The sequence below is a fragment of the Sturnus vulgaris genome, chromosome W (assembly GCF_052056855.1).
Source record: "Sturnus vulgaris isolate bStuVul1 chromosome W, bStuVul1.hap1, whole genome shotgun sequence".
In the NCBI taxonomy this organism is placed as follows: Eukaryota; Metazoa; Chordata; class Aves; order Passeriformes; family Sturnidae; genus Sturnus; species Sturnus vulgaris.
In genome coordinates this window covers 26,394,206-26,538,384 of record NC_142282.1, presented here as the reverse complement: position 1 = coordinate 26,538,384, position 144,179 = coordinate 26,394,206, and the positions used below count along the sequence as shown (strand labels likewise).

General features: G+C 43.6%; 2 protein-coding genes and 1 long non-coding RNA gene across 7 annotated transcripts; 2 read left to right on the top strand and 1 right to left on the bottom strand.

The window, feature by feature from the left end:
- Positions 1-5,284: 5,284 nt before the first annotated feature.
- LOC148220046 (syncytin-2-like) lies at positions 5,285-6,351 on the top strand (the record flags this gene model as incomplete). Its single annotated transcript, XM_088155772.1, is given in 2 exon segments — positions 5,285-5,660; positions 5,663-6,351. Coding segments are annotated over 2 exon segments (1,065 nt in total), but the record flags the coding sequence as incomplete, so codon positions are not given.
- Positions 6,352-34,661: 28,310 nt separating this feature from the next.
- LOC148220045 (uncharacterized) lies at positions 34,662-38,881 on the bottom strand. 2 transcript variants are annotated; one of them, XR_015799144.1, is made up of 2 exons: positions 38,756-38,881; positions 34,662-37,670 (listed from the first exon to the last, which is right to left on the bottom strand). It is a non-coding gene; the product is annotated as an uncharacterized LOC148220045 (long non-coding RNA). The 2 variants fall into 2 exon arrangements; XR_015799143.1 differs by lacking the exon at positions 38,756-38,881 and adding an exon at positions 38,529-38,696.
- LOC148220044 (secretory carrier-associated membrane protein 1-like) lies at positions 38,770-141,331 on the top strand. 4 transcript variants are annotated; one of them, XM_088155706.1, is made up of 9 exons: positions 38,770-38,973; positions 43,630-43,707; positions 80,058-80,156; positions 80,427-80,538; positions 93,682-93,810; positions 119,232-119,391; positions 124,845-124,946; positions 127,387-127,504; positions 137,994-141,331. In XM_088155706.1, exons 1-9 carry the CDS (start codon positions 38,917-38,919, stop codon positions 138,150-138,152), a joined length of 1,014 nt encoding a protein of 337 aa, XP_088011832.1. In that variant the 5' UTR covers positions 38,770-38,916; the 3' UTR covers positions 138,153-141,331. The 4 variants fall into 4 exon arrangements, with proteins under 4 accessions (XP_088011832.1, XP_088011835.1, XP_088011834.1 ...); XM_088155709.1 differs by lacking the exon at positions 137,994-141,331 and adding an exon at positions 137,863-137,985; XM_088155708.1 differs by lacking the exon at positions 93,682-93,810.
- Positions 141,332-144,179: the final 2,848 nt, after the last annotated feature.

Below are 144,179 nucleotides of genomic sequence, written 5' to 3'. Positions count from 1 at the left end.
CACACAGGGAAAAGAAAAAAACACAAGGCTACAATGCTGGAGCTGTGCCAAAATCTCAAAAACCCGGCCATGCTGGAAAAGGAGAAGGGGGGGGGAAGCGGCTGGGATCTTAAATCAGCTTGAGTCTTTTTGGCTACTGTGGATGGCCACCCCCTCCCCTCTGCCGGGCCATGCCAGCTCCCCAGACAGGGGGGCCTGGCCCTGCCCCCCTGCGAGGCCCGCAGGCCTGCCGTGGAGCCAGGCCAGGCTAGTGTTACCTGGATTGCTGCTGGAAAAGAAAGAGAGCCAAGTTCTGGGTTACCTCCTTCGAAATGTGTGTTCATGGAGTGAACTAACTTTCTCTAATTAGTTTTTCAGGCTGTTAATAACCAAGTCAGCCTTCAATTGGTCACTATCAACTCCCAGAGGGAGTTCTCATAGAGAGAACTTTTCTCTGAGTTTTTCTTCCCTAAGTAAAACCAACACACAAGGCTACACTGCACCACTGCAGATGGGGGTTAATCCTCGTGGTCTGTGAGCCTTATAAATCTGGAAAACTGGTGTCACACCTATCCCTGAATTTGGCCTTTTAAAGTATGTGCATGTATCAATTGATATATTCTCATCAGCTATATTGTCTTCAGTACACACAGGAGAAAGGAGTCAGGATACCACCACACACTGGCAATCAGCTTTTGCTGCTTTCGTTATTCCCCATACCATTAAAGCAGACAATGGCCCTGCATATATCTCACAAAATAATTAAAAAAAAAATACAAAAGACAATTCTTACAGTTCTCAGGTGTGTCACACTGCACTGGTATTCCCCACTCACCAACAGGACAGGCCATTGTGGAACATGCCCATGGCACTTTAAAACATATTCTTGATAAACAGAAAGGGGGAATGTGTGGTGAGACCCCCACAGAGTAGAGTGGCTAAAGCTATCTATACCCTAAATCACTTGACAGTATTAGAAAATTCCCAGAATTCGGTCATTTAAAATCACTTTTTATCATTACAATCATCCAGTAATGCCCAGTTGCCCAAACCCAAGGTAATGGTGCAAGACCTTATCACAAATAGACGTGAAGGTCCTTGGGATCTTATTACTTGGGGATGTGGATACACTTGTGTCTCCACAGATACCAGAACACTATGGGTACCTGCTATGTGTGTATGCTCTGCCCTACTTCCTGCTCGAAACCAGAAGCAACACCTTCCTGATTGCCCCTCAGCAGACATCATGGAGCAGTGTGTGGAGCAGTGATTGAAACAACTTGTGCACCTGCTGCATGGAAATCTGGGACTCTTGAGGTAACAATGTAGTTAAGGATTTTATTTAAAGATATGAAGATTTAAGGACTTTATCTATTTAAGGACATGAATCACAAATCCAAACTAAGACAAATTGTTTCTTCTGTTAGTTGTTTTTTCTGATGGTTCTAAAGTTGAATAGTTTCTTGTTTGTAGTGTTAAGTTGCAAAATTGTAACTTCTAGGCAATTAGCCTGCAGCATGCTAACCTGAAAGATTGTATTACTGGTGATCTTGCCTGACAGCTCCTGGATGTGAATGTTACAACTCCAATGATACGTGGGATATATCTCTGGCTGGAGGGAGCTAGGCTTGTCGAGTTGGGTGGAAAACCTTATTCATCATTTGTATCATCATGCTGTCTTTGTCATCCTGTCTGCAAAGGGCCCTTACAGAGGATGACAAAGAACACTGCATTTTTTTAAACAGAAGACGGAGAACTGTGACAGCTACAGCTGGTCTGTAAGCTGCACAGATAAAATTTGCCATAACAGATACCAACTTGACTAGCCTAATTTGAGAAAGAGTAGAAGTAAACAAGTCCTTGGATAAGACAATGATAGGTTGGATTCAAACTCAAAGAGGGGACCCCGGGCAATCCCATTGAAAACTGAATGGGGACATATAATTGGCCAGTGAGCTAGGCAGTGTTAAGACCTCAACCAATCAAATGTTCAAGCGTGGGAATTGTGAAGCCCCTATAAAAGGGGGCATCCAGCAATAAACATTGGCTGTTGTTGCATGAACTCGGTGTGTTCAGTCATATGTCTGTCTCCAAAACTGTGACAGTGGGAGACCTGGCAGAGAGCAGGGATCCCTGCTTCCAGGCCAGAGCAGCCTGTCCTTGGAGGACTGCACCCCATGGAAGAGTGACCCCTGCCGCAGCAGTTTTGGGAGGACTGTTTGCCCGTGGGAGGGACTCACATTGCAGTGGTTTTGGGAGGAATGCTGCTTGTGAGAGTGGACCCATGCTGAAGAAGTTCACAGATAACTGTCTCCCATGGGAGGGACCCCACAGTGCAGCAGGGGAAGGACTCCTCTCCCTGAGCAGCAGAGGAAAACTTCAGGTGATGAACTGACCAAAAGCCCCATGTCCTGTCTCCCTGCACTGTTGGTGAGAAAGAGGGAGGGGCTGGGGGAAGAAAAGGTGGTTTTAAGGGCTTATATTATTTCTCATTATCATCCTCTGATTTTGTTAGGAATAAATTCACTTTATAACTTTAAATTGAGCCTGTTTTTCCCTTGGAGTGTTTTTCTCCCAGTCCTTATCTCAACTCATGAACCCTTTGTTAATTTTTTTTCCTCTCCTCTGCTCAGCTGTGGCAGGGGAGGGTGAGTGAGCAGCTTTTGTGGATGCCTGGCATCTGGCCAGTGTCAAACCACACCACCTACTTTTCCAAACAGTTAAACAGTGTTAACCAAGGGTGACCTGAAAAAAAAAGCTGTGGTGGCTACTGTCATCCTGATACAGGAGACCTGTAAATTCACCCTTGGGCAGAACACTGTCATGTATGTGCCCCACGCAACAATAACTGTACTTGAAGAAAAGGGGGAAACACTGGCTATCCCCTAGCAGAATGCTCAAATATCAATCTGTCTTATTGGAACAGGATGATGTTACCCTAAAAGCATCTGTTGTTAACCCTACAGTGTTTTTGTCGGCTACATTAATTGACAATGTGCCTGAGCGTGACTGTTTACTTAAAGAAGAGGCCTATTCCAGCAGACCAGACCTGAAGGACATGCCTCTAGAGAATCCAGATTGGGAACTGTATACTGATGGAAGCAGCCTCATGAGAAGTGGTAAGTGAATGACAGGTTACACAGTGACCACCACTGATAAGGTGATCAAAGCAAAGGCCTTGCCATCAGGTGTATCATCACAGAAAGCTGAACTCATTGCACTGATGAGCACTCTAGAACAGCAAGGGAAAGAAGGTGAACATGTGGACTGACTCCAAATATGCCTTTAGTGTTGTCCATGCCCACGGAGCAATCTGGAAGGAGAAGGGGCTACTAACTGCTCAAGGTAATGAAATTAAGCATACTGAACAGATCCTTCCACTCCTGCAGAGTATTTGGAAGCCTACAGAGGTAGCTACTATGCATTGCAGAGGTCATCAGAAAGGGGAAACAGCTCCCAAACTGGGAAATTGCTTTGCTGATGAAACAGCAGAGAGGGTTGTGGAAAAGGCATTCTTGTAGTGGTACCACAGAAAGAAATGATTTGTCAGAGTTTACCCCAAAATACAATCAGACCACAAGCTAATTAGGTTTCTTAAGACTGAGGTTAAAGAAAGTGGGTGGGCTGTCACCCCAGGGGGACAGGTTGTACTTCCACCCCTGCTCCTTAGAGAAATAGCACAGTGAGAATGTGAAAGCACCCACTGGGGAACAGAAAATCTTTAAAAATATCTGAGGAAGGTAGTGAGAGGGAGAGGAATTACTGATATTGTACAACCTATAACAAGCAAGTGTGAAATCTGTGGTAGAAACAACCCTGATACAAGCAAAATAGTTGTGTTTAGGGATAACCAAAGCAGAAGACCTCCCTGGAGATTATTAGCAAATAGATTTTTCTGAGATGCCACATAAAGAGGGATACAGCTATATATTGGTGTTGCAGCAGACCTCTTGTTAGGGGTAGAAATGAGCCAAGACACAGACTCTCATTCAACAACACTAAAAGGGTCCTGGTTTATTCTCTACTGATTAGCCATCCTGACTCTGAGTACAGCAACCTCCTACTGTAGGGTCCAACTGCAGACTCTGACTGCTGGCTATTTCCTGCTGGACTACAACTGCAAGTATTAGTTTGCAGACTCTGAACACAGGCTTTTACCTAGCTCGACTATAACTGTAGACTCCAACAGCAAGCTCTATCTCTATCAGACCCAGACTGACCTCATAACAGATCTACTGCAGCAACTCTCTTCATTGTTTCATTCTTCTTTGTGTCTTTCTAGATTGTTCCTTCTTCCTCAGGGCTCCTATGCCTCCAAGCTGCTCCCTAACCAGCCAACTCACCTCATTTATCACACTTATATTTATTAGTCACAGCTGTGACCCATTACAGGCAAGGCTATTCCCCTTCTTTGCTAATTAGTACAACTGTGACTTATTAGGGACAAGGTCACCTGTAATCTCTTCTTCTACATCTACATATTGGTATTGGTTGACACCTTCAGTGGATGGCCTGAGGCCTACCCCTGTTGCACCAACACAGAAAAGGAGGTGGTGGAAGTTTTGCTCAATCATATAATTCCAAGGTTTGGGGTTATCATCAGATAGGGGACCGCATTTTGTTGCAACACTGGTCGAGGAAGTTAGCAGGCTTCTGGGAATTACTTGGGACCTACACACACCATACAAGCTCCAAGCAAGTGGCAAAGTTGAACGTATGAATGGAACCCTTAAAACCCAGATTAGTAAGATCTGTCAAGAAACATCCATGACATAGGTTCAGGCCTTGCCTATAGCCTTACTGAGAATCCACATACAACCAAGGCAGAGAGACAACATAGGTCCCTATGAAATATTATACGGTTCCATATGTCCTGGGAGAAATTCATATGAAGGGTAGAAATGATTTACAGAAGTACTTAATGGCTTTAGGTTCCACTTTGCAGAAGCTCCAGACATTCATCATGTTATCCAGGCCAATAGGACTGGATTCACCTGTTCATCCATTCCAGCCTGGAGACTAGGTCTATGTTAAATGGTGGGACAGTGATCCCTTGCAAGCTAAGTGGAGGGGACCATTCCAAGTTTTGCTGATCACCCTTACCGCGGTCAAGGTTGCTGGCAAGGGACTGTGGATCTACTACTCCAGAGTAAAGAAGGTTTCTGTTCCTGAAACCATCGGGCAAACAGACTGATACAAATCAGGATGATGTGGTTTAAACTGTTCTTTTCATGTCTTCTATCCGCACAATTTGTAACCATGACTCAGGGTTGGCCCCACAATTTGCATGTGACTTTACAATTGCTGGATTTGTACTCAATTGCCCCCTATAGATGGGAGTAGTACCTGGCCACTAATTGGCGTTTTAATGAAAGTGAACTGTACCAAAAGGTGGGAACAAATCAATAAGATCCTTCTGCCTCCTCTACCCCTGAGCAGCCTAATAGATCGTGGGAATGATACAGTTCCCTGTGCAATTGTAAATGCCACAGGAAAGGCCATTCTTCCTTTATATTGCCATAAGACTGAATTCATGAAAATAATAAGCCCAAGATCTACAAGAAAGATGGAACTGACATCATGGAGACTAGTTCTACCACATGGGACAGGGTGTTATTGGATATGTGAAAATAAGGCATGGAAAATCCTGCCCATAGACAAAGATCAGGCCCTTGCCCTTGGGGTGTAATTCCGAACATAACAATATTTCATCATATTGAAAATCCAAAGGGGAGGATGAAAAGATCTATTAATCCCCTCGTTGAACATTCTACGCTTTTCCATAGTATAATCAGAGCTCTCATTCCCTCTTTTGGAATAGTTGAGCTGGAGAGGGCAGTTGTAAACATCTCAGCCGTTATCAAACATATTGAACATCAGACTACAGATGCAATTTCAGCCTTACAGGAGGAAGTCCATGGTCTGTCTCATATGGTCTTGCAGAACAGGATTGCTCTCAATTTCCTACTTGCCGCAGAAGGAGGCTTATGTGCTATCATTAACACCACTTGTTCTTATGTGGACCAGAGTGGAAGAATTAGGAAGGATTTGGCTGAAATTTGGAAGCAGACTCAAATTTTACATGAAGCAGCTTTCAGAAATAACACCTTGAACTTTGACTATATCTTCTATACCCTCACGTCATGGTTACCAAATTGGGCCTGGATAAAAGAAGTATTCATAGTAGCTGTAATTATAGTTGGCATCTGTATGATAGCTGGTGTGATAGCCGGTTGTGTAAACCTCACCAGTTATAATTCTAATTGGCGATTCTTGTCAAATATGTTAATTTGCAAAACCTATAAAAATTGTATATGCCTTATGTTGGGTGTGTATCTTCGGTGTTTTCCACCTGGAGAACTGTGCACCTAAGGGTCCTTATAAAGGTAAACCCCTTTTTATCACCTAACTGTCTGGCTTGCAATTTCAGGACCAGCAATAGGGCATCAGTTTCACTGAATATTGAAAACTCTATTATTTCATGGTCACTGTACCCCAGATGGCCTCCAACCACACCTCCCACCAGCCCTTCTCTGTAAACAGCAGGTCTAGCAGAGCCCCACCCCGGTAGGCTTGCTCACCAGCTGCAACAAGAAGCTGTCCTCCATACACTCCAAGAACCTCCTAGACTGCCTTTTCTCTGCCATGTTGAGTTCCCAGCAGATATCTGCCAGGTTAAAATCTCCTAAAAGAACAAGGTCTGGTGATCTCGATACATCCTCCAACTGCTTATAGAATAATTCATCCACCTCTTCATCCTGATTGGGTGGTCTATTACAGATTCCCACCAGGATGTTGGCCTTATTAGCCTTCCTCCTGATTCTTACCCATAGGCACTCAACTTTATTGTTATTAATCTCAAGTTCTAGTGTTGAGAGCCTCCCTAATATACAGAGCCACCCCTCCACTTCTACCTTGCCTGTCTCTTCTGAAGAGCTTCTAGCCTTTCAATGCAGCACTCTAGTCATGCAAGTCATCCCACCACCTTTCCATTATGGCAACTACATCATATCTTTCCTGCTGTACAATGGCTTCCAGTTCCTCTTGTTTGTTGCCCATGCTGTCTGCATTAGTGTACATGCACTTCAGCTGGGCTGCTGATTTCCTCCCTGACTCTAGCTTACCACCCTTGGGCTCATTATTCCAGAGCCTGGTTTCATCCTCTTTCCCCTTCAAACCTAGTTTAAAGCACTCCCAATCAGTCCTGCCTGCCAACTCATGGGCTAGAATCCTTTTGCCCTTGTTAGATAGATGGAGCCCATCTGATTCTAGCAGGCCAGGTGCCATAAAAGTTGCCTCGTGATCAAAACCCGCAAAATTCCACTGATGGCACTAGCCTTTAAGGCACTCATTGTTAACATGGGTTTTCCTGTTCCTTTCATCATTCATCCCTGCTACTGAAGGGACTGAGCACAACACCACCTGTGCTCCTGCCCCATCAACCAATTGACCTAGAGTCTTGAAGTCCTTCTTAATTACCCTGGTGCCCTTCTTGTCAACCTCATCTCTGCCAGCCTGGACAACCAGCAGTGGGTAATAATCAAAGGGCTGAATTAGTTCAGAGAGTCACCTGGTTATATCCTGTACCTGGGCCCCAGGGAGGCAGCAGACTTCCCTGTGGTATAGGTCTGGTCAACATACAGGGACCTTTGTTCCCCTCAGAAGGGAGTCACCTACTACAACTACAAAGAAAACAGAAGCATTGCTTGTTAGGACATAAGCCATAAGTACAGAAAACATTGTTACTCATGCTCATCAAATCTACTTTTTTGACTGGCTAATAAATGTATGCAATCATTAAGAGCCTGGCTATCTGATTTGTCAGAAAAAACAAAGGTTCTCCCCCATGGGAAGATGGTTTGTAAGGATAATGCAGAAGGCAATTTTCCTCAATGAATTACAGCTGTACTGATTAACGAGGGGTGAAAACAGCCTTGCCCCTCCAATGAGGATAGGGGTTATAAAAGATTGGGTTAGGTGGCTCAGTTGGTTGGAGCTTGAGAACCAGTTTGCTGTAGTTTGAGATAGAATCTACTGGCTATATTATAAGGCAATAAGGGATATGTAGTTGGGCAAGGGACAGAGAAGGCAAGATGCTGTGTGAGGGACAGGGTTAGGTGTCTAGGTAAGGGATGGCTTGGGGTTGGCTGGTCATGCAGAAGGAAGAAGGAAACCTGCAGAGAGAAGGAGGGAAGGAGTCAGTGCTGTGTGGAGCTGCCTGAGAGAAGTCCACTGATGGAAGGCATGAGAAGTTTTTAATAAGAGACTGGTGATGGTGCCAGTTGTGTCTGTCTCAACATAATTGCTACACTTCCCATTACTAGTTCAAATTTATTTCAACAATACATCATAATGCAAGTAGTATGAAACTAAGTAAGGTATCTACAACCTGCAATAGAGCCTCTCTAGAGTGGTACATAAAGAACATATGGTATACAGCTAAAAAAAAATACCCCTATTAAACAGCTGCTTTGTTCTTAGTTTGAAAAAAGTGAAATGTGATGTTAGGTAACTGATAAGAGAAAATAATGGGCTAGAGCAGATGATTAAAAACTGTCAAATGAAGTTATGAGATGTTGCATAGTGATTTGTGTCATTATGAAAATACACCATGGGATCAATATATACAAGAATACTGAATCCAAAGTAAAGCATGGAAATGAGACACAGGAAAATCGAATTATTTCATTGTATTTGTTTAAATCACTTTGCTGTAAATTGTTGGCCTTTTTATTTTTATGTATTTTTTATTTTGTCACTATAATTATGAGTTGTATCCACTTTTTATGTACAAGGAAGCGCAAGCTTGTGTGGACATGAAGACTTGTTACTGCTGTTACCTGCTTGCTAAGAGTTTAACCTGACAACGTGTTTGAGCCTTGTCCAGACCTGGTGGGGGCTTGTAGCTACTGCTGCTTCAATGGTAGCCAACGTGTTTGGGCTTGCTCGGGCTTGTACCCCAGCACAGTAAGCACGACACGACCCCACCAGAAACTGCCTTTAAAAGGGGCAGTGACCAGGGGTAGGAAGGAAGTGTTGGCGGAGCGCAGACTCCCTGTGTCCCCAGCGCTGCTTGCCCGTTCCTTATCAACGAATTAATAAATTGTCTTATTGATTGACCTACCAGATTGTGGTGAGTGAATTTATAACAAAGTGTCGAAAAACTTCAATATATCCTAATTGGTTTTGACCCTTATCTTTTTTTATATATATTCTCATGGCCTGAGCATTGAATGTGTTTGAAAATCAGTATCACAGGCTAAATTCAATGCACTTTTCTAAACTGTTATTTTAGGAAAAAAAAAAAAAGAAATAGGGAAAATTAACTGAAGTGTTAAATCAGTCACTTTATGGCATGTTTAATCATCCTCTATACGAGTCCTCTCACACACTAGGAATAAACACCTATAGAATTGCTCTAGTCCCAAATGAGAGGACAATATTCACATTCCAAATGTGACTCAAGTCACGACCACACCCACTGGAGTACAGAACTAGGCTTCTAGGTGGAGAAGGAAGGGTAGAATGGGACAGAGCCTCACCTCTTCTTTCATCTGCGTGCAACTGTCACAGAAGCAGGAGCTGCTGCTCTATCATCCCCCCTACAGGCAGTGTAAGATAAAAAAAAAAAAAAAAAATTAAGTTACCTTCACTTACAGTATGACAGGCTGGACATGAGCCGGCAATTTGGCCAGCAGGTCGAGGGAGGTGATTCTGCCCCTCTATGCCACTCTTGTGAGACCATACCTGGAGTACTGCATTCAGCTCTGGGGTCCCCAGCACAGGAAGGACATAGACCTGTTGGAGTGAAACCAGAGGAGGGCCGTGAAGATAATTAGAGGGATAGAGCACCTCTCCTATGAGGAAAGGCTGAGAGAATTAGGATTGTTCAGCCTGGAAAAGAGAAGGCTTTAGGGTGACTTTATAGCAGCCTTTCAGTGCCTGAAGGGAGCCTACAAGGAAGATGGAGAGACTTTTTCAGGAGCATGGAGTGACAGGACAAGGGGAAATGGCTTCAAACTAAAAGGGGGTAGGTTTATAATACATATTAGTGTAATATATGTTATAAAATAATTCGTGTTGGTTTGTAATTGAAGTGAAATAAAACAGGATTGTGTAAATAAAAAAAAAAATCAGAAAATCTTTAGAACATAGGCAGCAGTGGGGGAAAAAGGGTTTGCTTCACAAGAATTGCAAAACTGCAGCTGTTGATAAGAGCAGAGGAACCTAAATTAGCAAGTTAATAGAAATGGCTCCAGCGGAGATAGCTCTTCCAGAGACAGTCCTGGGAACACCCAAGCGATAAACACTTGATAAATGTCGCTAATCAAGATAACCAGAGTCGTCAGGGAAAAACTACATCTCAATATTGGATTCCCTTAAGCAAATATCTGCGTTCATCGAAATTCATCGCTTCCCAGAAATGGTTTTGTCCAGCCCAACGCAGAGAAAGACAGCTACGTGAATATGCGAAACAACGAAAAGAAAGGAGGACCCTTGCCCCAGGCGGAAAAAACTGTATAAAACCAGGACCTGTCGAGACGACATTTGTGAACAGAGAGGGATCTGAAGCGATAGAGTTCGGATCAGTGTGTGTTCACCCGGCGCCAATCCCGGGCTCGGCGCTGTCCTTTTTGATTGTGGCTATCGATGACCGTATTTCGGTCACGAAATAAAAATAGTTTCTTTTGATGATACTTAATTCGGCTTAATCGTTTTATTATTTATAACATTAGGAAGAAATTCTTTACTGTGAGGGTGGTGAGGCACTGGAACAGGTTGCCCAGGGGTGTTGCGGATGCCCCATCCCTCAGAGTGTTCAAGGCTAATGGTTATTTTTGGTCTGGGGTCTTCTTGTTTATTAGGTCATGCAGAATCTCTAGGTGACTGGCTACTACCTCCCCATCTCTGGCTTCCCAGCACTGCAGGTCCCTGTGCCCCTTGTTAGGCAAAAATCAGTGCCAGTTCACAGCTCATAGCCTGTGGCTCCAGCAATTTACTCCCACCCAAGGCACAATTTGCAGCTCACACGCACAGCTACTGGCATTAGATATATTCAACAATCTCACAGAAGCCACCCATGTGAGGCTTTTTCTCGGCCCTAAAATGGGGTTCTTCACCCTTCCTCCGGTCTAGCTCAGGTGTTAGGATGAAGCCTCCAGGGCCCTTACCTCATGGACGTAAATAAGATAACAAAAGAGGCTCTTTCCCCTGATGAAGTTACAGGGTTTATTTTTCGTGGGTAGCTAAGAAAAGAGGGAGGGAGAGGGAAAAAGAAAGAGAGAGCTCAGGGGGCACAGATCTTTTCTAGGGTCTGGAAAGGGGGGGCGGGGAGAAATTGGATCCCAGCCAGCCCTGTATGGCCAGGAGGGGAGAGGGACCAAGCTACAGGGCATAGCAGGGGTCACGGAATGTACCATTTACAATGCATCTAGGAAATGCAACACCCATGTAGCTCTCTCCTCCATTACCAAAACCTTGCCACACAAACCCAATACACAGATAGAAGTTTTCTCAAAGTATCTAGACACTAATAAATTATACTCTAGGCTGACATAAAGAATACAGAGATTGAAAAAGAAAATTTATCCTAAGTAGATCTAGTTTTCCCACACCTCAGAATAGTTTGTCTATAAAAATTTACATAGAACACCATCCACTTACAAATGCAAAGAGAACATTTACAGTATTCCTGTTCAGGAAAACCAGAAACGATAACACAGGTGATGAAAGGGACGCACAGCAAGAAGCAGTCACCAAGCTGCTCAATCAGACCACACTAATATTTTCTAGCTTAAAGATAACACACAAGTTCATAATTTGCATGTCCTGCACAGTGACAGCCAATGGGACCTTATAATCATATACTTGATTTCTTGCTTGCAGCACTACTTGAGAACTGTACCCATTTTGAGTTTTGGTTGGTTTGGGGATTTTTTTTGAGAACTTAAAGTATCTTTATCTAGCATATATGTAATTATAAAGCTGTCTCCATTTTACTTTTCTAGCATTAAAGTCCAGTCCTTAAAAGCTAACCAGGTATTAGAAAGTGTACCCATTTTACTGTTAGTCTTTTATTAACTAAATTTAATTCAGTCATAATCTGTGCCCAGAAAGTGGTGGTGAATGTGATATAAAGCCCTTCAAGATTTGAGCATCCTAAAGAATTAGAGTAAATTTGGGGGTGACCCTATGACTCAAGATAAATTGAAAAGATATTGCCATCAGTGGTGGCCTCAATATGAATTAGATGATGGTGGAAAATGGATCTTTGAAGTATAATATATTACAGATGATGCTATTGTGTAGGAGGCAAAACAAATGGGATGAGGTCCCTTATGTAGATTTGTTTTCTGCTTTAAGAAATAATCAGGATGCAAGAAAAAATGTGGTTTAGTAGATTCAAAGTATCAAAATGGAATATACCCTTTGGTTAATGAAATAATAAAAGATAAGAGTAAAGATTCTTGTACAAGACAAAGATAAAAAATATGAAAACTCCCAAGAGCAAGTCCAGTTATTGGCAGCTCCTCCAAAGTGAGGATTAAAGCTGGAGGTGGACAGGGAATCTAGTTATAAAAAAGTTGTTTTTGATGTGACTCCTGTTTCTAGTAGGACCAGAGGAAAAGATAATTGGTATTTGTGTTGGTTTGGCAGAGTCTGGTTTTTGGTAGCGGGGATGCCACAGGGGTCGCTTCTGTGAGAAGCTGCTAGAAGCTCCCACCATGTTTGACAGAGCCAATCTCTGATGGCTCTGAAGATGGACATGCTGATGGCCCAACTAGAGAGGCTGATAAAGCCTCTGTGATGACATATTTAAGAAGAAAATAAAAGCAGCACACATGCAGTTTTTCCAGGGGTAGTGAAGTGCCACCACCAGGGGCCATCCCAGGCGCAGCACATGGCAATCTTAGTGCTGCCCATGGCGAACCTTGTCTGCCTGGCTGGCCCTAGCCAACCGTACTGCAGGTGAAAAGGGCAGGGTCGGCCGTGGTGGCTTCCCCTTCCCAGCACCCGGCATGAAGAGAAGCATTAAATAGTGCCAGGACCACAGCAGCTGCCACTGCCCACGCGATGGTGGCAGTGGGGCCACCTGGCTAGCAGTAGAAGCATGACTAGTGATTCCCCGATGCAGAACCTAGACGAGATCAACTTCTCAGCACTGCAGGATCTTGCAAGAATCTTTGAATTAGTGGAACTTGTTGACAATGGTACCTACAAGCAGCAGTTTTTCTTCCAGACAGAGAAGAGGAGGAAGTGAGGGCTGTGAGGGAAAACAACATGGCAACATTAAGATCAGTGGAAAAGAAAGAGTGGGAGGAGATGCTCCAAGTGTCAGAGGCAAGATTCCTCTGCAAGCCATGGTGAGGACTATGGTAAAACAAACTGTCCCTTTGTAATGCATGAAGTCCACAGGGGATGCAGAGATCCACTCACAGTCCATGGGAAAAGTGCTCATGCCGGAGTGGGTAGATGCTAGAAAAGGCTGTGGTGTAGTGGGAGATGAGAATAGAGGAAGAGAGGGCCCCTGCTTCCAGAGACAGAGAGAGCCCTTGCTTCCAAACTAGAGCAGCCTATCCTTAAAAGCTACACCCTGTGGATGAGTGACCCATGCTACAACAGTTTTGGGAAGACTGTTTGCCCGTGGGAGGGACCTCACAGCAAGGCAGAAAAAAGACTCCTCTCCCTGAGTGAACAGAAAAAGATCTCAAGTGACAAACTGACCAAAACTCCCATGCCCCATCTCCCTGTACTGTTGATAGGAAGGGGGAAGGGGCTGGTGCTGCCTTAAACAGGCGAAGAAGGGGAAAGATAGCAAGAAAAGCCCTCAGAGTGCATAGCCCAATTGCCCCGGGGGTGGAAACACAGTCCCACCACCTGTCATGGATTGATCCAGGCTACACTGGAGAGGGGTGGAGCTCCAGAACATCTGCAGTACATTGATGACATCATTGTGTGGGGGGACACGGAAATGTAGGTATTTCAGAAAGGAGAAAAGATCATTGAGATTCTGCTGGGAGCCAGCTTCGCCATTAAAAAAAGCAAAGTCAAAGGGCCTGCCCAAGAGATCCAGTTCCTGGGAGTAAAGTGGCAAGATGGACGGCGCCAGATTCCCAGTGAGGTCATCAATAAGATCACTGCAATGTCTCCACCAACCAGCAAGAAGGAAACACAAGCCTTCCTAGGTGCACATTCCTGAGTACAGCCAGATTGTGAGCCCTCTTTACCTGGTCACCAGCAAGAAGAATGATTTCCCCTGGGGCCCTGAGCAGCAGCAAGCCTTTGCCCAGATCAAGCAGGAGATCGCTCATGCGGTAGCCCTTGGCCCAGTCAGGACGGGTCCAGATGTGAAGAACGTGCTCTACTCTGCAGCCGGGAACCATGGTCTGTCCTGGAGCCTGTGGCAGAAGGTGCCTGGTGAGACGCGAGGCCGACCACTGAGATTCTGGAGTCGAAGCTACAGAGGGTCCGAGGCCAACTATACTCCAACGGAGAGGGAGATCTTGGCCGCCTATGAAGGGGTTCAAGCTGCCTCATAGGTGGTTGGCACGGAAACACAACTCCTCCTGGCACCCCGACTACCGGTGCTGAGGTGGATGTTCAAAGGAAAGGTTCCCTCAACCCACCATGCCACTGACGCCACATGGAGTAAATGGATTGCCCTCATCACACAACGCGCCCGTATTGGAAACCCAAATCGCCCTGGCATTTTGGAGATAATTACCAACTGGCCGGAAGGGGAAGACTTCGGTCTTGCCGACGAAGAGGAACAGGAACAAGTGACCTGGGCTGAAGAAGCCCTACCGTATAACCAACTGCCAGCAGATGAAACATGCTATGCTCTTTTCACTGATGGTTCCTGCCGCATCGTGGGGATGACCCGGAAGTGGAAAGCAGCCGTATGGAGCCCCACACGACAGGTTGCACAAGCTACCGAAGGAGAAGGTGGATCGAGTCAACTTGTTGAACTCAAAGCTCTTCAGCTGGCCCTGGACATTGCTGAAAGAGAGAAGTGGCCAAAACTCTACCTTTACACTGATTCATGGATGGTAGCCAATGCTCTGTGGGGTTGGCTGGAAAGGTGGAAAAAGGCTAACTGGCAAATTAGGAGAAATCCAGCCTGGGCTGTCGATGAATGGAAAGACATTGCCACCCGGGTAGAGAAGCTGCCTGTGAAAGTCCGTCACGTAGATGCCCATGTCCCCAAAAGTCAGGCTAATGAGGAACACCGACACAATGAGCAGGTAGATGAGGCTGCACAGATAGAGGTGTCGAAGATAGATTTAGATTGGCAGCACAAGGGAGAGTTCTTCCTGGCTCGATGGGCCCATGATGCCTCAGGTCATCAGGGCAGAGATGCCACCTATAAGTGGGCACGAGACCGAGGTGTGGATCTAACCATGGACAGTATTTCTCAAGTTATCCATGACTGTGAGACGTGTGCTGCCATCAAGCAGGCCAAGCGGGTGAAGCCCCTCTGGTATGGGGGGCGATGGTCCAAATATAAGTATGGAGAGGCCTGGCAGATTGATTACATCACACTGCCTCAAACCCGCCAAGGCAAGCGCTATGTACTGACCATGGAGGAAGCCACCACTGGATGGTTAGAGACCTACCCTGTGCCTCATGCCACTGCTGGAAACACCATCCTGGGCCTTGAAAAACAAGTTCTTTGGAGGCATGGTACCCCTGAGAGAACTGAGTCAGACAATGGGACTCATTTCAAGAACAGCCTTATAAACACCTGGGCTAGAGAACATGGCATTGAGTGGGTGTACCATATCCCCTACCATGCACCAGCTGCAGGGAAAGTTGAACGGTGCAATGGCCTGCTTAAAACCACCTTGAAGGCACTGGGTGGGGGAACTTTCAAGAACTGGGAGATTAATCTACCAAAGGCCACATGGTTAGTGAACACCCGAGGTTCCACTAACCGAGCAGGCCCTGCCCAATCTGCGCCCTTGGGAATATCAGATGGAGATAAGATTCCTGTTCTACACATGAGAGGTAGGGTAGGAAAAATTGCTTAGGTGAATCCTGCCTCCAGCAAAGACAATCCCATCCGTGGAGTTGTATTCACTCAAGGACCGGGCTGCACCTGGTGGGTGATGCAAAAGAATGGAGAGACCCGATGCATACCCCAAGGAGACCTTGTTTTAGGGTGAAATACCTATAGTACTGTGCCTATGTCTCTAACTGCATGTATGTATATATATGTAATGGTTTAATTTGATCTAGCATATTAGTATGGGAGAAATTCAGGGGTGGATAATGTTGGGGAGTTGAATTGTTCCCTTTTCTTTCTGTGGAATTTTTCCCATTGTTATGCTAAGTAGTTCTGGCTACACCTTAAAACGACAGATAATGTTCTCTCGTAGGGGGGGTGGGTGGAGGGGGAGGGGGGGAACCAGAAGAGGAAAGGTGGGACGGGGGGTCTGGAGCGGGCGGACTCTCTCTCGTTTGGCTCATGGAGGGAGAGGACAGCCCGGACTCCGATCTGTCATCTCCCCCTGCCATCCCAGCACTGAGATCCACGCTCTCTGCCCTTGGACATCGCTCTGCTGCTCTTCCACCTCATCCTACTATCTCCGGACACTCTGCTGAGCACCACGACCGACACCGTGAGGGGGGAGTCACTTTCCTCATCCCTCTCACCCCTGGGCCGCGGCCGCCATCACCCAGCCCTCTTCAACTGCGCGGGACCTGCCCTGCCCCCACAGCACCGGTAACTGAGCGCAGGGAGACGGCCTGTGGCCAAAAGGGACTGGAACTGAGCTATAATGTTTTGTTGTCAATTTTTATAGCTGTTGTTGTTTTCTGCCTTGTTAGATATCAGTAAAGAATTGTTATCCTTCTCCCCACATCTCCTGCCTAAAGGCCTCTGATTTGGACCTAAAATAATTAAAATGGAGGGGGTTACATTCTGCATCTCAGGAAGGGGGCTCTTGCCTTTCCTTAGACCATACCTGTCTTTCAAACCAAGACACTAAGCAAAAGGAAATGTGTATCATCAAAGCCTTCTCAGTCTCTTTCAATTGTGGCCAAATTGGAATTTGACTGACAAGGAGAGAAAATTATAAAATCCAGATATTTCTAATTTAAAGGTGTATGTTTTGCTTCTTGTTTTAAATTCTAAAAACAAAAAGGGGGAGAAAGGATAGCAAATACATATGTTCTTGATTGAAACAGTTTCAAGATATCTAGTGTATTGTTTTTTAAATAAAACAAAGAAAGAGGAGTAAGGAATAAAGGAAGTGCATATGTTTTTATTTGAAATGGTTTTAAGTTAAATGGTTTCTTGTTTTTTTTAAAAAAAGTTCATGTTTTAGAACTAAGTGGTTCTTGTTTAATGTTGAATTATAACACTATAGTTATTAAGCATTGAGCCTGTAATATGTCAAGCTGAAAATCATGTTAACAGTTTTCTAAATAAAAACAACACAACTCCAATGATACATCAAGCACATCAATAATTTGGAATACTAAGCTTATGAAATTCAATAACAAAATTTAAATTTAAAGGATTCATGGCAGTAAATATTGTAACTTCCCTAAAAGATATAAGTTAAAAGCCAGCCAGCCTGTTAAGCAGGCAAAGTGCCTGAGTGAGAATCCCAGTTCATCTATCAGACCTTAAAAGCTCATGTATCATTGGTGGAGAAAGTAAATGACAGAAATTGCACCTACGTCACAGACTTATGGGACACTGAAATAACAGAGTTGTTTGTTTACAAAATGTTTTAATGTTTACAAATTGTTTTATAAAGTTGGAATTTTACACAGTTCTAAAACTGAATGTTATATGAAGTTATAATTTTAAAAGAAAAGTTTAAAGTTTTATGGTTATAGAGTTAAGTTATATTTCTATGTTAAACAGTTAAATTGTTAAATGTGAAACCAAAAGTGTTTAATTCACCTGACTGCCCCTGAACAAAAGCCCTCCAGCTTCTGGTATGTGGAACTCATCACTATCCTAAAAGCCAAATTTACTAAGCTAGGTAAAACCCCATTCCAATTGAATAGATGCTGTTAATGTAATTTTGCATGCGAAAGGGCTCTTGCATGCAGGATTCCAGAGTACACGCTGCGCATTTGTGTTTCAAAATTTTTCTTCAAATTAATAAAAAAGAAATGGGGAATTGTTACAGTATAGGCTGGCCTGTACTGGGCAGTTAATCTGACTACTGATTGGATAAGTAACCTGGCTAAAAGGCCAGCCCCCAAAGAACAGAGATAGGACAGGATTAGCGACAGACAAGGATTTAACCCAATGAGTTCCAGCCCTGGGTGCAGAGAGCTATTGGTCAGAGGGCTGGGCAGCCTGACCTGGGAGCCAATCACAGACGCTTGCCCGGGATCACTGAAAGGGGTATAAAACCAGAGGTCAGAACTCAATAAAGGCTTTTGTCACATAGATCATAGAATGTGGGGTCTTCTGTCTCGGGTCCCACGCCGCTCAAACTCAACAAAAGCTAATGTTGGAAGTAGAGAAAAGATCTCAGAAATTTCCAGAGCAAAGCAAGTCCTAAAATTTAACATGTAACTACTAACTCCAATGATTGGCTAGTCACTAACATAATATGGTCATTTTAACAGTTTTGATAGGTTATATGTAAATATAAAAGGTATTGTGTATGATGCTGATTGGTAGCCATGTATTAAGATGCTCTGTAATGAAAAGTATATAATGTATTGTAACCAGAACTAGAATGGGATTTCAGGACACACGGCTTGCCTATGGCCAGCAGCTATAGGCTCACCCACGACCCACAACTGCTATAACCTCGTCTATGCAATAAACAACATTTTTGAGAGCCGTCTGAAGCCTCCATCTCTCCTTCAGGCTCTTACAGCCCTACATCCAACAGAAGAAAAAATAAACTAAATCTGAGAAAAGTGGTCTGAGGCAAAGCAGGTCTCGACTTAATCATAGCTAAAGACTTCAAGATGGGCTGAACACTACAAAATCATAATGAACCTACACATTTAAAGAAATATAAGTTTTCTTAGGAAAGGTGAAGGGATAGGACAATCAATAATCCTATAAATATTTCCATTCTTTTAGATGGAAAAAAACCCAAAGAAACTGTGTGTTGCGTCTCTCTGGATGCATTGGAAATGGTAGATTCCGTGACCCCTGCAATGTCCTGTAGTCTGTTCCCTCTCCCTCCTGGCCATACCTAGCTGGCTGAGATCCAATTTCTTCCCACCCCCCCCTTTCAGACCCTAGAAAAGACCTGTGCCCCCCGACCTCGCCCTCTTTCTCTTTCTATCTCCTGTCGCTCCTGGGGAAGCACAAGAAATAAACCCTGCAACTTCCTCAGGGGGAAAGAGCCTCTTTTATTATCTTTTATTTACGTTCATGTGGCAGGACCCGGGAGTCTTCACCCTAACATCTGAGCTAGTCCAGAGGAAAGGGAAAAGACTCCGTAAGGGTCCGGAAAAAGCCACAACTGTGTTGTATGTGAAACTCATTCTAGTTATGAGAAGTATAGATTAACATACAGCAACTTCCTATATAAGATGTGAAAAGATAATGGTAAGTATCTGTACTGGTTTGAAAGCAAAACCAGTGAGAGAGTCCAAGTCAGTAACACAATTTAATAGGAAAAAAAAGAGAAAAAAATAAAATACATGCAATAATACAAAAGAAAAACCACCGACAGACTCAGAATACAACCTGACACCCTGTCAGTCAGGGTGTTGGTAGCAGTCCATATAAATGGTGGCTGCAGTCCTCCTAAATGACAGATGTGGTTCAGTTGAAGTAGTGGTCCTGTAGAAGATGCAGTTTTCCTCCGAAGGTCCAGCAATGATGTGGAAAATGTCTAACATTCCTCTGGGATCCAGTGGAAAGTGCTGGCTTGGTGTTCCAAATCTCAGTTTTTATCTAGGTAGGAAAGGCTTGGCTCCTCCCCCTGTCTGGAGCATCTCCCAATGGGATGATGTAATCTTATCAGTCATACAGTAGGACTTAATGGCCCATTAACAAAGATATCCTGTGGAGGAAGGATTGGGTTGTGAAAAGATAACGATGATCATCCCCCTGATTTTATCAGATGGCACATCAGCAGAGGATATCTCCCACAGAGATAAGGATCACCACTCCTCCCACATTTCAACAGATGGTGATAAAATACACATTTTTGCATTATAACCCAGGACAGTATCTAATATTTTCAGTCATTTCCCTGGACTATGTAATTTGAAAAAATCAAGCTGTGCATCTACTATACTAAATACCTGAACAGTTTTCAATTTCAATGTTGGCATCTATTTTACGATGCTTTAAGAACATTAAAGTAAGATCTTGCTGCTCTTCACTTGTGAAAGCTGAAAAAAAGAAAAAAACTTACTGGCTTTTCTTATTACTCTATCTTTAGTAAGATCAGTACATTAAGCTTAGGTGGAATACAAAGAGATGCAGTAAATTCTGGTCTGTTAAAATTCCAGTTTGGTGCACTTTGGTATTCCTGGAGGATTTTAGGCTCCAAAGCACAATGCAGCATTCAAAATTCAATAGGAAGATTACTTGGAATAACAGTTATTTTCTGCGATAGGAAAATAACAACATCAGATGACTGGTTGATTACAGGGAAACTGGGTTAAAAACAATGCTTTAAACAACTCTTAGCCAGCATATAGGTCAGTCAAAATTGAAACAAAAATATAATCTAATCTGGACAATAGAATGCCTTCCTTTCACTAGAATTCTGTGCATAGCACTTCTGCCGTTCTTGTGATATATGTGAAGAGTGGTGTCTCAACTGTTTCATTTGTGACAGTTGGGATAAAACTCTCAGTTTCATATGAAAAAGATGTACCCTTCCTCCAACACTGATCATGTGTTGATATCTAAAAAGGGAATAAATCAAAAGCCATAGATATGTAAGACCAAGGATTCCATATACATTACTGTCCATTATTATAAATAATGATTTAATATCATGTAAGACAAACTGAGTTTTGGCTATATATTCAGTGTTAAGGCTGAGATGCCATCACCACATCTCTCGTTAGGCAACAGAAAACCTCAACCCAGATATACATGTAACTAGCAATAAAAAAAAGTAGAATTAAACCATCAGTACATACTTATGTTATGTGAGGCACCCAGAACACCTGACTTAATTTGTGAATATTTAACTGGCTTTGCTTCATTTTTGGAGACCATCAGAGAGAAACTGCCCATCTTGATCTTTGAGACTAAATCTTTCACATATTCAGCACAAAAAACAGTGGTTTCTATTCAAGTCATGAATGCTTCTGGAAAACCGACAATGATAATTTGGGCAGAAAAGAGCTCATATAACCCACACTTATACAGAATAGTCTGTTATGCTCAAATGTTAAGTTTTGTATATTATACTTTGCTCTTCAATTAACAATCTTCTCTTGTATATAGAGAAAATAACCTAGCTTCTATTGAGAGAATTTGCATATGCAAGGCTGATATGCTTAAACAAGATAGTGAATATAAAATTATTATAAGATTTCACACACTGGAACAGACTCTTTAAGTTAGGCACCTTCAGTTTTTCATGACAGAGAGCAGATGCCACCTTTATTAAAAATATCACAGTGGTGGGGTGATGCCAGAATGATTTTTGCTTTTATTTTTGCTTTTTTTGGGGGGGTGGTTTCTTTCCTTTTGTTCCTTTTTACATATAGATTTTTTTCCCATAAGTTGCTAGGAAACACTAACGACTGTGTACTTAAGAGAGACAAAAGAATTGGCCAAGCTCAGGTGAGGAGGGCATCTGGTTGCGCTTCTCTTATCTGGGAGTTTCTCTCCGAGGGGCAGAGATTCTGTGAGAATTAGGCTAATAAAAGATGGGACTGAGGCAGCTGCTGGCTCTCTCTCAGCTTCGGAGGAGGACGGTCAGAGCTGCTGCTTGGAGAAGGGAATTTGCTGCTGCCGCAGGAGCCCAGCCCAGAGCTGCTTCTTCTGCCCTAAGGGGAGCTTCTGCTTGTGAGACCAGACACTGAACTGGGACTTTATTAACACCTACCTCACTTAAAGAAGGACTTAGCACCATCTGCTCGGGTGCCTGGGATCCTGAGCTCGCCTCTCCCTGCCCTGCTTGAGAGCTGGGTCGCCGCTGCCCCACCCCCCACCGGTTCTTCAGCACTGCTCCAAGTTTTTCACTGCACTGTAGCCCCGCAACCCCCTGCCTGCCGAGACATCCTGCCGTCCCAGCTTGCTGCTTCTGAGAGTCCTGCTGGGACACTGGGATCGGCTGCCACAAGGGTTTGTGAAGCAAAGCCTCTCTTCCATCCCTTCCTGTGTTGGTCAAGCCGCCATTACCATCACAATGAGGACATATGCTTCAAATCCTAGTTCTCAAATATCCTAAGTAGTTTGCTTAGCTCTGCTTTATGATTGTTTCTTTCAGTAAGTTCTCATATAAGAGATAGTTGTCTGCATGCTGTAGAGTATAATAGAGTTCTTTTAAATTGATCAGATATTTACCTTTCCTCAGAGCCAAGAGTCTTAGCTTATTACTTAAGTTTCTCCTCACATATAACCAATTTATTCCAATTTCATTACTCAAAGTAAAAGTTTACAGTAGCATAACATCCACATCCAATTCATTCCAATTAATTCTTCTTCATTCTTTTCTCATTGATTGTTAACTTTTTATTTTTATTTGCTTTGGTTTAGTTTGGCTTTTATCATTATAGAACATCAACCTAAGGATTCTTTCTTAGCTCTGTAATACATTTGTAAATTAAGCTTGACGCATTACCCAAACTCACACAATACATACTATTAAAGTTCAAGAATTAGAAAACTGCAATTCATAAATACTATATATATGTTTCAACATCAAATAGACACATTGCATTGAATAACAGACATGGGGTGTGTATTCTCCTGTGAGAATAATACTAATATCCAGAGAAATACTCCTTTAGGGTTAGTATTGGAAAACTGGGTGGAGCTAACCAGTCAAGTAATATAGGGAACTTAACACTAAACTCAAAACAGACTATAGCATGCTGTGTAATCAAGAAGAGGTGATCCTTTGCTATACAACAGGATTTTACCTAGTTGTTTAAGATTGATAAGCAGAAAAACTGGTAAAAACTGGATATGTGGTTTGGACTATGGCCAGGAGCCTTGGAGGATGGCCAGATACCAAGAGAGCCTGCGCAAGGACCAGGTTCATCCAGAAAACACCGTGAGGAAGACTGCTTACTTCTGCTTACTTCCTCCTGGGACCCCTGCCCAGGACCACCAAAAGACAGTATGAAAGCGCAGAAGGATGAAAAGCTGATTAACATACGAAGCGAGAGTAGGTGGGGACAGGTTATGAATATGCATAGGCAGTGTTGAAACTTTCATAAATATGTATGAGCTTAGGTGTATATAAACAGAGCGTCTGTGTCCAGTGCTGAATAAACATGCCTACTTTACAACTCCTTCCTGGTTGTGGAGTTTTTCCTCCGCATGTCAGAATCATCGCTTTTAAAATCTACTTATCAGACTCTCAGAAAAATGTGGCCAACACATGAACTACATAATGATGAGACGTAGCATGAATCTGGAAGTTTAGATAAGAAATTAATATCAAGCTTGATATATCACATATGCAAAGATAAATATTTCCAAGAGTTAGGAGTATGCGAGATTTTTTTATGGTTTTATCATGACAGCAAAGCCCATAACCACCTAAAAAGGAACAACATATATTGCTTATAAGGAAAAAAGAGACAAAAAATAAAAAGGAACGGACAATATTCAGCAGTGGATGTAAAGACAAGGAGGAGGCGGAGTTAGACCTCCTGGCTCTTGCCTTCAGGGCAGGGCTAATCCCGGTCGTGCTCGCGGAAGGCCGGGGCCCCGGCCCGGCTCCGGGTGCATCCCCTATACATGCGCCAGCCGACGCCTCCCCTGGTGCTGCCGCTGCCGCCATCGCAGCAACAGGGGGGCGGGGGGAGGCGCGACTCTGGCGGGGCCCGGGCCAGTGAAGGAGGAGGGAGGAGGGCTTTGGCTGCCATGGCCATCCACTCCAGCTAAGCCCCCCCCTCCCATCCCCACTCGCTCCTGGGGGGGGGGGGGGGGGGGGCGGGAGGAGGGGACAGCCCGCGTGTGCAGCCAACGGCACTATCCATCTATCTCAGGCCCATGAGTTTCCATAGCAACACTGAGCGCCTGGGAGCTGCCTCAGGAGATGACATCATCAAAGCAAGCAGGCATCTAGCCTGGCTCCTACCGAGGTGTAAGTCGTGCTGGGCGATTTCTAGAATCGGGACTAGTCGAAGTAGATCTACTACCACAGCAGCATATTCTCTGTTAAATAAGGGAAACTGACTCACAACACTGTAAATGTTGTTGGGGCGACCGGGGTAACCGAAACATGGCCTTTCTTCCAACCTTTTAAATTCAAACTGGGGAAGCACTGGGTAACTCATCAATTCCTCTATGTGCCTAACTCCCCAAAACCATTGCTGAGGAGGGATTTGCTAGAAAAATTGGAAGTAGAAATTAAATTTAAAAAGGGAGAGGGTGTATGAGTTGTAATTCCTGAATCTAAATTTGTCCAAGTCGCTGCACTTTTTATACAGGAAAAATGTGGTGAAATCCCCATTGAAGTGGAAAATACAGTCAATCTAGTAGTGAGGTCCAGTGATATCCCAGGAAGATCCAAACGGGCAGAACCAATGAGCATTGCACTCAAAGCAGGAGCCATACCGGTAAGGCAAAAACAATACCTTTTGAAATTACAGAACCATAAGGGATTGGTATCTGTAAATGAAAAATTCCTCCAACATGGCTTATTAGTGCAATGTGAATCCCAAATACAACAGCCCCATATTAGCTGTTAAGAAAGCAGACAGTAAGAATTATCAATTAGTACAAGATTTAAGAGTATTTAACAAAATTAGAGGACATACACCCAGTAGTACCCAATCCCTACACCCTTTTGACCACACTGACAGACGAATTAGGGTGGTTTACTGTTGTAGACCTGAAGGATGCCTTTTTCTGCATTCCTGTACACAAAAACAGCCAAGAGCTTTTTGCTTTTGAGTGGGAAAATCCCAAGACTGGGAAGAAAAGTCAACTTTCTTGGACAGTCCTACCCCAAAGTTTCAAGAATAGCCCAACAATATTCGGAAACCAGCTAGCAAAGGAATTGGAGGACTGGAAAAGACAGGAGCCAGAAGGAGTTATTCTTCAATATGTGGATGACATCATGATTGCAGCTAGAAGCAGAGATGACTGTATGTGATTTACTGTAAGTTTATTAAACTTCTTGGGACTGAGTGGGTACAGAGTTTCTAAAGACAAAGCACAGATTGCTAAAGAAGCAGTAGTTTACTTGGGGCTTGAAATCTTCCCTGGACACCGACAGCTCAGCAAAAAACTGAAAGAAGCCATCTGTCAACTCCCAGAGCCCCATACAGTGAGAGAGATGCAAGCTTTCCTGGGAATGGTAGATTGGTGTCTTTTTTGATAGCAAATTATGGATTACTGGTAAAATCCCTATATAGAACATTAAAAGCAGCCGAAAATGGAATTATCATATGGACTAAAAACACTAGAGCAACTTTTAAACAGCTGAAAAACTCTTTACTGTCAGCTCCAGCTCAGAGATTTCCAGACTTAACTAAACCTTTTGAACTTTTTACATATGAGAGACTGAATGTGCCTTTGGGGGTACTGGCACAGCTCCTCGGGAACCAACAGAGTGTGGTTACTGAGCAAGAGAGAGAGAGGAATTACAGCAACACACACAGACCTCCTTGGGGAAAGAAGGCATTTTACTGAGAGCACGATTCGTATTTATATGGTCTTCTGCAGAGCTAAGACAAGACAGTAGTTCATTGGATAATTGGGAGGGCGCCTCTGGGACAGTACTTCAGAATGGGTCCCACAGTTGGCACCAGGTGTTAATCTAATGTTATTCATTCCATTCTATTTTGACAAAATTATCATCCTGGGAGAAAGCCTCCCTACCAGAGCTGAATAAGCTATCAGCTTGAGAATGGAGCTGAGAGAATCAGGAGAAACACCAGCCTGAAAATTATTTTCCTGGCTGTAATTTTCCTAGATCTGTAACAGTGTGTCCACAACAGAGGGCTGTGGCCTACTTTTCCAAGCAGCTAGACAATGTTGCCCAAGGCTGGCCAGGCTGCCTGAAGGCCATGGCAGCCACTGTCATCTTGATATAGGAGGCCCGAAAACTCACCCTTGGGTGACACATTGTAGTGTATGTACCCTATGTAGTAACAGCTGTATGCAAGCAAAAGGTGGAACATTGGATTTCTGGTAACAGAATGCTTAAATATCAATCAGTTATTAGAACAGGATGATGTTACCTTGAAAATAACTTCTGTTGTTAACCCTGTCGTATTTCTGTCCTCCACCTTAATTGATGATGTGCCTGAGTATGACCGTTTGCAGGCAATTAAAGAGGTATATTCTAGCCAACCAGTATGGATACGGGTAATGTAAATGAGACTGATAGTACTGCAGATTTAATCAGCATATGCAACTTGATAACGAGGATGCCCTGGCAAGTGCAAACAGAGCTCTGACTGCAAGAAGATTGAATGAAGTCTGGGTTATGGTAAATAAGATTTTATTAAGTCAAAATGCAAAGTTTTTCTATGTGATGTTTAACTAGATGATTGTAATAAAATATTACCAGCCTTCCTGTAAATGGTATAAAAGCACATGTATTGCTCAGTAAAAATTGGATTCTGATGACCATTCAGTGTCCCTGTCTCTCTCTCATCATTGATAATTGATGCTCACGGTGTGAGGAAAAGAACCGGCCTAACTGGCGGCAATCGACGAGCCCCTGGAACTGAGAAGTGTTGGTGAAAGAACTGCGTTTGGGCCCACAATCATCTGTTCTGCAGGATGCGACAGGTGAGCCAGGGGAACTTAAGTATGGGACAGGATATGTCCAATGAGAGAGACGTCTATAAAACCATGCTCGCTGTTTTAGGCAGGCATGGCTCCCCCATCCCCAAGCACGACCTTAAGTCATTTCTACGATGGGTGTCACACATGTTTCCTTACACCACCCCCTCTTCTATCTTCACCCTCTACTACTGGGACAAGGTCGACATTAAGCTCTATGACCTGGCCACTCTGCCTGGCCACCAGCCAGAGCTGTAAATGCTTCCTGCATGGAGGGCGATTATGGACGCAATTAAGACGCAGGAGGGGAGTGAAGCTGCCTGTGAAGCTTCCTCTGAGGAGGCTGTAACAACTGTGCCGGACCGAGATCTGCCCAGGTTGCACTCCCTTTCCCCCATCCGCACACCCTCCCCAATGAGTGCCAGGGTTAGAGCCCGGTCGCCACCCACAGTTCCACCGCTATATCACCAGTGACCCCAGAGCCACCGGACGCCTACCGCTTACATGGTGGACACTGACTCTAGCAGTGACGGGGAATTCGATCCTTTCGACCCCGGCCCCAAAGAAGATCCGGACTTATTCTCTACGGGTACGCATAATAATTGGCTATGGATAAAAAAGGAAGCCCTTAAGGACAGAGACTTTGATACTGTTGCTGAAATCTTTGTTACCCCTGTGTGACTCAGCCCGAGGGGGGGAACCCCACAATAGGAACCTTTGGGACACTCAGAAATTAAGGATCTGCGCTGTACCGCAGCAGAATATGGCTTGGGGTCTCCTTACTTCAGTAATTTATTAAGAGCAACTTTTGCTACTCACCTCATGACTCCTCATGATGTTAAGTCTTTAGTAAATCTTTTGCTTAAGCTGAGTCAATATGCAATATTTATGGCTCAATGGAAACAAAGACTGGAAAATTTACTTGTAACATATGCAGGGTACGCTAACCAAGCCCTGGCTGCCTTAACTATTGACCACCTAGCAGGGGAGGGGCTGCATACAGATCCTAATGGGCAAGCTGCTTTACTGAGAGAAGCCCTCGAGGGTATCACAGAGGCAGCTCGCCTGGCTTTTCTTAAAATTCCTGATGCCAAAACCCCACAACAGTCTTTCATAAATATTAAACAAGCTCCCCAAGAGCCATATATGCAGTTTGTGGACAGATTAAAACAAACACTGGAGAGACAAATTGATAATGATCAAGCAAGGGAGGTTATACTCCTTGAGCTGGCTATAGAAAATTCAAATGAAGACTGTAAGCGCCTCTTGAAATCCCTGCCCCCTGAGCCTGACCCCACATTGCTTCAAATGATAGAAGCTTGTAATAGCCTGGGGACACTGCAGCATACCACAGCAGTCACCTACCAGGCTGTGGGGCAGGGCATAGCTGATGCTTTTGAGGCCTTTAAATTAGTCCCCGGAAAGCAGTTGGTTTGTTTTGTTTGCGGGGAACCTGGGCAAGTTAAGAGAGACTTCAAAAAAAGCACAGATACAGAAACTCAAGACCCGGGAGATGTGCCCTCACTGTCAAAAAGGCCCTCATTTTGCTAACCAGTGCCGCTCTAAGGTTCACCAGAACGGCTGGCCTTTGCAGCAGGGAAACTTCATTCAGAGCGCGGGGTTGTGACACGTGGAGACGGAAATCCCACAGCCAACACAGCGACCAGGAGCAACCTTCAGTTTTCAACCTGCCCAGCCCCCACTCGAGGGACCGTCGCAGAACTCCAGCTACCCCAAGCAGCGCAGGACTGGACATATCAACCAATGACACAGCAATGTTGTTTAATTGCACAGTTTTTTGTATCCCTACAGGTATCTATGGACCCTTGGAACTCGGGTTCCAAGCATTGCTCATAGGTAGATCATTTACCTTGATAACAGGATTGTTTGTGCTACCAGGAGTCAAAGACTCTGACTCGGTTGGGGAGATAAAGATCATGACTTGGACCCCCCAGCTGCCCTGTGTGGTGCTGGCCGGGACCAAAATAGTCCAACCTGTACCTTTCCCGGCAGCACCCCTTTCTGCTCCCCCTATAGCTGAAAAGAGGGGAGGTGGGTTTGGTTCAAGAGGGGTTCCACAATTTCTTTGGACACAGCCTATTACATCTCAGCGTCCCACATGCCAATGCAAAGTATCTCTGAAAGGCAAGGACATAGTCTTAACAGGCCTCATTGACATTTGTGCAGATGTAACTGTTATCTCTAAAAGTCAATGGCTTAGTGATTGGCCATTAACGACTGTGCCTCAGATGCTTTCAGGCGTGGAGGGGTATAGTCAAAGCTTACAAAGCCAATACTTGGTACAAATTACACTACCTGAGGGGCGAGTTGCTACAATTAAACCTTTTGTATTGCCTGTCTCCCTGGTTTTGTATTAGTATTAGGATGTATTAGCTCAGTGAGGAATTTTTATTAAGTCAAATTTTGCCTTGGGGTCGCTGGAATGTGCGGCACCCTCAAACTGACTTGGAAAACTTCTGAGCCAGTATGGGTGAGCCATAGCCCCTATCATTGCATAAACTGCGCGCATTAACTTAATTGGTTCAGCAACAACTCCAGAAAGGGCATATAGTCCCTTCTACCAGCCCTTGGAATTCCCCTGTGTTTGTTATTAAAAAACAAAAGGCCTAGTTACGTTTGCTCCAGGACCTCCGAAAAATTAATTCTGTAATAGAGGAAATAGGAGCCTTGCAGCCTGGGCTCCCCATCCTACCATGATCCCTCGGAATTGGCATTTGACAGTAATTGATTTAAAGGATTGTTTTTTCAATATTCCTTTGCATCCTGATGATGCCCCTAAATTTGCTTTTTCAGTTCCTAGCATAAATATGCAGGCATCCTTGCAGCGATATCACTGGACAGCTTTGTCTCAAGGAATGCGAAATTCTCCTAATATTTGCCAGTGGTATGTTGCTAAGGTCCTTAGTCCTGCTCGGCAACAAATGCCTGATGTTCTTTTGTATCATTACATGGATGATATTCTCATAGCAGCTGAACAACAGGAGGTCATGGAGGAAGCCTTAGCCGTTGTCACTGAAGCTGTGAATCAGGCAGTGCTTTGCATTGCTTCTGAAAAGGTACAGAAATATCCTCCTTGGAAATATTTGGGACGGTGCATTGGAGTTCACAGAATTTCTCCCCAAAATCTACAAATTCAGACTAACATTACAACCTTACATGATGCACAGAAACTTTTAGGAGCAATTAGCTGGGTGTGCTCCTTATTAGGAATCTCAAATGTGATGTTTCTTCCACCCACTGCCCACCTCACCTGGGCTAATGGCTAGCTCCGGGAAGCCTGTGTCGGTGAGTGGCCCCTCCCCGGCACCACTCTGGGAGCCGCAGAAGAGGTGTAGCAACAGCTACGCCTGGGCGAGTGGTCAGGGAGGGACAAAGAGGCGCAGGAGAGACCTTTTATGGTTCTGGGGGAAGGGATTTATTGAAGGAAGAGGTAACAGGTTTGGAGGTTGGGAGAGGGAACCGCAAAAGGCAGTTTGAAGGGTTCTACACAGGCTTAAGTACGGGGGAGGAGCAAGGGGAGGGCACAAAACTCTGGCCAATAACGGTTAACGGGGGGAGGTACAGAAGGCGGGGAAAGGGGTACATTGAGCCAATAAAGTAAACCGAGGGTGGGGATACATACAATATAACCAATCATGAATACAAAAGGGAATGCTTGACACAGAAACTTCTAGAACAAAGGGAAGGGCTACAAAGGATTGACATCCAGTGGGGCAGGGTTTAGGGTGAGGGACAGGGAAGGTTCCAGATAAAGGGGAGGGATTTAGGATGACTGACTAGGACAAAGGCAGGATAGGGAAAAACCATTATGTACTTAACTTAGGGGAAAGAAACTGGGAAGAACCATCAACACAGAAGGAAAATTAACATTAAACAACACAACACAACACAAATGCAGAGCTGAGTCCTTTGTTTGACTCAGACCTTTTGTCACCTAGACAACTCAATTTACAGGCTCATCAAGCCCTGCAGAGCATTTTTGACACCTTAGCAAACCGGCAAGCTGCACGATGAGCACTGGACCTGCCTTTCCTCTTAATAATTTTGTGTCCAGCTAAACAGCCACATGCTTTAATATTTCAATGGGATGTCAATGCACCAGACCCTTTGCCTATCATTGAATGGATTTTTTTGCCACACCAAGCGACCAAAACCATCAGTACCCAACTTGAAATGATGGCAAAGCTGATTGTTAAAGCCTGACAGAGACTAACTTCCCTGGCAGGAGTGGATTTCATCACTATTTACGTGCCTATTACCACCTTTTATTTGGATTGGATATTTCAGGAATCTGAGGCTATTCAGATGGCCTTTGCTAAATTCAGCAGGCAAATTTCAATGCACCCTCCAAAACATAAGCTTTTAACCCCTTTATTTCAGTTGATAGATAAAGAGAAGTCAAGTCCCACTTAAAGCTTTAACAGTATTTACAGATGGTTCTGGTCATTCTCATAAATCAGTGGTGGTATGGAGACATCCCTCACCTGGTACTTGGAAATCAGATGTGTCCACAGTTGAGGGGTCTCCCCAAATTGTTGAACTAGCTGCTGTTGTCAGAGCTCTTTAAAATGTTTATGATCCCTTTAATTTGGTAACAGATTCAGCTTATGCTGCAGGAATTGTGATGTGAGCTGAAGTATCAGTTTTGAAAGAGGTTGAAAATTAACAACTATTTTATTGATTGCAGCTTCTTGTTTTTTTTCCTTAGAAAATAGAACATCTCCTTACTTTGTTATGCATATTCGATCACATACAGGCCTTCCGGATTTTTGGCTGAAGGGAACAGGCAGGCTCATCATTTAGCAATGCCTGTACAAAATCCTGTCCTACCTAATAAGATGGAGCAAGCTAAATTGAGTCATTCATTTTTTTACCAGTATACTGCTGCTTTGATTCGGAACTTTGGCATTACTAAAGGCCAAGCTTCAGCGATTATTGCTGTTTGTCCTGACTGTCAAAGGTGCTCTTTTCCCTCTATTGCAGGAGGTGTTAATCCCTGGGGGCTTCAAAGCCTTCAAATCTGGCAAACAGACATTACCCATTTTGCTGAGTTTGGCTGTTTAAACTACATTCATTCCTCTATTGACACTTTTTCTGGTGCTCTTTTTGCATTGTTGCCTTAACTTTTAAGTTTTTCTATTCTGCTTAGATGTGCTTTTCTGATGTGCTAGAGTGAAGACAAAACAGTCCTATTCCAGTTAAGAACTCAAGGACAGTTTCTCCAAACATCAGGCCCTAAGCATAAACAACGTGGAAAGAGGAGGGCAGGTTCATGCAAATGAACCAAAACCTATAAAAATATGAGATTTTGTGACCAAGCCCTCCTTTGCTTCCCTGTTGGAGCCATCAGGCAGGGGCCATGACTGGCACTCATACTGCTAGGGTGTGGCCTTTTGTAGGCCTTTTATAGGCCTCTGTGATAGGTTGACTTGGGAAGAAGAAATTCAGAGAGAGGTTCTCTTTAAGGGAATTTCCTCTGTGGAGGTTGAGACACCTGCAATAGCCAATTAGAGAAAGTTAGTTCTCTCAGTGAACACACATTTTGAAGGAGGTAATCCGGAACTGAGGCTCTTTGTCTTTCCAGCAGCTGAGCAGATAACATCAACCCGAGTTCCCCCCCCCCCCCCCCCATGCAGGGGGCGGAGGCTCAGGAGGCTGCTTGGGCCCCGTTTGCAAAAGAGGGGACCCGATGGCCAGGAAGAGAAAAAAGTTTTTGATAAGACCTTTACTGCTTCCTCCTCCACAGGCCTGTGGCTCTGGGGTTGGGGGGGGCCCGGCCCCTGCTGCTAGCTCGGAGCAGTGTTGGACGGGCCAGGAGTGCCCAGGTGGCCATGAGCAGTGTGGGGCTGCAGCCCAGCCCCAGAAAGGCTGATTAACACCTCAGCTTCCCCCCCCCCCCCAGCGCGGCCTGAGCCTGGCCCAACTTTAGTAGTTGTGTTAAACTTTAACTCTTTAGTGCTCAGATAAGATTTGCAAAGCCTCCAGCCTTTCCTTTGAATATGAAAGGAAATAAGAAGATTTCTGAAGTCGGTGAAGTAAGAGCTAAGTTTTTAAGATGGAAGGAGAATGAGAAGATGCTGAAATGGCTGAAAATATTTTTGTAAAATTGTAGGGATGAACTGATGTACTGTATATTCCTATAAACCATGAAAAAGACATGGGGGGATGGAGATGTTCCATTTAATAGATGATTTTACCAAAAAGCACCTGTGTTGAGAATTTTGCCCTGAAAAAGAAAGGGATTTCGGTTTTCTGAAGATGAAGCCTGAGCAGAGAGAAAGGAGATGAAGAGAACCTTTGCTGTAAAACATTTCATTCTTAAAAATAGTACCCCATGAGACAGACATGGCCCACATCTACAGCTTTGGGAAGGCTGTGGATTTGGGAGGAGCATCACCATTGCAGGTTCCTGGGCGGATGCAAATCGTGAAAGATGAAACCACGAGAAGACTGTTTTCTTCCTTCTTGTGGAGAAATTCCTACAGCTTTCAACAAGAAGAGGCTTCTCTCTCCAGAAGGGAACTGAAATAGACTAAATTAAGGACTGACCGAAGTACTTGTTATATGTTTGTTTTGTTGTTATGAAAGTTGGGGGGGGGGGGAAGGAAGGAGGAGTTTGAAAAAATCTTATTCTGAATTTGGTTTTTTTCCCTTCTCCTTGTTTGTGTAGTTAATAAATTTCTTTTTTTCATACTCTCAAGTTTTAAGTCTGCCTTGCTCTTTTGCTCCTGGTTCTGTCTCACAACAGGAAAATGAGTTTATTTAAATTGGCAAATCAAAATGAAAACATAATTTGGTGCGTTGGCCGGGAAACAGAATTAAACCAAGACATCCTCTCAATGTTAGCAGTGCCAATGGGCATGGCCAGTGCGTCTGCTTTCCTGTTTCCCTCAGTAATGAAACCTGGGAGGTCAGTGTGTGACCTTACATGCATAATATGGTAAGGTTGTTTTCTGTTGGAGATTAGGCATATCAATGTAGAAATCAATTGGTATAATTTTGGATTGGAAACTTCCTTGAGGAAAGCATGTTCTGCTCTCATAGCTATACCAGCTACATAGGCTGAATCTGTGACCAGATTAAAGGGTTTGTCTTTGAATTTCTCAAAGGCTCTGACAACGGCTGCTAATGCTGCAATTTGTGGAGATCCCTCCACAATTTGGACATCAGATTCTCAATTTTGAGTTTTAGAGTTTTTCCAAATCATGAAAGACTTGTGGGAAGATCCTGTAAAAACAGGTAGAGCATTGAGAGGTGTTCTACTTTGAACGAGTTTTGGGACCAGATTGAAGGTTGCATTTCAATTAAAAAGTTTATGTTTTGGTATGTGAATGGAAATTTGTCCTGTATAGCTATCTAGAGCAAATTGAAGGTTTTCATTGGTTTGGAGAAAGTGCTCCAGAATCTCCCATGGTCAGGGGCAGGTAAATGCATGTGAACTCACACCCTGAAAGAGAGAGGAGGCGAGTTCTGGCCTTTTTTATCAGATGTGCCATGATTTCTTGAGATGTGGTAATTGTCTTTGTGGGTTGATTGCTTATGAAAATCCATTCAAGGATTAACAGGGGGGGGCGGTGAGCTGAGGGTCCCTTTGGAAAATCAGTCCATAGAAACGAGGGGCCTTTCCTAAAATGACAAACTGGAAAGGCAAGGTGGGCTCGAATTGATGGGCTTGACATGAAGACAGAGTGTCATGATCCGCTGTTAATACAGGGCGGGGGTCATGATGGTTCGTTTTTGGATCTCGGAGGTGCAAACAGGCAAATAGCAGGGGACAAAATCAGTTTACTCACAGCAATGCATTTTTATTAAATGCCAACAACTCAGTTGTGATAGACGGGATAGATATAAGAAACAAAGTAGAGAGAGAAAAAGAGGGGGATGGGAAAATAGCTACCAACAGATGAGACGGACGTCCTCGTGGTCCTCAGCCAATAGATGGGTCTTCATCCGTGGGGAGACCTAAAGGGTCTTCTCCAGAGGGTTGCTTTTTTATAGTCCTTTTCCAAAGCAAGTGGCTCCTGGCCAAGAGGTGGGAAGATTTATGGACTATTGTGAGGTGCTCCGAGAGACAGGTGCAGACGTGCAGAACATGCAGTCTTCAGTTGGTACCATGACAGCACAGTCCAGTGAACACAACACACCTGCAAACAGTCCCTTGGCAAGCATCCACCTCGACCAGGCCAGAAAACTCTTTTCTAAAGCTGACCAAGGTGGGGGTCCTCAGGGTCTTCTTGCGACGGTCGTGAGGCAAAAATGAGGGGAACTTCAGACCAACTCTTACACAGGGCTTCTTGGACTTTGATGATGGATTGTCGGGCTTCTGGTGTGAGTGTGCATGGGGAGTCCAGGTCTTCGTTGCCACGGAGGAGGTAGAACAGGGGGCGAGGTCTTCTGTTGTGATTCCCATTGGGGGGCGAATCCGGTTAATGGATTCACACAGGCTGTGTAGGTCGCTTAGTCTTTGGATCGTCTCGGATGGAGAGTTGCTGGGGTACAATGGTCCTTTCTCGGATTTGAAGTCCAAGATACATCCATGGGCTGGTGTACTGTACTTTGTCTTCATGGATTTTGAATCCTGCATTTTCTATGGTTTGAATGGTTGTTTCAACTGCCTTTTCTAAGTAAATCTTTTCTGATGCACAAACTAGGATGTCGTCCATGTAGTGATGAATCATAGCATCTGGGAATGCATCTCAAACAGGAGAAAGGATGTGAGCAACATACCATTGGCAAATGGTTGGAGAGTTTTTGAGTCCTTGGGGAAGAAAAAGCCAATGATATCTTTTGAGGGGAGGTTCTCTGTTGAAAGAGGAGATGGAGAAGACAAACTGTGATGAGTCTTGGGGATGCAATGGCGTGCTGAAGAAACAGTCGTTGATGTCAATGACGGCAAGTGTCCAGTCTCGAGGCAGCTCTGATGGTGAGGGCAGGCCAGGCTGGAGGGGACCCATGTCCTCAATGACGTTGTTGATTTTGTGAAGGTCATGGAGGAGTCTGTCCCAGGTTTTCGCAGGATGAACACTGGCGAGTTCCATGGGCTAGTGGTTTCAACGATGTGGCCTTTGGCTAGCTGTTCTTCAACCAGGGCTTGCAATGCTAGCAGTTTGACCGTTGAAAGGGGCCATTGTTCTTCCCACATGGCTTTTTCGCTGTTCCAGGTGAGTCGAGGTGTGGGTGGAAGTGCGCAATGTTCAATGGCCCCATTCACAAATCCTGGCTTGGAACTCGGAGGGAAGCCCCCCATTGGGACAGGACATCTCTGCCCCATAGAGTGATGGGGGCCCTTACCACGAATGGTCGGATGGTTGCCAATTTGCCTTCAGGCCCTTCGATGGCGACATTTTGTCTGCTTCGCATGGAGAATGCTACTCCACCAATACCGGCAATCATGCCTGCTACAGGTTGAAGTTCCCAGTGTCCTGGCCATTCTGAGTGGGCAATGATGGTCACGTCAGCACCAGTGTCTACTATTCCTGGTTTTTGGATTTTTTCCCCGTAGCAGAAAAGGCTGCACTCGAGGATGGGTTTGTCTGGACCCATGATTTGTGCCCACATTATTGTAGAGTTGAGAGGGATCTGTTCCATGTGATTTTTCGGAAGCAAGAAGGCCTGTGCAATTGGTGTTTCCTATGGAAGATAAAAGGGAGTGTCCGTGCAGCACAGCTGGACAAAGATTTGTTGTCCAGGTAATACAGTTTGTATTTCTGGCAAAACATAACAAACTGTAGGGCTGCTGATAAATGAAATTGGATATTGAAAGATGAAAGAAGCAATGGGGAAAATCTATGAATTCTATAAGAATTAAAAATTAAAAGGGAGGGTTATACATTAGAGGGGAATTTCAGGTATCAGGCGTTCCAGGAAGTCTGTGCCTCTCAAGTACCTCAGCCAATGGGGAAAGAGAGAGGGAAATGCGGCCGGGAAAATAGGATGAAAAGGAGGCTGCGTCCTCCAAAAATTTGAGAGATCCCAGGGGAATGTCCCATGGCCTCTCCCTTTATTCGAATAAAGCAAAAAGGACTCCTCTGTCTCCTTTTTGGACATAAACCTCTGGTGTTTGTGGATTAATTTTCCTGACAGCTCCATCGGCATACCAAAGTTGCCCAGTAGGAGAGACACACCTCTGCTTCACAAAATAAACTATGTGGAGATATTCAAATCAGAGAGGAGTGCAAGATCACTACAAAGAAGAATTGGAAAAAAAAAAATTATAACTAGAATGTTCAAAAGAACAAAGACAAACCGTAGGGGAAGTTTTAACTTATATGAGAAAATAAAACAACAACTCAGCGAACGAGACTTACCCACCTTGGGAAAAATTTTATTTGTAAAATTAATGAAAAAAATTACTACTAAACTTAACTCACTGTTAGATCTGTAGAGAAATGCAAATTACTAAACAATAGCCATGGGGGGGGGGGGGGGGGGAAGGATTAAAGCCAGAGCAGTTGTTACAGTGAAATCAAACAGAAATATCGAGGAGGAGTGTGTAGAAAGTTTAATAATTCTGAATGCTGATTAGAAATTGAAGAAAATGGTGAAGCAATTACTAAAATTGCAGAAAAAAAAAAAAAGCCCATGTACCTGTACAAACCTGGAACTCTATACTTAATGGAAATTAGTAAAATAACCTGTTGAAGAGAAGCCTGGTGAAAAAAGAAAATAAGGTTTATGTTAACATGTACATTATTAGAATTACTGTTCATCCCTTGTCTTGTTCCATGCTTCATTCGACTAATCCAGTTGGTAGTTCAAGAAATGCAAGTTGCTACAATACCAATAGACCCTGAAAAGACAACAAAATTAATGGCAGTAAAGGAATTAAATCTAGTACAAGAAGTACTGACAAAATTTTAAGCCAAAACACAAATCAATGGGATTAAAAAAAAAGAAGTGGGGAAACTGTGATAATTGATAAAAGATTCATGTTAATCACAAAAGCATTGGGGTTTGTATAAACCAGAATACTAAGCTCTGAAGTGAAGCATGGACACTAGATAAAGGAAATTATATGATAGAATAATTTTGTTTAAAATCACCTTGTTATGTTATGTTGTATTTTGTTATGTTATGTTTTCCAAATAAGTTGTATCGGCTACCAGCTTGCAAAATCAGACTTCCCAAAAAGCCCTTCCTGCCTTTGTCTGATCAATGCTGCCTATCCCAAAAACCAGACTTCCAGAACTTCTCTAGTGATTATCTACAAGGACCCGATGGCTATCTGTGACTGATTATGCCCCGAAGGCTTTGTGAATTTGTGTAAGGATGTTTATTCAACCACCACTGCTTATGACAAGAAAAAACCAAAAATTATTGATTACAACGAGAAACCACAGTATAAGAAGAGGCTGCAAACCAAGGTTCGGTGGAGCGTGCAGTGGGCGGTGACCCCTCACGTTCCCCAGCTCGCTGCTTGCTCTTTCTATATCAAATAAAGCAATCTAAATTTTGCTGAATATCGAGACTTTTGTCTATCATTTATAACAATATCGAGACTTTTGTCTCTCATTTATAACACACCCATTCAATAATGCAACTTTCTTTCATATGAACTTATTAGCATATTAAAAATCAAATTGATATATTATGATATATCTCTTGAACGAAAATTAGAAATGGTTAATTGCAAGTAGGTAATTCTTACCTGGTACAAAGAAAAAAAAATAAGTTCTACTATTTGGAAAGGAAGGTGTAGAAAAAACTTGTCGAGGGTGACAGCCTGGGCTAATCATTTATCTTTTCTAATTGTGAAACTCCTCCTCGGGTGTTGGTCACCGGAATTGCTCCCACTGAAGTCACAGGATTACTTGAGTCACTAGAGCTAAATATATAGGAGCTAAACTCTCCCAGCCTCTACTCTACCCCGCTCACCTTGGGAGTGGGAGCTTTTTCTCTCTTCCAGAGCTCTTCCGCTCCGCAATCTCGCTTCCGGCGCAGCCATTTTGCTCTTTGGCTTATTGGGGTTGGACTTGGGTCGCAGCAGTTGGTGATAGCGGCTCCCCAGTGATTGTAGCGACCCGCTTGCGCCTGCCATGTCGGACTTCGACAACAATCCATTTGCTGACCTGGACCTCAATAATCCCTTCAAGGTGAGGCAGTGGGGGACAGGGACGCCGTGAGCCTTCCTCAGTGCCGCGGCGGGGCCAGAACAAGCTGCGTGAAGCTACGGGTGCCCTAGGGAGGGAGTGTCCTCGGCTCTGCTGTATGCTGGGGGTTCACTCTCAGTCGCGACGTGTCGGGAAGGCGCAGCGCTGTGGGGTAGTGCTGGCCTCAGGAGGGGGGAACAATTTTATATATAATGAGATTATTTATTTTCTTTACCTTTGAAGCTGCTTCGTGTGCTTGTGTAAAATCACAGACTAGTGTGCAGAAAATTCACGTCGCTCGAGGTCAGTGTCCACAATCTCCCACCAGATTCACTCAGTATGTTTGTAAAGACATTCATCTTATTCCTGTCACTAGTATGGCAGAGAAAGGAGAGGGGGGCATCATGTGGAAGAGTTATTGCCAAGGTCTAAAGATAGATGCAGTGTTTTCTTTAATATTTTAGTTTTACTAATTTTTTGTGATTTACTTTGTGAGATTTCCCGTGACTATTCTCATGCCCTTTAATAAAAAGATTACAGCAGATATTCTTACTTGATGTTGGATCAAAAAATATGTTCTCTAGGAAGATAAAGGTTAAGAAGAAATCTCTAGTTTGCTCAGTATTTTGGGTAGTTAATTCTTTTGGAAGTCTAAAATGAAATTATTTTTCTGTTTTGTTATCTCCTGGAAGTAAAAGAATTTAGTTGATAAAACAGATGTTATTTTTAGAAATATTTGCTTGCTTGGATTGATCATAAAATATTGTTGGTTTTGAGACGGTGACTTTTAAATTGATATATATTTTTTAAAATTTATTTAAATGCGATATTCTTCACCACAGGTTGCAGGGAAATCTCAGCTCCGGCGCCTGGAGCACCTCCTCCCCTTCTTTTTTCACTGACCTTGGTGTTTGCAAAGTTGTTGCTCTCACATGTTCTCACTTATGGCTGCTCTTGCACAGCAGTTTGCCTCCCGGTCCTCCTTCTTAAATATGTTATCCTAGAGGCATTACCACCGTTACTGATTGGGTTAGCCTTGGACAGCAGCAGGTCCATGTTGGAGCCGGCTGGCATTGATTGGCTCTGTCAGACATGGAGGAAGCTTCCATCATCTTCTCACAGAAGCTACCCCTGTAGCCCCCCCACCCCCCCCCAAAAAAAGAAAGGTTGTGACAAAAACCCAATACACTAGCACAGGAGACATTTTTAATAGTTCTATATGTTTGAGATATATGTGTTGCAGTTTTCTGGTTTTCGTTGGTTTCGTTGGTTTGCTTTTAGATTTTTTTTCTGACTTTTGTTTTTTTGATGTAAACACTGGGGTGCTGCTTGTACCTGACTCCTCGTGATACCAAGAGTGTGATTCTAATCTTTGCTTTTGAGATTGATATTATGGGGGAGGGACTACAAGGAGCAGATAAAATTGAAGATTAGATGGAAAATAATTAATTAGATTGTGCTGATTTGTTTAAATTCCAGTCTCCTGAACTAATTCAGAGTTTTAAAATGTCATCTGTAATGACTGTGTGTGACTTCAGTGCACCAATAGCTGCAATATCTGGGTATGAAAAATGGCCTATACTTAAATTCTGCTCTGATTGGTATGACTAATAGTTAAATAAAAAGACCAGAAACTCAAGATGCTGAACTGGCAGAAGCTAAGGTGAGATAAGGCTGGAGAAGGACTTGTGAACTGGAAGGAGTGAACAAGAAGTTGGGTGAGCAAGATGATAATTAATAGGATCAACACTCTTAAGGAGCAGGTACTGGGAATGGCTAGGTGGCTGAAGACAACCAGATTCTGGCAAGGAGTTAGTGTAAGGGCAGGTCCATTTCGGGCAGAAGTACTGGTCCGCTAGGACATAGCCTTCTCAGTCTGAGATTGGACAAGGCATTTTACAGTTGTTGCATTCAGCAGCTGACATCAGATATTTAAAATCTTTCTTTAAAATTCCCTATTTACTTTATCTGCAGAGAGTAACTGAATTTTTAATCACTTAAATCATGCAGCAGGTCAAGGTCTCTGGATATTTGGTGGTTCCAGCAAGGCTGCAGCTTTGTGTTGGTGTCTGTATATTATCACCTATTGGAATTTGTATTTGTGGCTTTTTTCTCTTCCTTAATATGAAAAAAATCTAAAAAATAATGCATTTTAACTTTATTATCTAGGTGAAATATCAAATATGGAAAAATAAGTTATGTAAATGTATACTTACTTATTCCAATAGAATATCATAGCGATATCATGACATGTACAAATTTGATAGCATTCATTTAAATGCCACTTTTTCTTTGAATATGTGGTCCTGCACAGCATTTGTTCTACATGTTCATTACTCACACCCTGATTAACTTCTAAATTCAGGGTTTTATTATTCTGCAGCGATAAGTATGAGTGCTTTGTAGTTGTTCTTGCTGCATTTAGATGAGTTTGCATTGGTTCCATTTTTAAAGTGAGGTGCAATGAGTGTAAGGTGAATGGTTCACAGTAATTCTGTGTATTCCTTGGGATGTCAGGTCTAATTTTTTTAGAAATATTTTGAATAGTTTTGAATTATGAAGTACAGTTCCTGTTGGCATCAGTTGTTCACTGATATGTTCAGAACAATTCCAAGTCCAGCAGCCTACACCTGGACATCCAGATAGTCCATCCATTCTTATGTTCTGCAGATGCAAACCCCTTAAATTAAGCCACAGAAACAATATAGTGAAACCAGTCATCACATGAAATGTATAGAAATTTTCTTCTTATGAAGTTAATATGGTCTATGATAGCGGGCACTTTGGCTCTTCTGCAGAATCAAGACAGCCTGTCTCTAGCACAGAAAAATATTTAATTACTGAAGTTGTTTTCTCATGCTAAACCTTAAGCAATTTTTAAACTGTAGAGTTCATTGGAGGAAAAAATTACATCTTTTTGTTAATATTACCAATTCAGGTAGAAGCTGAAGCAGAGGTGCTTTTGAGATTATGGGACACTGTTTCCTCAGCTTAATTTTTCTGAAATGCTTTTCCTATTGCTGAAGGTGTTGGAGGTACTTCTGGGTAGGGAAACCAAGAGTTTACAGATTTTTTTTTTCTGTGCTCTTTGGGTGTAAAGTTGTGGAGTCCAATGGTCAACGTGGAAAGATAATTTTCTTCCCTTATCTGTTGAGAACATTTTCCCTTATAAATCAAATGTATGACATGGTGTTTCTTTTAGACTGTGTTAATCTAGTTTTATAAGAATCATAGAATCATTAAGGTTGGAAAACCAACCTTTGTCCCAATACCACCATGCTCACTAAACCATAAAGTGAAGTGCCATGTCTACTCAGTTTTTGAACACTTCCAGGGATGGTGTTGGGGTTTAAAATAAGTTTACTTATAAAGTATTAGAAATTAATTGTGTAGGTTTAAGTTGAATTGTGTCTTGCTTACAGCTTAGCATGAGCATGCCCTACTCAAAAGTTACCAATAGGTGAACTCTAAATTAATTCTGTCAGCATGAATGGTTAAGCCGACCCTGGAGAGCATCAAGGCTGGCCGAAGCTGGAAGATAAGAGCAGTTAATGGCCTGTTCACATGGACGTGGAGAAAGAATCCAATGAGGTGTTAAAAGACACTAGACCTTAAATCGAGGACCAATAGATGTGTGCAGGGTGCGTGAAGATAGGGTGCACAGACTGTAAGGGCATAAGGGCCCAGGGATTTCTTTGTTCTGTTGCCCGGAAATAAAACAAACCTTCCCAAACAATGTTAGAATGATAATATAAAAGCAAACCTTTGCTTAAAAGCCTTCAGGTAGACAATATGGCAAAAACCTGCATGTGATACAGTATTTCTACAAAAGGTCTGCAGTGCTACTCAGTTTAGCTTCTGTAGCTGTCTGATCTCCAACATGCCACAGCCTTGTTTCAGGTAGTTGTTGAGTGATTAGGTCTCCTCTGAGCCTCCTTTTCTCCAGGTTAAACAACCTCAGCTCCTTCAGCTGCTCCTCCTAGAACTTACGTTCCAGACCCTTCACCAGCTTTGTTGCCCTTCTCTGGACATGCTCCAGCACCTCAGTGCCCTCCCTGTAGTGAGGGGCCCAGAACTGGACACAGTATTCAAGGTGTGTCCTTGCCAATAATGAGGACAGGGGGGCAATCACTTCCCTAGCCCTGCTGGTCACACTATTTTTAATACAATCCAGGATGCCATTGGCCTTATCTGCCACTTGGGCACATGCTGGCTCATGTTCAGCTGGCTGTTGACCAGCACACCCAGGTCCTTCACCAGGCAGCTTTCCAGCCACTCTTCCCCAAGCCTGTAGTGCTGCAGGGGGTTGTTGTGACCCAAGTGCAGGACCCAGCACTTGGCCTTGTTGAACCTCATACAATTGGTCTGGGCCCATTGATCCAACCTGTCTAGATCCTTCTGCCATAGCCTTCCTCCCCTCAAGCAGATCAGTACCCAACTTGGTGTTGTCTGCAAACTTACTTAGGGTACACTCAGTCCTCTCATTCAGATGATGGATAAAGGTATTTAACAAGATCAGGATGATGTAGTTTTGGAGAGAGATGGATTTTTTTTTTAGTGAAAACAAACTTTTTTAGAGTTTTATACAATATGATGATATGTGTTGACTTCTTGCTTGTATACATATGCATATATTTACAGAACTGTTTTCCCTCCTAGGATCCTTCTGTTACACAAGTGACAAGAAATGTTCCACCAGGACTAGATGAGTACAATCCTTTCTCTGATTCAAGAACAGTAAGCACATTTATTTATTAATAATGCCATTTAGCTTTTTAGGTAAGATTTGTATTGTTTTAAATGTTTGGGACTGATGTAGAACATCCAAACTAGGGGAAGAGAGGCCCTGTGGAAAGAGATCTGTGGGTTTGGATTGATGACGAGTTATGAGTCAACCATGTGCCCTGCCAACCAAAAGGGACAAGCGTGTCCTGGGGTGTCTCAAGCACTGCATTTCTGTCTGATCAAGGGAGATGATTGTCCCCCTTTACACTACACTGGTGCAGCTTCACCTTGAGTACTGTGTGCATTTTGGGGCACCTCAATATTAAGAAGGACAACTATTAGAGTGCATCCAGAAAAGGGCGGCCAAGGTGGTAAGAGGTCTTGAGGGCAAGACTTATGAGAAGCAGCTGAGGTAATTTGGTTTGTTCAGCTTAGAGAAGGCAGATGACCTTGTTGCAGGCTACAACTTCCTCAAGGTCAGGTAGCAAGGAAGAGGTGATTATCTCATCTCTGGTGACCAGTGATAGGATGCCTGGAAATGGAATGCATCTGCATCAGGGGAAGTTCAGATTGGGCCTTAGGTAAAGGTTCTTCACTGATGGGGTGGTTGGTCCCTGGAACAGGGTCCCCTGGGAAGTGGTCACAGCACCAAGCCTGCCAGAATTCAAGGAGCATCTGGACAATGCCCTCAAGTCATATGGTTAGTTTTAGGTAGTCCTGTGAGGAGCAGTTAGACTTAATGATCCTTATGGATCCCTTCCAATTTGAGATAGTCTATGTTAAGAGCTAGCTAGAGGTAATGGAAGATGTGTAAAGGCAGATAGTCCCATCAAGTATTTGGATGATTCAGTGGGTAGGTTGACTTAAATGAGCTTTGACCCTTTAAGGAAAGGTGCCTTGCTGAAAGGGGGCCAAAACAGAATTGAGATTTGCCTTATTGTGAATGGAATGATGCACTTCACTCATAAGAGAGAGGCAACAATAATTTTATTTATTGATATAAAACACTGAGTTAACAAGATTTAATGGTAAATGTGACTGGTTTGACAAGATTAGATGGCAAGGTACACTTGATTATTTACTGCATAGAGGACACAGTCAGATAAAGCTGTTAGGAAGACCCTTCCATTGAGCCACGAGCTTCAGAAAGGACCCCTTTGCTTTCTAAACTCCTCAGAGAGGAGTCTAGGTTCAGCGGAATCCAATCCTAGTCTCAGACGATCAACAGTTTATGTCTAAAGGATTATATGTGCAGAATCAATCTTGTATCACTTAGCTAAGATTTCAAAGTTTAGCATGCTATTAATCACCAAGCATCTATTGTGGTAAGGAATCTTTCAACCTCAAGGAGTAACCTTGAGAGTTGTCCTACTCAAGGGGAGATCTGGGTGTGCAGCCAGCTGCCAATCATGAGAGTTCAATGGGCCATGGGCTGTCCACTATTTATGTACTTACATGAAAGCACACTGTCACTGTGTGAGTTAATGCAGGCAGGCAGCTGGAACAACCACAAAACCACAGCTCATATGCAAAGAGTAATTTTATTTCATGACCTCGCTAACTGGAGGAGACACACAAGCAGGAATGCAGGCAATTGTTAGGCTCAGTCCATGCTAGTGGATGTGGGGCTGCCGTTTGCACCCATTTATTGGCCAAGAACATGTAGTTTACCATCATGCTGTGATCTCTGTGCTTTGATCTCTCTCCCAAGACAGAGCTCAAGCACGTCCATGAGAGTGCCTCCAAGTCTCTCCAAACACCTATGTTATCCCTACACAGAGATTCTACTTCTCAAAGCAGAGGATAAACAGCAGTAGGCATAATATATGGGGTTTCCTACACTGTTATTGTCCAGGTTTTGGCATTCCCAGCTGCAAGGTCACTTGATTGAATCTATTGTCCTCTACCATCCTCCTTGCCAGGCATTCTTCCACTTTTAACCCTTTCCTCCCTACAGTCACACTCCACCCCATTACTATAGTGAATTCATCTTGCCTTCACAGAATGATCTTGCCTCTGTGCCATAAATTGTATATTGATGGTTTGTGTGGTGATAGATCCATGGTAAGTAGATAATAAAGCACTGCTATTTGTTATTCATTGATTTGTATGTTTTGGGTGGTTGAAGTTGTGTTGTTTTATCATGTACCAAACTCTTATATACAATATAATTATAAGCAATATACATATCAAAGTTACAGTCAGCAAAATCACAACTGGATGAAGCATAAGATTAAACACTCCTGTTGCTGTTGGTGACCATACAAGAAGAGTTTCCCAACAAGGTGTTTTTCATCCTTCTTCACTTTTTCCAAAGATGGTGTATCCCTTCAGTATCATGATAAACTGTAATTAGAGTTTTGTGTCCATTGTTTTGGGCATGTTCTAGCAGTTGACATGGGTCATCATGTTGTAGTAGTTTCTTCACCAATGTAAGATTCATTCTGGTGGGAGTAGGCAATAAATCTTCACTCAACCTATAATTAGATTGTAACAATTGATAAGAATTAACAGGAGATGAATAAGTCGCATCCAACAACTATAGTAAAGTTACAAACATGAGTCATTTGAGTGATTGCTTGCATCTACAGTAATGTTGTCTACAAATATGAAATCACAAAGGGTTCTCATATAAACATATCCTTTTCCAACATATATGAGTACAGTTTCAAGGATTTCATCAGGATGTATTTCAAAATGACAAACATTTTGTTCAGTATCAAGACAAATGTCTTGGGCTTTGGTGTTACTCTCACAAATAAATCCTTGTTGTCTTCATACAATGCATGCATTAACATCATTAGTTTGCCATTTATTTCTGTTTTGTTGGGCCCATGCTCTATGTTCTAATGGCTAGAACAGCTTCATGGTGATTTAATACTAGCGCAATGAGCAGGTATATGGTATAGGCTAAAACATTGTGTATGCTTAAGACAAAAGCTATGGCCTTATTGTTGATGGGGTCATAAGTGAAATTGACTAAATACTACCATAATTGGAATTCCCTTTCAAATTTAGCTGCATTATCCCAGATTGTCTTTAAAATTTCAGTGGGTAAGGTGCCCTCTTTATCTTTTCTTATAATCGTTGGTACCATAGATTGCATCCACAGTTGAGCTTGGATACAACTAAGAGCTAGCATTCATTATTAGCTGGTGATCCTTTTTGTCAATCCTCTTCTGTTGAGTTAATATATCTGATAAGAGCCTTTGGTTAGTTCCTAATGCTAGTAGGGAAGATTGTAATAGATGTTCCAATTGGTATAAATCACTTGTTACTGAGTTTATTTCGTTTGTTAGGACTTCAGCATCCATGTTATTACTCCTAATCCTGTCCCCAGGATACTGGTCACATCTCTCCTGGATCATTTTGGAGAGGTGAGGGTCCATCCATGCAGCCATGCCGACCACCCTAAATAGGATGTAGAGAAGAGTGGTGACCAGACAGGTTTAATTGCAGAGATATTGATCTGCATTGATATTTCTAATAATTTGAGGGACCGTGAAGGATTAAATAGCACTTATTGCTGGCCTGTATATTTGATGGCATAGGGTCCAGTTTTAGAAATCTGTGGGGATAAGGTTTCAGTAGTCTTATTGGGGGTCTCAGAGGTAGCAGGATGCATTGTGGATGCTAGGTTAGTTTTTGTTGTTCCAATATACATTATCTCAACTACAGTTGTGGCAATATTATATCTCCACGTGTGTACTACTTCCTTTTCGATATTTTGTTTTAATGTAACACTTATTGAACAGTTACTGGTCTTGTAACACTATTTCATTTTTTGAAGGAGGTATTGAGAGGGACCAATCTGATTTTTTTTCTGCCTCAACATATGTTACACATGAAGTGGGAGATTCCTATAGGGACTGTGCATGTACTGGCGGCCCTGTACCCAGGGAGGCTTCACCTGGCAGCCAATCAGGGCAGAGAAAGCCTCCACAATCAGACTGCGAGCGACCCCCCTACTTGCCAGTGGGGCAAATGCCTGGATGCCAGTGAAAAGTGCCCACCAAAAATGACCACGAAGTCAGGCTATGAGAGGAGCCTTAGCACATAAAAGCAGCTAGCTGCAACACAATAGGAACCATTTTTCTTTGGGTACCTTGGAGGGAGTAGGGCCTCTCACCTGTAGGGTCTGCTTGCCCCCCTCCTCGCTTTTTCTTCCCTGTGGTCCTGCTTCCCTGCCTATATCTGCTTTACCGTTCCTGTAAACCAGCTTGTCATCGTGATGACCTCGTGCTCCTCTGCCTCCCCGATGGAGCGGGTGCTGCTGCAGCCAGCCGCCTCTGCCGTGTTTCCCGTGCATAGCCACTGCTGCAGTGTTTCCTGAGCTGCCTGCCACACCAACCTGCCATAGCACTAGCCCATAGAAACCAATCTGTCACCGCTGCTTACACTCAGCTGCGCCCACAGCCACAGCACCCCAACCCTGAGAACACATGGCTGCTCCAGGAGCATGCCCATGGTCACAGCAGCCTGTTCTCCCTGACAGAAGGGACACGCAGCCTGCTGCTGTTTGGAAATTGCATCCAGCCTGCCATAGGAGCTATGCAGATGCACCACAGTTCACAGCACACACGCTCCGTCTGCCAAGCCGACACTGACAGAGTGCTGGGGTTCTTGTGGTAACGCTGTCCCTGTCTTCAGTTTCTTTCTCCCTCTCTTTTTCCCCCTCTCTGCTCCTTTTCCTATCCCCCTTTAGTAGGAACACTTACCCTTTTTTATCAATAAATAGTTCTCAGATATAATATTGCTGCATTTGCGCTGTATTTTCATCAGAGAAACCTATGAAAAGTAATCCTCCCCGATCCTCTCTTTTATAGCAGAATGAGACAGGTATATTGAAAACTGAGTAAGTAAATTTTCCCACTTTTGGTTGGAGATTGTGTTTCACATATTATGGTTGTATTTCCTTCTGCCAAATTCATGTTATTAGGTGAGGCTCCTAAATTTGTGCAATTATAATTTGTTTCATTAGCAAGTATCACTGAAATGCATTTGGGCTTAAGTGTGGTTATGACCATTACCATAGTAATCATTGCAGATAAAAGAAGTGAGAGTCTCCATCTGATGGGTTGAGCTACATTTGGTTCATGCTGGTGCTGATTCCTCCTACGCAAAGGATAAGCAGTCCTTCAATGGTTAACTTAATCTTCAATGGATGCATGCTGCCGTCATTCCTGGTATTGTTCCTGAAAGATAAAAACAAAGAAGTCTTGGCAGGGTTTGTCTGGATGAATTACCCCATTAAAAAGATGGGAAAATCCACTGTGCACTAATTCTGTGCATTGGGCCACTGCTGTCAGTAGCTTCCCAAACAAGTGGTCCACAAGGTTTAGTCAGTCATAGGCACAGTTCCAATCTGGTAAACTCACCATAAGATTGTTCTGGTTTTAGTGATATTGGGTGTTTTCTCTCATTGGCTGGTGGAACATGAAGTCCCACTTTTGCAAAGAACACTCATCCCACAAGACTCCTGATGGGCCCATATCTGTTATTTAATTGATGAAGCATTTTGTAAAGTTGAGCAGCCCACTGGGCCTCATGTGGTTTAAGGCTTCCTTTCAATAAGGCATTAGCCCTTTCCACTATTCCATTTGATTTGGGCTAATATGGAGTGTGGAATATCCATTGAATTTCTTCCTTTTAGCCCATTCTTGCACTTCCTTACAGGAGAAATGTGCACCAGTATCACTTTGGATGGTATCTGGGGTAGGCAAGTTCGAAAAACAAGACATCAGCCTCCATACTGTATTTCATCCAAGTGGCTTTTTGTTGGCCTTATGGCACTTAGTTGCCATAAGTAGGCTGGAGACCACTTCCACTCCTGTTAGGATGTATTGATATCCTGCAGATGGTTTGAATGGCCAGATATAATCAGTTTGCCAGGTAGACCACCTTTGTGCAGCAAAGTAAATTGCTTCTTGTGATAGGTTGACTTGGGAAGAAGAAACTCAGAGGGAAGTTCTCTCTAAGAGAGCTTCCTCTGTGGGGGTTGGGACACCTTCAACAGCCAATGGGAGAAAGTTAGTGTTGAAGGTTGAATTATTCCCTTTTCTTTCAGTGGAATTTTCTCCCATTGTTATGCTAAGTAATTGTGGCTACACCTTAAAACGACAGATAATGTTCTCTCGTAGGGGGGTGGCTGGAGGGGGAGGGGGGGGGGAACCGGAAAAGGAAAGGTGGGACAGGGGGTCTGGAGCGAGGCTCTCTCTCTCGCTTGGCTCGGGAGTGGGAAGACAACCTGGGCTCTGCTCTGGCATCTCCCCCTGCCATCCCAGCACTGAGATCCACGCTCCCTGCCTTTGGACATCGCTCTGCTGCTCTCCCATCTCACCCTACTACCTCCGGACACTCTGCTGAGCACCACGACCGACACCGTGAGGGGGGAGTCATTTTCCCCATCCCTCTCACCCCTGGGCCGTGGCCGCCATCACCCAGCCCTCTTCAACTGCGCGGGACCTGCCCTGCCCCCACAGCACCGGTAACAGCACAGGGAGACGTCCTGCGGCCAGAAGGGACTGGAGCGGAGCTAGACTGTTCTGTTGCCAATTTTTATATCTGTTGTTGTTTTCTGCTTTGTTAGATACCAGTAAAGAACTGTTATTCTTATCCCCATATCTCCTGCCTGAAGGCATCTGAATTGGACCTAAAATAATTAAAAGGGAGGGGGGTTGCACTCTGCATCGCAGAAAAGGGGCTCCTGCCTTTCCTTAGACCATACCTGTCTTTCAAACCAAGACAGGTTTTGGCGCCTGAACAGGGGCATTGCCTGAGGGCATTGAGAGAGAGGTAGAAAAGGGGATAACAGTTCTTAAATTACCCAAGCTTGTGGTAGGTGACACCATGCTGTCCAGCTTACCCTGGATTGGCCTCCATGTGGTCACTGCTATATCTGTCCCATTTGCAAGCCCTTTTTTAAACATGAGTTTCATAACCAAGGTTACTGTGGCTATTATCCGGCTTATTATGTGGGTTAATCAGTTGAGGAATTCATGGATTTTTAATTTTCTCTGGAAGATGGCCACATGGATTCAGAGCTATCGCACTCTAAGTGTGTGTTTCTGGGGCTACTTCAATAATGGTACTTAGTGTGAGGAAGTGGCAGCAGGTGAAATTTTTTCTCAACCCATCACAGGGTTTTTGAAGTTCACCCCACCAGTCTTCAAGGGGTTCCAATCCACTTTAAATGCTAATGACATTATATTGTGGCTAGTTTTGCTTATATCCCTGTTAAACCTGTTCTATCTAACATTCAGAGATAAGGGGAGATTGACTTGGATAACAACCCTGATACCTACCCCAGGGATTAGTGATGTTACCCCAGAGCCTGATCCTGTCCCAGAGACTAGGGAGGTTACCCCAGAGCCTGATCCTGTCCCTGAGACTAGGAAGGTTACCCCAGAGCCTGATCCTATCCCAGAGACTAGGGATATTACCCCAGAGTTTGACCCTGCCCCACAGCCCACCTCGGAAAGGAACCACCCAGAATGGGTGGGGGTGCTAGCAAAGGAGATACGTGAGATGGGCCAGATGCTGAAGGAGTACCTCTCCCCAGCTGGTGAGAAACCCTCCCCCTGCCTTAAAGAGGGAGACTCTGATGGTGCAGCAGTGGGACCCACAGATGTTACATCTGTCCAGGTTCCAGCTGAACTGCAAGGGCACTCACAGCCAGCAGCAGTTGCCCCTGTGGAAACTAGGAAGTCTAAGATGAAAACAAGGCACCTAGATAATAAGGGTCAGGAAGGGGGCCCCTCACAACCAGCAGGGGAGCCAGAAGTTGAGATCATCACCGAGTCCCTGTCATACGAGAGTCTCCATAACCTGTGAAAAGACATTGTACGACGGGGCCGTGAGGCTTTTACAACCTGGTTATTGCGGGTCTGGGACCTTATGGGTACAGGTGTGCAACTGGATGGTACTGAGGCAAGGAATTTGGGAGCCTTGACCCAGGACTCAGGTGTGGACCAGGTATTTGTAAGGGAGACAGGTCTCGTTTCCCTCTGGGAGCGACTTTTAATGAGTGTGAGAGAAAGATTTGTCCCCAGGGAAAGAATGCAGGAGTACCACCAGAGAACGTGTTGGAATACCCTTGAGGAAGGGATCCAAAAGCTGAGAGAAGTGGTAGTACTGGAGGTGCTCTTTGGGAGGGATGGACAGCATGACAATGACCCTGACAAGGTCAGGTGCACAGGGCAGATGTTGTGGAATCTGGCAAACCTGGGCCCATCTCAATATACCCCCTTTATTGCAATGATTGATGCTGATACCAACCAAGTGACAGTGGGTTCTGTTGCCAACAGGCTCAGGAATTATCAGAGTATGATGGCTGGCCCAGTGCAGGCTCATGTCTCTGCTGTGGCTAAGGACCTCAGAGAGGAGTTTAAGGAGGAGATGAAGGAGATAAGGGAAGAGGTGAGGAAGATCAGTGCAGCACCAGTGCGAGTCATGGACCCCAAAAGTAGAGCCCAACGCCCCCCAGCTAGGGAGAGAGGGTACACCCCACGTGCTGACCTGTGGTTTTTTCTACGTGACCACGGGGAAGACATGAGAAGGTGGGATGGGAAACCCACTTCTGTCCTGGCAGCATGGGTGCGCCAACTCAGGGAGGGGAACACCAACAGAGGGAACTCCACTAAAGTGAGGGTAGCCTCAGCCTCCCATGGAGGTGCAGGGTATTACAGAAGGGAGGATGATCTGTCAGATCCCCTTGAAGGAACCTCCACTATGTATGCCCAGGAGAGAAATAATAACCAGGGCTAGAGGGGCCCTGCCTCTAGCCAGGGAGAGGCACGGGAAAACTGGATCTTTTGGACGGTGTGGATCCGATGGCCTGGCACATCAGAGCCACAGGAACACAGTGCATTTGTTGACACTGGTTCACAGTGTACATTAATACCATCGAGACATGTCGGGAAGGAACCTGTTTCACTTGCCGGGGTTACGGGGGGATCTCAGGAATTGACTTTGCTGGAGGCTGAGGTGAGCCTGACTGGGAAAGAGTGGCAGAAACATCCAATTGTGACTGGCCCAGAGGCACCATGTATCCTAGGCATAGACTTCCTCAGGAACGGCTATTACAAAGACCCAAAGGGACTCAGGTGGGCTTTTGGAATAGCTGCTGTGGCAGCAGAGGGCATTAAGCAGTTGAACACCCTGCCTGGGCTATCAGAAAACCCGTCTGCAGTGGGACTTCTCAGAGTGAAAGAGCAACAGGTGCCAATTGCTACCTCAACAGTGCACCGCCAGCAGTACCGGACGAATCGAGATGCCGTGATCCCCATCCACAAGATGATCCGTGAGCTGGAGAGCCAAGGGGTGGTCAGCAAAACCCACTCACCCTTCAACAGCCCCATCTGGCCTGTGCGTAAATCTGAAGGAGAATGGAGATTGACAGTGGACTATCGTGCATTGAATGAGGTGACTCCACCACTGAGCGCTGCCGTGCCGGACATGCTGGAACTGAAGTACGAGCTGGAGTCCAAGGCAGCAAAGTGGTACGCCACCATTGACATTGTCAATGCATTTTTCTCTATTCCTCTGGCAGCAGAGTGCAGGCCTCAGCTCGCTTTCACCTGGAGGGGTGTGCAATACACGTGGAACCGACTGCCCCAGGGGTGGAAACACAGCCCCACCATCTGTCCTGGGTTGATCCAGGCTACACTGGAGAAGGGTGGAGCTCCAGAACATCTGCAGTACATTGATGACATCATTGTGTGGGGGGACATGGCAATGGAGGTATTTCAGAAAGGAGAAAAGATCATTGAGATTCTGCTGGGAGCCGGCTTCGCCATTAAAAAGAGCAAAGTCAAAGGGCCTGCCGAAGAGATCCAGTTCCTGGGAGTAAAATGGCAAGATGGACGGCGCCAGATTCCCAGTGAGGTCATCAATAAGATCACTGCAATGTCTCCACCAACCAGCAAGAAGGAAACACAAGCCTTCCTAGGTGCCATAGGCTTTTGGAGAATGCACATTCCTGAGTACAGCCAGATTGTGAGCCCTCTTTACCTGGTCACCCGCAAGAAGAACGATTTCCACTGGGGCCCTGAGCAGCAGCAAGCCTTTGCCCAGATCAAGCAGGAGATTGCTCATGCAGTAGCCCTTGGCCCAGTCAGGACGGGACCAGATGTGAAGAACGTGCTCTACTCTGCAGCCGGGAACCATGGTCTGTCCTGGAGCCTGTGGCAGAAGGTGCCTGGTGAGACGCGAGGCCAACCACTGGGGTTCTGGAGTCGAAGCTACAGAGGGTCCGAGGCCAACTATACTCCGACGGAGAGGGAGATCTTGGCCGCCTATGAAGGGGTCCAAGCTGCCTCAGAGGTGGTTGGCACGGAAACACAACTCCTCCTGGCACCCCGACTACCGGTGCTGAGGTGGATGTTCAAAGGAAAGGTTCCCTCAACCCACCATGCCACTGACGCCACATGGAGTAAATGGATTGCCCTCATCACACAACGCGCCCGTATTGGAAACCCAAATCGCCCTGGCATTTTGGAGATAATTACCAACTGGCCGGAAGGGGAAGACTTTGGTCTTGCCGACGAAGAGGAACAGGAACAAGTGACCCAGGCCGAAGAAGCCCCACCGTATAACCAACTGCCAGCAGATGAAACAGGCTATGCTCTTTTCACTGATGGTTCCTGCCGCATCGTGGGAATGAACCGGAAGTGGAAAGCAGCCGTATGGAGCCCCACACGACAGGTCGCACAAGCTACCGAAAGAGAAGGTGGATCGAGTCAACTTGTTGAACTGAAAGCTGTTCAGCTGGCCCTGGACATTGCTGAAAGAGAGAAGTGGCCAAAACTCTACCTTTACACTGATTCATGGATGGTAGCCAATGCTCTGTGGGAATGGCTGGAAAGGTGGAAAAAGGCTAACTGGCAAATTAGGGGAAAACCAATCTGGGCTGCCAATGAATGGAAAGACATTGCCACCCGGATAGAGAAGCTGCCTGTGAAAGTCCGTCATATAGATGCCCATGTCCCCAAGAGTCGGGCTAATGAGGAACACCGACACAATGAGCAGGTAGATCAGGGTGCACAGATAGAGGTGTCGAAGATAGATTTAGACTGGCAGCACAAGGGAGAGTTGTTCCTGGCTCGATGGGCCCATGATGCCTCAGGTCATCAGGGCAGAGATGCCACCTATAAGTGGGCACGAGACCAAGGGGTGGATCTAACCATGGACAGTATTTCTCAAGTTATCCATGACTGTGAGACGTGTGCTGCCATCAAGCAAGCCAAGCGGGTGAAGCCCCTCTGGTATGGGGGGCGATGGGCCAAATATAAGTATGGAGAGGCCTGGCAGATTGATTACATCACACTGCCTCAAACTCGCCAGGGCAAGCGCTATGTACTGACCATGGTGGAAGCCACCACTGGATGGTTGGAGACCTACCCTGTGCCTCATGACACTGCTCGGAACACCATCCTGGGCCTGGAAAAACAAGTTCTTTGGAGGCATGGTACCCCTGCGAGAATTGAGTCAGACAATGGGACTCATTTCAAGAACAGCCTTATCAACACCTGGGCTAGAGAACACGGCATTGAGTGGGTGTACCATATCCCCTACCATGCACCAGCTTCAGGGAAAGTTGAACGGTGCAATGGCCTCCTTAAAACCACCTTGAAGGCACTGGGTGGGGGAACTTTCAAGAACTGGGAGATTAATCTACCAAAGGCCACCTGGTTAGTGTACACCCGAGGTTCCACTAACCGAGCAGGCCCTGCCCAGTCTGAGCCCTTGGGAATATCAGATGGAGATAAGGTTCCAGTGGTACACATGAGAGGTATGCTAGGAAGAACTGTTTGGGTGAATCCTGCCTCCAGCAAAGACAATCCCATCCATGAAGTTGTATTCACTCAAGGACCAGGTTGCACCTGGTGGGTGATGCAAAAGAATGGAGAGACCCGATGCATACCCCAAGGAGACCTTGTTTTAGGGTGAAATACCTATAGTACTGTGCCTATGTCTCTAACTGCATGTATGTATATATAATGTAACAGTTTAATTTGATATAGCATATTAGTATGGGAGAAATTCAGGGGTGGATAATGTTGGAGGTTGAACTATTCCCTTTTCTTTCAGTGGAATTTTCTCCCATTGTTATGCTAAGTAATTGTGGCTACACCTTAAAACGACAGATAATGTTCTCTCGTAGGGGGGTGGCTGGACGGGGAGGGGGGGGGAACCGGAAAATGAAAGGTGGGACGGGGGTCTGGAGCGGGGCTCTCTCTCTCTCGCTTGGCTCGGGAGTGGGAAGACAACCTGGGCTCCGCTCTGGCATCTCCCCCTGCCATCTCCCATCTCACCCTACTACCTCCGGACACTCTGCTGAGCACCACGACCGACACCGTGAGGGGGGAGTCACTTTCCCCATCCCTCTCACCCCTGGGCCGTGGCCGCCATCACCCAGCCCTCTTCAACTGCGCGGAACCTGCCCTGCCCCCACAGCACCTGTAACAGCACAGGGAGACGGCCTGCGGCCAGAAGGGACTGGAGCGGAGCTAGACTGTTCTGTTACCAATTTTTATACCTGTTGTTGTTTTCTGCCTTGTTAGATACCAGTAAAGAACTGTTATTCTTATCCCCATATCTCCTGCCTGAAGGCATCTGAATTGGACCTAAAATAATTAAAAGGGAGGGGGGTTGCACTCTGCATCGCAGAAAAGGGGCTCCTGCCTTTCCTTAGACCATACCTGTCTTTCAAACCAAGACAGTTAGTTTGCTTCGTGAACAAACATTTTGAAGGAGGTAATCTGGAACTGAGCCTCTTTGTCTTTCCGGTCGCTGAGCAGGTAACATCAACCCGAGCTCCCCCCTCCCATGTGGGGGGGGAGGCTTGGGAGACCACTTGGGTCCCGTTTGCAACTAGGGGACCTGATGGCCGGGAGGAGGAGAGGCTCCTTGATAAGACCTTCACGGCTTCCTCTTCCACGGGCCTGCGGCTCTGGGGTGGGGGGCCCGGTTCCCTCCGCTGTCGGATGGGCCGGGCCTGCCCAGCAGCTACGCGGCCTGGGGGAGGCAGCCGGACCCTGTCTAGAAGCAGGGGTGGCCATGAGCAGTGTGGGGCTGCAGCCCAGCCCCAGAAAGGCTGATTGACACCTCAGCTGCCCCCCCCAGCGCGGCCTGAGCCTGGCCCAACTTTTGTAGTTGTGTTAAACTTTAACTCTTTAGTGCTCAGATAAGATTTGCAAAACCTCCGGCCTTTCCTCTGAATATGAAAGGGCCTAAGAAGATTTCTGAAGTCAGTGACGTAAGAGCTGAGTTTTTAGATGGAAGGAGAATGAGGAGATGCTGTAGATGGCTAAAAATATTTTCATAAAATTGTAGGGATGAACTCATTTACTGAATATTCCTATAAACCATGAAAAAGACATGGGGGGATGGAGATGTTCCATTTGATAGATGATTTGACCAAAAAGCACCTGTGTTAAGAATCTTTGCCCTGATGAAAGAAGGAGATTTCAGTTTTCTGAGGATGAAGCCTGAACAGAGAGAAAGGAGATGAAGAGAACCTTTGCTGTGGAACATTTCATTCTTAAAAGCAATACCCCATAAGACAGACATGGCCCACATTTACAGCTTTGGGAAGGCTGTGGAGTTGGGAGGAGTGTCATGGTTGCAGGTTCCCAGGCGGATGCAAATGATGAGAAATGAAATCAAGAGAAGACTGTTTTCTTCCTTCTTGTGGAAGAAATCCCTACAGTTTTCAACAAAAGGAGACTTCTCTCTCCAGAAGTGAACTGAAAAAGACTAAATTAGGAACTGACCGAAGTATTTGTTGTATGTTTGTTTTTGTTGTTGTTATGAAGGTTGGAAGAGGGAAGGAAGGAATGGTCTAAAAGAAATCTTATTTTGAATTTGTTTTTTTTTCCCCTTCTCTTTATTTGTGTAGTTAATAAATTTTTTTTTTGTACTCTATTAAGTTTTAAGTCTGCCTTGCTCTTTTGCTCCTGGTTCTGTCTCACAACAGAAAAATAAGTTTATTTAAATTGGCAAATCAAACGAAGACATCATTTAGTACATTGGCCGGGAAACAAAATTAAACCAAGACATTCTCTACCAAGTGTGACCTAATTTCTGATGCAGTCATTCTCCCAATTGATACCACTCAGAATTTAAGTGGTCTTGTATTTTTATCTCACTGATATTAGTCAGTTCATCCACCTTTTGATTCCAATGTGTGGCTGGTTTATGATTCTTGGCATGAGCTTTCACCTCTCCCATCTTGAATGGTGTTTTTCTGGCTATATATAGCTCTAATTGCCAATCTTGAGTTTTTCAAACTAGAAATCTGTTTACTTCCCAGTTCAGTGATTCCCATTGACAGAGTCACTTGTGTGGTGCCAGCCCAAACAGCATAGGAGTCTACATACATCACTTTTTCTCCATTCTGAGCTGCAAGAACAACTGTTTGTATTTCTCCTACTTGTGCACTACCTTCACCTTCTTCTGTTACTTGTTTGCCTGTGTGAATGTTTAATGCAGTAGCCTTGTATTGACATTTACCATTTATCCTCCTTGCTGAGGCACTGGTGAAACAGATATCTCCTATCCGCGTTTCTTCGTTAAAGGGAGGTGCATTTAAAATTGGTGAGGATTTAAAAGTTTGGCGTAATGCTAATGTATTACAATGGGTCGCAGTTTTGGAGACAGGCACATGACTGAACACACTGAAGATCACGCGACAACAGCCGGTGTTTATTGAGGAACGCCCCCTTTTTTAGGGGGTTCAAAATTCCCACGCTTGAACACCTGATTGGTCGAGGTTTCAACACCACCCAGCTCACTGGCCAATGATATGTCTACATTCAGGATTGAATGGGATTGGCTGGGGTCCGCAGTTTGAGTTTGAATCCAACCTATCATTGTCCTACCCAGGGACTTGTTTACTTCTATAATGAACTAGGCTAGCCAAATTGGGTTTCTGTTATGGCCAAATTTATCTGTGCAGCTTCAGACCAGCTGTAGCTGTGACACTAATGGGTCTACATTTATAGGCATTTGAAATGTGGTTATTTTAGTATGTCCTTTAGTTAATTCTATTCCCTCTGCAATGCCTGCCAAGTAGGCATATTATTTCCTGCATGTAAATTTTTGTGCAATTCCTTCTGGGGGAGCAGTCCCCTTTAGGATGGCTTCCAGCAAGTTAAAGGGTCCTCTGGTTTGCACAGGCTGTTCCTGATGCATTTTTTTCAGCTTGTATTACTGCTCAGACTAAAGATAAAAGCCCCTTTTCCCACTTAAAATATCTCTGTTTTGTTTCTTTAAAAGTAGTCAAGCTGAACATTAAAGGTCTCTTAGGTCTATCTGGGCCAGTTTGAAACAGGTTACAGTAGGTACCATGCTCAAGAAAACCCCATTCTGCTATAGTGGGCTCCTGGGGATATACTGGTCCCAGCAATTGATATGTTCTTAATTCCTGTATTAGGGTTTTGACTGCCTCCTCATGTTCTGGATTCCACATCTACAGTTTTCCCTTTTGTAAAAGTGAATTTGGGAGGGAATAATGATAGAAAATCCAGGTACGTGCCTGTATTGGGTTTGCATGGCCTGGTTTTTGGTAGCTGGGGGGCTACAGGGGTGGCTCCTGTGAGGAGCTGCTAGAAGCTTCCTCAGTGTCCAGCAGAGACAATCCCTGGTGGCTCCAAAGATGGACATACTGCTGGCCAAGGCTGGGCCAATTAGAAGTGGTGGTAATGCCTCTGTGATAACATATTTAAGAAGAAATCAAAACAAAAAGTTGGGGAGCAGTTTTAATTGTGGCCAGAAAAGAGCAGACTGAGAACATGTGAGAAGAGCAATTCTGCAGACACCAAGGTGAGTGAAGAAGGAGGGGGAGGAGGTGCTCCAGGCACCACAGCCAATTCCTCTGCACGCCATGGTGAGGACCATGGTGAAGCAGCTGTCTCCCTGAAGCCCATGGAGGACCACAGGGATGCAGAGATCCACCTGCTGCCCATGAAGGACCCCCATGCTGGAGCAGGTGGATGCCTGAGAGGAGGCTGTGACCCCATGGGAGGCCCATGCTGAAGCATCCAGGAGTATGCAGCTGCTTGTATAGTGGCTATTAGGTTTGCATTATTGGGAACTGCAGCTATTAGTGAGGCTATGTTGGTATTTAAGTGCTGGTGATCAGCTGTTAATTGCCACCTCCTGTCTGGTTTCTGGACCTGCCAAAATAGTGAGTTATATGGGGAGTGGCTTCTGGAGATGATTTGTCACCTTTCCAAATCAGCTATAACTTGAGAAGTTCCTTTTTGTGCTGCAGAGACAATTGGGTATTGAGGTACATTAATAACTTTTGAATCAGGGAGTGGAGGTACTTCACAGAGTAAAAGCACTGTAGTGTCCCAGTTTCTTTTAGGTTTGGGGTTGACATTTGAACCAAAGGACCACACACTGCCTTCTGGTAAATACTGGGTTCAGCCACACCTAACGTTGAAACCCAAAATGTTTTCATTGTGATCTTTAATCGAAAAGCAAGTAAATGTCATGTGCTTCTCACCCCGGAGCCATAAATTAACTTTTGCAGTTTTGCACATAACACTTGCTCCATTCACTCCAGTGATTTTAACGCTTTGCCATTAGGGTCATCTATCCAGCTTGGCATCATCCTGTTTAGTTATTACTGAATGTTGTTCTCCTGTATCTATTAGAAATTTCAGTAATTGTTGATGGGGGTCAAATGGAATCAGAATGTATGGGCCACTGTTATCTATCCATTGATGGAGTGTCTCTCACTGGATTGGTGGGTCCGAATTGGCACTGGTGTCTGAGTAGAGTATTTTCTCTCCAATTGCTGCCATAATTTTTCTGAACTGGGGGTCCTCTCTGAACCACATTAATTACACCCTTGGTAAGGCTCTCAGACTGTCTCTGAATTGCAGCTCTTAGAATGCATAATGTTAATATTTGATTATATAGGTGTCCATCTCTGAGTCTTGGATGGACAATCAGGGGTTCTGGTTCCAGGGAATTGATTTGTCTGACTTTGTGACCTTTATTTTTGGCTTCACTAGATGTATTATCCCATCCCATGTCTTTTGACAGTGGGCACCAAAGACACAGACATCAACTTAAGGAATAAGTAATTTACTATAGTGCAAAACTGCAAAGAAGTATAAAAGTTCTGAGCTTGCCAGTACTGAGACTGGCCGCTGCCCACACGAGATTTGCAGGGGAAGTACCCCTCTTTCTCTCTCTCGTGCTGGCGCCAGCTGTTGCCACCCGGAGAAGTTCCAATCCCGTCAGCGCCCCCTGCTGGCTGGAAGTCAGTTACTGCAGTATCTGCTTCCTGACGCGTGCCAGCGCCCTCTGCTTGCCGTGGTCATAATTACACAAAAGGAAAAGAGTACTTAAGTGGGTTGGAAGCTTCTGTTATTGTGTCGTTGTTTGTTCTCTTCTGTTCTATATATTTTCTAGTAAAGAACTGTTATTCCTTTTTCTACACTTTTTCCTGAAAACCCCATAATTTTAAAGTTATAATAATTTGGAGGGAGGAGTCTTCTTTCTATTCCAGGAGGGTTCCTGCCTTCCTTGGCAGACATTTGTCTTTTAAATGGAGACAGGGTCCAGAATTTATAAAGACACCAGGACCCCAAAATCCATTTGCTTCATTACCATTTAGAAAAATTCTATTTCCTCTGGTTAGACACACTTGCCATAAATATTCAGTTTCAGTCTTGCCTGATTTATGGCCATAGTGACTTGAAAATTAGCCATCTGAAAAGGGTAAAATGAGATCGATTTATGCCTATGATTGCCTACTCCACCCCGTGATCCAGTTGTTACTTCTGTTGTTATAATGCATCTGGCTTCATATGCAAGGGGATTTGGAAGAGATAAAGAATTATTTTCCTGATGCTTTATCATAGAGGTCACCCCAAATATTTCCATCACATTCATCTGGGGACACAATTAGTTTTCTAATCTGTACAATGTTAGGGGGATAAGGAGCCTACGTAAGCATCATCTCTACCTTTTATTTTTTGTTTTTTCTCCTTTTCTTCCTATAACTGTTTCTGCAGCTGCTCAGTTTTCAAAGACAGTAATAACTGTTTTCCTGCCTTCTATTTCTTCTTTTAGGTCCTCTTCCTTTTTACTGTAATACTTCTGTCTTGGTTTAATTTGAATTTCCTGACCAACACACCAAATAATGTCAAAGTTTTGATTTGCCAATTTAAATATACTTATTTTCTGTTGTGAGACAGAACCAGAAGCAAAAGAGCAAGGTAGGCCTAAAACTTAAAAGGTATAAAAAAACTTTATTAACTACACAAAGAAAGAGAAAGAAAAAAACAACAAATTCAGAACAAGATCTTCAGACCACTCTTTCCTCCCCTCTCCTAACCTTCATAACAACAAGATAAACATACAAAGAACTACTTCAGTCAGTTCCCAACTTAAACAGTCCTTTTTTCAGTTCACTTTGGAGAGAGAAGATTCCTCTTGTCAGGCCATAGGGACTTCTCCACAAGGGGGGGGAAACAGTCCTCTCGTGGCTTCACTTTCATGATTTGCATCCGCCCGGGAAAAAACTTGCAAAGTTGTGAAGTTTCGCCCATCCTCACAGCTTTCCCAAAGCTGTGCTTATGGGCCATGTTAAACTCATGGGGTATTACTTTTAAGAATGAACTGTCCCAAAGCAAAAGTTCTCTTCATCTCCTTTCTCTCTGTTCATGCTTCATCCTCAGAAAACACAGATCCCCTTCTTTCCTCGGGGCAAAAGATTCTCAACACAGGTGCTTTTTGGTCAAATGATCTATCAAATGGAACACTTCCACCCCCCATGTCTTTTTCTCCACGGTTTATAGGAATTTTCAGTGCGATATCAGTTCATCCCTACAATCTTACAAAAGGATTTTTCAGCCATCCTCACAGCATCTCATTCTCCTTCCATCTAAAGAAACCTAGCTCTTTCATTTTCCCTTCTCACTCCGGGGAGGATTGAAAAGTCTAGAAGTCTTATCTGAGCATTGAAAGAGTTAAGATTTTGCAAGGAAAGCAAGGCTGCAATGCTGGAGCTGTGCCAAGATCTTAAAAACTCAGGCCGAGCTGGAAAAGGAGGGGGGAGCAGCTGGGATATCAATCACCCTCTCTGGGTCTCCCTGGCCAGTGTGGATGGCCACCCCTCCTCTCTGCCGAGCCATGCCAGCTCCCCAGACAGGGGGCCTGGCCCTGCCCCCCTGTCAGGCCCACAGGCCTGCAGTGGAGCCAGGCTGGGGCCTGTTACCTGCACTGCTGCTGGAAAAGAATTAGAGCTCAGTTCCGGGTTACCTCCTTCGAAATGTGTGTTCACAGAGTGAACTAACTTTATCCAATTGGTTGTTGAGGCTGTCAATAACTAAACCAGTCTCTAATTGGTCCGATCAACTCCCAGAGGGAGTTCTCATAGAGAGAACTTCTCTCTGAGTTTCTTCTTTCCAGGTGAAACTAGCACAAACTGACAGGCAGCTTTTAAGCTCACATCTGCAGTGAGAAATTTGGTAGGAAAATAACATGTTAAACATAATGAGGAAAATTAATGAGCATAGGGGTCTTCAGGTCTTGAGTGTTACCACCCTGATAGCTAACATGAGAAATCAGGAGTCTTTCTTTTTTATCTTCTTAACAAATTTCAAACCTCGTCTTATTTTTGATTGTTCAACGAAAACTGTTTTAAGTGAATGGTATAAATGTCAGACTAAATATCTGTGCTTGCGTCTTCAGTGATTTTATCTCCAGCTCTAACAGTTGCCATGGAGAGGACTTTGTGTCTTGTGTCATGGTTCTGAAAACAATGAGGAACAGATGAGATTAGACATTTAGTATTTCTGCTTCATCGTTTAATGAAACTACTATTAAAGAAAGTTTTAATCTCTTCCAGCTTCTACAAGTATTGCTAATGCAGTTTGAACTCCTCTGACCACCATATTTATAATATATAGAGACACAGTAATGCATATAGCATGCACTTTCAAACTGATATGTTAAAATTTTGAAAAAAATATTACTGGAGGGTTTTTTGGGATGTTTTTGGTTTTAAGAGGCATGTTTCAATGGATTTTTTTCAGCGAAATTCCTGGAAAGTTCCTTTTCTGTCTTGTATCCACACACAGGGAAGTGTTTATAGGAAATCAAATTGATTAGCTACGCCTGGCTTCTTTTGGAAATTGTCCTTTCCCCCCTCCCCTTTGAATAAACTAATTCACCCACATGGGAAAGTTTATTCCAGGGAGAGCTTCTTTGGAGCATTTATCTCCAGCCAACCTCTTTCTGTTCAGAAGTCATATAAATTTGCTCTTTCTTTTTTTTTTTCTTCCTAGTGCAGCTGTGACAGCAAGGCATGAAATAATGTATCCCAGAAGTACCATTTGGGGTAGGGACAAAAAGGGGTGCTGTAGAAAGAGGTTGGTGTAATTTCAGAATGTAAGTATCTTATAATCTGTCAGTGAGAGTCAAAGATCATGCATGGATCTGTGAAGTAAAGTCTCTAAAAAAAGTCAACTTGGTTCCCCTGGCAAAATGTGGGTCGTATATCATGATGTGATATTATTCAGTGATGGCTGGAGCTTATTGCAATCCTCACAATACAAGTCTGAATAATTAGGGATAGAGTTACACCCTTAAAAAGCCAGAATTACCACCATCTGTTTTGCTACAAATGTTTTGTCAATCCTATCTAGGCTGTAAGTCAAGTATCTCTCTTCAATACCCCAATTCCCCTAAGTCACCAATAGCACTTGGACAGCCAACCAACACCCCATGGACAGACAGGTATGACAAAATGAGTGCCAAGTCATAGGCTGCAAGGGACCTCTGGAGGTTGTCTTTTTCAGTCCCTCCTATTCAGAGTTCATCACTAAGTCACATTGCTCAGCATCTTTTCCTAGTGAGTTTTGAATATAGCCAGGGATGGACATCCTGTGACCTAATCAGGCTACCTGTTTGTGTTTGGCCATTCTTGCAGTGAATTGTTTTCCTCCTAATATATAATTAGCTTGCTGTGTTCCAACAAGAAACATGCTGTGTAAGAAAAACAGCAGCATCTTTTCCCACCAATCCCATATGTATGCTGATCAATAAAGGACTCAATATGTATGTTTTATTTCTTATACAAGGTAAATTATGTATAATTAGGGAAGAATTATACAGCTTTAGCCTGATATGTGGATAAGACAGACTGTGCTTCAGTAAGTATGAGGTTAGTAAATGAAAGAATTCTTATGGGGGTGACTGTGACATTCTGCTTGTGTAAGAAACACTGATCAAGTCTTGTTTTAAAAATTTCATTATGCCTGATCATGGAATCATTAAGATTAGAAAATGCCTCCAAGATCATCAAGTCCAACTTTCAACCTAATACCACCATGCCCACTAAACCATATGGTGAAGTGCCATGGCCACACATTTTTATGAGCACTGTCCTGGTTTGCAAAGACAGGTGTGTGCTAGGGAAAGCGGGGCCTTCCCTTGAAATGGAGAAAGTAAACCCCTCCCTCTGAATTAGTATAATTTTGAAATTAAGGGGCTCTCAAGCAAAGATATGGGGATAGGAATAACAGTTCTTTACTAATATATATAACAAGGCAAAACAAAACAACAACAACTATGAAATTAACAACAAACAGAACAGGAATCCAGTAACAGTTCTCTTGACTGTGGGGACTTTTCCCCTCTGGTGCAGTTACCATCACAGTTGGCAGTGAGCTCTGGGAGGTTCCCGGTGGACAGGGGCAGATCCTGGCCAGCTGCAGGGGCACTGGGGTAATGGCGGCTGTGTCCCAGATGGGAAGGGTGGAGGACTCTGCTCACGAATCCTTGGAGCAGTGTCGGTACCGGTGCTCCAATAGGATGCTTGGAGATAACAAACTGAAGCAGGAGAACATCCTAGCTGGTGTGTGGGGTCCAACAGCAGAAGAGGCAGCTCCCGGCATTGGGATGGCAAGGTGAGGTTTTCCAGCAACCTTCCTCCTCCGAGAGCCAAAAGCAAACGAGTGCCAGCAACTGTCCCCCTACCCTCCTTTAGCTGCTTCTAATCTCACGCTGTTCCTCCCTTCCCCCCCACCCTCTGAGAAAAACTCCCCAAAAAAACAGGGAGGCTCTCCCTTCCCCATCTCAAGGTCTCAAGGACCTAGTGTTGGGGGTTGAACTGTTCCCTTTTCTTTCTGTGGAATTTCTCCTATTGTTATGCTAAGAAATTGTGGCTACACCTTCAAACGATAATGTTGTCTCGTAGGGGGGTGGGTGGAGGGGGGGGGGGGGGACCGGAAAAGGAAAGGTGGGACGGGGGGTCTGGAGCGGGCTGGACTCTCTCGCTTGGCTCGTGGAGGGAGAGGACGCCCCGGTGCTCCGATCTGGCATCTCCCCTGCCATCCCAGCGCTGAGATCCATGCTCCCTGCTGTTGGACATCGCTCTGCTGCTCTCCCACCTCACCCTACTACCTCTGGACACTCTGCCGAGCACCACGACCGACACCGTGAGGGGGGAGTCACTTCCCCATCCCTCTCACCCCTGGGCCGCTGCCGCCATCACTCAGCCCTCTTCGACTGCGCGGGACCTGCCCTGCCCACAGCACTGGTAACTGAGTGCAGGGAGACAGCCTGTGGCCAAAAGGGACTGGAACTGAGTTATACTGTTCTGTTCTGTTGTCAATTTTGATAGCTGTTGTTGTTTTCTGCCTTGTTAGATATCAGTAAAGAACTGTTATTCCTATCCCCACATCTCCTGCCTGAAGGCCTCTGATTTGAAACTAAAATAATTAAAAGGGAGGGGGATGCACTCTGAATCTCAGGAAAGGGGTCTTGCCTTTCCTTAGCAAATACCTGTCTTTCAAACCAAGACACCTAGCCATCAGTGCTCCTTAGCATGTCAGTGGGAAAAAATTCCACAGGCAGAGAGGAAAGGAAAAAAACAACCCCCAACAAACACTTCCAGGGATGAGGACTCCACCACTTCCCTGGGGAGCCTGTTTAACCACTCTTTTAGTGAAGAAATTATTCCTAATATCCAACCTGAACCTCCCCTGATGTAACTTGAGGCCATTTCTTCTTGTGCTATTGCTGATTGCCTGGGAGATGAAGCCAACTCCTACCTTACCACAGCCTCCTTTCAAGTTGTTGTAGAAGGCAATAAGGTCTTCCCTGAGCCTCCTTTTCTCCAGGTTAAACAACCGCAGCTCCCTCAGCTGCTCCTCATATGGCTTACTCTCTAGACCCCCTTCATCAGCTTTCTTGCCCTTCTCTGAATACTCTTCAGCACCTCAATGTCTTTCTTGTCATGAGTTGCCCAAAATTGGACACAGGATTTTAGGTGCAGCCTCACCAGTGCTGAATATTGAGGAACCATTACTTCCCTGGTCCTGCTGGCCACACTATTCCTCATACAAGCCAGGATGCCATTGGCCTTGTCCACCTGGGCACATGCTGGCTCATGTTCAGCCAACTGTCAACCGGTATGCTGTTACGAATGGAGATGAAAGCTTAGACAAGTCCTGCCTTTGACTCCGATTTCTGGTAGTAGCTCTTTTTGGGGCAGCCTGAACCCCAAATGTCTCTCGTTTGCAAGTTCTTAATAATAGCCGATGAGGTCTATTACAAAATAGATTGTTTATTGAATAGACACAAGGTAAAACAGACATGAGACTTTAACAGGCTTACCTTATGTCCTGGTTTAGGACAAATTTGGGAGGAAACCTTTGAAAAAAAGGAAAAAAATTTGGAGAGAAGTGGAAAAAAAAAGAAAACTGTTTATTCAACAGGCAACACACTTTCCAGCACAACAATGAACAATATCAAACAGTAAAACCATTTGCCGTTCCAAAGAGATGACAGATTTAGAAGAGTTTTTTCCATGGGCTGCCCGGCTCACTCAGTCTGTTCTCAGTCCTTCCTGTGCTGGGGAATGCTGCGGCCCAGGCCAGGCCTGGTGGGCCACAGGTGTGAGCTCCCGGTGCTCTTCTGGGTTTTCAGTCCAGAGCAGGTTCAAACAGTTCCAGGAAAACAGAAAAAAGGGGAAAAAAAAAATAATTCAGGAGGCTTCTCTGCCTCAGCTAGCCAGAAAACTAACCAAGAGCAAAGAAGAGCTCTCCTTCGCTGTCCACCGCAGACAACACAGTCTATGTGCAGCAATGCGGGGGAGCCAGTGCAGTCTCTGATAACAAATTCTGCACTTCTTCTTCCCCCCCCCTTCACTTCTGGAACCAGTCTTAAAGTTGCAGAATTTAATATTCAACACCAACAGAACAGACAATTTGGGGATATAGGCATCATACAGTCACTTCAAGACACCTTACTACACAGGATAAACCAAAGAGACACTACTAGTAGGTTCATAAGACAGTGCATGATAATAAAGGTACCTATGTTACAGCTAGTGAAGAAATAGTATAGATTAGGAGCTGATGTCACCAACGAATGACAGTGGTGTTCAGAAGTCTCCTTTCACTCCACTTCCAGAAAAGTAACTTGATACCAACATCTCCACTTCGAGGAGAACTCCCCACACACTCAGAGAGTAAGAGATTTCTAATTTTATGAAAATTATAGTGGTCTTTTATAGTTTGTAAAAGTGTTGTGTCTGTCAGTCCCTGATTTTTACTTATCCTTTCCCATGCATTCAGGGCAGGATGTTTATTGCTGGCTAAGGATGTTTTTCAGCTGTGATAATTCACAAGACAAACTATCCCAGCTTGACTGAGCCATGGGGGAAAAACGAATAAGCTTTTGCTGTGTCATGGTCAAAGGTCCTGTCACACATGCCCAGGTCCTTTTCTGCTGGGAGCTTTCCAGCTACTCTGTGTGGGGCCAAGTCTTCTATGTTCCAGAAGAATGGACTGAATTGTTAAATTTGAGGGGAGAAGGAAGTCTTGACTTGTGCTGCCCTAAAGACACCTTAGAAGCTTATGTCTACCCATCTACTTCTGAGACCAAAGAAGGCATGGTAGTTTTTGGGATAATGTGGTATGAACTGGGTAAAAAATTCATCAAGTTAAAGGAGTTACCTGACAAATGTCAGTCGTTTTTTTTCAAAACTGTGTCAGGATTTTTTATTTTTAGAAATCCTGTATCATTAAACCACATTGACACAAAAGTATACCAAACAATGTGAATTTTTGTTCAGATTATTTAATAGTTATGTATTATGTCTTTATGAAATGTCCATTACTTTTCAAAACTAGTTCCTGTAGTTACCTAGTTTGATACTTCCAGGATCTTAATAGTTATTGACTGTCTCTATTTCACTTGCATCTTTTGTGCTGATAAAACATTTGAGGTGACTTTAGAAAGTGGATGTTTACTTTTGTTTGTAAATAGCAAATAGCTCCTATAACTAGCTCTAATCTGACCACTTGGTAATAGTATTTCCTCAGTAACATTTATACTTATTATATAGAATTTTTGTCTGTATTAATTTTATTTCCATTGCCAACCTCTTTAAAACAAACCTGAGCTATTGCTTTCCATAATAGTTTTAAAATACCTAAAATTTTAGACTTCTTGCATCTTTTAGAACAGCACTTATGTAATTTCAAACAATTTTTCAATACAGGAGCTTGCAAATAATTCTCCATTTCAGATTGTAAAGAACCTACTGTATGCTAACTAGCATGTCAGTAAGGATTTATTTTTGTAATTGTTTTAGAGTTTATGAAATTATCTTAGTTCTTAATCATGGAGTTAGCTGACTTCCTAATTTGCTTACTTGCTGTCTCGAATACCTTTGCAAATTCAGTCAGCTTTATCCAGAGCCTGGCTCAGAAGCCTATACATAAGTGCACGTAGTATGGGGAAGAAACAAGGATTTAGAGACATGCACATATCACTGGCATCACGGAGACATGGTAGGATGGCTCCTATGATTGGAGCCTTAGAATGGAAGGTTATAAGCTTTTTAGGAAATGCGTGCTAGGGAGATGAGGAGGGAGTGTAGCCCTCTATGTCAATTGTTACGATAGGGGTCGTTGGTTGGAGACAGAGACAACACGAATTTACCGAGGGTCCTCAACAAACAGCACCGAGTTTATTATGGCCACCCCTTTTTATAGGGGGTTTGTATTTCCCAGGCTTAGACAGCTGATTGGTTGGGATCTCAGACTGCCCAGCTCTCTGACCAGTGAGAAGTCTGAAGCTTAGGATGGAATGTGACTGGGTGAAGTCTGTGAGGTTAGACCTCCGGGTGCTCTTAGGCACTCAACTTGTCGAGTTATTTTCTTTCATGAAGCCAAGCAGCTAATAGTTACTATAAAGTTGTTTATTGAAGAAGCACATCAGTCTCAAAGGCAAAAACAAAGCAAAGCAATGGCAAGAGCACATGGCATAAAAGCAAGTGGCAAAAGCAATGGCATAAAAAGCACCAGCTCTCCCTAATGCATGTTCTTTTATAGAAACTTTCCAACTTTCCAACTAGCTAAGACACAAACTCAGACCGCTACTTAATCTATTAGAATTCTAGTTTCTTAGCATGCCAGGCTATGTATAAACTATGTACATGGCCTATCTTGTTCTAACTGAAAAATGTAAGCAATATTCTTAACTCTAACTATTATGTCTGAAGCTAGGTTCTTGGAGCCTTCACGGAAACACTAATATCTTGGACTATGTTTTTCAACCTTCACTAGAACATGTACTACTTCTCAGGCATCTAAGACCTTTTACTTACTAAAAGCACTTAAAACTTATTCCATTTACTTACTTGCTGCATCTACTCACTCATTCCATCTACTTGCTTGCTTACTCATGCTAAAACCTAAACTTTCACCTCTGCCTTATGTGTGAGTGGCTTAATATACTTCAATCCATCCAAAGGCTTTAATTCAATCCCTGCACTCTGATCTCTCTCTGAAGGATTCAGAGAGACTCCTGACTTACTGAATCCAACAAAGTCCCTGTTTGGGTTTGAATATATCCTATCATTGTTCACCCAGGGACCTGTTCATCAAACCAGGCTAGCTAAACTGGGTTTCTTATTTTTGACCAAATTATTTGCCCAGCTACAGACTGGCTGTGCTGTGACAGTCAATGACCAGATGGAGTATATAGGAACTCTGCCTGGAGATGGATGAGGAGCTGACAGGGAGCTTATGGGTCAAAACTAAAGGGATGGTAGGGACAGGGGATGTTATAGTGGGGATCTGCTACAGGCCACCTGATCAGGAGGGTAGAGTGGATGAAGCCCTCTATAGACAGATAGGAGCGGCCTCACGCTTGCAAGCCCTGGTCCTCATGGGGGACTTCAACCACCCTGATGTCTGTTGGAGGGATAACACAGTGGAGCCCAAGCAATCCAGGAAGTTCCTCAAATGTGTTGATGACAATTTTCTCCTCCAAGTGATAGAAGAGCCAACAAGGAGTAGTGCCATGCTGAACCTTGTGCTCAACAACAAGGAGGAGCTGGTGGGTGTGTCAGCTTTGCACAGTCTGGTTCTTGGTAGCGGAGGGCCACAGAGGTGGCTTCTGTGAGAAGCTGCTGGAAGCTTCCATCATGTCTGGTAGAGAAAATCCCTGATGGCTCTGAGGATAGACATACCGCTGGTCAAGACTGGGTCAATTAGAGATGATGGTAACACCTCTGTAAAAATACATTTAAGAAAAAATCAAAACAAAGTTTCGGGGGCAGTTTTAATTCCAGCTAGAGAAGAGGATGAGGTGAGAACATGTGAGGGAAACAACATGGAGACACCAAGGTCAGTGTAGAAGGAGGGGGAGGAGGTGCTCCAGGTGCCGGAGCCAAGATTCCTCTGCAGGCCGTGGTGATGACCATAGTGAAGCAAGTTGTCCTCCTGCAGCCCATGGGATCCACAGAGGATGCAGAGATCCACTCACAAACCGTGAGGGAGGTGCCCATGCTGGAGTGGGTGGATGCCTGGAGGAGGCTGTGGTCCAGTAGGAGACCTGTGGAAAGAGGGGGCCCTGCTCCCAGGCTGGGGCAGCCTGTCCTTGGAGGACTACACCCCATGGAAGAGTGATCCACACCACAGCAGTTTTGGGAGGACGGCAGCCCATGTGAGATTGGCACCAGGTCGGAGAGGTTTGCAGAGAACTGTCTCCCATGGGAAGGACCCCCACAGTGCATCAGGAGAATGACTCCTCTCCCTGAGCAGTAGAAGAAAACCTTAGGTGATGAACTGACCAAAACCCTGTCTCCCTTTGCTGTCAGTGGGAAGGAGGGAGGGGCTGGGGGGAAAAGAGTTGTTTTTAAGGGCTTATTTTACATCTCATTATCCTCCTCTGATTCTGTTAGTAATAAATTCACTTAATATCTCTAAGGGCCTGTTTTGCTCTTGATGGTAATTGATGAGTGTTTTCTCCCGATCCTTAACTCATGAACCCTTCATTAAATTTTCTCTTCTCTGTCCAGTTGCAGGGGAGGGTGAGTGAACAGCTGTCATGGGTGCCTGGTGTCCGGCCAGTGCCAAATCACGACATGCTATATAGTGCTCCAAGGCAGGCTTGTCTGCAGTGACTATGAGATAGTGGAATTTGAGATCCTCAGGGGAGTGAGGAGGGCATGCAGCAAACTCACTGCCTTGGACTTCAGGAAAGCAGACTGGCCTCTTCAAGGACCTACTCAGTAGAGTCCCATGGGATAGAGTCCTGGAGGGCAGAGGGGCCCAAGAATTCTGGCTGATATTTGAGGATCACTTCCTCCAAGCTCAGGAGTGACGTATTCTGACAAGGAGGAAATCAGGCAAAAATGCCAGGAGTCCTCCATGGATGGATAAGGAGCTGCTGTGAGCAAACTAAGAGCAAAAAAAGATTTCACAAGGTAAAAATGAGAACAGGTGGCCTGGGAGGAATACAGGGAAATTGTATGGGAAGCTAGGGATAAAGTTAGGGAAGCCCAGTTAGAATTGAGTCTGCCTAGGGATATCAAGGATAACAGGAAGACTTTGTAGAGGTATGCTGCAAACAAAAGAAGGACTAGGGATCATGTGGGCCCTCTCCAGAAGGAAACGGGAGGCCTGGCTGCCGTGGATAAAGAGAAGGCTGAGGTTCTCAATGACTTCTATGACTCAGTCTTCAACAGCAAGTGCTCCAGCCATGCTGCCCAAGCCATGAAAGGCAAATGCAGGGACTGGGAGAAAGAAGACCATAAGCCATCTGGTTCAAGACCATTTAAGGAACCTGAATGTGCACAAGTCCATGGAACCTGATGAGATTCATTCACAGGTCCTGAGGGAACTGGCAGATGAAGTTGATAAGCCACTATCCATAATACTTGAGAAGTCATGACTGTCAGGTGAAGTTTCCAATGACTGGAAAATGGAAAATATAACCCCCGTTTTTTAAAAGGGGAAAGTGGAAGACATGGGGAACTACAGACCAGTCAGTCTCACCCTTGTGCCAGGTAAGATCATGGAGCACAATCTCCTGGAGACTATGCTAAGGCACTTGGAAAACAGAGGTGATTGGTGACAACCAACATGGATTTACTAAGGGCAAATCACGCCTAACAAATTTGGTGGCCTTCTATGATAGGGCTACAGCATTGGTGGATAGGCAAAGCAACTGACATCATCTACCTGGACTTGTGCAAAGCATTTGATGCTGTCCTGCATGACATCCTTGTCTCTAAATTGAAGAGACATGGATTTGATGGATGGACTACTCGGTGAATATAGAACTGGCTGGATGGCCGCATGCTAAGAGTTGTGGTCAATGGCTCATTGTCCACATGGACACCAGTGATGAGTGGTGTCCCTCGGGTCAATGTTGGGGCTTATACTGTTCAACATCTTTGTCGGGGCCATGGACAGTGGGATTGAGTGCACCCTCATCAAGTTCACTAATGACACCAAGCTGTGTGGTGCAATCAACACACTGGAGGGAAGGGATGCCATCCAGAGGGACCTGGACAGGCTTGAGAGGCAGGTCTGTGCAAACCTCATGAAGTTCAACAAAGCAAAGTGCAAGGTCCTACACCTGGGTCATGGCAATCCCAAGCACAGAATCACAGAATGGGTCAGGTTGGAAGGGACCAGTGGGCCATCTGGTCTGACCTCCCTCCTCAAGCAGGGTCATCCTAGAGCACATGGCACAGGATTGTGTCCAGATGGCTCTTGAATATCTCCAGTAAGGGAGACTCTACAACCTCTCCAGGCAATCTGTCCCTGTGCTCAGTCACCTACACAGTAAAGAAGTTTTTCCTCATGTTCAGATGGATCTTCCTGTGTTCCAGTTTCTGCCCATTGCCTCTTGTCATATTGGTTGGCAACATCCAGAAGAACCTGGCTCCATCCTCCTGACACCCTCCCTTCAGATACTTATAGACACTGATGAAGGCCCCTCTCAGTCGTTCCTTCTCGAGGCCGAACAGGCCCAGCTCCCTCAGTCATTCCTCATAAGAGAGGTGGACAGCAGGTGTTGGGTTAAAGTGTAGCGGGGAACCCGAAGCAGCAGCAGAAAAACAGAGGGGCTGGGCAGCAGCAGTCGGGCTCCTGCAAACAACTGGGAGATGCTCACTCAAAGCGGGGAGGGGGTCAGGGACCCGGGTTTTCCCCTGAGTAGATGGTGAGGGTCCTTCCCAGTGAGATTGGATGTTGATAAGGTCCCAGTGCAACGGCTGCTCTTACAAGCAAAGCCTCACTTACGGTAGGAGAAGCAGTAAAAGACAGAACTACGTGGTGGCAGCAAATTCTTCCCACAGCATCAGCAGCCCGGCCGTCTCCCCTCCGACCCGAGAGAGAGAGAGAGAGAGAGAGAGGAGCTGAGTCCAGCCCCTCGCCCTCCAGCCAAAATTTCTCAGTATCTCTGCACTTTCCAAGAGAAAGCCTCCAACCTAAGTGACTGTAGCCAGCTGCACCCTTCCCCCTCCTCTTCTCAGTCACATCTTTTGTCTCTTAAGTATCCATTGTGATCATCTCTTAGGCAACAAATGTGAGAAAATTCCCTGAGGTGAAGAAAAAAAGGAAAAAAATCCTAACCTCCAACACTGGTACAGCACTGTGGTTTGGATTTAATATGAGAATAATGTTAATAACACACTGATGTTTTGATTGTTGCCAAGTAGTGCTTACCCTAAACTTTTCAGTGTCTCATGCTCTGCCAGTGAGCAGGTGCACAAGAAGCTGTGAGGGAACACGGCCAAGACAGCTGACCTGAACTGGCCAAATGGATATTCTATTCCATAGAATGTCATGCTCAGTATATAAACTGAGTGGAACTGGCCAGAAGCCATGAATCGTTACTCAGGGACAGGCTGGCCATTGATCAGTAAGTGGTGAGCAACTGTTTTACATCGCTTGTTTTCCTTGGGTTTTATTTCCCTCTTCCTCTATGTTACTAGTATTATCAGTATTATTATAATTATAATAATATTTTATTTCAGTTATTCAACTGCTCTTATCTCTGCCCATGAGGTTTAGGTTTTTGTCTGAGTCTCCTCCCCACCCAGAGGGGCATTGGAGGGGGGTGAGGTTGAGTGAGTGGCTGTATGATACTTAAGTGCCAGCTGGGCTTAAACCATGACAACAGACTCTTACCTAGGTATGTGTATCATGGACAGCAATTCTAACAGTGTATAGGTTGCCAGCTAGCATATAGTGGAACTTAAGCAGAAACGTGAATCCCAATAATCTTGTATGCAATTAGCTCCTTATATTAATCTCATCTATCATATATGCTGTTTGCTAGCATCTTTCATTATGTATCTCTAATGAGATTTCTGATGGGTTCCTTTATTCTTAACCATATATGCATGTTCCAGTCATTAGCAGCACTGCAGGCTATTTGAACAAAGTGTCTTTCAAGGATAGGTATCTTTGAATACATTGTTCAAATATTTTATAGCCTGCCAATCCGCGTTTAAATAACATTACAGGTTTCTGTGAAGGGCTACTGGAGTCCTTACTGAAGGCTGTGGGCAGTCTTGCTCATTAGCTCAGCAGGCAGCTGTAAGACCCCCAAAACTCACTCAATGAGACCCTTAAAAAGGCTTATGGTTTTTTTATGTACCCTGAGTTAGACACACAGGAGAAATACCAACAAGATGTTCTCAAGAGGTCAAAAAAAAAAAGAAACTTTACTGGCAACTTCAGTAAATCAGAGAACTTTGGCAAAAGTTTAGAGCAGCATTCAATCAACACAAAACACTTCACAAAGCATTAACTTAGCCCATTCAACTTAGCAAACTACAAGCCTATCCAATTTTAAGTTACTCAAAACTCCAAGAAGAGGGAATTAGAAGAAGGAGAAAGAGAGAAAATATGTAAAAAAGGACAAATATGAACAAATATAGTTACCACTCCTGGTTTCCAGTGGTATCTCAGCCGATATAAAATTCAAGGAAAGGTAGGGTCAAGACATGCTAGCCCTGTGTTCTGGGTTAAGTACCCTTTGGCTTTCCTGGGCCCTTCCCCCAGGTGGGAATTCCCATCATCTGGCCACTCAGGAGCTGGGTTAGGGGCTCCAGAGGTGGGGTGTAGAGCATTGCCTCCAGTGTGCCTGTGATTGGCAGCCACTGTGGGGGGTGGCGTATGCAACGAAGGGCATTGCCCCCCCAGGGCAAGGCCCGACCTGCCCATTCCCCCAGACACATGCCCAAAATGCTTTGAGACAGCAATCCTTCCAGTCTCTCACAGCAACTTCTTAGCAATTATGCTTTCAAAGCTACTGTTACCTTAGCCATAGAGCTAAAGGGGGGCTTTTGTAACATTGCTCTGGTGTACAATGCATAATGCATTTTTGTTCAGTAGCTATTACTTTGGTACAGGGTTTGTATTTTATGTTTGAAGCAGATGATAAGACTCTTGATGGTTGTCTAGTTTTTGTAGGAGTTGTCATACAAGAGACCTTTGTTCTTATCACAGAACACTCCAACATAAGGAATAACAATACTAACTGTCTTCACCCAACTTTGTGTCTTTGTCTTGGTTTGAAAGACAGGTGTCTGCTAAGGAAAGCAGGAGCCTCCCACAGAATGGAAAATATTACCCCCTTCCCTCTGAATTATTATAACTTTGAAATTATGGGGCTTTCAGGCAAAGATATGGGAAAAGGGATAACAGTTCTTTACTAGTGTGTGTATGTATAACAAGGCAAACAAACAATAACCATGGCAGCAACAACAAACAAAACCAGAAACCCAGTAACAGCCTTCTCCCAGCTGTCACTTTCCCCTTTGGTGTAGATATGGTCACAGCCGGCAGGGGCACTGGTTCAGAATCCTGGGGTTTCCCCTGAGGCACCTGAGCAGATGGTGAAAGATCCTTTTTTAATGAGGTAGGTGTTAATAAGGTCCCAGTTCAGTGGCTGCTCTCACGAGCAAAGGCTCACTCACGACAGAAGTAGGACCAGGTTGGGCTCCAGCGGCTGCAGCGAATTCCCCTCCCAATTAGCAGCAACTCCACTAACTTCCTCTGAAACCGAGAGAGCTAGAGAGAGCTCGGAGCTCAACCCAATCCCTTTCCCCAACCAGAATCTCTCGATATCTCTGCTCTTTCCAGAGAAACCTCCAGGTAAAGAGAGAGCAGCCAGCTACACCTCTCCTCTGAGTTGTGGCAACTTCTTTTGTCTCGAAGTACCCGGTTGCTATAGTTCCTTAGCAACAAAATGGGAGAAAATTCCCTGAGAGAAAGAAATAAAAGGAAAAAATCCTAAACCCCAACAGTCTTCATCCCAGAACAGTGAGTAATCCTTTCTTATGATGAAAAGCTTAAATCACTGGGTTTTTTTGAGGAATGAGAGTTCTCTGATATTTCAGTATTCTGTTAGGAGTTGATATATAAAATGGAAAGATGATTTTGAAATGCTGCAATATTATACGCAGAGGTGGAGTTTACTCAGACATCATGTTTTCTCCTCTGTGCATTTCAAAAGATGGTTGGTCTATTGGCTTTCCATTACAAGGTCTTGGTATGGGGGGGATACAGAGGTGGCTTCTGTGAGAAGCTGCCAGAAGTCAGAGCCAATGCCAGCCGGCTTCAAGACAGACCCACCACTGGCCAAGGCCAGGCCTATCAGCAGTGGTGGTGTGATGTCCCACCCTTAAGGGGAAGGGAACACCCAAGATTCATAGATGCTCGTGGTTGAAAGGAACGATGAAAGTCAGAGGGTCTGCAAAAGCTTGCATAGTTTTATTAGTAAATTATACACTTAGCATGGAAATTGGTATGTTAGTCCCTGACCTACTATGTAAACACATGGCAGTGGGTTTTGGATAAAGGGGTAGAGAAGAGAGAAAGAGATTAATTATAGAGGGAGGGAGAGAGAGAGAGAAAGATCACCAGTCCTGGCTATCGATGTTTGAGACATGCACATTTGTCCCCTTATCTTCCAAGCTTCTACAGGTGGTAGTGCCTCTGGGATAGTAAATTTTAGAAGGGGGGGAGGGGGGGGAACTGGGGAACTGCTGTACCAGAGCAGCTGTGAGAGGAGTGAGAATATGTGAGAGAAACAACTCTGCTGACACCAAGGTCAGTGGAAAAGGAAGGGGAGGAGGTGCTCCAAGCACCAGAGCTGAGGTTCTCCTGCAGCCTGCAATGGAGACCATTGTGGGGCAGGTTTTCTCCATGTAGCCCATGGAAATTAATGGCGGAGCAGCCCATGGAGGACCCCATACCAGAGCAGGTGGATGTTCCCAGAAGTTGTGACCCTGTGGGAAGCCTGTGCTGGAGCAGGCTCCTAACAGGACCTATGATCCTGTGGGGGACAGTTGTGTTTTGACTTTGGCTAGGTGCCAGGTGTCCACTAAGCCAGGGCATCCACCTGCTCTGGCATGCAGCTCTTCCACGTGCTGCAGGTGGATCTCTGCATCCCTGTGGATCTCCATGGGCTGCAAGGGCACAGCTTATTCACCATGGTCTTCACCATGAGCTGCAGGGGAATCCCAGCTCGAGTGCCTGGAGCACCTCCTCCTTCTTCACTGACCTTGGTGTCTGCGGAGTTGTTCTTCTCACATGTTCTCACCCTGCTCTTCTCTGGCTGCAATTACAACAGCACAACAACTTCTTTTTCTTCTTAAATATGTTATCACAGAGGCTTTACTACCATTTCTAATTGGCCCAGCCTTGGCCAGCATCACCTCCATCTTTGGAGCCACCAGGGATTGGCTCTGTCAGACATGAAGGAAGCTTCTAGTAGCTTCTAACAGAAGCAACCCCTGCTACCAAAAATCAGGCCCTGCAAACCCAATACAGCCACAAGGGCTTATTGCTGACTCATGGACAGTTTTTTTTCCACCAGGACCCGTCAGGTCCTTTTCTGCAGTGCTACTTTCCAGCAGGTCACCCCCAGCTTGTACTGGTGACTGGGGTTATTCCTCCCCAGGTTCAGGACCCTGCAATTGCCTTTGTTGAATTTCAGAAGCTTTTTCTGTTCTTTCCATCTCTCCAACCTGTTGAGATCTTTCTAAATGGCAGCACAGCACTCTGGGGTGTTGGCCACTCCTCCCAGCTTTGTATCATCAGTGAACTTGCTGAGGAGGCATCTACCCCTTCATTCAAGTCATTGATGAACAAGTTAAACAATACTGAGCCCAGCATTGAATCTTGGGGGACACCATTAGTGACAGGCCTCCAGCTAGACTGCAACTGATGACAACACTCTGAGACCTGCCTTTCAGACAGTTCTCAATCTACCTCACTGTCCACTCATCCAACCCACACTTCCTGAGTTTGCCTATGAGGATGCTGTGAGAAAGTGCCGAAAGCCTTGCTGAAGTCCAGGTAGACAACATCCACTGCTCTTCCCTCATCTATCCAGGTAGTTGTCGTGACATAGAAGGCAATCAGGTTGGTTAAGCATAATTTCCCTTTAGTGAATACATGCTGACTACTCCTCATCACCTTCTTGTCATTCATGGGGATAGACATCGCCTCCAGAGTGAGGTGCTCCATCACCTTTCCAGGGATTGAGGTGAAGCTGAGTGGCCTGTAGTTCCCTGGGTCCTTCTTCTTGCCCTTTTTGAATATGGTACATTGCTTCTCTTGTTAACCTTTGTGAAGTAGATAGCTCTGGAAGACATTATTAATAAATTACATCATGTTTAATAGGAGCAGATCACTGTAAAATCCTGCCATTCTCTTAAATAATAACTGTCCTTATTGATATTCATGTCTGAACAAAATTAAAATTCTTTTACTTTCTGTTGATCTATAAAATTCCGTATTGTGTTTATGGAAAATAGTGCAGTGTAAAGAAAAAAAAACAAACAAGTGAAACACTGCATCACAGAGTATATATTATAACCTAAAAGTTATAAATATTGCACACAGCATATTAGATTTTTAGTTCCTGGAAAGGAGTTAAAAGGGAATGCACCACCACAACCAGTAACAGTTCCTTTAAAACAACTGGTTTAGTTCCTTCAGAGTTAATGAAAATATGTTTATTAGAATAGGAGACTATTTCCCTATAATTGTCTCTTGTTTTCTTAGCCTCTTCCAGGAAATGTGAGAATGACTTATGTACCCAGTACCCAGCCAGCAATAATGAAACCAACAGAAGAATCACCTGCTTACACACAAATTTCAAAGGTTTGTCTATAACTTTCAGGCACTAGGTTCCTTTCAATTATAGTAATATAAATACACTTCTGAAGTAGTGTATTTTTTAAATAAACATTGTTTTCCTAATGATTTATGAAAATTAATGCTGCCTTTAAGTAATCAGTTACTGCATGAATTTGTGTAATATTAGGTCAGTCTTCATAAGTGGAGATGTTAAATTTTGGAAAATAGACTTGGAATATTAATTTTGTGTTTGTATTTTTTTAATCAATATCTAATGATGCTTATTTTATTCAGGAACATGCCTTGGCCCATGCAGAACTGCTAAAGCGTCAAGAAGAACTGGAAAGAAAAGCAGCTGAATTAGATCGCAAAGAAAGGGAAATGCAGAGTGTCAATCAGCAGGAGGGTATGCATTAAAAATGTTTTTTTTAAATTACAGAAATTTCACTTTTTCTTAGAAACTGTTTTACTTTCACAGTGTTACTGTGAAACAGATCAAAGGGGGTTATATAACCTCTTCAGGAAAAGAAAATTTATCTCCGTTGGAACAATGCATACAGTGAATAAAAGCTGGCCTGTGCAGATTTTCACAGCAAAAACTTTAAATGAGGCCTATGTTACATGATACTCTCTGATATCGGCTATTTTTATTCTAGGTTAATATCCAAGTAATACTGTTGAATAGAAATCGAGCAGTTTGAGAAGTAAAAGTAACTTCATAAGTAACATCTCTTTGATTTCTCTTCTGTCAATATTTATAGCTGAAGGAGAACTTTAATGTTTTGAAACATTTTCTTATCCTTTGGCGATGTTACAGACAGTATTCTATGCAAATAGCAGAAAGATTTATGTTATTATTAATATGTTATTAATTTTTCATATGTTGCTTTGTAACCCATAGTTAAGATCTGTATCTCATTTTGCCACAAACTAAGTAACCATCAGTTGTTATACTGTAATTTCACATATGGAATTTACATCCTCTTAACTGAAGATACTTTGCTAGAATTAGATCTACAGGAAAAACTTTAGACTGAAGTTAAAAAAAACTCAAACAAACCAAAACAACATGCAATGTTGACTTTGCATGATCTTTTCACTTGTATCTAGAAATCTGACTTGTATTTCCACATGTGCTGGGATTTTTTTTGCTTCTGTGGTTATTGGAATATACAGCAGCACAATTGCAGATTGCATGACCACTTAGTAATTCAAATTCTTAAAACTTTATGCTAGTCATCGGCTAGGATCTGGGAATAAGGAATTGCTATTCTTCTAAGGAAAAGATTCATGATGATATTTTCCCTACATTAAACAATTTTTATTTTCTCAGTATTTATTCTTTTTAATGTCTTTATTAAATCTCTGTACCTCTTCTCCCAGATAATTTTTTGTTTGTTTTTTTAAATTTTCTTCTCCATATATTGCTCTTTGTCTAATTTCACTGACTTATATTGGTGGTGTGGATTGATTACTCGTCTCTTTCAGGCTTCAGGGACAGTCTTGTTCATGTATATAATAGGAAACATAACTCTGATACCACATGTGTGTTTCATGATATTTCTAAAATGGGTATTTACTGTTTTATTATGTTGTAGTTGTCTCTTAGTTTTGGTCAGAACAGAGATAATTTTTCTTATCTGCAGTAGTGTGGCTGTGGGAGTGTCTAGGAGGTTATTTGATACTACCTTATGTCATTTGCCATGGGGGAAAAAGCATAGTGGGCAAAATGGTTGGTATTGTTGCAGACTTTCTGTGTAAATCGTTTCTTTGTCTTACACCTTTTTTATTACCATTGTTGCTGTTACTGTTCATTTTCTTATCTCGTTGCTGTTTCCAGTAAATTGTTCTTATCTAGACCAGTCATTGCCTTTTGTGCTTCTAACTAGAGGGAGAAGGGAAGCGAGTGCTAGCATGGTTACAGTAGGAGCACTAAACTGAGGAATATAATTCCTAAACCATGACAAGTGGTTCACATCCAAGTGCTTGAAGAGTCCATGAAGAATCTAAAGGAGTCTTTGGGAAGGTTGAATAGAGAAGAGAGAGCTCTTAAAGCTTGAAAGACAATATTGGGTTTTTGCCAAGTGACTGTGTAAAAGGTACTGCACATCAGAAATTGTATGTTATGAATGAGGAGAACAATATTCCTTTCCTTCTGATTTTTTTCTTTAGCACAGTCATTCAAACTCCTTTGGAAACATTTTAGAGGTACTTTGATTGGAGGACAAAGTTTTCACAATAGTACTCTAGCTATTTGCATTTAAGATGCTGGCTGCACATTTAGGACACCTGTCTTATGCAACTGACTACAATGCAAAGATCTTCAAGCTGGTAGGTCTGCTCAGCAATAGGTCCAGGGAGGTGATTCTCCCCCTCTGCTCTTGTGAGACCCCACCTGGAGTACTGCATCCAGCCCTGGGGCCCCCAACATAAGAAAGAGACCTGTTGGAGCAAGTCCAGAGGAGGCCATAAAGATGCTCAGAAGGCTGGAGCACCTCTGCTTTAGAGACAGGCTGACAGTTGGGGCTGTTTAGCCTGGAGAAGAAAAAGGTTCATTGAGACCTTACAGCAGCTTTCCAGTACCTAAAGGGGGCCTACAAGTGAGCTGGAGAGGGATTTTTTACAAGGATATGTTGTGATAGGACAAGAGGAAATGGCTTTAAACTGAAGGAGGGTAGGTTTAGATTACATAGTAGTAGAAAGAAATGTATTACTACAAGGGGGGTGAGGCACTGGGACAGGTTGCCCAGAGAAGTTATAGATGAGTGTAGTGGGTTGACCTTGGCTGAGTGCCTCCTAAGCCACTGTATCACTCCCTTTCCCAGTGGAACAGGGAAGACAATAAGATGGAGAACAACCAGTGGGTGAGATAAGGGAGTTTTATTACAGTGAAAGAAAGAAATACGTGAGAGTCTGTGTGCGCATAAGTTAAGGGAAAAGTCCATCTCTACTTCCCATCAGCAGCAATGTTCGGACACTTCCTGGGAAGCAGGGCTTCAGCACGTGTAATGGTTCCTCCGAGAAGGCAAACATTGCAAACTCGTGAATGCCCCCACTTCCTCGTCCCTCCCTTAGCTTTATATATCTGAGCTGATGTCATATAGTATGGAATATCCCTTTGGTTAATTTGGATCAGCTGGCCTGGTTGTGTCCCCTCCCTGGATCTTGTCCACTCGCATCCCTTTGATGGGGGAAGGAATGTCAGAGGGACAGCGCTGCTCAGCAATAGCCAAAACACTGGTCTGTTATCAACACCCATCCAGCTTCTAATGCAAAGCACAGTACTGAGGGCTGTGAACTTTACCTCAGTCAGACCTGATACAATGCCGCATCCTTGGAGACATTCAAGGCCAGGTTGGAAGGGGCTTTGAGCAACCTGGTCTAGTGGAAGGCATTCCTGCTCATGGCAGGGGGTTGGAACTAAATGATCTTTAAGGTGTCTTCCGACTCAAACCATTCTATGATGTCTTCAGTCTTGTCTTTTCAGTTTCTACGCAGTATTGCACTTGAGCTTATGTAAGGACCTGATAATAAGCAAAATGCCTCAAAAATTGCATCATCATGTTTGCTTATCATACTCTCTTTGAACACCTGATGACTATGTGCCAGATGGACCATGAGCAGCTGCCTTGAGGTCCAGAAAAAGGAGGGCAAAAACTGCTAAATCAGGAGGAGGGAGAGAGAGGGACAAAAACTCTGCCTCCTCAAGCCTTTTTACAGTTGTGAAAACAACCTGAAGCCTCCTGGAGCTGACACACAGCCAGCCCAGGGAAACTGCAATTAAGCAGATTCTAACATCTTACTAATGTGTGCTGCTTCCTATTTCAGCTAGTTCATTTTGGCATGCCTGAAAATCCCTTCCTGGGCTTGAATGAAGCTAGTTTGTGGGTAACTGCATTCATAGTGTAGGCATGCCATTAAAGTTATGTTAATAGGCCTCGAGATGGTAATTTGTATGGAATGAAATAACTCAGCTAGGTTTTTGTTTATCAAGATACAGTCTTTGAATATGAGTATCTTAAGTGTATTTAGAAAAAGGCCATTTGTTTTTTATCTCAAACCAACTCATCAAGCTGTCTTTCAGCCTTAGTTGAAAATTTTGAAACTTGTGCCACAGGGGTGGGAAAACACATCAGATAACATTCTTCATTAAGAATTCGAACCATTATAAGACATCTGATTGTTATGTGACTGTCTTGAAACTATCAGTCCTGAAAGAAGTAACCATATACTGCAGAATGAAGATCTGCATTATTATCAGATGTTTCATATAAGAAATTCCAAAGAAGATTTTAATATGGATGGGAATATTGCTTGGTTACCTTCTGTATGCTCCCTCTGTAAATCCCCTACTCTAAAAGGCTTGATAAAAATGGTGTTGGGGGCTGATGCTGGCCAAATGCCAGTGTACCCATGAAAAATTGTTTACTCATTCTCTGCTATAGTTGAGCAGAGGAGGAGGAAAGAACAATTAAAAAAAAAAGCTCATGGGGTGAGATAACCATTAGGAAGAAACACTTTAAGGGCAAAATAGACACAAAACTTAAAAAGGTATAAAGAAAAAATTATTAACAATTAAAAGAGGATAATGAGAACTAAAATAAACCTTTAGAACGCTTTCCCCCACCTCCAGTCCTTTCTTTCCTACCAACAGCACAGGGAGACAAAAACATGGGGTTTTTAGTCAGTTCGTCACTTCTAAAAATCTTTCTTCAGTTCACTTAGGGAGAGGAGTCTCTTCTGCTATGCCATGGGGTTCTTCGCACGGGAGACAGTTCTCTGTGAACTTTTCTAACGTGGATCTAATTTTCACGAGTAGCAGTCCCACCCAAATTGGCTGCAATGTGAAGTCCCTCCCACGGGCAAAAGTCTTCCCATAACTGCTTTTTTTTTTGTGGGCCACTTAGTTCATGGGGTTTTGTTTTTAAGGACGAGCTATTCTAGTATAAATAAGCAAGGGTTCTCTCTCTCTCTCTCTGTTCAAGCCTCTCACCAGATCACAGCTTCTCAGCATCCACACGCTCCAGCACAAGTACCTTTTTCTCATGGGCTGCGGGTGAATTATGCATCCCCCCATGCACTTAATAAATTACAAGGAAACAGTTTGTTGTATTATAGTCCTCACTACAGCTTGCAGAAGAATCTCATCTCCAGCACTCAGAGTACCTCCTTCTCCCCCTCCCTCTTTTGCACTGAACTTAGTGTTGCCATGTTGTTCTCTTCACGTGTCTTCACTTTTTTTCTTTTTTCTGATTTGGGAGAGAATTGGTCTTCGTCTCTTCTCAAGTTCTATCAATTGAAAAGTTTTTATAGAGTTCTGCAGTGCTGAAAAGTTGATCCTGTCTGGCCTCTGCACTGGGGAATTGCTCGTCATATCTCACTGCTGATCACATGGTCCTCACCAGCATTGTTCTAGCCGTGCTGGCTGCTGTCTCCACTCCACGCTTTTCCTCATGCGGGGTGCTGAAGAAAGAAAAGCTGCTGCCACCCTTGCCCTTCTGTTCGCAGCATGGCTGGCTAAAAGCGGCTAAGCAAATAAAGTTCATTGCAAGTCACACTGAGATAGCTGCAGCCACATGGCGCTGCCCCGACCGCTCTGTTCTTGGCCATGTAGTCCTGGCCACGTGGCCACTCCTGGCACTGGTCCTGGCCACATATCTGCTCGCAGCACTGGGATGGACCCCAGTGGCATGGCCCAGTGGTGCCACCACTAAAGGGACCGAGAAGGGGCCTGGCCTGCCCCCTCACCATTCCTTGGAGATGACAGAGAAGGAGAGTTTCCCACAGTTTTTTTCTTTCTTAAGTATGTTATCATAGAGGTGTTACTAGCGTCTCTAATTAGCTTAGCAGCATGCCTATTCTCAGAGCCAGCCAGTTTTAGGTGTAGAAGAAGAGATTATAGGCACCTTGCCCCTTATAAATCACAGTTGTACTAATTGCCAAAGAAGAGGAACAGCCTTGCCCTTAATGAGTCGCAGCTGTGACTAATAAAGATAAGTGTGATAAAAGGGGTGGGTTGGCTGGTCAGATGTTGAGTTTGAGCAGCATGGGACCCGAGACAGAAAACCCCACACTCTGTAATCTATGTGACAAAAGCCTTTATTCAGTTCTGACCTCGCTTTATATACCCCTTTCAATATTCCCAGGCAAGCATCTGTCATTGGCTCCCAGGTCAGGCTGCTCAGCCCTCTGACCAATAGCTCTCTGCAGCCAGGGCTGGAACTCATTGGGTTAAATCCTTGTCTGTCGCTAATCCTGTCCTATCTCTGTTCTTTGGGGGCTGGCCTTTTAGCCAGGTTACTTATCCAATCAGTAGTCAGATTAACTGCCCAGTACAGGCCAGCCTATACTGTGACAATTCCCTGTTTCTTTTTTATTAATTTGAAGAAAAATTTTGAAACACAAATGTGCAGCTTGTACTCTGGAATCCTGCATGCAAGGGCCCTTTTGCATGCAAAATTACATTAACAGCATCTATTCTATTGGAATGGGGTTTTACCTAGCTTAATAAATTTGGCTTTTAGGATAGTGATGAGTTCAACATACCAGAAGCTGGAGGGCTTTTGTTCAGGAGCAGTCAGGTGAATTAAACACTTTTGGTTTCACATTTAACAATTTAACTGTTTAACATAGAAATATAACTTAACTCTATAACCATAAAACTTTAAACTTTTCTTTTGAAATTATAACTTCATATAACATTCAGTTTTAGAACTGTGCAAAACTCCAACTTGATAAAACAATTTGTAAACATTAAAACATTTAGTAAACAAACAACTCTATTATTTCTGTATCCCATAAATCTGTAAGGTAGGTGCAATTTCTGTCATTTAATTTCTCAACCAATGATACATGAGCTTTTAAGGTCTAATAGATGAACTGGGATTCTCACTCAGGCACTTTGCCTTCTTAACAGGCTGGCTGGGTTTTAACTTGTATCTTTTAGGAAAGTTGCAATATTTACTGCCACGAATCCTTTAAATTTAAATTTCGTTGTTGAATTTTATAAGCTTAGTATTCCAAATTATTGATGTGCTTGATGTATCATTGGAGTTGTGTTGTTTTTATTTAGAAAACTGTTAACATGATTTTCAGCTTGACATGTTACAGGCTTAATACTTAATAACTATAGTGTTATAATTCAACATTAAACAAGAACCACTTAGTTCTAAATCACCAATACTCCTCAAAAACAAGAAACCATTCAACCCAAAACCACTTCAAATAAAAACACATGTACTTCCTTTATTCCTTACTCCCCTTTCTTTGTTTTATTTAAAAAACAATACACTAGATAACTTGAAACTGTTTCGATTAAGAACATATGTATTTTCTATCCTTTCTCCCCCTTTTTGTTTTTAGAATTTAAAACAAGAAGCAAAACATACACCTTTAAATTAGAAATATCTGGATTTTATAATTTTCTCTCCTTGTCAGTCAAATTCCAATTTGGCCACAATTGAAAGAGACTGAGAAGGCTTTGATGATACACATTTCCTTTTGCTTGGTTTAAATCCCAACATGGCCAGAGTTGAGACTTTAGACTAGGCAAAATCTTTATTATATTTTAAAACAAACCTTTAATAAATTTTAAACATTGTAAACTGAAGTGACAAGAGGTATATACTTTAGAAATTTTGCAACTGTGATTTGCCAATGAAACACCTTTTACTAAACTGATCCACAGAAATTTGTTTTGTAAAACTTAGAGTAAGCAAGATTTTCAATTCTTAAGATAGCTGATTGAGTATGATGCTATTGCAATGTATATGAATAGAGTTAGCAACATTCAACTGTGAACTTTAATACACACTTTAAAATTTGTAGACTATATTTGCAAATTTGAAAAAATATTCCTTTAGCAACTGTAAGAAAACAGGTTAACAAAGCAAATATCAACTTAGCAAAACTTGGAAGATATACAGGCTTTGCTAAAATCAAGTTGAAGGTGGATGAAGCAGCTGTTGAGCTTTGCTGAAGGTGATCATTGCTGGTTGCATTACCTTGGTTGGTGTAAGTAAGTTTTTTAATTTTCATTTTTACTGTTCTGGTTTTCCCACCTCTGTTATAGGATGATTTGAGATTACCTGGTCTTCTAGCCTTCTTCTGTAAGGCAGGTCTCTTGGGACAGCTTGCCTTCCAGTGGCTTTGTTGTCTCTGATTGAGGCTTTCTGTTCTCAGCCTCACTGCTGCTGCAATAGAATCAGCTAATCTCTGTATGTTAGTTGATGTTGTATTAAGTTTAGCACATGCATTAATCATTTCTTCTAAGGGTGGATTTTCTTTAGGTATTGCATTTATGAGTTTTTTGCAGTCCTCATTTGCATTATCTTGTGCTAATTGTAGCAATACTAGATTTTTTGCATCATTATTATCTACTTCTTTTTCTATGGTATTTTGCAATTCCTTTATGAACTGTGTATATGGTTCATTTGGGCTTTGTTTTATGTTTCTATATCCTGGGGTTGGCTCAGACATGTTTGTAACTTTATTTAGGGCTCTCATCCCCAATTCCTTTGCTTGGTTTAATATCACAGAATTTAAGCATGCTTGTGTTTGAGGATCTCCCATGGGGCGTACTCCTAACAATTGGGGAACCCCCACCCCAAAGCACAGATCTTGCTGTGATAATCTTGAGTTTTGCAACTCTTGCTCCTCTGCATATATTCTCCAGGTCGATTCAAATATCATATACTGTAGTGGAGTACAGAGTAACTTTGCAATTTGCTTCATATCATAAGGTGTTAACTCACTATCAGTTACGAGTTTAATCATATTTATCACAGCAGGGGATCCCAACCCATGCTTAGCAGCTAACTGGTGTAGCTCTAAAATGATTTGCCAATTGAAAGGTACATGTTGATTAGGTGTTGTTCCATTACTAACCGGGAAAGCCTCAACTGTCCCATCTCCCCATTGCTGGCTGCCTGAATTTACTGGCACAGAAATTAATACAGCAGTTTCTATATCCCCACATTCTATTGCCTTTTGTTTTACCTCTGACCAGAAGATTACTGGGTCCTTGGAGGAGACGACATCTGATTTAAGCATTAACGGGGCTGGAGCTGCTGTTTGGGGGTTGTCTGTCGAGGTGCAGTTCGTGTTCTTTTCCAGGATGTGTTGGCTGTGTCTCTGTGCAGAGACCTCTTGGAGCTGTTCTGTGCTCGGCTCCTGGTGTGGAGAAACTGTGGGTGCTGTATCTCCAGCAGGATCGGGGCTGATTCTCGCTTCTGGAGTCGTTTTCGGGGCTTCGGTGCAGGTATTTGCCAGATCCGATGCACTTCCGGGTTTTTCTTGTGTCGCTCCTGGGGTGACGTCATCGCAGCGCGCTCCGGCTCGGGAGTCGGTGGGGGTTTCCATGGCGACTCGGGGCGGCGCCACGCCCTCTCGCCGGGGCGGTGCCACGCCCTCTGGAGGCTGGGCTGGGGCCGGGGCCCCGCCCGCCGGAGGCTGGACCAAAGGTGGAGGTGCCGCCCTCCAAGGCATGGTCGGAACAGGAGGCGCGACCCACCAGGGCGGAGCTTGGGGCAAGAGTACGTCCCAGGAGGGAGGCTGTGTTTCCTTTCTCCCTCCCCCGCCCATGCGGCCGCAGCCATTTTGGTATTATTCCTGGACCACTGTCTCGGGCACGTGGCCGCCGCCATTTTGGGACAGTTCTCTGATGTCTCCTGCGGCAGTTTTGGGTGTTTTTAGAGTCTCTGGGCTGGCAACTGAGAGATTATCAGCCAGCCAAGTCTCTCTGCATGGAGTAAGTACGTTTTCTTCCATGCTTTAGCTGGATAAATCCACTTTTATATCTTTTTTCTGCTTTAAGATAGTTTTCCAAGGCTTTAAAACTCTAATTGCATTTTTATCATTTTTTAAGGCAGCATTTAGTATTTCTTCCCCAGTTCTAGTCCAATAGTCTATATTTAATGCAGTTTCTTCAGTCGGTTCCACCCCCTTTTCTTTTGTCCATAGTATTAAATCAAAAAGCAATTCTTTTTCATATTCAATTTCCCACTCCTCCAAAAACTCTCCATACCTCTATAACTGGATGCGTGTTTGTAGAAAAGAAGTTCCCCATTGTTTTCTTGTAGCTTTTCGGCTGAAGTTTTCCTCCGTCTCTAGGACGCTCTAGCTCTGGTCAGCTCCTGTCGCCTCTCTTTTTGGGCATCTTTCTCGTCTCTCGGACGTATTCCTGACTCTGGCCAATGTTCCCCCTGCCTCTATGGGCAGAACCTGGCTCTCGGCCAGTGCCCCCCGTCTCAAGGACGGCCGGTCTCCCTCGCTCGTGGCGGTATGGCTATGCCAGATCACGTCGGGACTCACCAGATGTTGAGTTCGAGCGGCGTGGGATCCGAGACAGAAAACCGCACACTCTGTGATCTATGTGACAAAATCCTTTATTCAGTTCTGACCTCGCTTTATATACCCCTTTCAATGTTCCCGGGCAAGCGTCTGTGATTGGCTCCCAGGTCAGGCTGCCCAGCCCTCTGACCAATAGTACTCTGCAGCCAGGGCTGGAACTCATTGGGTTAAATCCTTGTCTGTCTCTAATCCTGTCCCGTCTCTGTTCTTTGGGGGCTGGCCTTTTAGCCAGGTTACTTATCCAATCAGTAGTCAGATTACGTGTCCAGTACCGGCCAGCCTATACTGTGACAGTCAGAGGGTTCCTGGAGGAAGAGTACCTTGAGAAAGGGTACCTTGAGGTAGTAGAGGAGCCCTGAGAAAGAAGGAATAATCCAGAGAGACACAAAGAAGAACAAAACAAGGAAGAGAGTTGCTGCTGTAAAAGATCTGCTATGAGGTCAGTCTGGGTCTGATGGAGTTAGAGCCTGCTGTTGGAGCCTGCATAGTCAAGCTAGGTAAAAGCCTGCGGTCAGAGTCTGCAAATTAATGCTTTGTTGGAGGATGAATTGTTCCCTTTTCTTTCTGTGGAATTTTCTCCCATTGTTATGCTAAGTAATTATGGCTACACCTTAAAACGACAGATAATGTTCTCTCGTAGGGGGGTGGCTGGAGGGGGAGGGGGGGAACCGGAAAAGGAAAGGTGGACGGGGGTCTTGGAGCGGGGGACTCTCTCTCTCTCGCTTGGCTCGTGGAGTGGGAGGACAGCCCAGGGCTCCGGTCTGGCATCTCCCCTGCCATCCCAGCACTGAGATCCATGCTCCCTGCCGTTGGAGATCGCTCTGCTGCTCTCCCATCTCACCCTACTATCTCCGGACACTCTGCTGAGCACCACGACCGACACCGTGAGGGGGAGTCACTTTCCCATCCCTCTCACCCCTGGGCTGCTGCCGCCATCACCCAGCCCTCTTCAACTGCGCGGGACCTGCCCTGCCCCCACAGCACCGGTAACAGCACAGGGAGATGGCATGCGGCCAGAAGGGACTGGAGCGGAGCTAGACTGTTCTGTTGCCAATTTTTATATCTGTTGTTGTTTTCTGCCTTGTTGGATATCAGTAAAGAACTGTTACCCTTATCCCCACACCTCCTGCCTGAAGGCTTCTGATATGGTCCTAAAATAATTAACAGGGAGGGGGTTGCATTCCGCATCTCAGGAAAGGGGCTCTTGCCTTTCCTTAGCAGATACCTGTCTTTCAAACCAAGACATGCTTGCAGTCATATTCTAGCAGGAAATAACCAGTAGTCAGTCTGCAGTTGGACCCTACAGTATGAGCTTGCTGTAGTCAGACTTAGGATGGCTAAGCTGTAACAAAGAATAAACCAGGACTCTTTTCATCTTGGTGAACAAGAGTCTGTGTCTTGGCTCATTTCTACTCCTAACGAGAGGTCTGCTACAACAGCCAGTGATTTTTTCTGCCAGGCATGGAGGAAGCCCCCAGCAGCTCCTCACAGAAAATCACTTCTGTGGCTGGCTTCCTCCCTCGTCACCAAAAATCAAGCCATATAGAACCACCACAAATGGTCAGTGGAAGAGGCAGAAAATTTAACAGATAATTAGTGTCTTGGACCTGTTTGGACAAAACTACTATCTTCATCTTGTCTGAATGGCAAAAGAAATAATGCAAGTGTGTAATTTTTGCAAGTTTTCTGTTCTTATGTGGTGGGTTGGCCTTGGCTGGCTGCCAGGTGCCCACCAAGCCACTCTACCACTCCTTTCCCAAATAGACAGGGGAGAGAAAATAAGATGGAAAACAACTCATCGGTAAATAAATCATTTTCCTAAAACAAAAGTTTGCATGTGCACAAAGTGGAAAAAAAAGATGTTAATTCTCTACTTCCCATCAGTGAACAATGTTCACCCACTTCCCAGGAAGCAGGACTTCAGCACACATAGCAGTTGCTCCAGAAGGCAAACATTGTAAACAAGAAATACCCCACCTTCCTCCTCCTTTCCTTAGCTTTTATATCTGAGCTGATGTCATATGGTATGGAATATCGCTTTGGTTAACTTGGATCAGCTGGCCTGGTTGTGTCCCAGCCCAGGATCTTGCCCACCCCCCAGCCTACTGACTGGGGGGCAGAATGTTGGAGAGACAGCACTGATGCTGTGCTAGCAGTAGCCAAAACATGGGTGTGTTCTCTAAACATTTCCAGTTCCCAATGCAAAGCACAGCACTGGGAGGGCTGCTATGGGAAAATGAACTCCTGCTCAGCCCCACCCAATACAGATGAACTGCTAGTAAAGACATGGTTGAAGATAGCAATTGCAAGCAAAACCTTGTCAGAATTTCAAATAAAGTTTCTTTTAGGTTAGTCTCTAATTCAGCTCCACTTTTTAAATATGGTAATTAATGTTTCTCTTGCATCCAGAATTTGAAATGGTATGGTAAAGTTTTTTTATAGTTATCTAAGTTGAATCTCTAAGTCTATGCTTGTATTGACTTGTGTTCTACAGAATGTATGCTCTAATCTGTGAGCAGATTAGTGTACAGGAAATCCAAGTGTCTGATACTGTGTTGACCTTTGTGGTATCCTCACTCTGTCACGCAACTATATCAAAATATATTGATGCTGTAGGGCATCTTCTTGTAACAAAAAAAAAGTAGTTTGCACCATTTAAATAGCTGATTTTCTTCAGCTTATGGGCTTTTAGGTAAAGCTTTGACTGTAAAGTGTATTAGGAACTGGTTCAAAGTGCTAGAGATATCCAGGTGTTACAAACATCAGGATTCTGAGAATGAAGAATGTTTTTCAGTCCCCAGTCTTTGTGTTCTACAAAGCATGAGAGTATGGTGGGACTTAGAGAAATGTGCATTGAAAAGCCAAGGAACTCTGAGAAATTGTTTTGTGTAGAATTCTATTTTCTCATTATTTTATAGGAACTGTCAGATGCCTGATTAGTCTTTTACATAGATAAAATATTGTACTTTCCTTGATCTGTCTTGTACTTCATCGTATTTTATTTCTGAAGTTTATTTTTAGCGTTGTGTGAGGGTTGCTAATAAAACTTTGGGGCTTTGGTAGCCCAAGTTATCTATACACTTGTGAAATTTATGTATAAAACAATTTGAACAACTCCAAATGCATCTCATTCTGGTATAGAGAGATTAAAACTGTATTATAAAGCACCTTTTTTATTGTTTTTCTTTCTGATTTGCAGGTAGAAAAAATAACTGGCCACCTCTTCCTGATAATTTTCCAGTAGGTCCATGTTTCTACCAGGACTTTTCAGTAGACATTCCAGTAGAATTCCAGAAGACAGTAAAGATTATGTACTATTTGTGGATGTGTAAGTATTTTATTTTAAAGAAAAAGTAAAGTGCATATTTGAACTCAATTATACATACCTGCTACTTTGGCTTTTGCAATATCTGTAATGAGACTCTTTTTAAAATTCAGAAGTCAAATGTTGAAATGAAATGTTTTTGTTAGCTTCAGTTTTAAATGTATTGGATTATTTAATAGAAATTTCCATAGGAAAAAATGAGGACAATTACCCTAAGACAGATTGGTTATAGTATAGCATAGTTTTCTGTTTTAAATATTTTTGTAAATGTAAATTTTCTAAATGTTTTTGTAAAATTAGCTTTGATCATTTATTAATCTAATTTAATCAGCTTATATATTAAAAAGTATAATTCACAATCAGTGTTAATAGACTGAGTTTAAGAAGTGCAATATCCATTTGCTTTATAATAACAGTTTTATATGGTTTAACATCATTTTAGTCTATAGTGGAGACAATCTAATTTTAGTCTGTGTTAAAAATTAGTGTAAATTAAGTTAGCTGAAGAATCAGTCCATATTATGACTGTCCTTTGTACACCAAAAATGCTCTACAGTATTTCTAGGGTTAATTTTGCTCTCATTCAGGTGCTATGTTTTGACTGGAGAAATGCTGAATAAACCAAATATACAAATGCCATGACATTTGTTTCTTCTGTATTGTCCAGTGTGCTGAGCACCTAATAAATACTCTGAGACTGATGAAATTCCAAAAATTTCGGTGCTTTGATGCCGTTAACATATTTTTATCATAATTAAGGGGATGCGAATTTCAGAACTCTTCTGTATTTTTTTTCAAATCTGCATAATTTTCACTGTTAATCTGGTAATCTTATTACTGTGATTGAACCATGTCATTGAAAAACATAAAATGAGCAGTCAGCATTGAAACAAGTGAATTCCACTTCATAGTAATCCACATCTTTTTATATTCACTGTTGGATTATTAATCTTTAAGCAACTGGATTCACTGTAGAAGGTAGGACTAATCACTCATAAATCTGACAGATTTTTAAATTTTATATGAAATCTAAGATCAAGTACTCCAAAATTCTAGGATAGTTACTAATTCTGGCCATTTGCCGTATGTTTCAAACATAAGGTGAAGTTGGGCAGTGAGAATTGGAATATTAATACTGTTTTTCTTTTTCCTTCTTATGGCAATAAATAAAGGAAGCAGTGATATTATAGTATTCCAAAGTGTATATGGGGTGTGCTCTTATACTAACATGACATTTTCTTCCAGGTAGACTGAGATTTTTAACTGAGTCCTCTTGTTCTTTTCCTTCTTTAGCTTTTGTGCTCTCTGACTTAGGGATTACTCAGGAACAAAAGATGGGAAAGGGCATAATAAATGAAAAGAAAGACAAAATCTATTTCAGGCTAAAAAAAAATTAGAAGACTGAGTATAGAACTTTGTGCCTTAGGGCTAGCTCTTGAATCAATCCTTGTGATTTTTCTTTCTATGGGATTTGGATCGGATATCATTAGAGTTGCTTTGCTGCCTCAGTGGAGGAACTCATTACCATAGCAAATCAACCTGCTTCTCCTTGTTGGTCTACCCTACATTTTATTTCCTCTTCCAGAAGTTCCTAGATTTTGTAAGGTCTAGGCGTCTTTAAACATAATCACGTTTGGATAAATCTGCCTGCTCAACACGTTGTAAAGTAGGTTAGTTTTCCTCTTCCTTATTTAGCAGTCCTAAGAGAACACACCTTTTTATTGAATTTTCATTTTTTGGGTGTTGCTTTGGTTGGTAGCAATTTTTATATCTTTAGTCTTGGTCTGTATGTATCTGAGGAAATTTGCCTGCTTCAGATCTAAATGCTCTTTATCTGTGCTTGTATCCCTATTCTGTGAATTTATCCATCTTTTCTCTATTTGTATCTGAAATCAGAGTTTTCAGATTCCTTGATGTGGTTTTCTCTTTGCACAATTTTTTTTTGTTGTTTTTTCCCCCTGGGGAGAGCTTTTCTTTTTTTAACTGTGTCTTGGTTTGAAAGACAGGTATGGTCTAAGGAAAGGCAGGAGCCCCTTTTCTGCGATGCAGAGTGCAACCCCCCTCCCTTTTAATTATTTTAGGTCCAATTCAGACGCCTTCAGGCAGGAGATATGGGGATAAGAATAACAGTTCTTTACTGGTATCTAACAAGGCAGAAAACAACAACAGCTATAAAAATTGGCAACAGAAACAGTCTAGCTCCGCTCCAGTCCCTTCTGGCCGCAGGCCGTCTCCCTGTGCTGTTACCGGTGCTGTGGGGGCAGGGCAGGTCCCGCGCAGTTGAAGAGGGCTGGGTGATGGCGGCCGCGGCCCAGGGGTGAGCGGGGATGGGGAAAGTTACTCCCCCCTCACGGTGTCAGTCGTGGTGCTCAGCAGAGTGTCCGGAGGTAGTAGGGTGAGATGGGAGAGCAGCAGAGCGATGTCCAAAGGCAGGGAGCGTGGATCTCAGTGCTGGGATGGCAGGGGAAGATGCCAGAGCAGAGCCCAGGTTGTCTTCCCACTCCACGAGCCAAGCGAGAGAGAGAGCCCAGCTCCAGCCCCCCCCCCCCCGTCCCACCTTTCCTTTTCCGGTTCCCCCCCCCTCCCCCTCCAGCCACCCCCCTACGAGAGAACATTATCTGTCGTTTTAAGGTGTAGCCAGAACTACTTAGCATAACAATGGGAGAAAATTCCACTGAAAGAAAAGGGCATAATTCAACCTCCAACAAACTGACTGACTGCTCCCATGTTTTTGTGAACTACAGCAATCAATTAACAATGGCTTCTGTCAGCTGCCAGTGGAGCTTTTCTATACTATCTTGTTTTTGAAACTATTGTTGTTCTAGTTGCTTGCAGATAGAACAGCAGTTTGCCTGCCTCTGTACATCAGGCACAACTTTTTAGATCTTTATATGCTGTTACCAAGGAAGTGTCTTGACTGTTATCTGACACCAAATATTTTTTGGCTGAAAAACCTGTTTTCCAGCTATTTTCTGTCTAAGAATACAATCAATAGTACATATAACTGTTGATGTTTGTTTTGCCCGTTCCTGAGAACCTCCAAAAGGATGGACACTTCATAAACTTCCCCTAGCCTGTTCTAGTGTGTTGTCATTTTTATCCTTAGAAAGTGACTCCATTATATAATTTAATTTTTCCCTTCCTGTGATTTATATTCCCTGTTCTGTCCGCTGTTGTTATGGAGCTACATTTATGCTCATTTGCCATCATCTTTTGTCTAAATTAGCATAGTTCCCTCAGCCTTTCTTTGTACATCATGTTTTCTAGAGATCTGGTTTTTTGTTGCTTTTACAGATTTGACACTTGGTCTACTCCATATTATTATGGGCTTTTTAATGTGTAGCATCAAGAACTGGAGAATGTGGACTATGTCCAATATTTTAGCTGAAGTCCTAATGTACCATGTAGAGTTAAAGAAATACTTTCACATTTTTGGTAGTATGTCCTTGTGTTCTGTGCTGATCTAAGCTTGTTTCAGAATATATTTTTTCTGATGAAAAATACTTGTGTCACTTGTAAGGTATGTTTGCAAATGTCTTGCCCTCTCCACAAAGAGCAGAACAGACAAGGAATAAAAGGCTAAACTACATTTGAAACCACTCTGATATGCTTCAAGGTTGTGTGCAAATTTCACTAGCTTTGTCCTCACTTGCCAGTTTCCATGTGTCTTCAAAGCCCTCCATTTTGCAGATATCCCATTCCCCTTGAGGCACTCCATTACAGGGTGACACTTCAGGGTTCCTGGAAAGAAGCACATTCTTTTGTTGTGTACCCAGGGAGGACTTTGGTTTCCCAAGAATACCATCAATAAAACATTACTGAAATGAAACTTACCACAAAAATCTATTTCCATACCATCCCAAATGAGACTACAAAATAATCATATTGATAATGTAGATGGCTAATAGCATCAGTGCAACTTGTGATCTTTATCTACAATTAACTTTCAAATGTTAATGGATGATAAAGTGCAATTAATTAAGACAGGGAATGTATATGTAAGTAGGGTTCTTCTATACAAGAAAGCTTACACTAAGAAAAATGAAGTTCATAGAATCATGGAATCCTAGAATGGTTTGAGTTGAAAGGGACCTTAAAGATAATCTAGTTCCAACTCCTCCTACTAGACCAGGTTGTCCAGAGCCCCATCCAGCCTAGCCTTGAACACCTCTAGGGATTGGAAAGTCTACAACCTTTCTGGGCAAACTATTCCAGTGTCTCACCACCCTCACAGCAAAGAATTTCTTTCTAATATCTAATTTAAACCCACCCTCCTTCAGTTTAAAACCATTCCCCCTTGTCCTGTCATTACATGCCTTTGTGAAAAGTCCCCTGTAGGTACTGGAAGGCTGCTCTAAGGTCTCCTTGAGCCTTCTCTTTTCCAGGCTGAACAATCCAAATTCTCTCAGCCTTTCCTCATAGGAGAGATGCTCCATCCCTCTCATTATCTTGATGGCCATCCTCTGGACTTCCTCCACCAGGTCAATGTCCTTCCTGTTTTGAGGGCCCCAGAGCTGGACACAGTACTCCAGGTGGGGCCTCATGAGAGTAGAGTAGACAGGCAGAATCACCTCTCTGGCCCCACTGCTCTGGATGCAACCCAGGATACAATTGGCTTTCTGAGTTGCAAGTGCACATTGCCAGCTCATGTCCAGCCTCTCATCCACCAGCACTCACATCCAAGTCCTTCTCAGCAGGGCTGCTCTCAACCTGTTTGTTCCTCAGCCTGTATTGATACTGGGGGGGGGTCGCCCTGACCCAGGTGCAGCACCTTGCACTTGATCTTGTTGAACTTTGTGAGATCCCCATGGGCCACTTGAGGTTGTCCAGGTCCCTCTAGAGCAACTCATGAGTGACTTTTTTTTTTACCTCACCTGCTTCCACAGCTGAACTAGGATCAGGATTTCTTAGATCACTTCACACTGAGTGCTGTATTGGTATAGCTGTGGAATTATTGTAATATAGACATTGCACGATGCAGACTTCTGCTAAAGCCTTAGGTCATTTCAGCTCTCAGGTGGTCATTATCTCTAATAACTTGTATAACCATTAAATTTGAAGAGACAAGTAGGTGGAAGGTATTTAAGCCATTACCCTGAACATGAAAACACCTGTGTATTCATACAACTGCAAAGCTTATCTGTATCACTTAGTGAAGGCATTGGCTTGCAGCAGGTACAGAGAAGGGTGAATAGAGTGAAGGGAGAATTGTCAGTGAATTCCTGTCTTCATCTGTAGCTTGCTAATACTCAGCTTTTATGATTTAGATTCTCTGTGACAGTAGTGAAGTAGACCCCTGTGTTGCCAGGGTTATTGTGCTAGTAAGTATCAGTAGTGGGTGAGATGTTTCTTCAACCCTCTTGTGCAGTGATTGTATGCTTTTAAAACTTGTCCTGTTTTTGTAACTGCAATTACAAAAAAGAAAAAAAAAAGTAATAATTTTGGAAAGGTCAAACTCCTTCAGATTGGGGACTTTTCTATTAATCTAGGGCATCTCCCTATTTTCCAGCATTGACTAGAAAAAGTGAGAATACCCCTTAGTAAGCTTTTTCATATTCATCAAAAGAAGGTAGGAATTTGGATTTATATCCTTTATTGGGCTTTATGCAACAGACACATACAAATTCTGAAATGAGTTGCTTTCCTAACCTCTTGGAGCAGTGCTAAGTTGTAGATACATTAAATGTTCTTTAAAAATATGAAATTTTCTGGTGACTCTTGAAGGAAAATATGATTTGTTTGAGGGAACTGTGTTTTGAGTTGCTTTAGCCCTTTATGTATTGATGTGGGCATTTTGCTTTAAGATTTTTTTCCACTAAGTTGATTTGGGGCTTATTTAAGTACTAGATAAGAGGGAAGCAAAGATCTTTGAACAGCATTTTTCAGAATGTTTATTATCTTGCCAGTTCTTTACAGTCAAAGCCAAGGGGAACTGCTCAGGAGCCAAGGCAGATCTTGGTGTACGAGGGGGTTTCCTGAGGCAGGGAAATGCCAGGGCAGCAGAGAGAGCCACCCTGAGCCTACAGCTCTTGTGAGGCCTGGGCGTAAGGCTCCAAACAACTCGCTTGACGAGACTTTTAAAAGGGCTTACAATTGTTCATGTACTCTGAGTTAGATGCATGGGAGAAATACTGACAAGATATTTTCAAGAGGTCAAAAGAACACAAAAGACTTTACTGGCAACTTTAGAAAAATCAAAGAAACTTTAGCAAAAGATTTAGTGCAACATTCACTCAATATAAAACACTTCTTGAAGCATTAACTTGGCGGATTTAGCTTAGCAAACTTTAGGCCCATTCAATTTCAAGTTACTCAAGAATGCCAAGAAGAGGGAATTAAAAGAAGAAAAAATAGATAAAGACAAAAAAGATACAGAAAGGCACACATAAAGGAACCAACTCCTGGATTCCAATGATGATAGAAACTCCAAGAAGAGATAGGGTCTAGACATATGCCTTGCCTCATGTTCAGCCTTAAATAGCCCTTGGCCTTCCCGGGCCCTTCCCCCAGGTGGGACTTCTGGTCATTTGGCCACTTAGGAGCTGGGTTAGAGGCTCCAGGGGCAGGTATGGAGCACTGTCTCTGGTGTGCCATGATTGGCAGCCACTACCAGGCTGGGATACAGGCTCTAGGGGTGGGGGGTGTGATGCCTTGAGGAGCTGGAACAGAGGCTACACACAGAGTTGAGGGGAATAAAATGGGTATTTATTGAGAGGCCTACAAAAGGTCACATCCTAGCAGTATGAGTGCCACAGTCATGGCCCCTGCCTGGATGGCTCCAAGATGGAAACAAAGGAGAGCTTGGTCACAAAATCTCACACTTTTATAGGTTTTGGTTCATTTGCATGAACCTGCCCTCCTCTTTCCATGTTGTTTATGCTTAGGGCCTGAAGTTTGCAGAAACTGTCCTTGAGTTCTCAACTGGACTAGGACTGTTTTGTCTTCATCACCCTAGCACATCAGAAAAGCACATCCAAGCAGAATAGAAAAACTTAACACTTAAGGCATCAGGTGCAGGGCAGTTGTCTTTGGGTGTCTGTATGATACTGCACTGCCTCATCAGCACAAGGCCCGACCTGCCCCTTCCCCCACACACATGCATCCCAAAATGTCTTGAGACATCAGTCTTTCTGGTCTCTCACACACCTCCACACCTATAAAAAACAGGCTAAGGAGTGCTAGTGAACAGGGTGTGCTATGGTAATTTGTGTGACAGTGTGCATGGAAGGGTGCATAGGAAGGATGTTGTCACCCCACCAGCTCAAAAAGTCCGTTCAATTGGTGGTCATCACCCTCCCAGAAGGAGCTTATCTGTGGTATCCACATAGCAGAAAGCTATGTCCTCTGCACTCACCAGAACTGATGTAGCAGTCCAGACAGTGCTCCCACAAAAACATGTAGCCACCCAGGTCTCAGGCTGAAGGACATGTCAGAGGCTTTCACTAGTACCTAATGGCAGTAGTGAGAACACCAGCGTGAGGTGTGGCCAAATAGATGATCTGCTCGGCCTGATGGTAGAGCTATGAGAGGAAGTAGAAATGATAAGGAGCATCAGGGAGTCTGAGAAAGAGACAGACTGGTAGAACCATGCGCTGTCCTCCCTGAGAAAGAAACAGGAACATCCACCAGAAAACCCCACAAGATCAAGGGGATCTTGTATCTTCCCCTCCCCAGACAGAAGGCAATAACTTAAAGGAAAGGAGTGGATGGAGGCAAGTCTATGCTCAGGATGGCAGGCAAACTCCCTGTCTTGCCTTCCCAAGTGCCTCTATACAACAGGTATGATGAGGTTCTGGATCTGGGGAAGGTCAGTCGATTGATGATATGGATGATGGTCCATCTACACCAAGGTCAGAAATGCCTACCCCCTATATCACAACCACCTCTGCAAGGAAGAAAAGATGGGTTATAGTTGTAGATGACTCCTGAAGGGAACAGAGGGTCCAATATGCTAGACAGACCTCTTAGAGAGGTCTGCTTCCTCCCTGGGGCTTGGGTTACTGTCTCGGTTTGAAAGACAGGTGTCTGCACAGAAAGGCAGGAACCTCCCCTGGAATGGAAAATATGACCCTGAATTATTATAATTTTGAAATCAAGGGGCTTTCATGCAAAGATATGGGAAAATGAATAACAGTTCTTTACTAGTGTGTGTATGTATAACAAGGCCAAAAACAACAATGGTAACAACAACAAACAAAACCAGACCCAACAACAGCCTTCTTTTGGTTGCAGGCACTTTCCCCTTTGGTGTAGTTATGGTCGCAGCCGGCAGGGGCGCTGTTGGCTTCCAGCTGGGCAGGGCTGGTGCAATGATTTCCCCGCGGCTTCAGGGGGCGCTGTGGTGCGAGTTTGGGTGCCTCTCTGCACGTGGGTAATGGCGGGCACAGCCGGCTGAGGAGATGGAAAAGGGGCTTCCTTTACAACCTCACGTGCCGGGGGGAGGGGGGGGGAAGTCGATCCCAGTGCCCCTCCGGATAGAGAAGTTAGCTGTAGCAGGACCTCAGAAGCAGCAAGTTGGAACGGCAGAGACAAGCAGACTCCAGAGTAGCAAATGAAATGTATCAGAAACTCCTCAGCTGTAGCAGGAGGTGAGGGGTTACAAGTGTAGCAAAAAACCTGGAGCAGTGGCAGAAAAAGGGCGGGGCTGGGCAGAGGCAGCCTGGCTCCCCAATATGGCCGGGAGAGACTCCCTCAGAGGGGGGAGGGGTCCCGGGTTTTCTCCTGAGGCACCTGAGTAGATGGTGAGTGTCCTTTTCTAGTGAGGTAGGGTGTTAATAAGGTCCCAGTGCAATGAAGCCGAGCCCAGCCCCTCACCTCCCCCTGCCAAAATCTCCCAGTATCTTTGCCCTTCCAAAGAGAAAACTTCCCAGGTAAGAGTAGCCAACTCCACCCTTCCTCCACCGTGGCCATTTCTTTTGTCTCTCTTAAATACCGGTTGTTATTGTCTCTTAGCAACAGATGGGACAACATTCCATGAGAGAAAGAACCAAAAGGAAAAAATCCTAACCCCCAACAGTTACAGACATCATTAGGAAACTTCCTAGCCTGGTATGGCCCTTTGACTATGACCCATTATTGCTCTTCCACATGGGTGGTGATGAAGCTGCAACACAGCCCAAGAGCAATCAAAAGAGACTTTAGGGCCTTGTGACAGTTGACAAGGACATCTGGAGCACAGGTTATTGTTTATCTCTATCCTTCCAGTTGCAGGCAGCAATACTGGAAGAAACAGATGGGCCCAGGCTATTGATACATGGCTTCATGGCTGGTGTGATCACCAGAAGTTTGGGTTTTTCTATAATGGGATGGCCTACACCACATCAGGCCTGCTGGTGTTGGATGATTTACCTTTCCCAAACAGGGAAGAGAGTCTTTGCTCACAAGCTAGTGAGCTAGGTTTATTGACAGAGCTTTAAAATAGACATGAAAGGGGAGGGGGATAATATGCTTGCCCATGGCAAGCTGTGGGATGATGCACCAAGGTTTGAGGGATGGGGGTCTAGCAAGGAACATCAGCCTGTGCCTCTAAGATATACTGGGTACACTGGAGCACACTTGAAGTCTTATGGAGATGAGCCAGGGGCTCCGGAGGTAAGACCCAACAGGGAAACGCCAGTGAATTGTCTCAAAGGAATTAAGGAGTGTTTCTCTAGGAAGGTGACACAGTTGACAACCCAGCTGAGGTGCCTTTACACCAAAGCACACAGCATGGGCAACAAACAGGAGGTAGAAGCCACCGTGCTGCTAGAAAGTTATGAATTTGTTGTCATTACTGAAACTTGGTGTGATGAAGCAGCTATTGATGGCTACAGGTTGCTCAAAAGGGACAGGAGAGGAAGGAGGGGTGGAGGGGTTGCCCTCTTTGTCAAGTGTCAGGAAAATTAATCCACAAACACCAGAGGTTTATGTCCAAAAAGGAGACAGAGGAGTCCTTTTTGCTTTATTCGAATAAAGGGAGAGGCCATGGGACATTCCCCTGGGATCTCTCAAATTTTTGGAGGGCACAGCCTCCTTTTCATCCTATTTTCCCGGCCGCATTTCCCTCTCTCTTTCCCCATTGGCTGAGGTACTTGAGAGGCACAGACTTCCTGGAACGCCTGATACCTGAAATTCCCCTCTAATGTATAACCCTCCCTTTTAATTTTTAATTCTTATAGAATTTATAGTTTTCCCCCCGTTGCTTCTTTCATCTTTCGATATCCAATTTCATTTATCAGCAGCCCTACAGTTTGTTTGTAAAGGCAAATATCTCTTTCCATTCATCAATCAGTGGAATCCATCCCACTGTTTCTTTTATCTCTCAGTGCTAGCATTATCTACAAGCAGATCCACAGCTCATTTGTAAAGACAAATTCAACATTCTTCTCACAAGAAATCCATAGATTGTGAAGAAATATCTCTGAAGAACAGCCATGAGCAGGTCAAAAGCTTATGGGTATGAATCAGAGAGTGAGGCAACAAAGGGATCCTTGTGGTTGATGTATACTACAGGTTGCCCAATCAAGGGGATTGATAAAGCCTTCTTGCTCCAGCTGCAGGAGGCATCACACTCTCAGGGTCTCATCCTGCTGAGGGACTTCAACCACCCTGACATCTGCTGGGAAAGTAGCACGGCGAACTGTAGGCAATCCAGGAGACTCTTGGAATACATGGAGGACTACTTTTTTGAGCCAGATAATAGACAGCCCTACCAGAGGGGATGAGATACTGGATCTGATGGTCACAAACACAAGTGAGCTGATCAGGGATATCAAGACTGGAGGAAACCTGGGCTGCAGTCATCATGCACTGGTGGAGTTCGCAATTCTTAGGGATATGGATCTGGTGAAGAGTAACATCAGGACCTGTAATTTTAGGAAAGCAAACTTGCAGCTCTTCAAGGAGTTAGTCAAGAGGATCCCCAAGGAAACTACCCTCAGGGACAAGGGAGCAGAACAGCACTGGTAGATCTTTAGGGATTCTCTCTGTAAAGCAAAAGATCTCTTGATCCCCAAGTGTAAGAAATCAGGCAAGGAAGGCAAAAGACCAGCAAGGATAAGTCAAGATTTTCTGATCAAACTAAAGGGCAGGAAGGAAATGCCCAGGCAGGGTAAGCAAGGACAGGTATCCTCTGAAGAGTATACAGACACAGTCCAGTTGTGTAGGGATGGGATCAGGAAGGCCAAGGCACAGCTGGAGCTAAATTTAGCAAGGGGCAAAAAGAATAGTGAGAAGGGCTTCTACAGGTATGTCAGCCAGAAAAGGAAGGTCAAAGAAAGTGTACTCCTGTCTTCGTTTTGATTTGCCAATTTAAATAAACTCTTTTTTTTGTTGTGAGACAGAACCAGGAGCAAAAGAGCAAGGCAGGCCTAAAACTTAAGAGAGTATAAAAAAAATTTATTAACTACACAAACAAAGAGGGGGGGGAAAAACAAATTCAGAATAAGATTTTTCTCAGACGACTCCTTTCTTCCCTCTCCCAACCTTCATAACAACAAAACAAACATACAACAAATACTTTGGTCAGTTCCCAATTTAGTCTTTTTCAGTTCACTTCTGGAGAGAGAAGCCTTGTCTTGTTGAAAGCTGTAAGGATTTTTTTCACAAGAAGGAAGAAAACAGTCCTCTCGTGGTTTCATTTTTCACGATTTGCATCCACCTGGGAACCTGCAATCGTGACACTCCTCCCAACTCCACAGCCTTCCCAAAGCTGTAGATGTGGGCCATGTCTGTCTCATGAGGTATTACTTTTAAGAATGAAATGTTCCACAGCAAAGGTTCTCTTCATCTCTTTTCTCTCTGTTCAGGCTTCATCCTCAGAAAACTGAAATTCCCTTTTTTCCTCAGGACAAAGATTCTCAACACAGGTGCTCTTTAGTCAAATCATACATCAAATGGAACATCTCCATCCCCCCATTTCTTTCTCCATGGTTTATACGAATATTCAGTACATCAGTTCATCTCTACAATTTTACAAAAAGATTTTCAGCCATCTACAGCATCTCCTCATTCTCCTTCCATCTAAAAAAACTTAGCTCTTACATCACTGACTTCAGAAATCTTATTCCTTTTCATATTCAAGGGAAGGCTGGAGGTTTTGCAAATCTTATCTGAGCACTAAAGAGTTAAAGTTTAACACAACTACAAAAGTTGGGCCAGGCTCAGGCCACTCTGGGGGGGGGCGGCTGAGGTGTTAATCAGCCTTTCTGGGGCTGGGCTGCAGCCCCACACTGCTCATGGCCACCCCTGCTTCTAGACAGGGCCCGGCTGCCTCCCCCAGCATGGGGGCTGGGCAGGCCTGGCCCGTCTGACAGCAGCGGGAACCGGCCCCCCACCCCAGAGCTGCACGCCCGTGGAGGAGTAAGCTGTGAAGGTCTTATCAAGGAGCCTCTCCTCCTCCCGGCCATCAGGTCCCCTAGTTGCAAACGGGGCCCAAGCAGCCTCCAGAGCCTCCCCCCCCCCGCATGGGAGGGGGGAAGCTCGGGTTGATGTTACCTGCTCAGCTGCTGGAAAGACAAAGAGACTCAGTTCCGGATTACCTCCTTCAAAATGTGTGTTCAGGGAGCGAACTAACTTTCTCCCATTGGCTGTTGAAGGTGTCCTAACCCCCACAGAGGAAGCTCTCTTAGAGAGAACTTCCCTCTGAGTTTCTTCTTCCCAAGTCAACCCATCACAACCCTGTTAGGGCTTCTTCTCGGCCGATTACAGAGTCTTTCACCTTCCACCGGTCTAGCTCAGGTGTTGGGGTGATATTCCTCTGGGCCTTAGCCACAAAGACGTAGATAAGATATCAAAAGAGGCTCTTTCCCCTGATAAAGTTACAGGTTTATTTCTCGTGGGTAGTGAGTGAAAAGGGAAGGGAAAAGAGCGGGGGAAGAGAGAGAAAAGAGGGGGAAGAACAGGGTAAAAGCGTGGGGGGGGAAAAGAGAACGGGGGAAGAGAAAAAAGGGGGGAAAAAGAAAGAGCGGGATAAGAGATCTGGGAAAAAAGAGATGCGGGAAAAGAGTGGGGGAAAAAATGCGGGAAAGAGAGGGGGGAAAAGAGAGTGCGGGAAAAGAGAGCGAGGTCAGCGGGTCCTGACCTTTTCTAGGGTCTGGAAAGGGGGGGCGGGGAGAAATTGGATCCCAGCCAGCTCTGTGTGGCCAGGAGGGTAGAGGGACCAAGATACAGGGCACAGCAGGGGTCACGGGATGTACCATTTACAATGTATCTAGGGAACGCAACATCTCCCCGTTTTTTGTTTAACAAAGTTGAAAGAAGGATATTGGTATCATTCAAATTACGATTTTGCCCACCACTTGTAGCTGGCGGGAGGGTTAGATTGTTTCAAGTCTTTCATTTCTATGTGATTGACTACTGAGGTAGAGGGAATGAGGCTATGAATAGCCTTGAAAACCAAGTGACGTAGGATCCCGAATGCCATTATTACAAGGAAAAGAATAACAAAAATTAACACAATTGTTTTGACTATAGATGTCCACCACCCTGTGAGTCCCCAGCCTTTGAACAGTCCATTGAACCAATCTTCCGATTCTTGCTTCACTTGTCCGATCAAGTTGTTCATGTTTCGGAGGGCAGCATGGATGTTAGGAGCTCTCGAGGTCAGGTCCATACAGCCAAGTCCTTCAAATTCCTGGCACTCATGTCCGTGTAGTAGCAAGAGAAAATCTATTTTCTTGTTGGAGTGTCTGTGCCAGGGTCACCCAGACGTTCTGACGTGGCTGAGGGACGATCCATGCAGCTGCTAGACTGTTCAGTGTTAGCAGGAAGACAGCTTGGATGGGGTTCATCACGGGACTGAGAGAAGAGAAGGTTTTCTCTAGAAGGAAAAACAAACATTATAAAACCTATTAAAAGTCTCTATTTGCCGGAATGCCACCTTCTATGAGGATTTCTTTTCCCTTTTTTCTGCGGCGTCTTCTTTTTGAAGCCACTGCTACTTGTTCCTCGTTCTCCTCAGTTGGAGCAGGATGTTTGGGAACGAACGGTTTCACCCACTTTTGGGGAATCCACCGAGGGCCTGAGGGAGTGGATACACACGCATAGCCACGCCCCCAGGTAACAAGCTCATAGGGACCTTTGATTTCCCAGGTTTCTGGGTCCCTAATCAAAACTGGAGGATGTTGGGATAACTTGAATTGTTTGCTACTGTTAAAGTGACGTACCACAGGTGGACTCATGTTTTCCAATGAACAATTTAGGAAATTGATAGTAAACATGGCTTTGCAGAGCTTCTGCTGTGGAGACATCCACACAGTTGAACTGCTCTGTTTAGCCAAAATCTGCTTGAGTGTCTGATTGGCTCGCTCCACTATACCTTGGCCTGTGGGGGAGTGGGAGGTGCCAGTTTTATGTTCCACTCCCCACTGCTGGACGAATTCCAGGAACTCCTTGGACTTATACGCTGCGCCCTGATCAGTTTTGATTTCCTTAGGGATCCCCAACACTGAAAAGGCTTGCACTAGGTGTTGTTTAGCATGCATAGCCCTTTCTCCTGCATGGGCAGAGGCATAGACTGCACCTGAATATGTGTCGATGCTTACATGAACATATTTGAGGCGACCAAAACTAGGAATGTGTGTGATGTCTGTTTGCCATACCTCACAACTGCCAAGACCTCGGGGGTTTACCCCCATGCCTATTGAGGGCATGGTGTGCAGCTGACAGTTGGGACAGGTGGCCACAATGGCTCGAGCCTGACTCCGTGTTAGCTGGAACTGACGCATTAGACCTGGTGTATTCTGATGATACTGCTGGTGGCTCAGCTTTGCCTGTTGGAAGATGTCAGGAAGGCGTGCTTGTTCTGCTGGGGTGGCTTGTTCTGCTGGGGTTGCAAGGGAGTCTGCCTGACGGTTCCCTTCTGCAATTTCGCCTGGCAAATCTGTGTGTGATCTCACATGCATCACATAGAACGGATGTTGTCTATGAGAAATCAAATAAATTAGTTTGGAAAGCAACCTGAAAAGCTGCTCATTTTCGATGTTTCTGAGCACTGCCTGCTCTGCCCTGGACACTATCCCCGCTACATAGGCTGAGTCTGTTACCAAGTTTATTGGCTCTGAGAACTTTTCAAAGGCTCTCACGACTGCTGCCAGTTCAGCTACCTGGGGTGACCCTTCCACAAACTCAACATCAGCTTCCCAATGCTGAGTCTGAGGATCTCTCCAAGTCATCACCGACTTGTGGGATGCCCCAGATGCATCTGTGAACACTGTGAGAGCTTTGAGTGGTCTCCTACTCCTCTTCTCACGAGGAATGAGGTGGAATTCCTCATTAAACAGCTTGTGAGACGGGGCATGGACTGATATTTGTCCTCTGTAGCTGTCCAGGGCTAATTGGAGACTGGCATTGCTCTGGAGCAAATGCTCAAACATCTCTTTAGTCAATTTGTCAGGAGAGTTCTTTCCCTCCTCAGACAATTTAACAGGGAGGTGAATACATGTGAAGTCACAGCCAGCTAGTTCATACAGTCTGATCCTTGCTTTCCGAATCAGCTGAGCTATTAACTCTTGTGGCTTAGTGATAGTTTTGGATCTCTGGTGGGAGAGGAAGACCCACTCTATGATTAAGAGTGACTCTCTCTGCTCCTTGATCCATTGGAATATTAACCCGTGTAAGTGTGGCAGTTTTCCTAGGATAATGAATTTGAAGGGCAGCTCGGGTTGGTAACGGTGAGCTTGCCTCTCTCCTAAGGTCTTTTGTACCTTTTCAATTGCAGTCTTTGCCTCTGGGGTCAGTTCCCTGGGAGAAAGCAGCTCTCTGTCCCCTTTCAATAAATTGAAGAGAGGTTCTAGGTCCTCATTAGTGAGGCCTAACCAGGGCCTAACCCAATTCAATGACCCACACAGGGAATGGAGATCTGCTAAGGTTTTCGGATTACAATTAATTTCCAATTTCTGCGGAACAATGGTCCGTGCAGTGATTTCCAGGCCCAGGTACTTCCAAGGTGGCATCCTTTGGACTTTGTCCTCCTGCAATTCAAATCCAGCAGAGGTTAAAACTTTAACCACTAGGTCAAGTGTGTCCTGGAGTAGAGAGTTATCGGGTGCACACACTAGCACATCATCCATGTAATGAAGGATGATGGCCTCCCCTCTCTGGGCACGCACCTGGGACAGCAATGAGGCCACATGCCACTGGCAGATGGAGGGACTACATTTCATTCCCTGTGGCAGAACTTTCCAGTGGTAACGCTTCATTGGGGCCTCTCGATTGATGGTAGGAACCGAGAAGGCAAACCGTGGGGCATCCTCTGGGTGTAGGGGAATATGAAAGAAACAATCCTTGATGTCTAGAACAGCCAATTGCCAATCTCTGGGAAGCATTGTTGGAGAAGGCATTCCAGGTTGGAGAGACCCCATGTCTTCAATTACTTTGTTTATTTCCCGGAGGTCGTGGAGCAGCCTCCACTTGTCTTTCCCTGGTTTCTTTACCACAAAAATCGGGAAATTCCACGCACTTGTGGTCTCTTCTATGTGGCCTTTAGCCAATTGTTCCTCCACAAGCTCCTCAAGCGCCCTGAGCTTTTCCTTACTCATGGGCCACTGTGCTACCCACTTTGGGGTATCATCTAGCCATTTTAACTTTTGGGTAGGGCGCCCCACAGTGGCCGCTTCTAAAAATCCCGAGGAGTTTTAGGGATAATTAATTTTACCCCCCACTGTGACATGGTGTCTCTCCCCCATAGAGGGCATTTATAATCTGTAACAAATGGACGGATGCTAGCCAATTTTCCATCCGGCCCCTCAATTTGTACGATGCTTTTTGATATTTTTGCCAATTTGACTCCTCCTACACCCTGGATTCTGCCTGCCACAGGCTGAAGTTCCCAATGTGACGGCCACATCCTTTCAGGTATGATAGTCACATCAGCACCCGTGTCCAATACCCCCTCCACATGGAGGTGATCTGATCCACGGGTTAGGTTACATGCCAGAGAGGGCTTGTCCTCACCCACCACTTCTGCCCAGTAGACTTCAGGTGATTTTCCATCTACTGGGACCTCCTGTGGAACAGGAATGGCCTGGGCAAGGATTTGTCCCTCAGCCAGGTAATATGGTGGTAGAGGACATCGTGCCAGGAGAATGAGGCTAGTTATGCTTCCCTTGATGGTCATGGGAACCACCTCAATCTCTAGGGGTGTGTGTGCTGTGTCACCGACAACAAAGTACTCACTGTCCAGTTTCATGTGGTTTAACGTCACGTCCTGTGTACTGTTAGGTAAGTCCACTGTAATGACTGTCCAGTCAGGTGACCTGAAATGAAAACCTCTGGTAGTCACAAGCCTAAAACGGCCTAGTGGCTTCCAAACCTTGTTAACTGAACATTTGATATTTTCATTGACATACATCCCCACACCCTCTATCCCATCCTCCCCCTTTTTGTTTATGAAGAGAGACTCTTTTGCGAGTGTGGAGCCCGCAGTATTTATAGCCGAGCGCGCTATGGTGTTAATGGCGGGTACGCGCTGTACAGTTAGTTTTTTTGTTTGTTGGTTTTCTTCTGTTTCTGGTTGTGTGGACAGTCCCTGGCGAAGTGTCCTGGCTGCTTGCAGTGGAAGCAGATGATGTGCTGCAGTTGCTCTGGTGACACTGGTTGCTTCTTGGCTTCTGGTGTTACAGCTGCCACGGTCCTTGGGTGTGCCAGTCCTGGATTTCTTTCGTGTCCACTGAACAGTTCTGCTTTTCTGGCGCAAGCTTCAATCATCTGTGCTAAGCTAGGTGCTGGCTCCAGGGGAAGGCCAAGGATAACCCTACGGCAGGTTTCATTAGCATTCCTCTGAGCCATTTCTTTAATTAATTCAGCTTGTAATACTGGATCAGACACTTGTCTTTCTACTTGCATACGAAGGCGGTCCACAAACTGTAAGAAACTCTCAGAGGTAAACTGTTTAATGTTAATATAACTGCCTTTAGTATCTACTGTTGGTAATTGATTAAAGGCTTTTTCTGCAGCATTGCATATCTTATCTAAGACAGACTTAGATAGTACTCTGGTTTGGTTTTCAGGGCAATGCCAATCTTTTTCCCCACATAGGTGTTCATATGTGATATCATTATTATCAGCATCCTTTGCATTATCTGAGCTTTTTAAAAGCTCTTGTAAAAGCACTTTTAAAGATCTTTTCTATAGGCTTTCCCATAGATCATATTCGGAAGGAGTTAACAGACACCGGAAAAGCTCTTTGATATCATGTGGAACCAGTTCGTTTGAATTAAAAGTGGCTCTCATTATGCCTTTAAAGATTTCACTATTCCTACCAAATTCTCTCTGCACTTTACAAATTTCTTTTTTATCTTGATAGGAGAAAGGCTGATAACTTCTTTTTCCGTTTCTCTTACCAAGATAAACTACAGGAGCAACTGATGGTACATACTCTTTCTCCTGGTGCTGACTTTCAGGTTTGGGCATCCCCCCCCCACCGGGCCCAGGAGGCTGCCCACCCCCCCCCACCACGGGGGCACCATCCATTCCCCAGGGGCTGTGGGCTGATCCCTCCCCACCCCCACCCCCTCCGGCAGGGAACCCAGCAGGGGCTACATTGACCTCCCCCACCCTGCAGCAGCTTGGAGGGAAGGAATGTGAAACCGGAGAGGGGGAGGGGTGGTGGAATTCAGGATTGCAACACCTGTGGGCGGGGTCACCAGGTACCAGGCAGGACAGGGTCTTGGAGGGGGGAGGGGGCGGTGGAGCCGAGGGCAGGGAGGAGTTATGGGAGGGGACAGGCTTAGGGGCTGGGACCAGAGGGGGAAGGGGGTTGCGGGATGAAGGAGGAGACACGTGGCTGTCACCATATCGGCCCTCCCCCACTCCCTGAATCGCATGTCCAGTGCTATCTGGGACCCCAATCCTGACCTGTCCAGATACGGCCATGTGTTCGTGGCCAGCGGGGGAAGGGAACAAGGAAGGAGAGCTGATAATTTTAGAAAAATCGTTAGAACCGGGATACTGGGGAGGATTTGGGGTTTCAGCACAGTTACAGCCGTGCTGAGCATGCTGTATTTCCAAGGGAGACCCTAGGGTGCTTTCCAGGTTATGGTTATAGGGATTTTTGGAAAGGGAAGGTGAGCTTGAATCATTTTGCTGCTGCTGTTTGTTGTTTTCTGTCTGAATTAAAACTTTCCGAATTTGTAAGAATATCGGAAGGAATACAGAGGCAGTTTTATCTCCATTTTCTACTTTTGAAGTCAATAAATCCCCTATTTCATCCCAAAATGAAATCGAATTTACATTTTGCAATTCAAGGTCCGATATTTCAACAGACAGCCAGCTGGCAAAACGGGCTAGTTTTTTATTAGATATTAAAACATTTCCTGAACTTAGTATTTCTTTGAGTTGTTTTGTTATACTCTTTTGTAAAGCAGATTGCTGTATCCCCATAGTGTTAGCAATTTGCACTATATCTAGCCCACTACCGTTAAAACACAGGAAAGGAGTTAGTTGTTAAGACGTACACCACGGTTTTCAGGCTTTACTAGATGCGGAACCGATGTTAATTTCGCCGTTTTTTGTCAGCAAAACCTACGTGTGGCGCCCGCGCCGCTGTAGGGACCGCCCCCGCGCCGCAACAACCCGTAAAAACCGCAAAAACGGAAAAAACCCCCCCTGTGTCGCAGCTTTGAAACCGATCAAAGCTGCCTGCCTGCTGCGCCACGCCTGGGGTGGCCGCGTCCAGCCCCCCCCAGCCCCCGCGCCGCACCACGTGGCCGAGGGCTTCCAAGCCGCGCGCACTGCAAACACACCCGTGCCGCCTGTCCTTCCGAGGACGGCTCCGGGCCGGCAAAATGCCACCGGTGAGACCCCCCCGCGGAGCTCCGGGAACCACCCGCCGGAAAGGGACGCTTAACTCACCTTTTCTCTTGCAGGCAGACACGTCTGTGTACACGGTAGTGGATCTACGTCCTGAACCGACCTGTCTGGGATTGACAGGCTGCCGGTTCGTGCTGAAAAGTCTTCGAACTGCAGAAAATGCAGCTTAAAGAAATTTTAGCTAGTTGATCAGCTCCTATGCTGGTCGAATCCCGAAATTAGGGATCACAGCGAAACGTGGGTGCTTTAAAGAAACACGCACGTGGGGCGCCAACTGTTAGGGCTTCTTCTCGGCCGATTACAGAGTCTTTCACCTTCCACCGGTCTAGCTCAGGTGTTGGGGTGATATTCCTCTGGGCCTTAGCCACAAAGACGTAGATAAGATATCAAAAGAGGCTCTTTCCCCTGATAAAGTTACAGGTTTATTTCTCGTGGGTAGTGAGTGAAAAGGGAAGGGAAAAGAGCGGGGGAAGAGAGAGAAAAGAGGGGGAAGAACAGGGTAAAAGCGTGGGGGGGGAAAAGAGAACGGGGGAAGAGAAAAAAGGGGGGAAAAAGAAAGAGCGGGATAAGAGATCTGGGAAAAAAGAGATGCGGGAAAAGAGTGGGGGAAAAAATGCGGGAAAGAGAGGGGGGAAAAGAGAGTGCGGGAAAAGAGAGCGAGGTCAGCGGGTCCTGACCTTTTCTAGGGTCTGGAAAGGGGGGGCGGGGAGAAATTGGATCCCAGCCAGCTCTGTGTGGCCAGGAGGGTAGAGGGACCAAGATACAGGGCACAGCAGGGGTCACGGGATGTACCATTTACAATGTATCTAGGGAACGCAACACAACCCCCCAATGAACAAGGCTGGCAAACTGGTAACAATGGATGAGGAGAAGGCTGAGGTACTCAACAATGTTTTTGCCTCAGTCTTCAATGGTAACCTCTCTTCCTACACCTCTCGAGTGGATGGACAGCAGGATGGGGACTGGGGGAGCAAAGTCCCTCCCACTGTAAGTAAAGACCAGGTTCATGGCCACCTGAGGAACCTTAATATACATAAGTCTTTGGGACCTGATGAGATGCATCCCAGAGTCCCTAGGGAATTGGCTGATGTAGTTGCCAAGTCACGCTCCATGATATTCAAAAAGTCATGGCAGTCAGCTGAAGTCCCAGGTGACTGGAAAAAGGGAAACATTGCACCCATCTTTAAAAAGGATAGAAAGGAGGAGCCTGGGAACTACAAACCTGTCAGCCTCACCTCTGTGCCCTGGAAGATCACGGAACAGATCCTCCTAGTAGCTCTGCTAAGGCACATGGAGGACAGGGATGTGATTTGGGACAACCAGCACAGCTTCACAAAGGGCAAGTCCTGCCTGACCAACCTAGTGGCCTTCTATGATGGAGTGACTACATCAGTGAACAAGGGAAGGGCTACAGATGTAATTTGTCTGGACTTCTGTAAAGCCTTTGACACCGTCCCCTGCAACATCCTTCTTTCTAAATTGGAGAGAGATGAATTTCAGGGTAGACTATTTGGTGGATAAGGAGTTGGTTGGATGATTGCATGCAGAGAGTAGTGGTCAATGGCTTAAGTGTTTGGATGGAGATCAGTGAGAAGTGGTGTCCCTCAGGGGTCCATATTGGGTCCAGTAATGTTTAATATCTTTATCAGTGACATAGTGGGATCAAGTGCACCTGCAGCAAATTTGTATATGACATCAAGCTGAGTGGTGCAGTTGGCATGCCTTAGGGACAGGATGCCATCCAGAGGGACCTGGACAAGCTCAAGAAGTGAGCCCATGTGAACCTCATGAGGTTCAATGTTAAGGAAACATTCCTGTCTGACCATTCAGGAGGCACTCTGGGAGTTACATTTGCACCACCTGAGACTTTTAACTACTAGGACCTTCGCAGTGGGTGGTTCCAAGTGAACCAACAGGTGCCCTGCTTGACTCCCTACACACACCGCACTCAAACAGTCAGGCATGTTTCCTTTATGAGCTTAATCCTAAGTTTCGCATAGCAGCCTCAGATGTCTGATTCCTTTAAGTATTTTAATTGCGGTACGATGTATTCCTCCAGGGAGGAACCCCAACCAAAGGAATCACTGGGTTTTTATACACTTGCAGTCTGTGCACCCAGTCCAATGGTGATATTTAGGCTGGGGTCTTCTCATTGTTCATTGGCCCCTGCAGTCTCTGGATGAACAGACACCTAGCTGGCCAGAGCAGGTCTGTTTGCCCTGCTTGCAAAGGGTCAGCACCAGTCCATGGCTCATTGCTTAGGACTCCAGCCATTTCCTCCCACACAGGACACAATTTGCAGCTTGCATATGGAGCTGCCTGCACTACATGTATTCCTCAACATTCAGCAAGGCCAAGTTGTACTGATTTTGGCTGGGGTAGAGTTAATTTTCTTCACAGTAGCTAGTATGAAGATGTGTTTTAAATTTGTGCTGAAAACAGGGTTGAAAATAAAGACATGTTTCTGTTACTGCTGAGCAGGGCTTACATCGCGTCAAGGCCTTTTCTGCTCCTTGTACAGCCCCATCAGTGAGTAGGCTGGGGGTGCACAAGGAGTTGGGAGGAGACACAAATGGGACAGTTGATCCTAACTGACAAAATAGATATTCCATACCATATGGCATCATGTTTGGCATATAAAGCTGGGGGAAGAAGGAGTAAGGGGGAATATTCAGTTATGGTATTTGTCTTCCCAAGTAAATATTACGTATGATGGAGCCCTGCTTTCCTGGAGATGGATGAACACCTGCCTGATGATGGGAAGTGTGAATTAATTCCTTGTTTTGCTTTTCTTGTGCATGCAGCTTTTGCTTTCCCTATTAAACTGCCTTTATCTCAAACACATGAGTTTTCTAGCTTTTGCCCTTCTGATTCTCTTCCCCATCCCACCATGGGGGAGTGAGCAAGCAGTTGTATGGTGCTTAGTTGCCAGCTGGCGTTAAACCATGACACAAGTGAAAGGTCCTGTACCTGGGTTGGTGCAATCTCGGGTATCAGTACAGCCTGGGGGATGAAGGGATTGAGAGCAGTCCTGAAGAATAGGACTTGGTGGTATTAATGGATCAAAATCTGGACATGAGCCGGCAACTTGCACTCATAGCCCATAAAGCCAACTGGACTGCATCAAAAGAAGCGTCATCAGCAAGTCGATGGAGGTGATTCTTTTCCTCTATTCTCTCTTCCCACCTGGAGTACTGCATCCAGCTCTGGACTCCTCAGTTCAGGAAAGACATGGACCTGTTGGGGCAGGTCCAGAGAAGGGCCACAAAATTATCAGAGGGATGGGACACCTGCTAATTGCAGGGGGATTGGATAGATGATCTTTAAAGGTCCATTCTAACCCAAATCATTCTATGATTCTTCTGTTAACCTTAACCTCCAGTAAAATAACTAGAATGTTTATCTGAAGATAAATAATAAATCATTCCTATAAAGATCTGCTTGTCCACTCTCATTCATAAATATTTTATCCTGGTCTACAAGGATAGAAACTGTCCTCTGATATAGCAAAATCATTATTGAATCACTGGTTATCACTGAACAAAGACAGAAATTCATGTTAATTTTCTAAGTCTGACAGAATTAACTTTTGTGCCTGTTATGGTCCAGTTATTAAAGTTCTTAGAAATGCCTCTGCCCAAATTAAGGTGCAAACGAGACCATATGCCAGTGTCAATAGTATGGGTTTCATTTGATAGTAAACATGAGAGAGAGAAATAGAAAATTGGTGGGGGGACAGAAAGAGAGTGACAGAGACAGAATAAGGAAAAAATCACCATCCATGGATCTCAATGATGTTCCATTGATCATCTCCAGCTAGTCATCTTGGTGGTGAAAGTCCCTCCCAAAAAGCGTAGAATCCCATGAGTTAATATACACTCGTGCTAGGTAGGAAAACCCAGGCATCTCCAGGGCGGGGGAATTTACTATTGTTTCTTACAACAGACTCTGGGTTTGTTGCATCATGTGCAATCCTGTGGTGCAAGGCTACTCTGGGTGGCGTTTCGGGGGGGGTCTTTGATGGATTGTGACACCACCTCAGCTGCCTCTCAAGTGAATGTCCCATGGATATGGCCTGTGGGGTTGGGAGTTCCACAGCTGGGCCAGTTTGTGTGAGGATGGATGCTCACTGCATCTGACCAGAGGTTACACCTGAAACCTCCTCCTCCCCACCTTGTTTTGGGGGGAAGTCTATGTAAACCTGGCTTCTATGGGCTGTGGTCTCCCCCACCCCAAACTCAGCCAGGGAAGAATTTCTGCTGTGTTTGGCTTTCATGTGGATGCCTTCTTCTCCTTCAGCCTTGTTTGTTTTTCCCTAGACCTGAGGTGATTAAACAATAGTGTGTGCTCTTATCTAGGCAGCTTAATTCAAAGTCCAATGTTCTTCAGGGAGGCTTCTGTGGTTGTAGCTTCTTTATACAGTTTTGGCTATAATGGGCAAAGCTTCCTAACAATGTTTCAGGCATGAACCATTTCAGTCCCTGACAGTGCCAGATAGCATGAAAGTAGTAGTTGTAATGTTGTTTACTGTTGAGTGCGATGGCGCAGTATCTGAGACAGAAGATGCTACGCTCTGTAATCCATGTGACAAAAAGCCTTTATTCAGTTCTGACCTCGCTTTATATACCCATTTCAATGTTCCCGGGTAAACGTCTGTGATTGGCTCACAGATCAGGCTGCTCAGCCCGCTGACTAATAGCTCTCTGCAGCCAGAGCTGGAACTCATTGGATTAAATCCTTGTCTGTCTCCAATTCTGTCCTATCTCTGTTCTTTGGGGGCCTGCCTTTCAAGCCAGGCTGCCTCTCCTGTCTGTGGTTAGATTAATTGCCCAATACAAGCCAGCTTGCGCTGTGACAGCTTGCTATTGTTGTATCTTTTTTGATCCAAGAGATAAATATATTTGAAATAAACTGTGAGGTTGTAATGCCAATGCATTTTCTTTAGTAGAAATTCAGTAGTTAACCTGTAACAAGGTCTGCCAATGCAAAAATGTCGGTATTAAGAGCTGAGAACCAAAAAAGCAGATGTTTAGGACCAATAGTATAAGAAATATTTGAGTATTCAGTATGTATTAAAGAATCTAGAAGAGCTTCTTGCAGATCTTGTTTTATTGAGAAGCATTTTTACTTAGCTGATATTTTTGCTGTATTACACGTAAGACAAAGAGCTTTTCGTTAAAAGGGGGGGCATTGGAAAATTTTCCTTTTGTATTGTAATATTAAGGCTGACAGTCCTGCACTCATTTACTTGCCCCATTATAAGAGAAAATAAATAACTAACATGTTAAAAAAGTACAAATATCCAGTAATTACTGTAGAAGTAGCAGTTATTGCAGCTGTAAAAGCCTCTTTTTTCTTCATTTTAGGTTTGAAAATATTTTATGACTTTTTTTTTCTTGCTATATGTCTGATATTACTTGAATTTTAATGTTCCTTTCAGTTGTGAATATTTACTTTAACCTGAAACTTAGAAAACTATTAAAATCAGCATATTACTGAGAGATTATATTTATTTATTGTCAGCATGCTTATGTTTTGTTTGAAAATGCACAGTTTAAGTATTACTTTAACAATTGTAATAATTTATTATATGAACATAATTTAATTAAGATTTTTCTTTGCTTATGCTTCTACAGTCCATACAGTGACACTGTTTCTTAATATCTTTGGATGTTTGGCCTGGTTTTACATTGATGCTACAAGAGGGGTTGATTTTGGATTGAGTATCCTCTGGTTCTTGCTTTTTACCCCTTGTTCTTTTGTCTGCTGGTACAGACCACTTTATGGAGCTTTCAGGTAAGAACTTCAGCTTGACTTAAAATCTTTTAAAAAAAGACTTCACTTGTTGAAATGCATTAATATTCCAGATTTTTTTTGTTTATCATTAAGATAATCCTTTAATGTAATTTCATTAGAAACAAGTAGAACAATTTCCATTAATTCAATTGCTGTATCTGAAATGCTGATGGCAATAGTTAGGAATATCATAGAATATACTTTAAAATATTTTAAAACCATTAGCTCCTGAGAGCACTGAAAGTCCTGGAGTGGATCTGAAATGCTTGTACATCAATTCATAGTATGAGAAACAAGCAAGGTTAACTGGAAGCATCAGCTCCCAGAGCTATGATATCATTAGTATTAGTGGGACTTGGTGGAATGAGTCCCGCGACTGGGCTGCTGGAATGGAGAGCTACAGGCCGTTCAGGAGGGATAAGCAGAGCAGGCCAGGTGGAAGAGTTGCATTGTATGTAAGGGAGATGTTTGATTGTACAGCCCTTAGTGTTAGGGATGATGTGGTTGAGAGCCTCTGGGTGAGAATTAGGAGGATGGAAAACAAAGGAGATGTTTTAGGGGGTGTCTACTACTAATTGCCCAGCCAGGATGATAGCAGTGATGAGTTATTCTATAGGCGATTAGGAGAAATCTCTGGATTGGTAGCCCTTGTCCTTATGGGGAGATTTCAACTTCCCAGACATCAACTGGGAATACCATATTGCTGTGACAAGTAAGCATGGGAAATTCCTGAAGCTTGTGAAAGAACTTTTTAATACAAGGACTGAGGGAGCCCACTAGGAAAGATGCCCTCCTAGACTTGTTTGTGAATAGAGGAGGACTCATGGGAGATGTGATGGTTGGTGGTTGTCTTGGCCACAGTGACCATGAAATGGTTGAGTTTAAAATTTTCAGTGTAATGAGAAAAAATGTTAGCAGAGTTCTAAGCTATTCAGGGAGCTACCTAGCAGAGTTCCCTGATTTTGAGGGCTTATGAGTCCATGAATGTTGGTCAGTTTTTAAGAACCACCTTTTAAAAGTGCACGAGCAGGCAATTCCACTGTGTCAAAAGCCAAGCAAGTGAGGCAGAAGAACAGGGAGCTCCTTGTAGAACTCAAGAGGAAAAAGAAATGGTATGATCTCTGGAAGAAAGGTCAGGCTTAGCAGCAAAATTACCCAGCCATGGTTCTCATATGCAGGGAGAGGACATGAAATGCCAAAGCTGAGCTAGAATTGAAACTGAGCAGTGTTTTGTCAGACAAGAAGGGCTTTTTAAAGTACGCCAATAGCAAGAGGAGGGCTAAAGAAAACATTGGACTGCTACTTGATGATGATGGTCACTTGAATAATAGGGATAAAGAAAAAGCAGAGGCATAAAATGCTTTTATTGTCTTATTCATTAATAATACTGAGTCAGATGACTGTGAGTGTGGTAACAGTCATTTTCCATTTGTGGACACTGAAATTGTGAGGGACCAACTGTATCAATTGACTGTTCACAAGTCTGTAGGGCCTGATGGGGTCTGTGGGGCTCTGATCCACGGTATTGTAGGAGCTAGCAGATGTTATGGCAGGATCCCTCTCAGTAATCTACCAAAGATCTTGGGAGTCTGGGGAGGTCCCTGCTGACTGGAAGCTAGGCAATGCTATTCCAATTTACAAAAATGGCATGAGAGAAGACCCAGGGAACTACAGATGTGTTGTTAGTCTAGTCTCAGTACCTGGAAAATTATGGAGATTATACTGGGTGCTATTGAAAGGCATTTAAAGAACAATGAAATCATCAGGCACAATCAATGTGGGTTCACAATGGGAAAGTCCTGTTTAACTAATTTGATATCTTTCTATGATAAATGTCACTTGCCTAGTGGATGAAAGGAAGGCAGTGGATGTAGTTTTTCCTCTGTTTTAGTAAGACCATTGATACTGTCCCTCACAGTGTCCTTCTGGACAAGTTGTCCAACTGTGGGATGAGCAGGTTCACGGTGTGCTGGGTGAAGAACTGATGGAAGGGCAGAGCTCTACAGTTTGTAGTGAATGGAGCTACATTTGCCTATTGACTATTCACTAGCAGTATTCCTCAGGGTTCGATTCTAAAGCCAGTCAGTCCTGTTCAATATTTTTATCAATTATCTGGATGCAGGAGTTGAATGCACCATTAGCAAGTTTGCTGATGATACCAAACTGAGAGGGGCTGTTGTCTCTCTTGAGGAACAATACGCCTTGCAGAAGGATCTAGGTAGGTTGGAGCACCAGGCAACCATCAGTGGCATTAAATTTAACAAGTCCAAGTGCCAGATCCTGTACCTGGGACGATCATGCTGGGCACAAGTATAGATTGGGAGAGGAGTGTCTGGAAAGCAGCCCTGCAGAAAGGGATCTGGGGGTGCTGGTCAGCAGCAGGCTCAGTATAAGTCAGCAGTGAGCCCTGGCAGCCAAGAGGGCAGACCCCATCCTGGGGGACATCAAACACAGTAGAACCAGTTGGTCAGAAGAGGCGATGATCCTGCTGTATTCAGTGCTGGTGTGGCCTCACCTTGAGTACTGTGTGCAGTTGTGGGCCCCACAACTTAGAAGGATGTGAAAGTCCCTGAATGCATCCAGAGAAAGGCAACCAATCTGGTGAAAGGGCTGGAAGGAATGTCCTGTGAGGAGCAGCTGAGGACACTGACTGTCTAGTTTGGAGAAAAGGAAGCTGAGGAGTGACCTCATGGCTCTCTACAGCTTTCTGGGGAGGAGAAGTGGAGAGGGAGGTGCTGAGCTTTTCTCCCTGGCATCCAGTGACAGGACGCATGGGAATGGTTCAAAGCTGGGACAGGGGAGGTTCAGACTTGACATTAGGAAGCATTTCTTTACTGAGAGGGTGGTCAGACACTGAAACAGGCTTCCTAGAGAGGTGATCGATGTCCCAAGCCTGTCAGTGTTCAAGAGGCATTTGGACAATGCCCTTAATAACATGCTTTAGCTTTTGGTCAGCCCTGAAGTGGTTAGGCAGTTGGACTGGATGATCATTGTAGATCCCTTCCAACTGAAAATATTCTGTTCAATTCTATCTATAGCTTCTACCACTGACAGTATTTGTAGGAAATATTTAATTTTGTATTGAGCTGATAACAGTTTTAAGGAAAATTCTCATTAAATCTGTATCCCTTCATGGGCAGGTTAACAGTTAAGGGTGTCTTTAATATTTGGCTTCCTGAATGAACTTCATAAAACTCTAGACTTAAAAAATCTTATGTTGCTATGTGACCTGTAGTGTCTGTAATTGAAGTGGGCTGATATTCTTAAAAATGAGTAGATCTGGTATGTATTGATTAAATTCCAGTATTTTTCCTATTTTTTAGCAGTCTGGATTTTGAAAAAATTTACAAGCTTGACAGGTGGTATCTTAGTCTTGAAAAATAGAATGGTTGGTTTGAATGCAAAATTGAACTCTATTTTTTGTGAAAATCAGCATGTAGAGATTCTAAAATCCCATACTCTTGGAGTATTTTTTTTATTTCCTTTTCAGAGTGAAATGAATCGGGATGTTCTCAGTTTAAATGCACTAATTTCTAATTTTTTTAGAGATAGACTGATAGCCATAAATTGCAGTTGAGCATAACCTTTAGATTGAGATGTTTCTTTTTGCTAGCCAAGAAGCTATTGCTGTTGTCCTGGTTTAGGGCAAATTTGGGGGAAAACCTCCGGAAGGAGCCCCCAGAAAGCAAACCCCCATGACTTCTCCTCCCACCACCGGGTTCAGGAAGAATTTCCTCAGAGAGAAGTGGGAAAAAACCTGTTTATTTAACAAGCAAAACACTCCCCAGCACAAAAAAAAAAAAAAAAGAAAAAAAGAACAACACCAGATGACAAAAACTCTTTCACCGTTCTGAAGGGATGACAAACTCAGAAAGTCTCTCCGGTGAGTGGTCTCCCAGTTATCAGTCTCTGGCGCTGGGGATGACTGCTGCAGGTCACAAAATGCAGACTCCCGGTGTTTCTTGGGGTTTCCCAGGTCCCCATCTGGAACAGGTTCAGATGGTATTCAGGAAAGGGAAAGGAAAAAAACAGTCCAGGGAAAAGATTGGACTGCCTAGCTGAACTAACTAATAAGCAAAAGCAAGGGCAAAAGCAAAAAGTAGGAGCGAGAGCAAAGCCAAAGCAAGCAAGCAAGCAAAGCGTAGCCTCTCCTAAACACAGACCATGGGGGAGGTGAGCCGGCTGATAACAAGACAAAACAAAGCTTCACTTTCAGAGTCAGTCCTGAAAGCACAGAACATAATACCAAACATAAACAGAACACACGATTGGAGATACAAGCACCATAAGGTCATCCTAGGACAGCTGTACCAACACATCTTTGAGGAATTGTATAGTCTAACTTGCATTTGCTTGTACACTAAATTCTTACATTCTTAAGGCTAAAAAATTAGAAGAGTATTTTTAATTGACTAGTCTAACTTTTGTTGATGACTTTGGTTACAATGTGGGTACAAATTGAGATAAATTAAAAATACAGAGTTGCCAGTATTTTAAAATTATACTATTTCATTTTCATCATAAATATTGCATGCTCTCTCTTAGTAGTGTTCTTTTAAATGAAATTATTATTCCTGATTTGGTGGAGTTCAGTGCCATGTTATTTGTCATGGTTTTAGATTTAGTAAATCCTTAGCATTTCTTAGTGAATATTTGTTGTTTGGTAAAGGAAAACTACTACTTGCATATTTAATTTTCAATCATGTGTTCAGCTGAAATAGGGTGAACTTGTTGAATAAATAGAAAATAACAAATTCCCTTCTGCAGAAAACCTATTACTGTCAAATTCTTGTTCAGTGACTTAAGTGATCTTTAGTTCCTTTAAAAATTTGGTAGAAAGCATATCATGTAGTCATTAGTTTTCATAGTAATACATTGAGGTCTTTGAGATTCTGCCTGTATGTATATATCTGGGGTTTTTTTACAGGCTTTTTGTCAGGCTAACATTTTAGTAATTTAAACAGCAAACATATCTTGTATATTTTGTTTTTAAACAGCAACTGCTTCAGTATTCTGACCCACATTGTGTTTCAGTAATTCCATAATAGTTTTTATTGCTTCTTACAAGTAAAATATTTTCTTCCCATCATGCCAGCACTGTGAACTTCAGTCTAAAAGTGGACTTCTGTTCTTTATGCATTGTAGCACAAGTTGTATGTTTAGTCTAAGAGGCCCTGCTGTGTGCTGAACAGAACACTAAGGATAGTATCTTACTGTTATTCTCACCTCTGTGAGAGGTGCAAATGGCAAAAGTACTATATTAAAGAAGTAGCAATAGCTCATAAACACTCTACAAAACCACAGAATTACTTGTATTTCAAGTCACCATCAATATAATATAAAAGCAGTTTTCCTTTAGTTAATGCAGAAAAAAAAATTAGATTGGTACTACAATATTTGTAAAAAATAACAAATTTCCTGGCTGCTTTCATTTCCCCCCCCCCCTCTTTCAGGAGTGACAGTTCATTCAGGTTCTTTGTATTCTTCTTTGTATATATCTGTCAGTTTGCTGTACATGTACTTCAAGCTGCAGGATTTCAAAGATGGGGAAACTGGTGAGTATTCTGTTTTCTGTAGCATTGTACTGTCTGTAAGACACTCATATTTGATATAGCAACTGCAAACCAGTCTATGTTTTTAAAAGAAAAAATAATCTTGTGTTCACTGGATTTCTTACATTTAGCACTCCAAAAAGCATTTTTTGAGTGCTCTTAGCTAGAAAAAGTATCCCAAGAGTGTGAGATACTTCTGTTATTAGACTGGTCAAAATTTTGTCTTTCAATTTAAGCCATTGTCATGGTTTAACCTCAGCCAGCCCTCAAGGCCCCCACAGCTGCTTGCTCACTCCCCCACCAGTGAAATCAGGGAGAGAATCAGAAGGGTAAAAAGCTATAAAACTCCTGGGTTGAGATAAAGACAGTTTAACAGGCAAAGCAAAAGCCACACACACAAGCAAAGCAAACCAAGGAATTAATGCACTGCTTCCCATGGACAGGCAGGTATTCAGCCATCTCCAGGAGAGCAGGGCCCCATCACACATAATGGTTACTTGGGAAGACAAATGCCATCACTCCAAACTTCCCCCCCCTTCCTCCTTCTTCCCCCCACTTCATATACTGAGCATGATGTCATATGGTCTAGAATATCCCTTTGGTCAGTTGGAGTCATCTGATCCAGCTATGTCTCCTCCCTCGCATCCCCAGCTTCCTTGACAGCTTGATAGTATGAAAAGCAGCAAAGTCCTTGGCTCTGTGCAAGCCTTGCTCAGCAATAACAAAAACATCTCTATATAATCAACACTGTGTTCAGCACAAATCCAAAACACAGTCTCATACCAGCCACTGGGAAGAAAATGAATTCTACCACAGCCAAAACCAGCTCAGCCACTTTATACTGCTCTTTTATATAATTGTCTCTTTTCTTTTAGTGCTGTGTGGAGAACTTATTTGCTCTATATTTAGGATAAAGAAATAAGCAAAACTTAGAAAAAATGAGAATAATTTTGGCTGTAATAATTTACCGTTTGAATATTATTTTGTATAATTTGTTATCTCTAATTATATTAATATACTTCCTAATAAAATTTATTGCTAAAATTGGAAGCATTAATCAACAATGTATTTGGGTGAATATAGTGCTATATCTTTGATATTATTTGAAAAGTTCATTTGTCCAAGTCAGCTTCTTATTCGGTAATAGTTGATTTTTCATTTTGATACTTATAAAGTCTTTTACTTGGACTTTTTATGTAGATATAGCTTTATTTGAAGCTTCAAGGTCTAATATTAAGATCGGACAAGGAAAAGCTATTTGGAATCACTCACCCTTCTTGGAAAAAACCAAAAGAACACACTTGAATGAATAAAAAGCATGGTTGTAGTAGCCAGCTGATAGCATGGAGAGCTATCAATAACTGGCAATAATGTACCTGGGTAATGACATTTCTGTGTATCAGCGTTTTTTCTGCTAACCTCCAAGTGTACATAAGGCAGAAATAAACATTGCTTTAGAACTGGAGTATAAGGAAAAATCCTGGTTTATTATTTTTGCTCTCAAAGCCACTATTTTGCTTTTTCATACATACCTGGATTGACATGAACAAAGTAAAAAAGTTATTTTAGAGAACCAACTCTCCAAGTATGGCATGTGTACTTTTAAGGATACTTGGGGAAGTGGTATGAAAAATAGCCAGATCATCATCAAATACTAATTGCAGTTCTGACTTTGGAGTTCTGTGCTAGAGTCCAATTGAACATAGGGGATATCAAAGCAATTTGAAACAAGTACAAGAAAGTTTTAAGGTTGTTTGGGTTTACATAAATTTTTTACTCTTTTTGATGAAAGAATCTTTTCTATCTTAATGTGTTCTTTTTATTAGGGAAACTTGCCCTTTGTGACTTCAAGTTTATGTTTCAAATTTTAAGAAAGGGGAAATATTTGAAGTAATACTGATATAGCACTCTCTTCTTTTAATTAATATGACACTACTTTAAAAAAGTATGTTAATCACACTTGAGAAAGCATCACTGTGTGGTTACACTGAAATTAATTTTCCCACATAAAAGCTGTGTGTGTGTGCCATATTTTTTTATTTTCTTTTTTAAGAAGTTAGAAGTTGTCTATTTAGGGATGTTTTCTTTTCCACAAAGTCATGGAGTGTTAAATTATTCTGAAATAACAGTATGACCAATAAAACCCCAAAAAATTATGAGCAGCTCTAATGTCTTTCTTAATTTCTTCACAGCTCTCCTGAAGGATAATTATCTTTGCTAAAATTTTCCTTATAGTTTCACTGCATGCATTGGGAAAAATAGAACTAAGCTGTAAAAGCTTATAGAACAGAAATATACTCATATATAATTTTAATGAGTTTTTCTTCAAAAATATTCAGTTGAGCAGAACCAGGATGTTATAAAGCTTCCCTTGATGTGGATAACTGTGGCTGAATGGTTCATGTGCTGTGCTAGTCAAGTTTGTTTTTTCTTTTTCCTTCAGTGGGTGGATTTCGTCTCTTACTAGTCTTAATAAGAGTATCCCTGTTGGCATTATGATGACAATCATAGCTGCACTTTTCACAGCATCTGCTGTTATTTCATTAGTTATGTTTAAAAAGGTAAGTTACTTCTCCCTCTTCTGTTTTCTGTTTTCTGGAATATGCTTTCCTGCTTGAGAGGTACTCTCTCACAAAGTAATGGGGATTAAATTATATTCTTGGGTATGTGCCTGTGCCTTACCTTTTAACAACTGTGCTTCAGCAGTACTTTTTTGCTTATACTGTCACAGAGTTACGAAATGCTGTTTTTACAGTGCACTTATTTCTGCAAACTAAAATGGGGAAGGATAGCTTTGAATAAGAGAAGCTGGGAGGTGAGCTCACAATGAAAGGGTAGGTGAATGCACTGGACACTAAGGTAGGACCTGTAGATGCAAGGTTGCAATTTTCAAATCTGTGGTGATTCATCAGGCTGAGTGAAGCATGATTCAAATGATTACTAAGTTTCAGCTCCTATAAAAATAATTCCCCATTAAAATCAATAGAAGAGTGAGATGCCTAGCACCTTGGAAAAGGATTATTATTTCTCTGGTGGATTTTTTTAACATTTTGCTGTCAATGACTGCATAGCATAAAACCTCAAATATGCTGTTCTCCCTTAGTTCCTTTTTGTCAATTTCCATCCAGAAGGCCTAAGTTTAGATAATAATGTGCTAGTACGTTTTTTATGTTGTTTCAGTTAAATGTAACTGATAATTCTGCTGCTGATGTGCTGGTAATTCTAATAATTCAGCTGCAGTTGCAGTTCCGCTTAAAGGTCTTAATGTACCCAAACTCTACTGACCTGTTTACAGTAAAGTAGAAACTTCCTTTCTCCTTGTTTGTTTTTTGCATAAATACTCAGGTGTAGGAGAAAGAAACAAATGAGAAAGGTATGATGAGCCATTTTTTACACTCTTTCTACCACAAAAATCTGTATTATTTTCAAAAAACATGTATACTCATATATGATCTGGTAACATTTATAACAAAAAGAAAGTTAGATGAATTTTCCTGCTATGCTTATAGAATCAGAGAATCATTAAAGTTGGAAAATACCTCTAAGTTCATCAAGTTCAACCATCAACCCAGCACCACCACCATGTTCACCACTAAACCATGTCCTAAAGTATCCACATGTTTTTTGAACACTTTCAGGGATAGTGACTCTACCACTTACCTGGGCAGTCTTTTCTGTAGCCATGGAAAGGGGTTTTAACCCTTTAAGTGCGGCGGAAATAAGATGCACAGCTACATGGTCGTCTTTCATGACAGGAAGAAAGAGACAAGTTTATTCAGAAACACACTTGGTTTTATAGCATGACTTGCAATTCCAAGAGTAGAGAAAAGATGATTGGTTCAGAGAGAAGACACCCCATTCCCAGGGCCTGGTCACGCACCACAACAGGTTTTCTATCTTGTTATTAATTCCTTTTTATTTTGACCAAATTATCACCCTGGGAGAAATTCTCCCTAGCCTTGAGCTGGGCCAGCTTATCGACTGGGAACAGAGCTGAAAAGTTCCAGCCTGGAATATTTTTCAGGCTGTAATTTTCTTACTTTCTCAGTATATGTCCCATACTTTTCCAAAGCTTTACAGCCCTTTCCATGAATAATTTTTTCCTAATATCTAATCTAAACCTCTCTTGGCACAACTTGAGGCCATTTCCCCTTGTCCTATCCCTTGTTACTTGAGAAAAGAGATCAACTCCCACCTCGCTACAGCCTCCTTTCAGGTAGTTGTAGAGAGCAATAAGGTCTTCCCTGAGCCTCCTTTTCTCCTGGCCAAACACCCCCAGCCCCCTCAGCCACTCCTCATGAGACTTGTGCTCCAGCCCCTTTGCCAGCTACATTACCCTTCTCTGGACACACTCCAGCACCTTAATGTCTTTCTTGTAGTGAAGGGCCCAAAACTGAACACAGGATTCGAGGTATGGCCTCACCAGTGCCAAGTAGAGGGGGACAATTCTTTCCCTGGTCCTGCTTCGCACACTATTTCTGATACAAGCAAAGATGCCACTGGCCTTCTTGGCCACCTGGGCACATGCTGGCTCACCTTCAGCTGGCTGCCAACCAGCAGCCCCAGGGCCTTTTCTGCTGGGCAGCTTTCTAGCCACTCTTCCCCAAGCCTGTAGCACTGCAGGGGGTTGTTGTGGACTCAAGTGCAGGATCTGCTTGGCCTTGTTGAATCTCATATACTTGGCCTCAGCCCATCAATGCAGCCTATCCAGATCCTTCCGTAGACCCTTCCTACCCTCCAGCAGATCAACACTCCCACCCAACTTGGTGTCATCTGCAAACTTGCTTAGGGTACACTCAATCCCCTCATCCAGATCATCAGTAAAGATATTAAACAGGACTGGCCCCGCTACTGAGCCCCAGGGAACATCACTCATGACCAGCGACCAGCTGAATGTAACTCCTTTTACCACTGTCCTGGTTTAGGCCAATTTTGTGAGGAAACTCCAAAGGGGTCCCTGTAGAAAGCAGATTCAAGTGGTCCCTCCCCAACTGGTTTGGGAAAAGGTTTCCTTGGAGAAAAGTGGAAAAAACCTGTTTATTTAACAAGCAAAGTATTCACAAGCATAAAAAAAAAAAGGTATATTAAACAATAAAACCTCTCCCTGTTCTGAACAGATGGCAAATTCAGAAAGTCCTTTTTGTGGGGTGTAGCTTGGCTCGCTTAGTCTCTTATCAGTCCCTCCTGCATTGGAAAATGACATGTCCCAGGCCCCAGTGGGCCACAGGTGTGAGCTCCCAGTGTTTTTCTGGGTTTTTAGTCCAGAGCAGGTTTGACCAGTTCCAAGAAAAAGAAAAACCACAGTCTAGGGAACTTCCCTGCCTCAGCTAGCTGAAAAAAACGAACTCAAAGCAAAGGAGAGCTCTCTCCCTCTGTCTTGTCTGTGCTGCAGACAACACAGTCCATGAGAAGGAAAGCTGAAGCTCTTATCTCTATGTTTTGAATACGACCGCCTCAGGCATTCCACCGCTTCTCCTTCTACCCCCTTCACTCTCAGATCTAGTTTTAAAGGTGCAAAACTTATTTCTGGGCTAAACAGACAAATGGACATACAATTCAGCATCATGAAGTCACCCCAGGACAACCACCACTCTGGGCCTGGCCATCCAGCCAGTTTTTTACTCAGTGAAGAGTGCACCCATCTGCACCATGGGAAATCAGTTTCTCCAGGAGAATCCTGTGAGAAACAATGTAAAAGGCTTTACTGAAGTCATGGTAGATGACATCCATGGCCTTTCCGTCATTCACTAAGTGGGTCACCTTGTCTTAGAAGGAGGTCAGGTTTGTCAAGCTGGACCTACCTTTCCTAAACCCATTGTGGTAGATTTAGTGCTGGCCAAATCGCCAGTGCATCCACTAGAATTATTTACTTTCTACTGTGAGATAGGATTAGGAGAAGAGCAAAGAAGGCTCAAACTTTAAAGGGTATAAAGAAAAACTTTATTAACAGGAACTAAAAGAAAAAATAAAAGAATCAGAATAAAACCTTCAGGACACTTCTCCCCCCTACACCCTCTTTTCTTTCCCACTGATAATGTACAGAGACAAATCAGTCAGTTTATCATCTCTAAAATAGTCTTTCTCCAGTTCACTTAGGAAGAGGAGTCTCATCATGCTATGGAGACTTCTCCACGAGAAAGCAGTTCTCTCATGGCTTTTCATTTTCATGAAGAGCAGCCACCTGGAAATCTGCTATCACAAAGTCCCTCCCATTTTTACAGCCTTCCCACAGCTGCGTTTATGGGCCATGTCAATTTATGGGGTACTGTTTTAAGGATGAGTTGTTCAAAAGCAAAGGTTCTCTTCATCTGTCTCTGAGATTATCTTCATCTCTGGGAATGGAGGTCTTCTTCCCTGGGGGCAAAGGGTCTTCATCATTCTCTCTCTCTGTTCAAACTTCTCATGGGATCATAGCTCCTTCAACATCTGCTTGCTTTAGCATAGATGCCTTTGCTCATATCTACAACTTGAATGCTTCAACCACCTGTGCTGGTTTGAAAGCAAAACCAGTGAAAGACTCCAAGTCAGAAATACAATTTAATAGGAAAAAAAGAGAAAAAATAAAATACATGCAATAGTACAAAACAAAACTACTGACAGAGTCAGAATGCAACCTGACACCCTGCTAGTTAGGGTGGTGGTAGCAGTCTAGATAAAGTGGTCTTGTTAAAGTAGTGATCCTGTAGAAAGGTCTAGTAGTTCTTGTCTTTTGGAAACTAGTAGGTAAGGGCTACCTTGGTGTTCAAAATTTCCGTTTTTATTTAGGTAGGAAATGTTTGGCTCCTCCCTCTGTGTGGAGCATCTCCCAATGGGATGATTGTTGATGTCGGGGTAGTTGTTGGGATGCAGCAGGTGAAGAAGCAGAAAGGGCCTTTGCAGGGGTTTTACAGAGATGTTTATTTCAGCCACGTGTATGCACAGTCCCGGTGTTCCGAGACAAAGGCAAAGGGCTTGGTCTGAGAGTCCAAGTTAAGTACATGGAGGTTTTGGGGCAGGGGAAGTAGTATCAGAGACCAGTTACCAGGGGCCATGGGGGTGTTACAAGGATGGGATTAGGGCATGGGGGCCAACAAGAAGACAGGGTGGGAGTGACCGAAAGGCTGACAGACAGGGATAGGGCACGGGTTTGACCTAAGGAACAAGAACAGGGATTGTTCTGACTTGATAGAACAGGATTTCTAATCAAAAGGAGATAACTAAGAGAGAGGGCTCTCATATCTTTCTAACTGAGAGTGCCTTTAAAGGTCTCCACAGATGATGTAATTTTATTAGCATTGTAGTGGGACTCAATGGCCCATTAACAGAAGATATCTTCCTGGAGGAAGGATTGGGTTGTGGAAAAGATAAAGAACACTGCCCCATCTGGTTCTTAACAGATGGCCCATTAGCAGAGGATATTTTTTACAGAGATAAGGATCACTGCTCCACCTGGTTTTAACAGATAAGTTACTACATACTAAGTAACTACATACTTTTGGGCACATTTTTGCATTGTAACTAGAACACCACCCCAGGCTTTTAAATGAGTTACAGGGAAAAAAGTCTGATGTATCAATCATATCTTCACCATATCCTTGCAAGAGAATTTCAGTGCAAGTTAGGGAATCTCGTCATCTCCTCCCATCTGGGACCTGACTCCTTCCTTACTGACCTTGACGCCTTCATATTGTTTCTCTAGGTCTTCACTCTGTCCTTTTCTTTCACTTGAGAGAGGATGGAAGGTCTGTAGGTCTCATCTGTACACTGAAAGAGTTAATATCTCCCCTGAGGCCTGCAGATAGTCATGTGATCCCTGCCAAGTGGTGGCCCAGAGCTGTTTTCGGTGGAGAATTTTTCTGCAGCCCCGCTGGGGGAGGAGGCCAGGATCTTAGCAGCTAGGCTAGAACACAGCAGCAGCATCTGGGCGTCGATGGCTCCCCCTCTCCCTGCCGGGTGGTTTCTGATGAAACTCAGGAGCGGCAGCATTCCAGTCTAGCTGTGGGCCATCTGGCCACGCTGGGGGGAGGGGGAAGCAGCCAGGATCTCAGCATCTGATGGGCTCCCTTCCCCCTGCCTAGCAACAGCTGGGGCCTGGCCCGAAGAGAGCTGGGCTGGCCCTTTACCTGTACTCAGGCAGAAGAAAAAAGAGAGATTCTTAGGGTTTTTTCGTCTTAAAATGTGAATCTCACAGAGGTGTGTCTATCTCTTTAATTGACTTATTAGCATGCCTATTTTCAAAGCCAGCTAGCAATTGGCTTTGCCAGGCATAAAGGAAGCTATTAGCAGCTTCTCTTAGAACATCACTTCCTTGGCTGGGTTCATTCCCTCCTCACCAAACCCAATGAATACAAAACCAGCACACCCATGCTGGCTGGGCCTAATCCCCTGGCTGTCTTGCACTTGTTGCATGATGGCGCTCAGGATGATCTGCTCCATGACCTTCCCTGGCACCAAGGTCAGGCTGACAGGCCCGTAGCTCACTGGATCCTCCTTCTGACCCTTCTTTTAGATGGGCATCACATTTACTCACTTCCAGTCACCTGTGACCTCCCTGGTTGACCAGGACTGCTGGTAAATGATTGAAAAGGACTTGGTGAGCTCTTCCACTAGCTTTCTCAGTACTCTTGGGTGTATCCCATCAGGTCCCATGGGCTTGTGCAGGTCTAAGTGGCATAGCTGGTTGCTGACCATTCCTTCCTGGATTACAGAGGTTTCACTCTGCACCCTGTCTTGTATCTTCCAGCTCAGGGGGCTGGATACCCTTAGGGCAACTGGTCTTGTTATTGGAGACTGAGGCAAAGAAGACATTAAGTACCTCAAACCTTTCCTCATCCTTTGTCACTGTTTCCCGATCACATCCAACAAAGGATGGAGATTCTCCTTAGCCCTTCTTTTGTTGCTGGCATATTTGTAGAAACACTTTTTGTTGTCTTTTACAGCAGTGGCCACATTAAGTTCTAGCTGGGCTTTGGACCTTCTAATTTTCACAACATCCTTATAGTCCTCCCAAGCTGTCTGTCCCTTTTTCCAGAGGTGGAAAACTCTCTTTTTTCCTGATTTCCATCCAAAGCTCGCTGTTCAGCTAGGTCAGTCTTCTTCCCTGCCAGCTTATCTTTTGGCACATGGGGATGACCTGTTCCTGCACCTTGAATTTTCATCCTTAAAGCACATCCAATCTTCCTGGACTCCTTTGCCTTTCAGGACTTCCCCCCAAGGGACTCTCTCAACCAGTCTCCTAAACAGGCCAAAGTCTGCCCTCTGGAAGTCCAAGGTGGCAGTTTTCCTGACCCTCCTCCTTACTTCTCTGAGAACTGAAAACTGTCATTTTGTGATCAATGTGCCCAAGACAGCCTCCAACTATCACATCACCAACCAGTCTTTCTCTGTTCAAAACCAGCAAGTCCAGCAGGGCTTCTTCCCTGTTTGGCTTCATTACCAGCTGTGTCAGGAGGTTCTCTTCCGCACACTCCAGGAGTCTCCTGGACTGTTTCCTCTTTGCTATATTATATTTCCAGCAGACATGTGGTAAGTATAAGTCCTCCACGAGAACAAGGGCTAATGATTGTGAAACTTCTCCCAGCTGCTTACAGAATATTTCATCTTCATCCTCATTCTGGTTGAGTGGTCTATAACAAACTCCCACTAGGATATCTGCCCTGTTGTCCTTCCTCCTAATTCTTGCCCATAAACACTCAACCCTATCATCACTGTCATTAAATTCTAGACAATCTAAACACTCCCTAATATACAGGGCTACTCCACCTTCCTTGCCTGTGCCTTCTGAAGATTTTATAGCCATTCATTGCAACACTCCAGCTGTGTGAGTCATCCCATCATGTGTCCATGATGGCAACTGTCATAGTTTTCCTGCTGCACAATGGCTTCCAGTTCCTCCTGTTTGTTGCCTATGCCGTGTGCATTGGTGTAGATGCACCTCAGTTGGGCTAATCACCCTGATGCCTTTTTTGCATGGAGAAGCCCTAATTCCTGCATGACCATTCACAGGTGCTTCTGGGATTTCTAACATCAATAATCCCTGCATACTTGCTGTGGTATGGATCTTCATCCCCTGCCTCCACTGATATGGCAGACCAAAGGACCTTGTTAGCACACTGTCCCTCAAGCAGTGGTGTGCCACCCCCAGGCTTATCTCTATCAAGTCTGGCTTTATCCCTGTCCCTCTTCCAATCTAGCTTAAAGTTCTCTCAAGTAGCCCTGCTCGCTGCTGAGCCAAGATTCCTTTTCCCCTTTGACACAGGTAGACCCCATCTGTTCTCAGTAGGCTCAGGGTCATGTAAACCGACCCATGGTCAATACCCACAAAATTCTGCTGGTAACACCAGTCTCAAAGCCAGGTATTAATCTGCATGATCTTCCTGTTTCTTGCCCCATCATTCCCTGCAACTGGCAGGACAGAAGAGAACACAGAACACAGGTCTCTCAACCAGTCATTCCAAGGCCCTGAGGTCCCCCTTGATTGTCCACAGACTTCTTGTTGGACTTCATTGCTGACCACCTGGAAAGCCAATAGTGGGCCATACCAAGCTGAGAAATTTCTTAGTGATGTCCCTTACCTGGGCCCCAGGGAGGCAGCACACTTCCCTATGGGTTTGGTCCAGTTGGCATATCCATCCCTCTGTTCCTCAGAAGGGATTCACCAATGACAACAACCCTTCAGTTCTTAACTGAGGTGGTTGTGATGCAGGGGGTAGGCTTCTCTGCCCTAGGCGACCCCTCCAACCTGGAAGAACCTTCATTCACAATTTCATTTCCCTGGTCCTCAAGTTGCAGAGCCTCATACTTATTGCATAAGGGCACCTGGGAGGGTGAGTGGGAGGGGATTTGCCTGACAGAAATTCATTTCTACTCCCCTCCATCTCCAAGGTCCCTTCCTCCTGCTTGGTGGTGAGAGGGTAGGGGATCCTTTGCTTCTTATGATGTGGACAGTGGGTGCATTTGTTTAAGGGATAAATGACTACAGCTCCACCAATTTCCTCCTCATAGTCCCTAATACTTCTTAGCCTTTCTACTTCCACTCTCAGCTCTGCCACCAGGCTGAGCAGATCATTCACCTTGTTGCACCTCAAAGTGCTGTTGCCTCTACTGCCATCCAATACCAGTGACTTCAGTGCTCAGAAGTTACTCAAGATTTGGTCGGGCTTTTTTTTGTACTAGAGCTTTTAAGCCATATTGTTTAATACCTTTGTTTGTTATATAGAGCAATTGATCATCACAGTAATATAGTTTATATTTATCTGCATTATTGGCATATTTTATAGTTCTAATATTGTTCTGGTTTAACCGCAGACAGTAACTAAGTACCATGCTGTTGCTCACTCAGTCCTCTCCATACCCCTCGTGGGGAGGAGGATCAGAAAAAAATCTAAACCTTGTGGGTTGAGATAAGAACAGTTTAATAATTGAAACAAAATTAAATATAATAATAACAACAACAACAATAATTATAATGAAAAGGAGAGAGGAATAAAACTCAAGAAAAACAAGTGATGCAAAATACAATTGCTCACCACCCACTAATCAAAGCCCAGCCAGTCCCAGAGCAGCAATCAGTCCCTCCTGACCAACTCCCCTGTGAGAGACTGGAAAGATTGATGTCTCAAAACATTTTGGGGTGCGTGCTTGATGGGAAAGGGGCAGGTCAGGCCTTGCCATGGTGAGGTGATGCACTGCCCCTCACCCCCCACCCCTAGAGCCTGTATCCCAGCACCACAGTGGCTGCCAATCACTGGCACATCAGAGGCAATGTTCCACACCCTACCTCTGGAGCCCCTAACCCATCTCCTAAGTGGCTAAATGACTGGAAGTCCTACCTGGGGGAAGGGCCCAGGAAGGCCAAGGGGTATTTAAGGCCGAACATGCAGCTAGCATGTCTTGACCCTACCTCCTCTTGGAATTTCTGTCTGAACACCTCTGGAATCCAGGAGTTGGTAGCTATGTTTGTTCTTTTCTATATCTTTTCTGTTTCTCACTCTCTTTTCCTTCTAATTTCCTCTTCTCAGAATTTTTGAATAACTTAAAATCAAACGGGCTTGGAGTTTGCTAAGTTGAATGGGCAAAGTTAATGCTTTGGGAAGCGTTTCATATTGACTGAATGCTGCTCTAAACCTTTTGCCAAAGTTCTTTGATTGTTATTCAGTTGCCAGTAAAGTTTTGGTTTTTTTGTTTGTTTTGATCTCTTGAGAACATCTTGTCAGTATTTCTCCCATGCCTCTAACTCAGAGTATATGAACAACTGCAAGCCCTTTTAAAAGTCTCGTTGAGCAAGGCTTTTTGGGGCTTTGCATCCTCCCAGTTTATATACTGGGCATACATTCCATGGTATGGAATATCCCTTTGACCAGTTCAGGTCACCTGTCCTGGCTATGCTCCCTCCCAGCTTCTTGTGCATCTCCTCCCTGGCAGAGCATGAGACATTGAAATGTGTTTGACTCAGGGCAAGCACTTCTCAGCAACAACCAAAACATCAGCATTATCAGCATATATCAGCATTATTCTCATACTGAATCCTAAACCCAACACTGTAGCAGCTACTGAGAAGAAAATTAACTCTCCCAGCAGATACCAGGACAAATGTTCAGTCATAGCTTAATAGGTACTTGCAACCATGTCAATCAGTAAAATTCAGATTTCTAAAATTTTATTATATAAAAAAGTTTTCTAGAATGTTGTTGACACAGTAGATTCAAAAATATTTTTTCTTTTTGTTTCCTGCTGTTACTTTTAACATGCACCCTTAGCATGTGCAATGCTAAGGATACAGCCTATTTGTGTATTTAAATGTGTTGTTTCAGACAGTAGATAGCACACATGTAAACTTGGGAAAAGGTACGGGCATCCTACAGTCAAACTGCATGCACAGCAGGGCAGTCAGAAGTTGTAGAATTTCTGGGGGAAAAAAATTCTGTTTATTCATTTTCAGATCCTCACAAACATATGAACAAACCAGATTTTTCTACCACACAGCTCTACTTCATGTTTGAGACTTTGCTATTGCTCTACCAAGAAATGGAAGGTTCAGCATGCTTTTTTACTGCTTTTCCACCTCCCTAGGTGCATGGTCTCTACCGCACTACTGGAGCTAGTTTTGAGAAAGCGCAGCAGGAGTTTTCAACAGGAGTGATGTCCAACAAAACTGTACAAACTGCTGCAGCCAATGCCGCATCAACAGCAGCAACCAGTGCAGCTCAGAATGTGTTCAAGGGTAACTGATTGTAGAGAAATATAAAAAAATCATGACAGTTCTCTTCCATTGTACTTTATTTTCCAGTCACTTTATTATATTCCCTAAAAACATATATCAGGATACACACAGAATATTTGTTTATTCTGCAGCAGTGCATAGGTAAAATGGGAAATGTATGTTTATTTTATAATAAATTTATTTATTTTTAAAAGATAACCATTCTCTGTGCTTATTTAAAATGTTGCATTTTGGAATAATAAGCTTTCCTTATTTAGGGAGGATAAGTAATTTCAACAATTGAATTGAGAATGAATTGTGGTATATAATGATCAAATAAATATATTAAGAATTTAGAGGTTTTTTTAGTGGTTCACCTTGGTATTTTTTTTTAACTTCAGGAAAGGACTTTGGCTCATTTTTTTTTCTTTGTAAGAAATGTTTTCCCTATTTCTGTTATAAAAATGGAGTAGACAGAGATGTAGAAGGTTAGGTTTGGCTATGCTTTTGCAATTTCAGCAGCTGCTGGAGGACAAATACAAGTAGGATAGATATAAATTATTTTCTTGGGGTTTTTTTTAGGATACTTTTTTTTATATAAACCTGTAAATTTGCATGAATACTGTTATCTGTACTTGTTTAAATAGTGTTTTGGTCCAAAATTTGCCTGCACAAAGTTATATCAATTGTTTGTATCTATTTTCATGCAGTATTCTCTACCTGTGAGAAATTATTATGGTGCAGAAACATTCTCTGTAATAGAATGTGCAATGCAGAGTATAGTTTAAGGAAGTTAGCTGATGGTTTCAATCACAGATCTAAATTATAATTTATTTGCTATTTTTAATTTCAGTATTCATGTCTTGGTGTAGTCATTTTGTTGGAAAACAAACAAATATTGACCTCTAGAACACTAGTTTCATGCCACACTTCCCTCTTACATGCAGTGGTATTTTTGTTGTGTTTGGGATGTATAGATTTGTATTTAACAGTGGTAGTAAATTTCTAGCCTTATCAGTCACAAAGTTTATTGCTTGTCCAAAAATCTAAATATATAGCATTTCATTTTCTAAAATCAAGCTTTTTAAGCAATGACATTTAACAGATACATGCTTTCATTTTAATGTAACTCTGCTATTTCTGTTATTTCATTTAAGATGGGGGGAAAACAGCTTTTAAAATTTGAATTAGAAAAGTGAGAAATCTTCATATTTCACAAAGCTAATTTTAGCTCATTGAACTGGAGGCCTAAGAGGTTAAATTGGTGCTGTGGAACTGAACAATCCATAATGGTGCATGCTATCAAAATACTCTATAATTGAATCAAGTCTTTCTATAAAGTGACATTTCTCTCCTTTGAAGGCTATTTGATATTCTTGGATTGCCTCATGAGTCTTATGCACAAAACTTGGGCTTTTTTTAAAACTCTGTTTTAGAAAATTAAAACAGGAAGGGACCTCGTCCGACAACCTGTATAAGTACACACTGGAGATTAAATTAATTCAGCTCTTAAGGTGTATTACCTTTAGTAAGACTGAGCATAAAAATCTGAGGCCCCTCTGTTGTAATAAATCACCGAGAGTCCATTTTCTTCATACAAGAAAAGCCAATTCTTTATTCCCACAGCTCATTTTATAGTTTTTACAAACTTCATGTGCAACTTCAATTAATTAATAGTTTTCTTGCCAATTACTCTATTAGTTAGTAAAAAGTATTTTTCTTGTCTATCAAATTCTCTATTCTTGAATTGTTTACATATTTTCTTTACTAGTTTATATGGGACAAATCCCTTGTTATTGCAGGTGCATTTGTTTTTCACCCTCAAAATAAGTTGTGTTAACGAACTCATTCTCAAAATAGCTTAACATAGGAACTTGCAAACTGCTTGTTAGATAAAAGTAGCAGGACCTAATCCATATAAGACTTTTCTTTTATAATTTCTTTACCTGTTTGCGGCACCCCTCCATGTTCTGAATGTAAACAGACTTTGATAGATTATTTATTTTTCACTGCAGTGTATTTATAATAGCATAAGAGTATTGCAAAACAGAAAACCTGTTGCTTAATCCCCTGATCAGGACTGTACTGTTAGCATGAAGTCTCTATTAGTATCCTTTCTTTTACCAGTTTCTTTAAATCCATCTTGAATTTAGATTAATGTAGGAGTTTCACCTTTGCTGAAGTTTATATTAATGAATATACTTGTTTCTAAATATTCTCTGCATCATGAAGTTAAAAGTAATTTAAATATTCTGTGTAATAGGGGCTCTAATGCTCTATGCTACCACTAAACTTAAATTTGGGTGGAATGTTATTAAACACTTTGCAGACAGAAGTCACAATTTTCTGTTGAGGTCAGGCATCACACCTCTAGCAGCTGTATATCAAAATTGTTCTTTTCATAATCTTTTTTATTTAACTTGAGGGTTATATCTAGGAACTCTACTATGGATTACTTTTGAGTTGAATTTAAGAAATTCTCTTGGATATCTTTTGGATATGAATCCCAGGGACATCATCCTTGCAATTTAATTTAAGTTCTAAGATTGCATAATAGCATACATTACCAGAATATATTATGAAAGAAACATTAGGAATAAAACCTGAATTTGACAGGTAGATTCCCCCCTCCCCCTCAAAGTTTACCTGTTCATTGGGAAAACATATTTAATGTTATATATATATAGGGATTGTTGATTTGTAATGTCATGGGTTGAATGTACATATTTTAACCTCCTAAGTGAAAGTCAAGGTTCAGTTACATGTGAATTAGTTAAACCAGAAATCTCTGATGCTTTGCAGCACTAAAGGGAGGGAGACATTTACCTTTGACAACAGAAGGCTGATATTTGTTAGAATATTTTGTACCTAACTAAAACTAGATTTTACACTCATTAATTTATCAGAGTGTGGTGCCCACTTAAGTTGTCATCTTGTAATATTGTGACAAATTGAGTACATAGTATGAAGTTTAAACACTGGAATGTCTGTAGTCATTGATCTGTAATTTACGAGTTGGTTTTATTTATCAGGGGATGGTTGTATATTTTGTAAGTTAGTAACAATGTTCTGCCATCCTGGTGAATGTCATAGTTCTCTACAAATGCACTTCTGTCCTTCTGTTGCATGTCTGAGTAGTTCAGAAGCTTTGTATATTTATTGTATTAACCCAGTTCCATATAATAAAAAAAAATATTTCTTTTTCTGAGTGTTTGATCTGTATAGTTTTGAACAATATAAGGATTTTTCTTTTGAAGGTCAGGATAACATGCAGGGTGGATTATCTATGTACAAGTGCTCTCAGGCACATGGTCTGATTGTTGGGGTGTTCTGCATGAGGCCAGAAGTTGGACTCGATGATCCTCATGGGTCCCTTCCAACTCAGGATATTCTATGATTCTATGAATCGTAAAAACCAAGTGAATAGAATATGCAGTAGGAACAGAACAGGACCTGTAAATTTGTTTTATATGTATACCCACAAAACAATAGTTAAAATTTCTGGAACACTACTGATCACGTAAAAGAGAGTTAAAAGGTTCAACAGTTTATAGTAAATACAGGAATAATTTATTCCCTACATATTGTATACAGACATGAGAACACTGCAGTTTCTATGGCAGATGTTTGAAAAAGTTTTCCTGAAGTCTTGGTTTATCATACCTCATTGTCTACCTACAATCTGTGTCATTAGGGAAATGTGAATATGACATGAGAATAAAATTACTGCCTCTGGCTACAACAAACACAGCATTCTATGTCAGAGAAGCTCAAACAGTAGTTTGAATTGCTAGAGTCAACCTGCATACATGCAAGCAGATCTGCTTTCAGTGAAGGAACAGTGCAGTGTCCCTTGCTTTTCTCTACTAGTACAGTATTTGATTTCTAATTACAGCTTTGGGTAACCACACTGATTTAACACAGCAGTCACAAAGAACTATCCAGGAACATTGATTCTAGCAGAACTACAGGTCAAAAAGTCTCTGGAGTTTCCCTGAACTATCAGGATCAAATTTCAGGTTTACAACCTTTACACATTCATAGTGCAGGGAGTATTCTTTTCTGCAGCATTAAAATAGGCTACTGACCCAAACTAAAAGGACCATCTCTTTATGCTTCTAGTGTCCTGTAGTTTGTTTTTCTGTTCTCCCCCATGAAAAATCATTTATGAACACTAGTCAGGAAATGGGAAGATGAAAAAAGAATATACAAATATTTTACAAATGCTTTATGATATTTCCATAATAAACTTGATTTATTTATTCCCATGGTTAGTGCACTTTAAATACGGTTCTTGTATACCTAGAAGAATGCTTGGAATTTGTGTGAGTAAGGATGGTGACATAGGTAGGCAAATGAAATATAATCTAAGACACATATGAATAAAGAAATTGATACCCCAAACTATCAGATATGTGAACAGCAGACTCTTGAATGGGTCTAAATTTGTAGGAAAAGAACAGCAGTATAAAAAAAATAACAGCCCGAATCTTATTCAAATCCAGGTAAATAATTTTTACCCCTAGAATACACTGATAGTATTATCAAGCACACAGCAGTTTGCATGACGCTATCAAAAACTTAAACCACTCTGTTATTTACTTTGAATAATTGAAATAAAATATTATTATAATAATACTGATAATACTAGTAACAGAGAGGAAGAGGGAAATAAAACCCAAGGAAAACAAGCGATGTAAAACAGTTGCTCACCACTTACTGATCAATGGCCAGCCTGTCCCTGAGTAACGATTCATGGCTTCTGGCCAGTTCCACCCAGTTTATATACTGAGCATGACATTCTATGGAATAGAATATGATATCCATTTGGCCAGTTCAGGTCAGCTGTCCTGGCCGTGTTCCCTCACAGCTTCTTGTGCACCTGCTCACTGGCAGAGCATGAGACACTGAAAAGTTTAGGGTAAGCACTACTTGGCAACAATCAAAACATCAGTGTGTTATTAACATTATTCTCATATTAAATCCAAACCACAGTGCTGTACCAGTGTTGGAGGTTAGGATTTTTTTCCTTTTTTTCTTCACCTCAGGGAATTTTCTCACATTTGTTGCCTAAGGGATGATCACGACGATACTTAAGAGAAAAAATATGTGGCTGAGAGGAGGAGGTGGAAGGGTGCAACTGGCTACAGTCTTAGGACGGAGGCTTTCTCTTGGAAAGTGCAGAGATACTGAGAAATTTTGGCTGGAGGGCGAGGGGCTGGACTCAGCTCCTCTCTCTCTCTCTCTCTCTCTCTCTCTCGGGTCGGAGGGGAGACGGCCGGGCTGCTGATGCTGTGGGAAGAATTTGCTGCCACCACGTAGTTCTGTCTTTTACTGCTTCTCCTACCGTAAGTGAGGCTTTGCTTGTAAGAGCAGCCGTTGCACTGGGACCTTATCAACATCCGATCTCACTGGGAAGGACCCTCACCATCTACTCAGGGGAAAACCCGGGTCCCTGACCCCCTCCCCGCTTTGAGTGAGCATCTCCCAGTTGTTTGCAGGAGCCCGACTGCTGCTGCCCAGCCCCTCTGTTTTTCTGCTGCTGCTTCGGGTTCCTCGCTACACTTTAACCCAACACCTGCTGTCCACCTCTCTTATGAGGAAAGACTGAAGGAGCTGGGCCTGTTTGGCTTCGAGAAGGAACGACTGAGAGGGGCCTTCATCAGTGTCTATAAGTATCTTGAATCGTTAAAAACTGATATGATCACGGACAAAGACCCTCTAACTAATTAAAGTTAGAAAGTGGTATGTCTATTCGCCGGCGGGCTGCACTGGAGTCGTCTCCGAAAGGCGTGACCGCCCCCCCCCCCCCCCCCCGAACAAGGTTCTTTGACCTCTATTTATTTCCCAAGCTCTTACATGCAATACATATGCATAACCCCAACACCTCCCAGATCTCCATTCGATATTAAAATAAGGCTATTAGTCCTTCACGCATGCGCAATTCTTCTTTTGAATTGGGTCAGTGGTCTCAAAGGATGAAGTCAAGAGATTCTTCATCAGGTCTCTGTGACCTTCTGGCACGATCCAAGGCTCCCTGGTTCATGATTAATTGA

What these genes read in the sequence shown, in the direction of transcription:
- LOC148220044 (XM_088155706.1), top strand. Translation starts at nt 38,917, where the DNA reads ATGTCGGACTTCGACAACAATCCATTTGCTGACCTGGACCTCAATAAT. An exon ending in GAGTGTCAATCAGCAGGAGG is followed by an intron (nt 80,539 to 93,681) that starts GTATGCATTAAA and finishes TCTGATTTGCAG; the next exon opens with GTAGAAAAAATAACTGGCCA. An exon ending in TTTCAAAGATGGGGAAACTG is followed by an intron (nt 124,947 to 127,386) that starts GTGAGTATTCTG and finishes TTTTTCCTTCAG; the next exon opens with TGGGTGGATTTCGTCTCTTA.